Source organism: Aptenodytes patagonicus, chromosome 1 (genome assembly GCF_965638725.1).
Source record: "Aptenodytes patagonicus chromosome 1, bAptPat1.pri.cur, whole genome shotgun sequence".
Taxonomy (NCBI): domain Eukaryota; kingdom Metazoa; phylum Chordata; class Aves; order Sphenisciformes; family Spheniscidae; genus Aptenodytes; species Aptenodytes patagonicus.
Genome location: NC_134949.1, coordinates 159,726,636 through 159,870,814, shown reverse-complemented (window position 1 = coordinate 159,870,814; position 144,179 = coordinate 159,726,636). Strand labels below are relative to the sequence as shown.

The following is a 144,179-nucleotide window of genomic DNA, read 5'->3' as shown; positions in this document are numbered from 1 at the left end:
ACCTCCCTCAACTTGCTGGCCACGCTTCTTTTTATGTAGCCCAGTATATGACTGGTTTTCTGGGCTGCAAGTGCACATTGCTGGCTCATGTCCAATTTTTCATCTGATGCCATGATTTACTTCAGAGCTCCAGTGTGTATAAGCATTACTTGAGAATAAGACCTCTCTGTTCCTACACTGACAGTTTTCGAAGCAAGGCGAGTTCCTTGATGAATACCCAGATATATCTTTCAGTACACACCATGGTGTGCCCCAGGCTCTTAAATGTTTGAGCATACCTACAGGCCACTGTCAACAGCCATTGCATATCCCTGCTGAGTGGAAACGCCAGCAGGGGACAGGGCTTGGGTGCATCCAAATATCCCCCAGTATGAAACTGGAGATTGCCAAAGCACACAGCCAGACCAACAGCCAGGAAGTACTGCATTAGCATAGGTGCAATTTTGGTCTCTTACACCCTGGCTTTCAAGCTGAGGAGAGGCCTGAATTTTGGAGACACAGAACTGGAAAGAATTTGTTGGAGATTACGGCCAAGACAGGCCACTGTTGAGCCAGGGAAGTTCTTTCCTCACCTTTTCTGTTGAGTTTGTGTCTTCCACCTACTTCACTAAATTGTGGCTGATGACTGATCAGTTTGGGGGTGAGCAGAGGGATGACAGGCTTCTTCTCTTTGTCCAGTTTGTATGTAATTTGAGAGCTGAGTGGGGGGCAGGCTAGCTGAGGAAGTTCTTCCCTGTGAATCCGGCTGCTGAGGTCAGCTGCACTCCTGGGTAAGAAAGACATTAGCTGTTTTTGTAAAAACAACTTAGATAAATGGAGTGAAAAACTGTTAACTCTTGCTGCTGAAAGGTAGATCTCTTACATCTGTCCAAATAGTGTTGCTGGGTGCACATACTCCATCAGTGCAAGCCACAGACATTGTACATACCTGGCAAGAGAGAAGGACATAAGAAATCATTGATACTGAGCTAGAAATGGGAGAGAAGGGAAAGGGAATCAAGGAGTGAGGTCAAAAGATGTAAAAAAGAGTTAAACATGGGTTAGCAGTGGAAGAATGAAGTCCAGAGATGAAGAGGAGAGAATGGTCAGCCTGCAGTTTTGTAGGTCGTTCTAGCACTTTTCATTACAGAAGCTCTTCCCTTGCTGTAAGGTTTATTTGTTAATTGAGACAGGCAGTGTGTCACCAGAGCTCTGTTCTGAGAGGAGCATGGCATTAGCAGAAACAGGTCCTGATATTTGTTTGAAGGACAGTGATCGTGCAGAGTCTGACAAATGTCAGTCAATCTGCCAAAAAAAAATTACAACCAGTGATATACGTGATGTGTGTATGTGATTGGAAGGTTCTTTTTCTGGGTGCCAGTAATCACCAAGTTAAATTTGTAGCTAAACATAATTGAAGGAGTTGGACATGCCACTTAATTTCCCCTTTTTCTTGACCTTGTACAAAACCAGATTTTAAAACCTTTTTAACAAAAGACAAAAAAGATATTTTCCTTCTTCAAAGCAGAAAAAAAAAGAGGACAGAGTTTTGCTGTTTAAAAAAAAGGTCACTGCTAAGCCATGCATGGAAAATGTGTAGCTTAATGGCGATCGGGTTCCTCAGAAAACTGACAATGTGAAAATGAAGAATTAAAGTGAACTTTTAAGATAATCTTAGCTTTCATTCTTGCCCTAGCAAAAGAGCTGATGTGCACAGAGGCCCTGGTTGGAAATTATCCCTTGTCAGGAAAGCACTCAAGCACTTGCTTAAATGTATTCCTGAATGGGGATATAGACTATACACAAGGATAAACTGTACGTTCATAAATGGTATTTATAACATTTCTCTTGATTGCCACTTTATGAAATCACTGGTGTTGCCAGGGTGCAGAAAAAGGTAGAATATGATCCAGTGAGCTTGTTTCTTTCCAGTGAGCCTCAAAGGAAGAAACATTTACAGTTGTATTACATGGTATGTCCTGCTTCACATGCTAACGGTTTTCTCAAAGCTTTGGAACAGGCATTTGAGAACATGTGATCAAAAAACAGTTCCACAATTTGGGAATACTGTTTTAGTCAGCTCTCTGTCAGGGTAAAAAGTCATCAGTGCATCCATTCCTGGCGTAGTCCCTGTAAGGTGACATATTAATGCAGGTCTTCACTTGAACTAATACCTCTCTGTTGTCAAGATGCTTGATGCTGAGCTCCGTTGGCCAGACAATTTCTGGCAGAAGCATGGGTCAAAGGTTAAAGGCTGGGCACGTGTTCATCCCTCCAGATTTGAGAGCTGAGTATGAGACATACAACTTCATCCTGCAAAGAAAGAAATTTTCTCCTCTCAGACACAAAGAACAGATCATTCCTATCTCAGTTTGAAAGCGGAGAGTTATATTCCTAACATATCAAAAAGAAAGAAGAAGAGTAAGAAGGAAATTTATCTTCTTTGGGGACTTTGACAAGTAATCAATACCTTAGTTGGGATCTAGCTAGAGTTGGGTGTAGAGCCCAATCAATAGCAAGAGCAAGGCAAGTCAAAGTGAGGCAATAGAAAAGTAAAGACATACAAGGCAAGCATCTAGGCAAGAACTGGATCAGAAGCCAAGCTAAAGGACAGGAAACTGGATACAGTTGTACCAAGCTGAAGGGGAAGACGCGGAAGGTCAGAGGCAAAGGTCAGAAAGCCAGGGAATTACAATGCAAAGCAGAGCATGGGAAGGGGAGCAAGACACAAGAGGAGCCAAAGGCAGAATAAGCAGTTAGGGTGTGATTATTCCTTTGACACCCAGGGCAAAGGACCAGCCAAGCTCAGCTGGTTGTGTTTATCGGGTCTTTAGGGGGCAGCAAAGGCTGAAAAAGAGGGGCCTGGCAGGTCCCTCTGGCTATAGCTGCAGTTGAATCAGGATTCAGGTTGAATCAGGAAATTGGTCCTCTCTGCCTTCCAGTACTCAGTCAGACATAAGACTTAAAACATTTCACCCTGCAAGTAGACATTTTTAAACAACTTTTCTGAGACAAGCAAGGAAAGGGCTGAAAAAACCGCTCTGTGCATATGTGCCTGATTTAGTCAGCTGCACGTGTGGAGATGTGGATGTTGAAATAAGCAGTGTCCTGACCTTGGTCCCCAGACTTCACAGAACATAGCACTCAGAGACATTTGTGTCACCAGTAACTATATCCTAAGTATTTCTATGGAAATACACTACAATGGTAGGTATAAAAGAGAGAAAATGGGGTGAGATACCTTGCTCTGGTTGGTTTGAGGATTATAAAAGTAGGGTTTTAAGGTTACATGAAAGGAGATACCTTTGGCAGATGGTATAATGATGCATAGGAAGGCATATATTCATGAAGTCTATTCAAATATTTCCGTATTTTAGAATACATTTTGAAAGAAAAGTCACGCCAAGAAGTTACATTACAGCAATATTGTGATGATGCTTAAATTGTATTTAAATTGATGCTTAAAGTCTGGAAATGACATGGTGATGGAATTTTTTGTAGGGGAAGGGACAGCTAGGCTCCCACATCTCAGTAAAAGTCAAAGGCAGTCAGGCCTTTCATTCTCAGTTGTGTCTTAATCCTCATTGTCTTTCCTGATCCTGAGAGGGGCTCCACATGACCTTACAATTTTAAGTTTTTCCTTACCTTCCTTACACATTACAGTACAGTCCCTAATTTCATGATTACTTACCTAGTCTCAAATCTCACAACATAAACAGTATTGTTTCTATGAACACCTTTAATAGTAGATTGAAATGCTTGAGCATTCTGTTCTCCCTTGTGCTTACAAGTAGAAAGAAATACGAACATTACAACTGATGTGGTGGGTTTTTTTTAATTGAGGCTTCTTGAAGATGCTCAGAACATTGTATTACAAGAGGTTCAAAATAGTCTACTAAAATAAAATACACGCAACACAGGTGGTGTTGATCATGTGACTAATCAAGAGTTGTGTAATAAACTGAAGTCATACCTCTCTTCGGTTTGGAGAAGACAGGGGGAAGGTGGCAGATGAATGAAGTTCCACCACAAAGGTGATTGATAGGTAATGCAGAACTGTTGTTCCCCAAATCCCACAGTATGAGAAGTAGAGGCCACTCAAGTGAAAATAGTAGGAGTCTGGTTTAAAAAAAAGAAGAGGCAGTTCTTTTTACCCCCTGGATAGTGAACTTCCAGAACTTGCTGCCACAAGAGGTTGTGGAGGCAGGCCCTGAGAGGGTCTTCAAAACAAGAGTCAGAAAAATTCATGGACAGCAAGTCCGTAAAGAGGCATAAAAGGACTAGACAGGGAGGTGCCCTCTAAAACCCTTAGTATAATTATTTGTGTGCTAGGGGAGTACAAAAGAAATGGACTGCAAATAATGACTGGGCTCACATGCTGTCCCTGAATGACATCTCCTTTTGCTGTTGAGACAAAATACTGGGCTAGATGGACAACTGGTACAACCCAGTAGCTTCTCATGTTCCCATGCATTTCTCTGCTTGTTTCTTTGGGTGACCCTACCAACGTGCTGTCTGCTGATCAGTTCCTTTTGAAGCAGCTTCAGTAGCTCTTTTCCACCATACACTAAGGATTTCTCTGCTGACTGGCCACAGGGTACCTCTTGTTGTGAAACAGTTGCTTGGATGTAGGTGATGAGGTGGCTATTTGACTAAGCTAATCTGGGAAGATGGAGTGTACATCAAGACTAAATCCTGCTCTGTACAAATTAAGTGTGAACAGCTTGTCAGAGAGAGAAAGAGATGGAGAGAAAAAGACCATTTAGACTCAACCTTGGGATAACTACATTAAACCTGATTTTATTCTGTCACCAAGGGTCTTCATTATCCTTTGTAGCTATGTGGTCAAGTCTGGATTTTGTTAAAAAAAAAAAAAAAAGTGTTTATTTCTACATTAGCCAATCTTGTGGTAACGGTAACGTACAGACTAACTGGTACATAACAATGCACAACTTTCCTAGTGGTGAGGTGGTTACAAAAGGTGAGATACTGGAGCATTTCTGAAGTTCCCAGCAATGGGGGAACCATTTGGTTGCACAGGCTGGCTTAAGCACTGGTGCTGCCAGCATCTGTGTGAAAGAGGCAGCTTGCTGCAAACATGTTTAGACAAATAAACTCCCTTAGCAGTAGTAGGATAGAGGAACGATGACTTAGTGGGATTTGTAACAGCAGCATGCAAAATCAGCGCAAAGATGTGAATTCTTAATATTGTACTTAACTGACTGCTTTGTCCCTGTTCAAATTTTCTCATGTTTTTCATCATTCAGAGTGATCCGTATCATCACTTAGGTCATACATTCCTGGTTGGGAATTATTTGACATCGGTTAACTAAGAGAATTCAGTTACAGGTCTTCTCTAAGTTGAACAAAGTCTATAGGAGTGAGCAGAGAGTGGAACTCACTGCAAATAGTGCTTGAGTGGGAATCTGGGACTCTTAATCCTTGTTTTTCTACTGGTCTGGCAAGTCACTTCACCACCAGCCTCAATCCTGCTTGTTTTCTCCAGACAAGAAGAGGCAGATCATAAGACAGAAAGTGTGACTAGGTGTTGCCGTTTATTCTTTGGAGTTTTGCTCAGGCCCTTTTCTAATTCAGAATTCAAATTCTTGTGTTCAGATACATGGTTCACGCACTATGTTTCTGTCTCCTGATAGGAAGAGGGAAGGATTTAGGAGGAGGTGAACTTCCGCTTACTAAGAACGCAATTCTAGTGAATATTCTGCAATATATATTTAAACAGTCCTGTTTGGTTAATATTCTTATCAATAAACTTAATTATTTGAGCATTTTTAGAAGAAAAAGTATATGAGCCTAAAAACATATCAAAAGGAAGATTGCTTAAAACATGACTATTTGTGGGCATCTTCTTTAGATACCGTTTTTAGTTTTCATTATTATCCCATTCCTGGCAAGCATACAAAGTTTGGCACTATAAACTTTGAAATGAGAAAAGCTTTCTGTTAAACAATGTCTGTAGGGCAGAGCCCACGGTCTGGTGTACTTTCCAGGCAGGTGTGCACTGATGGACCAGTCTGCACAGTGTATTGTGGCCAGTTTCATCTAGTGAGTCAGAATCTTTTATTTAACAGTGACTCCCGTTTTTTGATTTATGTTGATTCTGACTCTCATTTTTTTATTAAACAGGGTTCTGTGATATCCAACACAATATAAACTGTTTCTTAGAGCCACAGTAAAAGCAACTTGAACTAGTTCATGTAGATGTTGTCCTTGTATGTTTTGTTAGAATTTTAGATAAGTTTAATATTCAACATTTATCAGAAGACTATACGGTTTACATAAAAAGTAAATCCTCTTACTAAGACCTCCATTCACCTGAAGAGTTCTGATAATACGTATAAACCACTCAAGTTCCATTTTTGTTTGGTTATTACAATATCACATCTTCAGTTGAACCAAACCTGCTTCTGCATTATCCCATATTAAATTTTTAAGCTTCCAGCTTAATGTTGTTCCTTCTTACTATTCATCAAGTAGATAACTGAAAAAGCGTTCCCCTTTTTTTGTGATTTATATGCACTTCAAATACTTCAATCTGTTTTCTCTTAAAGTTTCCTGAAATACTAAGTTGAAAGCCAATTGAAATTCACTTACTGAAGGCGCTGTGTTGAACTGCCTCAGCTTTCTCTTTAAAGCATGTGTTGCTTTTCTTTTAAATCACTGTACCAAACTTTGTTAGGGCTCATCTGCGAGTACTATACACAACAAACGGGCAAAGCCCAGAAAAGTAAGGAAAGGAAATTCAGATCATCTGATGGAGCGCAGCAATTTCTCTTCTTGCTCAGAGATCACCTTAACCGTTCCCCTTGCTACTGTACATTACACATGGTAGTCTTGACTCTGGCCTTCTGTCACTCTTTTGCACACACTCCCTTACCGTGTCAGGTTCTTTGTTGGTTTTTTTTTTTTTTTTTGTGCCTGTAATTAGTAGTTGCAGACATTTTCTGTAGTCATTGGTTGTGCTGCGAAAGTGTAATTTGGTGAAGGGGCATTTGCACAAAGGAGAAAATGGAAGGCTGATTTCAGTAGTAGGGGGCCGAGTGATTATGAGGCAGAAAGAGTTTATGTCAGTTCCCAAGCAGTGTAAGGTCTACTGACAAAAAAAAGACTTTTATTCCAGAATAGTGTCTGTGCAGGAACACAGAGAGTTACACAAGCAGTAGCTGCTGCAGCATTATAATTATACTGCCATAGTTCTGACAGTTAATTTCCTCACATGGACAAACCCTCAATTTTTTACTTGCAAGGTCTCACCAAGAATTCTTATGCTGGGTTACCTTCACGAATTCCTGGCCTCTTTTTAAAAATTTATTGCTTTTTAAAACTTCAGTTGTTGGAAGAGCTATGAAGTCTCTCCCGGACATCACAATGTCTTTGAAGCACTGTGCAGATTTTATAATGTCTGGAAAACACTGTTTGGATTGTATTTTGTCATTGAAATGCGGTGCAGACATTATAAACCCCTGAGATGGATGGATGGACCTGACAGCATTAATAATAACAGCAAGTCCCCTTTGCAAAAATTAGTATGGCTGCTAATTGCTCTTTAGGCATTCGGCCCATTAAAGTAATAGAGTAAGGGGTATGCAACAGCAAAATGAAGTTGTAAGTTAAGAATGGGGGTCTGAGGGCTGAAACGATGCTTGGATAGCCAGACTGGCATTCCTCGGAAAAAAACAACTTTATGGCCTGTGTAAGGAGCATTGCATTGATGCCTTCCTAAACCCAAAGGGAGGGAAGGAGTAGGAGAGCACCACATTACCACTCTTTTTATCTACAGAGAGATCTACTGTTCCTCCAGATAGGGCAGCAATACACACTCCGCCCATGAAGGGGTAAGCTGTCTTCCCCCATGAAGGGGTAAGCTGTCTCTCATGCAAACCACTGGCTAAGAGACTGGCAATATTGATGTAGTTATCCGAATGAGTAAGTTTGACTTAGGTAGTGGTAGGCTGTGACTGGAATTATTGGAAGAGGATGCCTTTCTAGGAGTGTATGCAAACTTTTTAATGAATCTCGGCATTCATTTATGCTATACAGCCGGGGCACCCTCATGTCCTTGTTGCTGCTAGACATTTTGTTCACTTGAATATTTAAATAGTGTGAGTGTTTTGTTCTATTAGTGTAAGAAAGACAGAACATGACCTTGCTAAAAGCATGCTTAATTTGAAATATATAATTAACTATGGAAGAAAATTGTTAAAAACCTGGACCTAAAAGGAAAAGCAAGGAAGTTCTATAGTCAACATCCTAAATAAACTAGAGTAAATGCCCGTATAACCCTGTCAGTACAACTGCACAAGGTGTTTTCACGCTACTCTCAGGAAAGTTTACAGGCAGCAAAGTGCCTCCCTTTTTTTCTGCTTCACTGGATTTCATAGAATCATAGAATCATAGAATCATTAAGGTTGGAAAAGACCTCTAAGATCATCGAGTCCAACCGTCGACCCAACACCACCATGACCACTAAACCATGTCCCTAAGTGCCGCATCTACACGTCTTTTAAATACTTCAAGGGATGGTGACTCAAACACTGCCCTGGGTAGCCTGTTCCAATGTTTTGGAATTAAATTCATCTGTTAGATGAAAAACTCAGGCTTGGACGATTTATTTTCAAAATATACAGGCCATGTTTTAAAATTAATTTACATACATTCAATTTATGTAACAAAAGCAAGTTTCCAGAGAAATCCATTACTGTGAAATAAGATTTTACAAGTAAAATGGGCAGAAACCATCTTATTCATAAAACAGTTGTTTGTTGTAAAGCTATACTTATGAGTAAAATAAAACATTCCAAGGACAAATGTGCCTTTGCTCCAACATAAAGCTCTGATGTGTTCTCCTGTTACATTAGGACCGTATTTTCAAATGGGAACAACCTTTACATTGGAGACAACCAGCTTGAGAGCCTTCAGGGATCTTCACTGTCAGAAGGTGAGTTCTCAGGCTCTTTCAGACACCTCACCTACCAGCTACCAGTATCAGGTATCACTGCAAATGGAAGCCCTATTTGGGCTTTTAGACTTAGTTTTTCAGAAATACTTAGTTCTATAAAAAAGACTCTCTCTGCTTCAGCCAGCCCCCTTGGTAAGCAAAGATTCATGAGTGACCACTTACCCTATCCTGATCCACTAGTTATTTCTGTGGACCTGGGCACAGCACAAAAATGAGATACTTCTTTGAAATTGTGTCTCCTTATGTTTATGAATAGGATCGTATCCGTGGAGTCAGCTATACAAAGTAATGAACCTGATGATAAACTAAAAGGTCACTTCCAGTGCTGTTACTACCAAGAGACTCAAAAGATACACCTAGAACCACACTAGTTTCATCCATGATCCCCAAAGAAGGGCTGAGGACACACTGGTTTGTAAGAAAAATAATCTGTTTCAATAACGTTACTTTTATTAGGCTGAAATAAGCTCTGTAAGGTACACTGAAGTCTGTTTTGCCTATCTTAGTTAAAAGTTTTTGCACTGTATCTCCTTTGTTGGGTGAACAGAGGGCGTATCCCCAACTGTTTTGTCTGATTATTCTGGGTAAAATTCAGAACAATTTAAGTTATTCTGTAATTTGTCTGTCACAAAATAGAAGCTGGGAATTTGGCAGAGGGAAATAGTTTTCCATTATAAATTCGTAGATAACAAAGAGTGACCACTGCAGTTGCTCACTGCCTTGGAGAAGCAGACCACAGAACATCCTGGAGTTGTTCCCCGTTTGATCAGCATCCACTCCATTTAAAACTGCCAGTCTTGGACAACCTGTCACAATCCCTTGGCAAATAGGATATCCTCATCTGCTTCGCCTCATTGAAAGAAGGAAATAAAAATGGACTTAGTTTTCTGTTTTGTAGACCTGCTAAAAGTACTGGGGTTTTGTATCTTTAACAGTAGCGTTGGGAGGGAGGTTGATTTTCTTTCTTACGGTTTTACCGGCAGGAGGGGAGACAGGGTTGCATAAATAGCACAAATAGGGAACTACTTATTTTTTAAGTTCTGGTTTCAGACCCACAACTCATTGATTTAGTGGGAGTTGTAGTGCCAGAGCTAAAGCTCGAGTTTGACAGTTTGCATTTATTTTACTTGCAGTCAATGTTCCAGATAAAGACTGCTGGGAAGACAAAAAAATCCCACAGTGTGGTGTAAAGCTGACAAAACAAGAGAAAATGAGAGGAGAATAATATCAGAGCTCATAGGCCTCCAGTTCTAACAGCTCTGCTCCTAACGCTTTCTTCCCTCATTTAAGCTTCCAGTAAAGTCTCCCTGTGTTTACCTCTAATTTAAGAAACCGTCCCTTAATCCCATCCCTTCCTATTCTCTGTCATCCTCTTGTTACTTACTTCCTCTTATCTTTTAAAAGCTTGCTCAATCGCTCTCCACCCCCACCCTGGCTTATTTCTTCCATATTAATAATAATCTTAGTGCTGAGCACTTATATCGCTCTCTACATGTTCAAAGTGCTGTACAAACCTTAGCTAATTAATCCTCACAACACACTCCCCTCCCTCTGTAAGATAGGTAAGTATTATTATCTCAGTTTTACAGATGGGGAAATTGTCGCAATGACTCAGTGGCAGAGACACAAGCACAGTAACCTTGTTCTTGCAACCTCTATTTTGAAAATACCTTCTCCAACCCTGCTTGCCTCTATAAATACCTTCCCATCTCCTTTGTCTCCTAAATCGTCAAGACAAATCCACTGCCTACTCCTGCCGCCACAGCTCCCTTAATTGTTGCCATCTCTTTCGCTCCCTCAGACACCTCCTGCAGGAGCTTTGCCAATGTATTGCTCCTCTGGCTCTTTGAATACCTTCCTCTTACATCTGCAGTTTTCATCTCACTTCACCAAGCAAGATGAAAGTAACCCCTTGCCAGCCTCCCCAGTCCGTGGCCCTTCTTTCTTTCTTTCTTTCTCCTTGCCTGGGTTTCTGTCTCTGGATCACATCAAATTCAAGGCGTAGGTGCCTGGCACAAGGCTGCACATTGGGGATCTGGATCAAGACGGCCTGAATTCCCTTCACGTCATTTCCTAGTAGCTTGGCATTTCTGAAGGCGTCCTGTACCAGCAGGAAAACAGCAGGTGTACGTTTGTCAGTAGAATTTATGCCTTCTGTACATGCAGCTCCGAATCGAGCCACAGTGCTCCTGTTCAGGACCGTGTGTTGGTGCAGGTGCAAGCCGCTCCTTTGCGTTTTCTGTTGGTGAGCTGCTACTCGCCCCACAGGCCAGGGCACTGCTTGATCATTGAAGATGCTGACCTGTCCCACCTGGCAGCTTTGTGTGCCCTGAACCACCTTCCTAAGATCTGGCATTTTGATGCTTAAATAACCTTCTTAAAGTAGATGTCCTGAATGTGGCCCTGAGAGCAAGTGGATTGACAGAGGTTATTCTTAAATTTAGGAAAGAAGGGTCCACAGTTATAAGTAAGCACATGCAGGATTTAACTGCCTCTGCGGTTCCCTGATGTGACGCTTCCTTGTTCCCGTATGTTGTAAATTGGTGATCCTTGGTGTCACGTCCCTGTGATCACAAAATATGTGTGTCACTTGAAACACTGGATCCAGCTACTAATTACTGAGATATTATCCTCGATTTGCTCTCTCCGGAGTGGTGCTCTTGGTCTTACCTGTCCAACGAGTAATGATAGATTCTGACAGTGTGGCTAACTGAGGATCTTGCTTAGCTGCAACCATAAGTTTTGTCAGTCTCTTGTTTCAGACCAATTAATTAGACATGATTACATGAATTTGCTCTTTAAAAGACTCTGCCATAACGTTACGCCCTGTCAGGAACAATCTGTTTAATGGATCAGTGCTCATTTTGTCATTTTCTGTTCTGTCATATGACATGGTATCATACCTCTGCAAGTGAGCTATCAGTCTCTGTGGTGCTGTACTGAGGATTTTTTTTTTTAAGATGCCTTTGAAGACTTGTTTTGATGAAACTCCACAGCAAGTTCTTACTCAGGCTCATACTAATGAGAGGCTAACCGCAATGAACTGAACACAAAGGCACATCTCTTTTTTTATCTTGTATATGCATCAGTGTCATAGAGGTCAGACTTGGACAAAGAAGTTGCTGGCTTCTTGCAGCTAAGTTTTGCTGACCCATACCCACTTGTACTGCTGCCTTTTTCATTATTTTATGTCAGTTTAGCTTATACATGTGCTATCAGTCCATTACTTTATCATGCATTGGGTCTTCACCTTCTGTGAAGAGTGAGCAAGGAAACTGGCCTACCTCAGCAATGTTCTTCGGGAGTCTTGTCTCGGTGTCAAATGTTATGTACTCAGTGTTTGGCTTGATGCCCACAGTTGAGGTGGTGGGACCAATGTCCACCTGAATGGCCTGCTTATGCATTTGTTCAGGTTTCACAAGGTCTCTGCCACAAAATGTGGCATCACTGAATAATTCTGCATAACTTTGTTCTCGAAAACATGAAACTTTGGATACCCCCTTCCTACGTTGTGCCCTCCTCCTTCTGCATAAAATGAACGCTAGAGGGTGTAACCCACAAACCTCTCAGCTCTCCAGGGGCTATTGACTGTGGTTAGGATTGGCATCACTTTTGGATGCGGGTGGTCTTATCAGTTTACCACCTGTACACTTTTGTGGGTGCTCTTCCCGGTGCTCTGCTTCCTCCTCAGCAGCAGCACCCTCTGCATAGAGGCCTCCATGCCTCACTGTACCTCCCAGACCAAGTGACCTTGAATACTAGCTCTAACTTCATCTCTTCTCCTCTTCCCCCACCCTAGCCCATTTTCTGACTCTAACTCTGCTCAATAAAAATGGAAGCCAGCTACTTACGCTAACAAATAGTTGGGTTGTTTGCTTGAGGGGTGGGGGGCTGTTTTTCCTAAGGACCACAGGTTATTCATTGGCCTTAGAGCCTCTTAAACCTGCAGCTGGAAGTCTCTGCATTATTTCCTGGGAGCTGGGGCAATCATTTGTGGCTCTGGGAGGTTGTTCTGCCCAGTGGCGAGTGCAAAGGTCCTTGGTCTTTTCTAAGCCTGCTTCTGACCTCAGCATTCAATATATTCATTGTGCTCTTTGACTACGCTGTAGAAAACCTTAATATGAAAAGAACAATCAGGAATCAAACGAGCTCAGCACAAGGCGCAGGGAGAGAGAGTGCTACAAGCGTTTGAACGCCGGTTCTGGCACCAGCCCCCATGCCTTCAGCCACTTCAATTGATTTTTTTTTTTGCCTTTCTTTCCTACCTACCAGAGAATAATGAACAGGGCTGTGGCATTAGCCCATGTGTATGTGCTTACTCATACCTGTTTACCATGAGTATAGTTACTGCTGTCTGCTATGAGTGGATCCAGGGCCTTCTAGATGCTCATTCAGCTAGGCGGCTGTCAAAACCTGTTGGAAAACAATGACTGGGTGAAACCTGTTCATTGTTGGGTCTTTTCAATTACTGTGTTTTCACAAGGAATTATATTCAGTGTTTCACTGAAAAGCTCTGTTCTCTAAAGTAGAGTTTTGATGGGAAATTTAGATTATCTCTAAAATTTTTCCCTTTTCCCATTTCCAATGGGTATTTTCCTATTTTGAAATTCCTTTATTTCCATTTTCTAAATTCAAATGCTATTTATTTTTCCTATGAAAAGTGTCAGTTTAAGCAAAACCCCCATTTAAGGGAACCTTTTTTTAATTTCAAACATTTCTACGCTCCTTTCTAGTTATCTCTTTAAAATGATAGCAAGTTCTATCAGGCCCTCACATAAACAGTTTCAGCAGGAAGAACTGGCTCTTTAAAAATATTTAGTTACGTTTTTGAAGATGCTCCAAGAATAGTCTTGCTGACTCCACCAAAGCCCACAGCTTCCTTTTGGAGCAGGCCTTGAATGAGGGTACCACACAGCCCTCCGTGCAGACTCGGCATTGATGTTTTGCTGAAGGTCTAAGGTGCTACTTCAGGGAAGTATACAGGCTACTTCAGGGAAGTATACAGGCAGGTGCTTCGTGTTAAAGTTAGGTCTGTCAGAGTTAAGACGGAGGCTTTAAGCTGTCTAGCTGATGTGCCGACAGCAGCGAAGGTGCAGCCACACTGGCTGCAATTGCTCAGGCCTCTGCTTTTCACTTGGACGATTGCCCTGTATTGCAAACCCTGTTAGTAGATCTTCTTTGCTCTCGGGGCCAGTTTATTGTGTTTGTGTGTGTTGCAGTCAGACTTCTGCCTTCCTGTAATCATGCTCTCAACACCCACTGTCCCACTTCGGCAGCTGAGCTTCTGGGCCAGTCAAACCGCCAGCTGCCCGGTGTGGCAGTACTGACACGCAGCACGTGCCCCCAGAGCGATGCTCAGAGCGTTCCTCGGCACAATTTCCTCACGTGCAGTGTGGCCACAGCCATGAAGACCCATCAGATTTTTTCCGAGCCATTTTCATTATTAAGTACTTTGCTGGATCAGAGCTAAATGTTTAGTAAAATCCAATATGAAATAACAGGGAGAATTGAATGCTTTCAGGGCTACTGTAGACTACCTGCAGTCAAAGAATAATGACAGTAACTGCATGTCCTTATTCCACCCGTATTCTGCCAGGGTGTCTAAAAGTGCCACGTGCATTGCTGGTGTATATACCGATTTCTCATCCCCAGTATTTACCTCTCAAAGTACTGAATATTTCATTCCAAAAAGTTGCAGTGGTAGAGGGTTTTGGTCTTTGCCAGCTTCTTGTATAGCAGAAATAATTTCTTAGGTAGTTGGCTAGCAGAGTAGAAAGTCTCTACAATTTTTAGAGAGTAGAATTTCTCTAAAAAGTTATCTGATATGACCAAAACATTAACATTTCATTCAGAGAATTTGTTAGCCTGAGTAAGCTGCCTTTCAGACTACAAATTCATGTTTAAATAGCAAACAAAGGAAAAAAAACAGTCTAGAGAGGTCAATGCTTTGTATCTAATATGCTTTTGCAGTTTACTTTTGTTCTGGTAAGCAGATGCTTTGAAAACTGTTCAGCTGCAGTTCAGACAAAGGTCAATATCGGGCCAGTCAATATATCATACAAAGCTCCAAATCAATATCCTATGAAAGGAGGCTCAGCACCTTCTGCCTAAAAAAGTGCCTAAAATAGAACTTACTTTTCAGACTCCAGCTGTCCTGGGGGATTTCCTTCTTCATGTTCCCGCTGGAGAAGCCCATCATGGTATTGCAGTAATTGGTAATCTTTTAACCACCTATCTATGTACTGAATTTTGTGATTTAAGTGAGCATATTAATAAACAGCCTTTGCTTTTTTGTACATAAATGTTAGGGTGCCAGGCTTATATTTTCCACATAAAAGATCAGCAACTTTATTACCCGCAAAAGGTGGTTATTAGGGTTTAAGACTAGAATTCATCATAGTAAGTATGGTTATTTACTTTATACATTTATGCAGTATATCAGCCACAGCTTTGACAGTGCTCTGCAATTTTTTTTCACGCGAAGGCATTCAAATCCAAGAAATATATTCATACCTGCTGTCAACAAGTGCAACTCCCTTGGAAAGCTCTGAGCCAATTTCAGCAGTGACGTGAACGGCAGCATAAATTTTAGGTCTAAATTGGTCAGAAAATATGTGAAAGTGGGCATAATTTGCATGCTGAGGACTGAAAGAGGAAAAGTAGCTAGCAAAAAAGAGTGCAATTAAGGGGGGGGGGAATAGAGGATCTACTGGCATGAGTGTAGTGCATCGAATTTGATTCTGAATTCAGACAACTACAAGCAAATGTAAATGTTATACTTAATGCGACTAGCTATTTATAGTGGAGTGAACACACTTTCTCTACCTGTTATGCTCGTTGCTATGCTAAAGGATGGACTAGAGTATGTCACGCCTAGGCTGGCAGACATTCAGCACATACCTGAATGTCTGTGCTGAATGTATGTTTCCCAGTTCCCCGGTGGGCTCTATGGTATGACCGCAAATACGCTGACTCTTTATGGAAGGGAAATCTTCAGAAATGAAAAAAAAATAATCTCGATCGCCTTGAGTGTTTCGGGGGTCTTTTGCTAAAAGCAGTCTTCCCTGTATTCCAGGCCGCTGTGATAGATCATGGAAGGTGAGAGGTATTTGTCACAGCCGAAAGGAGATGGCTAAGACCTATGTAATGAAATGAAGGCAGTATTCAGACTGCCAACAGGGACTGCTCAACTTGGGTGCTGCCGTGCTTCCAGGCAGCCCCTGGCCCAGCAGGATGATTCAGTGCATCTGAGGTAGACACCTCAATTCCAAATACAATGGGTGGGGAAAGGTGGTCACCTCTGAAATCATTCAAAGCGGCTAGGACCCTATCTCTCTCCACTGCCTGAGCAGGTCACCGAAACTCCCACCTACCAATCACCTGGGAAACCTCTCAGTTTAGATCTGAACAAGTGTTGAACCTCAGTCACCTCCATCCACTTGAAATCCAGAGCACTGAGTCCTCTCTTGAGAGCAAGCAGCTAATGATGGAGGAGGAAGAGGCAGCAGCCACTTCAGAATAACTTCATTGTTTGAACACTCTTACAAGAAGTGGGAAACATGGATTTTAAGCCTTCCTCAGACTGAAGGGGTTTGAACCGCAACTCTCTTTTCCTCGGAGCTTATCCTACCCATCAAGCTAGAGAAGTTCTTCATTCTGCTCACTGTGCAAGGCCACGGAGCAGAGAGAGAATAGTAAGAGGGAGCTTGATTTTGCAGCCCATTGGTGAGGGCAGGCATGAGAGAGTCCTGAGACTTGGTCCCAGCTGTCACTGCTGTTTAAGTATTCTTTACTGTTAATTTTTAATACAGGCACTCATACAGTCAAGCAGCCATGGTTGACAGACTGTAGAGACTGTAGTGTTTAATGCTGCCTGAATTTGTAATGAGCAGCAAAAACATGTGAACCAGATACTGCCCTAAGCCCTGAACTCATCACACCCAATGATAAGCAGCTAGCTGAGACTGTAGCAGCATAGTTGCCTGATTGGGAGCAGAGTTGTTCAAGGCCTTCTGCAAAGGTAATTGAGAGAGAAAGGAAACCTCTGGAGCAAAAGTGAGTCCATTCTTCATCTGAATCACATTCTGGAAGTGCCTGTTCTCTGTTGATTATGAAGGGAGCCTAGGATGACAATGTTCCCCAAATAAGCCTCTCGGTTGAATTTGGTGTGCCCAAATCACAGGAATATAATTTCTTTCTCCAGTTGTTTTGCGGTTTATTGCTGTTAGTTTCCTTTGTGTCCACCTCAGAGTGTTGTGGACCACTGGAGAAGGATACAGTGGAATCATCTAGATTCAACCTAAGTGCAAAGACTGCTACTTAGCACCAACCTTTTAAAGTGACGTGGGAGGTTTTTAACCTTCCCTTTGCCCCAGGGAGCTTGTGCACAGCAAAGCCCTCACTCTTTCATGAAACCAGCACACCAAGAACAGATCCCATTGGAAAGATACACTGGATAGTCAGTCTTGAAATATAATGTCAGTCAGCTATCTACCTGCTTTTATATCATTAAATGTATCGTCCATCAAAGCATTGTGCAATTTCAAAGTGTAAAATGCATTCATCATGCTCTTTTTTTTTACCTGAGAACATTCTCATTATTCCAAACAGTGGCTCTCCTAAAAAGCGAGAAGTCCTAGAAAGGTAGCGACAAGGTATGCAATGCTGCTGGACTGCCGGTGTAGCTTGTGGAGTGGTGTGTAGTGCAGAACCGCAGAAATCCCCTTCGAGGTTCTGTCTTACTTGTTTTCAATATTTTATGACCAAGAAGAAACAAGGTTCATATTAGGAATGTGCTTATTTAAGAAAGGTTGCCAGTACCAAAGGCTTGCCAATGTGATGCCCCTCTACAAGAAGGGCCGGAAGGAGGATCCAGGGAACTACAGGCCTGTCAGCCTGACCTCGGTGCCGGGGAAGATTATGGAACGGTTCATCTTGAGGGCGCTGACAAGGCATGAGCGGGACAACCAGGGGATCAGGCCCAGCCAGCATGGGTTCATGAGAGGCAGGTCCTGCTTGACCAACCTGATCTCCTTCTATGACCAGGTGACCCGCCTAGTGGATGAGGGAAAGTCTGTGGATGTGGTCTGCCTGGACTTCAGTAAGGCCTTTGACACCGTCTCCCACAGCATTCTCCTCGAGAAGCTGGCGGCTCACGGCTTAGACAGGTGGACTCTGCGCTGGGTCAAAAACTGGCTGGACGGCCGGGCCCAGAGAGTTGTGGTGAATGGAGTTCAATCCAGTTGGCGGCCGGTCACGAGCGGTGTTCCCCAGGGCTCAGTACTGGGGCCGGTCTTGTTCAGTATCTTTAACAATGATCTGGATGAAGGGATCGAGTGCACCCTCAGTAAGTTTGCAGACGACACCAAGTTGGGCGGGAGTGTTGATCTGCTCGAGGGTAGGAAGGCTCTGCAGAGGGACCTGGACAGGCTGGATCCATGGGCCCAGACCAATTGTATGAGGTTCAACAAGGCCAAGTGCCGGGTCCTGCACTTGGGCCACAACAACCCCATGCAGCGCTACAGGCTTGGGGAAGAGTGGCTGGAAAGCTGCCTGTCGGAAAAGGACCTGGGGGTGCTGGTTGACAGCCGGCTGAACATGAGCCGGCAGTGTGCCCAGGCGGCCAAGAAGGCCAATGGCATCCTGGCCTGTATCAGAAATTGTGTGGCCAGCAGGAGCAGGGAAGTGATCGTGCCCCTGTACTCGGCACTGGTGAGGCCGCACCTCGAATACTGAGTTCAGTTTTGGGCCCCTCACTACAAGAAGGACGTTGAGGTGCTGGAGCGTGTCCAGAGAAGGGCAACGAGGCTGGTGAGGGGTCTGGAGAACAAGTCTTATGAGGAGCGGCTGAGGGAACTGGGGTTGTTTAGCCTGGAGAAAAGGAGGCTGAGGGGAGACCTCATCGCTCTCTACAACTACCTGAAAGGAGGTTGTAGCGAGGTGGGTGTTGGTCTCTTCTCCCAAGTAACAAGCGATAGGGCGAGAGGAAATGGCCTCAAGTTGCGGCAGGGGAGGTTTAGATTGGACGTGAGGAAAAATTTCTTTACTGAAAGAGTGGTTAAACATTGGAGGAGGCTGCCCAGGGAAGTGGTGGAGTCCCCATCCCTGGAGGTTTTTAAAAGACGTGTAGATGAGGCACTTAGGGACATGGTTTAGTGGGCATGGTAGTGTTGGGTCGACGGACTCGATGATCTTAGAGGTCTTTTCCAACCTTAATGATTCTATGATTCTACCAGAGAGGAAGAAACTTATTGCTGTGAGAGTATAAACTGGCAAAGTACCATTTAGCCAAATGGCTTATTATAATCTATGGATTTTTTTCAGGCACGAGGACACTCCCACACCTTTTCTGTCACAGTCTGTTCTCTCCGTACGGTTATGTGCGTGACAAACAATGTCGCATTGTTTTGTGACTCCACCGTACTTCAGTAATGCAGATTATAGGTTCTCCTCCAATGCCTGGCAACCTGGTTTTTGTTTTTAGGCCTCCTGTAAGGTTGCATAGACATTTACAGGAATTTTGTCTTTATCTACGTACCAGTGTTTATTTAGCTCCTTTATTTGATACTATTATTTTTGTACAACCTTCCCCCTATGATCTTATCCATATCATTTGCATTTTAGTTGTCATATGAGCTTTAGAGAGTTACTTTTGTATTCCTCAATCTATCTGTAACTGTTATAGCTTTTATCCTTGGGTGTTACCAATTCTAGAAAGTGCGGTTACCTTTGAATCTCCAACAGATGTCTTAATAGGACCTCAGTGCTTCTCAGCACCTGTTTCTTCCCACTTCTGGTTTAAGTGAACACACATAATAATTAGTTTTCCAAGCCAGTAATCTGGTTTCATTTCAGTTAGGCAAAAATCTACCCTTGCTGCACAGGTGTTCTCTTTTAAAGAATAGCCCAAATGCCTTACAAATATAGTTATGTATGTTCTCTTTCTACCACTTTCCCCCCTGCAGTGAGGACCTTGACGACATCTGTCCTTGCCATCCCATCCTATGCAAAGAACTGTCAGAGAAAACTACCTGGAGGCCTGCAGCATCAGTGTTTAATAATATGAGCATAACTCCTACATCTCTGCCTTTCTCTCTGTCATTAGTATCAATCTATACCTAAGAGCACGAGACAGCTGCTCTGTCTATGAATCTAGACATTAAATGAGATCTATGGACTGCTGTCATGGTTTAACCCCAGTCGGCAACTGAGCACCACACAGCTGCTCGCTCATTCTCCCCCCTCCCCGGTGGGACGGGGGAGAGAATTGGAAGAGTAAAAGTGAGAAAACTCGTGGGTTGAGATAAGAACAGTTTAATAATTGAAATAAAAATAATAATAATAATAGTAGTAGTAAGAAGAAGAAGACTATACAAAGCAAGTGATGCACAGTGCAATTGCTCACCACCCACCAACCGATGCCCAGCCAGTCCCCCAGCAGCAGCCCCCCTGGCCAGCTTTCCCCAGTTTATGTACTGAGCATGACGTCACATGGTATGGAATGTCCCTTTGGCCAATTTGGGTCAGCTGTCCTGGCTGTGCCCCCTCCCAGCTTCTTGTGCCCCTCCAGCCCTTTCAGTCGGTAGAGCATGGGAAGCTGAAAAGTCCTTGGCTGGTGTAAGCACTACTTAGCAACAACTAAAACATCGGTGTGTTATCAACATTATTCTCCTACTAAATCCAAAACACAGCACTGTGCCAGCTACTAGGAGGAAAATTAACTCTATCCCAGCTGAAACCAGGACAACTGCATAGCATAAGTCACAGAAGTACTGATATTTCTATGTGACTGAAATCACTATTGCAAAAACTCATCTGTACCAGGACACTATCTTGGAAAGTCCTCTTTGAGATAGAAGGCACACTTGCTTTCTTCTGCCTGTCCAGTGAAGTGGACAGGTATTGTTTCATGTGTACGCTTATGGTCCTCTTTCACTATGAAAAAAAGGGGATCTTTAGGATCAGCAAATTGAGAGCCCTCGTTTTGCAAGCACTGCATCATACAGCACCCTTGTTGGCCTTTCAGGGACCTTTTACAAAGTCAAGGCTGCCAGACCATGTGGGAATAAATGCCTAGAGTGTGAATATTCAGTAGATTAAACAGTAAATTTGACATATCAAGAAGAGGTACAAACCAGTCATTTTTACATGGAAGACTTTTTTAAAGCTTCTTTGGCCCAAACGGAGTGTCAAATCAGTTCAAATTTCTTAGACTTGGTTGGAAGAATTTCAATGCCCATATCAAGACCTCAATACTTTCCCAACCTGGTTAAATTTGCGACAGTATTACAGCCATTCTGTGCCATTAGATCATGCAACAGCATTAGTCTGTGATAAAGGTAACAAATTAGCTGAGTTAGACAATAAATGAGCTAAATGAAAAGTGGTTCAAGAGCTGGGCTTCAAGCTTCCCAAAAGTCTCCTACATATCTTCTACCATGACATACAGTTAAGATACCATAATACAAATGAGACATAGCCCAAAACTGAATCTACTCCATGTACTTAAGTAGAAGCAAAGAAGGGGGAACTTTACTTATATAAACTGACATGACTGCCAGCATACAAAAATATGACATTTATAAGTATTTGTTCACTAGAGAAAATAAAAAATAAGAAGTATTCATGCCCCAAGATAGCTCTGGAGAATAAATTGATAGAAAAAAGGCAAGAGTTGTGTTTTACTGCATGCTGGAGATCAAAGTCTCATGAATGTTGGTGGTTTGATGGGGTGCTTTCTCTAATTGATATGCCATTACAGAGTATTAGAGATTTACATTAGCGAGAAGTATGTAGAAAAGAAAGAGGTACTGAAGGGAGGAGGATAAGATATGTTGTTCAGCTGAAGAGAGGCCTAGCCTTCTATTTTGTACTTGCAAAAGAACCTTTTCAAATTTATGATCACAGAATAAATACATTAATATATATCTGAACACTTGCACTTTCAACTACCTGTTTGCTCATGGCCATAGCCCAGGAAAACGGGCTGGTCCCCAGAATTGAACTGTGAGTGCAAAACATGAACGTTTCAAATGCCCCAATAGCTGAAAATCACAGTGGAAAAAAATTTTGGTAATAATGCAGATTACAAAGCACAGTATTACAGTGCATTCCCCAAATCAAAAGGAGAAGTGCAATAAAGCCACCAGGACATACACACTTCTAAATAAACACCTACAAAACCTAACTTAAAAACAGCTGAAGGTGTTTGGGAGCCTGTGAAATAGATATCTCTTCAAGGAAGCCTATCAATCACCAGCCCTAGCTACAGATAATGGCTTCATCTCGGTGTATATTTTTGAGTCGACAATAAAAGCAAATCTAAGGCTTCTTAGGGCTAAAGATTTGTGGTCCTGCTCTGTTTGCTTCATGCATCACTAAGCAATGTAAGAGCATATTGCTCCCTGAGGATTTCTCCTTTCAAGACTACTTTGATGTGTACTGCCAATTCAGTAGTTCATACAGCAGGTTTGATCTAGGTGCAAGTCACATGACTTCAGCCTTCTTAAAGTTAAGCGTGTAATCCTGGTTAGGCACCTTCAATAGTCAGTGGGGAGAGACGACTGTCTCCAAATGGTGGTTCATCCCATCCCACCTGGTATAGGTGACTCTCTAGTCTCACTGTTTGGAGAAGACTATCTCATGCTATCAATTAGAGAGACTCTCCGGATTACGGGTTTAGATTAGAGACCATTGATAGGTGTCAGTGCACGAGTGCTGCCCACGGTGTAAGATGTGAGTGAGGTGTTTCTAAGCACTTGCCATTCCCAGCAGGTGATTCAGAATAATCTCTTAGAACAGCAGGTCACTGGGCCATAGTCTGCCTTCACCTTTACAGGGGCCTGGGCTGCTCTCGAGGTGCTTTGACTGGCAGAAGAAATGGACCCAAAGAAGGAAAGGAACTTGGTCTTCTTGGATATTGTATTTGGAGCTTTGATTTCTGTTTCTCCTCTCAGCAAAGTCAAGAGATGGAGGAAATCTTCCAAAGAGTTAAGCAATACACTAGTAGCAGCAGCAAGCACTGCTGCAATTTAAAAAGGACAGGGGAGTTTGAACACTTTTCAGTTGAAAATTTATTATGTAAGTGCTGCAGGGAAAGAGAAAGTGTATTCTAACAGCATGGTTGAAGTTTTGGTATTCGTCACTGGAAGGATTTTGCTTTAGCCCTAAGAACTGACTATTATTCCAGCATACACGGGGTTGTTAGTTTTTGTTTGTAATCACAATTGATAACTGAATTAAAACGGGGGGGGGGGGGGGGGGGGGGGGCAAATTCAAGGGGGGGAGAAAACTAACTTTTAATTTTATTTACAAGACAAAATTACCAACCCTACTTGAACAGCAGTAGCCTTTCCCACCTGACTCAAGACATCCCTTGCTCGCTCCAAATACTTTGTAAGCCTTGTCCACAATGGGAAGAGGTATTGCACTCAGTTTGGAGAAACAGTCAGCTGCTAGATGAATTAATTTTAAAGTAAACATAAGGAAATTAATTATCCTTTAATAGCCTTGGCAAGAGCAAACTGAGTAGGAGAAAGATGCAGATCATGAAACAAGAGTCCTCTTTCTAACTTTAGGACCACAGTATATATCCTACAAAACCAAGGACTGGCACAATTGCGAAGTTTATGTAGTGTCACTGGACACTCTTGAAGTTCCTCGCTAATGACCTGGTGTGGCAGCAGCTGGCAGGTGTCGAAGGCTGTTACTCCCTGGTCTTCCCTTGTTCCACCTATACTGCTGCTGGTTGTCCAGCATCAGGGATTCCTTTGGTGGGATTTACGTCATCTAATTTTAGATGTCCACATCTGAATTTGTTACCTCCAGGTCTCTTCATATCCAGTGAAGAAAAATAGGTGTAGTTTTAGAGAACTACATTTTAGACATGTACTTTAGGAAGAAATCAGTTGTGCCCTTGAAAAAACTCTTTCTTTCCACTGACTTTACAGAGGGTTCAGGTCAACAGCTAAGACGATACAGACTTCGAGAACACAGACTTTTGGCGAGGTGCATCCCATTCAGTTTGTCTGTATGTATTTTCAATCACAGAACCATCTGCAACTCGATTCTGATTATCTGAAAATAAGAAAATGGTATGTCATTTTTCAGTGTCTTCAATGCAGGTCATCCAAATGGCCATTCTTTGGCAGCTGTTTCACTTCCCAGCATTGCTTGCAGTGCTACTGTTAAATTAAGCCCAGCTGCTTCCTTTTCTCTTCATTGACCTTCTAGCAATTACCCTGTTCTCTTTATTACACCTTATTTTAATGTCAACAGTTTTATGCCAGAGCTCAATCATTTGGATGCTCGAATGACTTCACAGAAGACTAAGAATGAGAAAAACGTCCCTTTAATATATTTAGATGGAAATTATAGTAGATAATTAACTTTAAAACGCATTTGTATAAGTGAGATTTACTGAGTCCATACACCCAAACCAAACACAATTAAAGTTATTCCTTTCATTACTCGGACTGTTTTTATTTTCTGTGTTCTCTAAGATGTGCCATTGATTCTCATAACTTTTCAGCTTTTATTTCCGAGCCAGGCCGGCAAAAAAAGGTATTCAGTGTGAGGGACTCTGAGTTCCTAAGGATTCTCCACGTACACCCATGTCTGTAGGAAATACCTGGTTTCACTAAGAGATGCAGAGCTTAACACATAAACTGTCTTTGGGAGGGGACAGAGAGATGGACGAAGTAGAGATGGAGGTTAAGAATGGCCATATTTTGAATAAGACTCTTTTCTCCGTGCATCCCAGATTAGCCACTTCTGGCTGCTCGGAAGAATCACAAACATTTTGTTATCACAGGGACTTCAGAGAAGTACAATGAAAAGAGCCTTATCATTTATTTCAGTGTCTTTACTCTAAATAAATATCATGAAAATCATTAAGCACAGTAGTCCCCATAATGAATCTAATATCCTTGCATGCGTTTGTATTTTTTTGTGGTATTTGTTGGACATACATGGAATAAGGGGAATCTTTATAAATTTCTGCATGGAGTTTGCCTGAAATAAAGCACCCAAACAGAAATGCCTAAAGACCAAAAAAAAAAAAACCCCAAAAACAAAAGTCTAAAAAACTTGTCATGGACCGATAGTATGTTACACTATCTCTAGTACTGGTTTTCACCTTCTCCTCAGGGGAACATTAACTTAATTCTACATGTATTCTAATATACTCCACATCATCCACTCATACAAGTTGTTTTCTCCCATTAAACTCTGTTTTGCATCCTGCAGGAGCTCTGTGGAAGAAAGGGCTGGTGAATCGGGACCATAAAATCCAGTTTAGGATTTGGGAGATATCTTTTTTTCTGAGACGTCTATCTCAGGTCCTGTGCACAAACATTTGTTTGGGCTTAAGTTGTGTTTCTGTCTGCCACCAGACAAACCTGCCACCAGCTATCCACAACCATTTTCTTTTAAAAACATATGTACACATCTCACTGAAATCCATACATTCTGTCATCCAATAAACAGTGTCATACACTAAACAGAAATATGTATCCTTCCTTTATTAAGACGTTACTAAAATGCACAGAAAGCTACACAATAGGTGTTCTAGACTTTTGCAATAAAATATATTCCAGGAGAGATAAAATATAGCATAATTAGGTTTTTGGGGTTTTTTTTAGAGAGCGCAACTGAGCTGGAATAGTAAAACTCTCAGTGTCTTGTGTAATCACTTAGAAATTTTTTTTTATCATAACACATGTTCATTTCTACTCTAAGTTTCAAAACATTTAAAAATTATGTTTATGTAAATTTTTATTTGTCTAAGCAAATGTACAGAAGTTCTCTGCCAATAATGCTCGTGCCCATGCTGTGCAACTGGCAAGTTACTTTTCTCGTATGAAGAAACAGTTAAGCGTCTTAAAATATGTATCTTAATGTGGTAAAGCACACACTTAATGCACTGTCCTTTTACATGGACACCAGACACAATATTCTTTACACATTAAGACTCAAATAAGGAAGCAGGAGTGAGATGCCAACTCTGTAGCTTGTATCTCATAACCTCGATGAAAACGGCAGGGCTGTGTGAGAAAAAAAAACCACACACACAGAAAAAAAGGGTACCAGTAGGTACACAGGGTAGAACTTGGTTGACTGTGACTCTAAAAGTCCTGACTGATGAGAGTTTAATGGGTATTTTTCACGTTGCGTGCAGGTATGTGAGTAGCTTGTTAGCCACCATGATTAATAGAACTGGAGAGCTTGTTTCTTTGTGGCAAACAGCAGTCCAATGCAGCAGCACCAGTGACAGGGAGGAGGAGAGGTACCACAGCCCTCGCTGTACCTGGGGACGCAGCGCTGCGGACAGGTGGGCTGCAGGCTCAACATCTGCCCTCCCTTCCCCTCTCATAAATCCACCTCTGGTGGACACCTGGCTATCACAGCCAATGGGCACAGAAAGGGTTAGCTGCAGACAGCTGTTCAGAGAATTCCCAAATCTTTGGTTTACTGTGATCAATTGCACGATTAGGCTGGGTGTTGTGGAGAGTGGTGATTATCTAATGGGGGCACTGTGATCGCTGTTACAAAGAAACTCTGCTGGGGAGAAAAAACTTGCATGAGACATCAATATGCATTTATACAAAATACCTCGGGCCATCTGTGCAACCAACAGGCTGTAAGTTAATAGAGCTTTTTCTCTGTGGAGTCAGTGGAAGGACATACGCTTAGATGGCATCTGTGTCAGAAAGTGAATCTCGGTGTTAGCGGTGTTCTTTCAGCTAACGCATTTAGCCACACTAAGGTACAAACTTAATCGCTAAGCTATTCGGGAGGTATCAGGCACGGACATTAAATAGGATTATGCAACAGCCGTCTGCTCTTGCTAATTAAAATGTGGAAAACAGTCAGTATCAAATTGTTTTGTTTAGACAATTCGTGGCTGGTTTAGGTGGTTCGGCATGTACTGCAGTGGTTTCACTATTTGGTAAGACTTTTAAGATTTCACAATGACCTGTGTCATTCTAATATACAGACTTTAAGTACAGCCAATGTCATTTTGCCTAAAAAGAAACTTAAAACTTTTATTGAATTAGGATTTTTAATAAATGTCAGTTTATTTATGTATTTTGGAAAAAATATTCTTAGGCCTGCACTCTATAAATTATGTTCACCAGTAGCTTCAGCTACCAGTTTCACCTACATTTCAACTAAATTATGGGCCATCCATGCTTTTACAAAACTCTTCTTTAGTTAAAAAAAAAAAAAACATATTTGAGCTACATTTTTGCTTTTAAATGGACTCACCTGGGTCCTATAGGTTGTGCTTTCTAACAGTCCCTTATTCCAACAAAATTTGCTTTTGCAAGACTGAGTTGTAGGAATGAGTTGTACCGACGTGCTTAGCATGTGTCCAGCAGGCAAGATCCAGTCCAGAAAAACGTTCGTTCAAACCTGTAGCCTGTTCCCTGTGACCCACTGGCTTGCCCCAGGGAGGGAGCTGTAGTCTGGATGTATTGTTCTGGCAGTTCCTGTCCTGTAACCTTCCTTCCCAAGGGACCCAGCACACCCCGCTGCCCTGCAACATGACCAAAAGTGCATCCCTTGCATGCACACACTGCACACAGTCCCTGCCAAATGCCACGTGCACGTGGGAATGTGTGTGTGCTACACATATCTGCAACATGGTACGGGGACCACCTTCCTTTATGTTTTTTTGTTGAACGTTCTCCCACCATCTTGAGTGAGTGCGGCCGTATTCCTTGTTGTAGGGTGCACACGCTCAGCAGCACACCCAACAGCCACAAGTCTAGATGGTTTAGGTCAGGGAACCCACCGGCATACATGCCACAGCTCTTTGCCGATGCATCTGATGAAAAGCTGAACACGGGGCCGGGATGGTATGTATCTCGGTCTACCTCCATCATGGAGCTAGTTACGTGTCTGGGCTGTCTCTCCAGAGCAAAGGGCTAGGAAAGCACCCCTATGTCCTACAGTGTGATACAGCTCATGTGGCCCACTGTAGCCAAAAGGTTGGGCACCACTTTATTACTGCTTGAAAGCTCAGTATGTGCCATCTCCCAGAGCTTTGTCAGATAAGTGAAACCCCAAAAGAACCCTGGTGCAAAACCACATGTGACCATGGGTAGGGTTATGATGACTACTGTAGTGACTTCAAGTGGCCAGTGTAGGAGATCTGGCAGATCTGTTCTTCTCACGGTCACTTTGTTGGGCCCTGAGTTCTATGTTCCTCTGAAGAAACCATGCATTGCAATTAGTTTTCTCTCAGGTATACCACCCTGTGTCCACCTCAGCATTCAACCAAGTTAAGTAGGTTGGTATATTCGTTAGACACATCACTGAAATGATCAGCAGGAGCACAGCTTAAAAAATGACATTTATATTGTCACCGTTACGATTTAGAGTCAATGCCTGCTATAGATGAAAAGAACTCCTGCCCCTGCTAGACTTATATCTGCCCTACCGTCTGTAGATGGTTTTGCATCCTCTTCACATTTGGACAGTTATCATTAGCAACCCAAGTATTAAAAACTTTTTAAATGAAATCTTGGATTTCACTGCACAGATCTGTGGCAGAGTCAATTCAGTGACAAATCTGCAGCCCCTACAAAGGAGTAGAAGGAAGCTGGGGTTCTTCAAACTTCAAATTTAGAAAAGATGGTTCGAATAACACTTCTAAGAAAACAAACCGGGTTTTAAGCAACATAGATTCAGTAGACAGTCTTAAAATCAGCGAGCAGAAAGCTTTAATAACTTCCCCAACCACTGTTTTCCTCCTTGCATGAAAATGACTCATTAAAAGGACACATCAAATTGCTCTCCATGTCTGTGAAAGCGAACACCAACACAACTGGAGAATTTGCTAAACTGTTACATTGAGTGCGATATATAACAAGAGGGCTAGGACGCTGCTGCATTAACATGTGGGAGATGTCAAGAGGAAAACACAAATGTCGATGTAAGAATGGGGAGGAAATTTGAATTTGCAATTATGCTGTAGTTTTTTTTAAACAAATGTTGCAGTTTGTAAAGCGGAAAGAAGCCTAGTTTGGTGCTCACAATTTTCAATATAATTTTAATGTAAGTATACAGAATGTTTGGTTTCATGCTTTTGGTTTGTTTAGGTTTCGTTGTAGTATTTTTGCCCTCCGTCCTAGACAGAGCACTCATGACATTCATCTATCTCAGCTGTTGTGAGAAACAGAACCACATTTTTAGGCCCACGTATTGATAAAAAGCGAGGCTTTATGATTATATTCAGTGATTATAGACTGTAAATATAGAGATTTCATAGCAAAGAAGTCCTTTAAATGGAGTGTCATATTAATCACAGAAAATAACTTCTACCCATCCTTCTGTAGGCAAACCCCTAGAAGAGCCAAGAGTGAGAAAACTGGGCTGTAAAAAGAAGAAAAAAAATCTGCCTCTCTCTCACAAAATCACAAAGTCCCAAAATCACAATGGTCTCTTTTTTTGGCTGGAAAGGGAAGTCCCACCGTGCTTGGGTTTGGGGCAAGGGTAGGAGCATGACAAGCACATCTGGGAGTGCCGTTACTTGACAGCCCAATGCTATCAGAGAACGCACATCAAACTGCATGCACGGTGCTTCCCTGTCCTTTGAAAAACTGCCATCTAAATCACGTAGCCGTGGATCAGGCTGAGGTTTCGCTTTCTCAAGCCCAAAATATGTTTCCCCTTCAAGCATGCAGAACTGATACAAAATACAGCACTATTTCTTTGAAAGAGCCACAAAGTACTCCCATTGCTCCGCAGACGGAAAGGATGAGCATCTCCCAGAGTCTGCTCCACAGGCTGCAGGGGGAGACTTCTCCAGTCCTCCTCCTTGCCACCTACCCTCTTGGGGACTTTTGTTTCAGGCTTTTGGTCAGGGAAAGGTGGGTGAGCTCCCAAGGACCTGAAGATAGCTGGAATCAATAGGAAGTCGTGCAAGGGTCTCTCCTCTTGAGAGCATTGAAGGAGTGTATTTATGGACATTATTTCACACTCCATTAGAAAGGTGTAAACCTTGTGAAACTCAGTGCAGTTATGCCTTATCACTATGTCTAGCTGAAAGCAGCATTTGAATCGATGTTTTACTAGAAAAGGCTGTTTACTCTGATAATTAAGGAGAGTCGAACAGTTAGCCTATAAATAAGAGCTGTGCCAGTCAATTCAATAGAAGATCTCATTTTCATAAGGGATTCAGGTGGAAGACTCTGCATGCTATTCTGTTTCAGAAAAGAATCTAGTAATACTGCATTTTTAAAAAAGAAATATTGTTTGAAGCAAATATTTCATTAATTTGACCTATCTGTGATAACATTTTTCATGGCACAATAATACCAGTGAATTTTACTACTTGCCAAGGGAGGCATATTGCTATCAGAATGCGTCCTGAATGTGTTCAGCTAGTTCAGCTCAAAGGAAACAATGGAGCTTATAGACATGGTAGGCTACCATTCAAATTGGCAACGTTCCCGTTACAAATATTCCTTCCTTTGAATATCTCTTGCCATCCAAGTCCTACATGATGCATATAATTTAAGCGTTCTCCTTAATGAATCACAAATGAAGAGCAATGTCTGCAAGGGAATTTCAGGGGAGGTGTGGGTCGTATCCTGTGTTACACTCAGCGAGCATCTCCAGAGGAGGCAGCAGGAGTAGAGGCCTTGATCCAGAGACTCTTGGTGGGAATATGACCACGGCAAGCTTTGGATCTAGCCCAGAGAGCGCACAGCACCTCTCCAGAGGTGTTCAGCTGCTAGCAGGATAAAGCCTCAGCTAAGTATATAAAACTAGTGGCCTTTATACGGTTTTTGACATTTAAGGGCAGTCCTGCAGAGCTTGACAAGCTGAGCTTTGCCTGATTAAAAAGCATGGGATGGGACCCTAAATTACTGAAAAAAAGATGTGTATTGTTATATATTGCTACTATATGTTTTCTACAGTTTGTATATGAGAAAGTATGATTAAAAGTCGATGAGAGACTGTTTATAAATTTTGATTGCTTCATAATTTTAACTCTGAGCAACATTTTTATCATAATTATAGGCTTTCTTAAAGCATTTATGCAGATTGTTTTATTCAAAAGGGGTTTATTCCATATAAACTCCACTCTTTTATCTCTCCATAAAATCAGTATGTGAATTCCCAGCAACCACAACTCCACTAGACAGTCATCACATTAGTAGCAGAGATATTTTCAAACAAGGCAACATTCCTCAGATGTTCTGAACATTATTTCCCGCTTTCCCATTCCAGTGAGTGTCGTGGTGGTAAATAGTAGTAATAATCCTTAGCACATTTGTTACCTCTTTACCTCTCTTTAAAAGTATTAGCAAGTTTATACTCGTAATTCCTCTGTGATGTTCCTGATAATTCCTACTGGATTATGGTAGCCAGCGTATCCGTGGTTCAGTGGAGGCTGAGGGAGATTAAGTCAGGTATCTCAAGCCTTCAGCTCAAGGAGACTTAAATCCGGGGATTTAGATGCAGAGCTTCTGTTCATTTCAGTGAGAATTTTGTGTCCAAATATCCTGGATCCCTGCAAATATTGAAGTCTAAAGGACTTACCCAAGGACCTCAGGCTGTTTCTTAATCATTGTTAACATTCCGTTAATTGCATGGTGTGAACTGCTTTTGTGGTCTGCAGCAGGGAATGAGTCCATGGCTCCCAGTTCAGATTGGTTCATGTCCATGTTGCCTATAAGGAGAGGGCTCCGGAGCAAACCATCCTCTGTCCTTCCTCCAGGTTTCCTCACAAAGGATATGAGACATCCATCCCAGCCAAAAGCCCAGGCTTTCTGCGGTGGGGACAATCAGGGTATCAGGACGCTTGGGTGAAGCTTGAGGCAACAAATTGACAGCACAGCTGGACCTAATGTAGCAGAAAAGCAATTTAACCCACTGGATGAATCAGTGGCAGTCCTGATAATACAACTGAGGAGCCCAGCAAAAGTGAATCATCTTCACCGGAAGAGGAGCTGAAAGGTCTGAATAGTTTCATAGCAGTCACTGTCTCGGCAAGCTATGCCTCCATATGGTCTTTTCATCCCGATGACCCGAGAAGACACTTCTCCAGCACTGGAACACCTATAGAGTTAATAGAACAAAATATATACCCTCTATTTGCACTTACAGCTAGGGCATCAAATGGATAATGTGCTATCACCTCCCCCAGGAAATACAAATATATAATGTTAAATGTATATAAAATCAGTGCAAACATTTTTGCCATCGCAGTAAAAGTTAGACCTTTTGGTACGTGTGCTTGGATGCCCAGAAAGAAACTGACTTCTTAAAGTCGTAACATGTTCTAGTGGGCTCACTAGTGGTGACGGAGTGTCTGAATGCTTCATTCACCAATGAGGAGTGTGAGTTTTCCTCAGTCTCTTTGATAAGCCACGAGGCCTGACGCTAAACCATGCTCCATTTTACAGCACTACCTTCAAGTTTAATGACTTCCTCAAATGACTGGATCACGTCGCAGTAGGATAACCTGATCCCCACCCCATACTTTCTACTCACAAGCCACTTGAAAAACTGATTTGCGCCTCAGTATTGGAACGTATGTTCTGCACTTGAATGGTTCAGACTTCAGACCCTATTCAAAGGGGAAGCAAATGACCTAAAAAAACCCCACTAAGAAAACAATTCAATGACTATCTGCTGCTCTAAAATGAAATGAGACAATCAACACAAACAGGGTAAATACTGAGTTCTGTGCAGCAGTGCAATTAGATTTCACCTGTTGATTTTTATAGATTGCAGCCTGCATGTTACAGGTCTTGTAGCTTCCCTCTGATTTCCCCCCAGCATAGATCAGGCATAATTCCACTGCAGTCACAGGAAGCAAGCCCATACAGTTTTAGCGATCTTTGGGTTTCCTATCTACAGCACAAGTCCCATGTAATCCTTAAACAGTAAAATCACAATCATCTTTATTTCCATTTCCCATGTTATTTTAGAGTCATTTTCCAGGTCTATCATCTGAATTTGTGCCGTAATATTTCCACCCTGAAAACATACCAATATTAACGTTTGAAGTATGGGAATAAATACAAGTTGAGTGCCTGGATTTCTGATGACACTGCAGCTAGAGAGGGTACAGATCTGTACTTCAGAGCAATTTTAGGACAGTCAGATTGTCACTGGGCTTAATTTCAAGACTTAATAAACTGCTACATTTGAGAAAAACTATTTACCTATGTCAGTTATATTTTTACTTCTGAGGCTCAGAACCGTTTCATGGCAGTATGCTGAAAAAGGGACAGCTGTGTCTGTGTTGGAAAGCAATAAAATCCTCATACAAGCATACCGATAAAAAAAAGCAGTCACATTAAAGGTAACAGAGTGCCCATTTTTAGGCGGCAAGAGGAGTATTTTATTATCGAGCAAGAATATCAATAAATATTTTTTCCAGATTTGTTGGTCATTTTCTTGTTTGAAAATAAGGGTCATGGTTTTACCATAGCCTTTCTCTGCAGGCAGATGGGCTGGATAATAGCTACAGGCATTTTTCTGCGTGAGGGAATTGAATAAAGACTGTCCACGGCCCCACTCTAGAGCCAGGGACCGGCTGCAGAGCCAGCCTGTGTGTTTTAACAACCTGCTGCACACCGAAGTTGCAGCTACAATCGACTTACAACAACTCGGAGGCGATTGTTCCAGAATAAAACCTGATTTCTTCTTCCACGATTTTACCCGATGCTAGGCTGTAGTTGGCGTTGTCAAGGCATGGAAGAAAGCTTACCTCGGGGCTGGTGCTTGTGACCCGGGGAGTCCCCAGTAACCTCGGCCTGGAGCACTCCAGGCAGCACGGGTTGGGTTTTTTTACTTTTTTTTTTTTTTTTTTAAATCTGAGGTTTCCGATCAAAAAGAGGCAGCAACTTGCAGGTCAGTCCCGAAAGCAGCGTGTCTGCTGTGCTGACCCAAGAGCCCTGGCAAGGGCTGGGGGGCGGCTCTGAGCCCCTCTCCGAGAGCCCGGGGGTGCTATCTGCAGCCCCGGAGCTGCGGCCGGGGGCTGCTGCCCGCCGCCCGCGCCCACGGAGCGGGGGGAACCTCCCAGCCGCGCCGGGCGGGGGGCTGCGGGCGTTCCCTGCTCCCCGTATTTTCTAAACACCTGAAGCAGGGTTAGCTAGCGTCCCAGGCACTCATTGTCGTTCTCCAAATGTAAGGTTTGAAAGCCTCTGCAAAACAACAGACAGACAAAAACCTGCAAGGAGGAAAACGCTGTAATCAAGCAGCAGAGATTTGGGGGTTTGGGGAGGAGCGGGGGGAGAGCTCAGATCAAATAGGACTTCAGGATAGCAGACAGCAGACTGCGTATGATCAATAATCATTCCGTGTGCATTCCTCTACTCATTTAACATCAGCTAGGACCGTGCAAATACTGCAACTGAGTACTCGACAAGGAAATCAGCTGAGCGTGTGTTTAAACTACCGTTAATTATTAATATGAACAATTCTTTTCAATTAAATGTTTCATTTAATCCGCTCATGTGGACTTGTTTAGGAAGCTACATGTTTAGCTTCCAAAACGATAATGTGGGTGCAGACTTATTCTAGGGAATTTGATACCATACATATAATACCATTCGCGCGACGAATTACCATCTTTTCTCTTCTTGCTTCGTTCTAGCCAACTGAGGCAACGAACAATCTTTGGTATAAATATTTATGACATTTTTTAGATGTTCAAAGGAAATTTGTCAGGGGGGGTCCCTCGAAGCACAGGGGAAAATCACATCTTGGTAAAGAGACGAGTCTTGGAAATGTGAGTTCAAAAGGAAAAGCAGCTTGTATTTCGAGTAGTAACTTCCGAAGAAATGAACCGTGACTAATATTTTTTCCTGCTACCGCTCCTAATCTCTCTTGCCGTGTCCTAGGCGGGTGCCTGCCACCCTTTGCAGCGGGTCTGGCAACCTCCTTGCACGGTCCTTCGCTCACCCTACGGAGGCTGTGGTTGTGCAGCTGGCTGCTCGCTGCGTTTGTGGTCTTTCCTTCCCCTGCCGCCCTCTCCTGAATCAAACCCCTCGGATCCCGCTGTAGAAAACAGTCCCTGCAAACTCGGACCCTGACAAGCCCGTCCATCCTTCCTTCCTTCCTTCCTTCCTTCCTTCCTTCCTTCCTTCCTTCCTTCCTTCCTTCCTTCCTTTCCTTTCCTTTCCTTTCCTTTCCTTTCCTTTCCTTTCCTTTCCTTTCCTTTCCTTTCCTTTCCTTTCCTTTCCTTTCCTTTCCTTTCCTTTCCTTTCCTTTCCTTTCCTTTCCTTTCCTTTCCTTTCCTTTCCTTTCCTTTCCTTTCCTTTCCTTTCCTTTCCTTTCCTTTCCTTTCCTTTCCTTTCCTTTCCTTTCCTTTCCTTTCCTTTCCTTTCCTTTCCTTTCCTTTCCTTTCCTTTCCTTTCCTTTCCTTTCCTTCCTTTCCTTTCCTTTCCTTTCCTTTCCTTTCCTTTCCTTTCTCCTTTCCTTTCTCCTTTCCTTTCCTTTCCTTTCCTTTCCTTTCCTTCCTTCCTCCTTTCCTTCCTTCCTTCCTTCCTTCCTTCCTTCCTTCCTTCCTTCCTTCCTTTCCTTCCTTCCTTCCTTCCTTCCTTCCTTCCTTCCTTCCTTCCTTCCTCCCTCCCTCCCTCCCTCCTTCCTTTCCTTTCCTTTCCTTTCCTTTCCTTTCCTTTCCTTTCCTTTCCTTTCCTTTCCTTTCCTTTCCTTTCCTTTCCTTTCCTTTCCTTTCCTTTCCTTTCCTTTCCTTTCCTTTCCTTTCCTTTCCTTTCCTTTCCTTTCCTTTCCTTTCCTTTCCTTTCCTTTCCTTCCAGCACTTCAGGTTTGCAAGAGCGACGGCGAGCTGAGGAAATGAGGAGCCCCGGGTTTTCAGTATATACGGCAATCAGCCCCTTTCAATGAGCCATCATATTTGTCCTTAATTTCGACTTTCCCAAGCACTGTTCTCATATTCCACTGTTTGAAACGTAGGAAGATTTAGCATAATTTGGAGGTCAGATTTCTAAATAAGCCTACTTTAAATAACAAGCCCACACGGGAGATTGTCAGTATCTCTATTTTGTATACAGTTTACACACTGGCACCGCTTTTTGAAACCCTATATGTGGGTTAAAACTCAGTTTTACAACCCCCATTTATATGAGATGTAGGTTTGACATCTGTTTGCCAGAGTGTTTTGCACTTAGCCTAACACCCACTATTAAATGACAAAATTGTGGCAGGCTGTCAAAGCCAGCTGACTGACAGCTGCTCTACTTTACAAAAAAGCCCCATTCAAATATTTGCAGGGTTTGAAGCTTTCTGTAACGCTGTCGCCATTCTCCCCGTTATTTAGCATGTAAAATATAAGTCAAAGTTTTAAAGCTGCTTTCCAAAATGTTGCCATTTTTCCATATAAAAAGAGCGAGCGGTGGTTGCTGGCGGGGATCCAGCGCCAAACGCATTGGATGGGTATTTCGCTGGGTCCCCGCGTTCCTCCTATCTGCACAAACCCGATAAAACTGTCATTTAGCAGCGTTTCTTAATATTGCAGCTAATTAGAGCCGGCGTGTTATTGAAGTGAGAGCAAAAATCCACTTAAAAGAGAGGGGAGGGGGCAAAAAAATGAAGGGGGGGACACGGCTAAAACGTTTCTGCGCAGGCAGAGGAGCGCAGCCGGACACGGCGCATAGCGAGACCCCCCCGGGGAAACGGACGGGCTCCGGGGAAGGGACACCGAGGGCATCCTTGCACCCCCGTGGCGGTGCCCCATCCTGCCCCCACCTCCAGGGGTCCCTCTGGGTATTCGCCAGCCCAGGGCGGCTCTGGAAGGGCGTGCAAGGGACGGCGCTGATGGAGGGCGAGCGCTGTGCCTTGGCCGAGGTCGCTCCCACTTCTAGCCCCACTGCTGGGGACGTAGGATTGAATTCAGGTCGTTAATACGTGCCCGTCCGTTCCCCTGTTCCCCCTCCAAGCGCCAGTACAGGTCTGTAAATGGCAACGGTGGTTTAAACTCAAAAGCCAATTGCTTTTTATTCCGAGATGTCTAATGATTGTATGTGACTGAGCAAGGCAAAATAGCTGGCGAGGTAACAACCTCTGCATGTTAAGAAGTCTTTGCAGCAATCGCTGCCGTTTATTTGAACCTCGGGTGCTTTCCGCAGCCTTTGCGAGGCAAGCGGGGCTCTAGCTGTCAAGCGAATCGGAGGCTAATGTTGGGGGGGGGGGGGGGGTGTATCTTTTCAATGAGGACTAGGTCCACCCCCCATAAAAGAAGAAGGCACTCCGGCGATAGGAAGGCGACCGTCCCCAGTGTCCGTTCCAAGCGCTCTGGCCCCGGCGCGGCCGGTCCCAGGGTAAAGGCAGCCACGACCCGCCGAGCCGCCGCCGCCGCCGGCTCCGGCAGCGGGCAAAAGCATCCCCTTCTGCCCCCCTCCTCCCTCCCCGCCGCACACCTCCCTCCTCCCGGCACACGCGGGCAGGCACACACCCTCACGCAGCCAGAGCGGAACAGAAAACGGGTTACTCTCAGCTTTACCTGGAAATCTTTAGCTGATTTGTGTCCATTTTAATAACCTCTATCGACTGTCTTTCCTAGAGCGGTTGTCATGTTGATAGAAAGGGACTGGAAAAGAGTATTAAGGGGAGGGGGGGGAAAAATGCAGGAAGAAAACTAACGGCGCTGTCTAGGAAAGGGGAGGTTATCGCAGTGAGCGGTACAGGGCGGAGAAGGTGCGGACCCTCCGCAGCGATCCCGGGCGGAGAGGGGGAGGCTGACAAAGCCCGGCTCCATCCCGGGGAAAGCGAGGGGAGGCAGGGAGAGAGGGGGAGCGAGAGGGCGGAGGGGGGGATCTGAGCCTCCCTGGGAAATCCAAGTTTATTGTCAACAAAGGAGGGTCTGGCCGGGCTCGGAGCCTCCGCGGTCCCGAGCTGCCGGGGACCGGCAGGGCGCGGCGGGGGGGACGGCAGCGGGGTCCCAGGGCGGCCGGGGTGGAGGCGGTGAGGGACGAGCGGAGGCGGGGGGAGCCCCGCGGCGGTCACGGCGCCGCACAGGTGCGGGGAGCAGCACCTGGGGGTGGCTCTTCCCCTCCCGGAGGCATCTCCCCCGGAGAAAGGGGCAGGGGAGAGTGGCCCAGCAGGAGCGGGGAGGGAGAAAAGGCAAGGTTAGAGGAGAAAGTGCGTGTGAGAGAGGGAAAGGGGAAGAGAAAGAGGAGGAAGGCTCCGGGCTCCACCTCCCCGCTCGGCGCGGCGCTCCAGCTGCTCTCAAACCAACTGCTCAATTCTATTCACTGCCGCGACGGAACAAAAAAGTGGCTATTTATTAGAATACTTGTTTGGCATTGTTCGGTGCCACACAAAAGGCGTTTCATTATGTTGGGGTGGGGAGAAAAGCCCCTCTCCTTTTTTTTTCCCCTTTCCTTTTCTTTTTTTTTTTCCCTTTTCTCTCCAGAGCGAAACAATAACTTGAAATTGTCTTTAAAGTCTTTTCTATCAATAATAAATTTCATTTTCTTCTCTCTCTCCCGCTCTCCCGCTCTCCCCCTCTCCCGTGCAGGGTGTGTGTGCGTGTGCGTGTGCGTGTGTGTGTGTGAGGGGGGGAGAGAGAGAGAGAGAGAGCGAGGGAGCGCGGATGGTGAGTGTGCGTGTGTCGCCGGGCACTCGTGGCTCGGGCACAGCCGCCTGGGAGCTGCGGCTGGGCGAGGGGCGAGGAGGAGTGCTCGCCGGCCCCGCCGCACCGCCGCGCTCGGCCGGGTCGCTCTGCCCTGCGCCTGCCCGGGCACGGTCGGAGGAAGGTGTGAGCTAGGCTAGAGGAGAGGAAAAAGCAAATAATTAGTAATAATAATAATAATAATAATAATAATAATAATAATAAGGCTGCCCCTTGAGCTGATATGTTGGGAGGAGGCTGGAGCTGGAAGAGCAACTGTAAGTGTGCCTCTAACTTTTGAGGGGGTCTTCACCCTGTCTTGGGAAGGGAGGAGGGGAAGCCGGCGAGGGGAGGGCTTCCGAGTTACTTTTGCTGCAAGGAGGGAAGAGCCGTTCGCAGTCACTGGGTTATCGGCTGTGACACGGATGGGGGGGGGGGATCGCAGTGTTTTGGGCTGCCCCACTCCGCCTTCCCGGGGAAGACGCCTCACCGGGTTTTGAGGCGGGGGAGGGAAGCGGCGGCCGGGGCCGGGGGCTGCGGGCGGGCTGGGGCGGGGAGGTGCGCCGGGGGCGGCGGCGCCCCGGCGCTGCCTCCGGAGCGGGCAGCGCTCGCTCCGGTTACACGTTCAAAAATTAACATGTCGGTGCGCGGGTGCCATTTAGTGAAAGGTGTTTTGGGCAAAGAATCAATTTCGCTGTGACTGACCGGCGGGCTTGGCTGTAGTAATACTGCCAAAAAAAGGGAAATCAATAGGCAGAGCAGCCCTCAGCTATTACAACTAATGCCTGCTTAATCTCTGCCCCTCGGAGCCAGCATGCACATGGGCTCTTAGCATTGCTAATGCGGCCGGGCTGAGCCCGGCTCCATCTTCCCGGGGAACGGGGGATCCCCGGATCCGGACCCCTGTGAAGGTGACAGCTGCCGGGACCTTTCGACGGGGAGGCTGTGCCCAGCCTCTCGAAGTAAAGTCCCGGCGAAAAGAAACTCCCGGGGCTAAGGGCTACCAGGGGCGGTCCGACCCGGGGTCTTACCCTCCCTCCCCAGCTCCAAGGTGGCTGTACGGCTTCCCCCTATTGCCATAAAGTATCGGGATGCTTAAAAGGTGAAATTGATTTTTCCTTTCTTATTTGCCGGTGGTGTTTGGGGTCGATCAACAGGCAATGGAGCAAGGCTGTGCATCTATCGATCAGGGAGGGGACGGGTTTTGGCTGAATCTCTTTTCAGAAACAGGTGTTTAAACATGATAGCGGCTCCAGTCAATTAACCCATTAAAAACCCGTTTTATCGCATTGATTCCCGCAGGCCGCCATAAAAGGTTGTGGCTTGAAAGCCTCTTTGTTAAGGGGGGGGGGGGGGTTGTATATGGATGGATGGGGGGGGAGGGGAGGGAGGGTGCAAATTGTCCCCAAATGTTTTTACAGTATCGAGCAGGCGAGTAAGATGCCAAACTACCGTTTCTTGTTTGCCTTCCCACCAAGCCAGGCTGCCCCGGCATCTCAGCGCGCCCCGTCTCAGCCCCGGCTGCTCCCGGGCCCGGCTCCGCGGAGGGGCAGAGCGGCCGCTGCGGGCCCGAAGCGCTGCCGCCACCCCCTGCCCGCCGCCGGCCGCCCGGCTGCGCAGCCCCCGTGGCAAAAGTTGACACATCCCCCTCGGGAAAGGGGGCTCCCGTGGCGGGGGGGGGGGGGGGAGGGGGGCAGGGAGACACCCGCCCGGGGAGGAGGGGTCGGGCCGGGGGCGGGGGCTGCCGCCCTGCACCGGCTGCGGGCCGGGGCGGGCTGGGGGTGCAGCTAAACAGTAGCCCTAGGAAGTTGCAAGCGCTGTTTTTCCCTAAACAGGACAGTCTACGAGCAGCCTGCCCCCACCACCACCACCACCCCCACACCCCAGCACCTTTTCTCAGGTTTGCCAGTGATAGCGCTATAAAATATTTATTTGCTAAAGGCGTCGGTAGCCGCGCTGTTATCCCGCCCTACGGTGACTACCAGGGAATCCGTGTAAGGGCGGTGTGAAGTATCGGTCAGTGACCCGGCGAAAAACAGATCTGTGAAAATCACCCCTTTTCCAAAAGGCAAATAAGCACCGGACCCCGGCTCCGGGCAAGTAGCCGGTACCTCCAGCTGGTGGGAAGGAAACCGGGTTTTTCTCCTCGCCTCGCTGGGGTCCGTTATCCGCCTTCCCATGGCCAGAGCGCTGCACTGGATGGAGCAAGAGGATCATGTATTTCCTCTGGGTGCCTTTAATCTCCAGACTAGCGGTCTGAGATCATTTAGATGTTTCTAGTTTCCCCCTTGTTTTTGCTGTTGTCTGAAGTAAGCACTGGATGCGACTGAAAAGGTTGGAAATCGTGTCAAAGTGATGTTTTAATGTCATTGAAAAGTGTATTAAAGGAGAAGATGTAATTTGTGTGGGATGTTTCGATGAAAGGAGAGATTGGAGTGGATGATACTTTCGCTCTCCTGTGAACCTCATGTCATGTTTATATTGAAGCCTGCGTAGCTAATCTAATTTGCAATAACAGGATGGCCTGCGAGGAAGAAGCTTCTATATGATTTCATTTCTTTCTGTCCTCGATTATTTTTTACACAAATTCATTCTGACTTGCCCTGAATGATGCCTCTGCAGTTTTGGGGTAACTGACGAGGATGCAAACCAGAAATATTTCCTTTATGGTGTTCTAAACCCCACTTCTCCAAGCGATGCGCCACAGACATAAACAGCCAGGTTGCCGTGCTGTAAATGGGACGCCGCACTTTGGCTTGTGAAGCTCTTCTTTCGTGACTGACATTTCAACAGCGCAATTTTAAAGATTAACTTCGTAATAACTCCCGTGTCGTCCCAGTCCGACGAGCTCTCCATCCCCGCAGCTCTTCTTTTTTCCTTTAAAAGTTTGCCGTTACAAAACTGTACTTTCAAAATATTTTCCTTATAGTAGAAAGTAAATTGCTGGGTAGATGTTTTTTGTCTACAGGGGCTCTCGATTAACACATCTTGTAAAAAGTACAAAGTCTGGCCATCCCCTTAGATGGAAAACTCAAACCCTAGAAAATAAGACAGTGGAAACTCTCATCTCCCGCGAGATGTTTCGCCATCTGATTAGCACATATTCCCGGCGTGTGCCTTAGTAATAATAAAATAAAAAAAAAAATCTGAACAGACTTGAAAATTACAATTTTTGTGTAATGTAAAAAGGTGTATAATTACAGGGGGTTGTGTCATTGGAATGTTATCAATGACCCGTTTAATTTTACTGTAATTACTGACAAAATAAGACGAGGATAGATCACAATACCGACTATTCCTCTTTCGGAACAATGTTGTGCTGGAAGTCGAGCTAACGCGTAACATAAGCAAACATTTTAGAAAATGCTTCTGCCGGCAAAACTTCGTCAAGACCCGATTCTGCTTTCTCTACCGACTCGTAACTCCCACCGGACTAAGGATCGGGCCCGTTTCAAGGCGGGGGGCGGGGGGGGGGGGGCACTCGGTATATCCTGCAAGAGTGAGGGCGGGGAAGGAAATCTCTTCTTAGGCGCGGGCTGACCGTCCCGCCGTCCCACCGAGGTGTGCCTCGCCATTCCTCCTGCGGTGTCGGTCCCGGGAGCCGTGCTGGGAGGTGACACCCCCCCGGCCCCGCCGGCCCACCCGCCAGCCGGGACCCGCTGCCGCGTTGGGGCGGCCGCCGGCTGCAGCGGAGATCAAACGTGCGGGAGATCGATACTACTTCTTCTAGGCGCAACGAAAATATAAAGCCCGTTCTCAAAGCCAGTAAAAACTAGAAAGGAAGGAGCGGGGAAAAAAAAAAAAGGCTGGGATATACAAACTCTTCGGGAAGGGGCGATTTATCGATACGGGGGGGGGGGGGGGGCGATGCAGAATTCCTTAGAAAAATGGCTCCAGCCGTCCTTTTATCTGACAGGATAAATAAATAAATGGAAGTACCTACACGGAGCAGCCGGATGCCCTCCGGACGCTTTGATTTTGTCCAGAGCAGGCTGGCCCCGAGCACACCCTTGCGCTCCGTGTCGCGCCCCCTCCCCAGCGCCCGCTCCCCGCAGGGCGGGGTGCTCCCGGCAGCCGAGCCGCCGCGCCAGCCTCGCCGGCCCCGGGCGCGGAGGGCACCTGCCTGCTCCCACTAGGACTTCAGAAACCTTTCGGCCCCGTCTCGTACCCACCCGCGGTGTTTCCCCGCCGTGCCCCCCCCCCCCCGCCTTTGCCCCGGGGCACCCCCGCAGGGCAGTCTCAGCGCCGGTGGCCCGGGCTGCCCCTTCCTCGCGTGTTCCCAGCGCGACGGTGGGAGACCCGTCGGTTGGGGGGGAAATACGGGGAAAACGGCCTGGGAGCCGAGCCGCCCTCCCGAGCCGCTCCGGGGAGCCGCAGCGAGATCCCGCAGCGGGGCCGCCGCTCGGGTGTCGCTGGTGTCGCGATAGCCCGGGCTGTCCGGGAGCGGCGTCCGGGAGCGGGGAGCGCCGGGGCGGCGGCAGGACAGCCCTTACCCTCGTCACGCTTCCCGTTGGTTGGCACGGCTCTCCTGGGCGAAGGGGGGAGACATTTCTCGTCAGGGAATTTTAGCCCTTTCCAACCCCCCCCCCCCCCTTTTCCTTTTCCCCCCTTCCCTTTCATTCATAAACCTGGTGGCTATAGACGCAGCTTGAATATTGACGTCTCTTCCCCCAACTGCTCCTCCGTTAACCCAATTACAGAATTCATCAAGAACTGTGTTGAATTATCTCTTTCCATACAGTATCAGCATTAGCCTAATTAAAAGCTATAATGTCTGATATAATGATTAAATCGTTAGCTCTGCTGTAGGGAAGCAATATTTTGTTTTCCCTTCAATTAGAAGCTGATTGAGGTTTTCAGAGCAGGTCAGCTGTGAAATTTGAATTATATGTGTGAGTACCGTTCACAGGGTGAGCCCCTACTCGAAAGCTCCAGAGATTCTCCAAACGCTTTTACCCAGCAAGCCGGGAAAAGACAACAAAACACACAGAGAGCCTGTAGCTGATTTGGGACTGGGGCTGTAGGATCCCCCGGAACAGTGGTTAGTGCTGGAAAAGAAAGCGGGACTTTATTCAGGCGCCCTTTTTCCTCCATCCCATCCCGGGTGGGTAGCAGCACGTGTTCAAAACCGTGATCCCCCGAGACGCCAGGTCCCCGCGGCAGGAAGGGGCTTCCCCTCCCTCCCTTGCCTGCCCTCCCTGCTCCCTCCCTTGCTCGCTTTGGCCCAGGTGACGGCCCCCCGGCAGCGAGGGAGCCGTTTGCGTTTCGCGCTGGCCGAGCGGGTTTTGCAGTGAAGTGCCAGAGGAGCTGCAGGCGATCCCCCCCGCCCCGCGTTTCAGACGGGGCTGGCGAGGGATCGGCCAGCGTCTCCCCCGGGCATCTCCCCCGAGCATCTCCCCATGGCGTCTCCCCGGCCCCGGCCCGGCCCGGGGCGAGGGAGGCACGGCGGCAGCCAGCAGACGGCGATCGCCGCCTGCTCCGGGGCGCCCGGCTCGGCCCCACCGCCCCCCTGCCCCCTCCTCGCCCTCGGGGCCGAGCACGGCGGGGGGCACAGCGGGCACAGCGCCGGCCGGGCCCGCGGCGGGCGACCCCCGCCCCGAGGGGGCGGCCCTCCCGCCGCAGCCGGTAGAGGGGGGAGGTGCCGCCCGCCGAGGCGCGTCCCGCAGCGCGGAGGCAGGGGGGGAGCGGTGGCCAGGGGAGGCACTCGTCACTCCGGCCGGCCTGCGAGCGGGCCACGCCGGCGCCTGCCCCCTCCGCGGGCCCGGGGGGCGGCCAGGGCTGCTGCCGGACCTTTAGCCCTCCCCGGTCCGGCTCCCAGTGAAGGGTCTCCTCCCCGCTTCCCCTCTGGCTTCCCTGCAGCGTTCACCCACGCACACACCGCTCCCCACCCCCCACCCCCCACCTCCGGACCTCCCCTGTTCCCGCCACCACCCGACTCCTGGCTGTTTGCAACTCCACTTTTCCAAGGACCTCTTATCTCTGGGCGCAGCCCCCGCCTGCCACCACCCCAACCCCCGCAGACCGCTCCTGGCTTGTCGCCTCTGTCAAACGGCACTCGCAAAAGTGCTTGACCTCGTCCCTGTCCCGCGAGTTGGGATCTGCACCACATTTACCACGCAAGAAAAGCCCCTGTCTGCCTCCCGAGCTGTTTTTTACCGCCCCCCGCCCCCCCCCCCCCCCCGGTCGATATACACCCCCCGGCCGCCGGGGAGCGAGGTGCGCCTGGGGCAGAGACAAGGGGGCTCAAGCCAGCAGCACGTTCTCGCCTCCGCTCCCTGTCCGCGTTTATCCACCCTAAAGCACCGTGTCCATGGCGGTTTGGCTGCTTTTAGGGGAGGGAAAAGGCTCCCGGTGTTTATTTGCCGGGGGGGAGGAGGGGGAAGCCCCACACCGAGAGAAAACGCGGGAAGGGGGCAGCCCCCGGGGGGTTGGGGATGAGCGGCTGCCCCCCGCAGCGGGGAAGGGAAGGGCAGCCTCGGCCGCGGTTTCCCTGCATGTGAGGGGGAGGAAGGCGGGGGTGCATCCCCCATTCCCAGGGGTGAGCGTGTGTTCCCACGGGGTCCGCCGGCTCGCAGGGTGCACGGGACTCGTCCGGAAAAGGTCGCCCCTGTCCGATTCGTCCCATTTATTTGTCAGTGGGCCTTCGGGCACCTTTATATCAAATTTCAGGGAAAAAATACCACTAGGGCTTCGGGTGGATAATGTGCGAGCCATGTCATTTAATCTCGCGGTTTTTACTCCTAATATCTTCGTTTGGCCATCCAAGTGGAAATGCGCCGTTCTGCAGTAACCTTTTCTCCCCTCCCCCGCCTCTCCTACCCCAACCAATTATATTTTTAATACATCATTTAGCAATCACAGCGGCCTCGCTTGTTTTGCCCCTCCGCAGATGTGGCAACCCATCAACTCGGGAAAATATCAGCCGGAACAGGCACGGGCCCGATCCTGCACCAACTCCCCCCACCCCTCTGTGCATCCTTAGGGCCGACCGGAAGGGAACAGAGCCCCCCCCCCCCCCCCCCCCCCGAAAGCATTCCCGCCAGCCCACCGAGCCAACAGCAACGCTCTGGCCGAGCTCAAAGGGCCCAGAAGCAGGCCGAGCCTTCAGCCGTGAGAAATGAAGAGAGAGGCGCTTTCCTCTCCTCGGCAGACCCAGATTACCGTGATGAGATCACTATTTCATGACGAGTCGTTGAAAATGGGGGGGGGGGGGGGAAGTCTAATCCTAGCCCAGCGCCTAAGGCTGGTGCTTTGTGCACGGTGCGCGCTCCTCCTGCAGAAAACTTCTGGCGGTAATAACAGTAATTGGGGGAGCTGCGGCATGATTCCACACCTTGGACGGCCACTAGGGTCAGGAAAATTAACACTCACGGACCGGGAAAAGAGCAGGGATGCCGTGTGTCCCTTTCTCCACCTGGCGAAAGACGAGGGGGGTGGCGGTTTATGTGCGTGGGCGTTTGTGCGACCGACCGGCCGTTCCGATGGCTGCAATTAAAGATTACAGCGTGAATTTCAGTGCGGACCGTTTTCTCCCCTCTCTGAAATAACTGTAATCTACCTCACAGGGCAGCCATGGCACAAAGGTGGTCTTTTAATGTTTGCAGGGAAAAAAAGTCATACGCCTGTACTTACTCTATACAAATATAACACGTTCCCGTGTACCTCCGTTAGTCTCAGATGCTTTTAACTCCCCTGGGACTAAGTGCGTAACAACCGCGTCCAGCCTCCGCCTTGCGCCCGGGCCTAGGCCTGGGAGCAGTTTTAATGCTGGGGAGAGCCGTCTGCCCCGGCCCGCCCAGGGGGCTCCGGGGAAAGCTCCAGAACGGGTGCAGTCCTGGGGAAAAGGCGTGTTCGGGTGCCGCTCGCACCGGTGCGGTAGCGACGAGGGCTGCCCGGCCCGGGGCGGACAGCCCGGGTCGCCTCAGCCTCCCCAGACACCGCTCTACGGCCGTCTAAGTTTCGGGCGCGCCCGGCGGGGACGGGGCAGCCCGCGGCGCAAGGCCTCCCTCCAGCGATGCCCGGCGGCGAGGGGGTGACCGGTGTGTGTGTCCGTGTGTGTGTGTGTGTGTGTCCCCGTCCCCGGGGCCGGGGCGCGGGGCGAGGCGGGGGCGGGGGCGCCGTCGGCGGCCGCGGGGCGGGGCGCGCCCCGACCCCGCCGCCCGCCCCCCCGGGCGCGGCGCGCCCCGCCGGACGTCACTGCTCAGCGCGCGCCATGCAAATCGCCGCCCGCCGGCGCGCCCCCATTGGCCGCCGCCAGGCGATTTAAGGCGGGCTCGGCGCGCCCTGTATGGCTGCAGCGCCGCTCGCCCGCGCGCCCGGCGGCTCCTCCTCTCCCGGCCCGTCCCGGCCCGTCCCGCCCGGGCCGCGGGAGGGAGACCACCGCCAGCAAATTACTGTGCCACCGCGCCCCGGCTGCCGGGCTCGGCGCTTGTTTTGGTTGGGTTCCTTCCCCCACCCCCTCCCTCCCCCGATCCTCCTCCCGCTTTTTTTTTTTTTTTTTTTAGTTAACGTTTAAATACTTTTTTTTTTTTTTTTTGCCTCCTTTTTGCGTGGCGGTGGGTTCTCCTCTCTCTTCTGCTCCGTTCACCTGCGATCGGCGGATGCAAGTCACACACGCTCCCTCTCTCCCTCCCTCCCTCTCCAAGTTAGCAAAGAACAAAAAAAAAAATAGCTCCGTTAAGGATAAGAGCGGGAGCGGAGGGGTGTGCGCGCGTGTGCCGGGGAGAGCCGGGAGCGGAGGACACCGCCGACGGCTCCGCACACTCCTCCCTCCGCGCCAAGTGAAGCAGCAAGTTTGCCGTGCACCTGTTTGAGCAGCTCGAATCCCCGTCGCCGCCGAGCCCCGAAAGCGATTGGCAAAAGGGAGAAAGTTTTCCGCCGGCGGGGTCGCCGATCGCTCTCCTCGCGGTTTTCTTCTCCTCCTCCTCCTCCTCCTTCTCCTCCTCCTCCTCCTCCTTTTTTTTTTGCACGGCGGTCGCTACCTAGATACAAACGGGTTTTGCCTCGCTCGCTCCCCGTCCTCCCGGGCTCCTCTATGTTTGATTCTTTTTTCACGCCTGGCGCCGGTGGAAAATAAAAAAGCTACTTGAATGTACAGCATGATGATGGAGACGGACTTGCACTCCCCCGGCGGAGCCCAGGCCCCCACGAACCTCTCGGGGCAGACCGGAGCGGGAGGCGGCGGCGGCGGCGGCGGCGGCGGCGGCGGCGGGGGGAACAAAGCGAACCAGGACCGGGTCAAGAGACCCATGAACGCCTTCATGGTGTGGTCGCGGGGCCAGCGGCGGAAGATGGCCCAGGAGAACCCCAAAATGCACAACTCGGAGATCAGCAAGCGCCTGGGGGCCGAGTGGAAAGTCATGTCGGAGGCCGAGAAGAGACCGTTCATCGACGAGGCGAAGCGGCTGCGGGCGCTGCACATGAAGGAGCACCCGGATTATAAATACCGGCCCCGGCGGAAGACCAAGACCCTGCTCAAGAAGGACAAGTACTCGCTGGCCGGCGGGCTGCTGAGCGCCGGCTCGGCCGGGGGAGGCCCGGCCGGCGTCGGCGTGGGCATGGGCGTCGGCGTCAGCCCCGGCGGCGTCGGGCAGCGGCTGGAGAGCCCCGGCGGCACGGCCAGCGGCGGCTACGCGCACATGAACGGCTGGGCCAACGGCGCCTACCCGGGCTCGGTGGCGGCGGCGGCGGCGGCGGCGGCGATGATGCAGGAGGCGCAGCTCGCCTACAGCCAGCACCCGGGCAGCGGGGGGCACCCGCACCACCCGCACCCCCACCACCCGCACCACCCGCACAACCCGCAGCCCATGCACCGCTACGACATGGGCGCCCTGCAGTACAGCCCCATCTCCAACTCGCAGGGCTACATGAGCGCCTCGCCCTCGGGCTACGGCGCCCTGCCCTACGGCTCCCAGCCCCACCAGAACTCGGCGGCGGCGGCGGCGGCGGCGGCGGCGGCGGCGGCCGCCTCCTCGGGGGCGCTGGGCGCCCTGGGCTCGCTGGTGAAGTCGGAGCCCAGCGTGAGCCCGCCCGTCACCTCGCACTCGCGGGCCCCGTGCCCCGGGGACCTGCGGGAGATGATCAGCATGTACTTACCGGCCGGGGAAGGCGGGGATCCGGCGGCCGCCGCCGCCCAGAGCCGGCTCCACTCCCTGCCCCAGCACTACCAGAGCGCCAGCACGGGGGTGAACGGCACCGTCCCCTTGACGCATATCTGAGCCCCCGCCGGCCGCCGGCACCGGCGCCGGGAGCGGCGGAGGCGGGCGCGGGCGCGGGCGCGGGCGCGGGCACCGGCACCGGCTCCGCCACCGGCCCCGGCCCCGGGCCGCCCCGCAGGACTGCGCGCCCCGCCGCCGCCGCCGGCCGGCGCCGCTGCCACCGCACGCTCAGTCCCCGGCCGCCCGCCCGCGCCCCGGCCCCGCGCCGCTCCTGCCCCGCTCCCGCGTTCCCCCCTCTTATTTTTGCCTCCTGCTCCCCTTCCCTCCCGCCCTCCCCCGCCTCTCTCTTTTTTTTTTCTTTTCTTTCTTCCTTCCTTTTTGTACAGAAGAGAAATGTTTTGATGTTCTTGTAATAATAATAATAAATAATAATAATAATAACGAGAGAGAAAAAAGGTAACGGTTGCTTTACTTACCTTTTTTTTTAGAAGGACTAGTTTATGAAACTAGTTTTAGACTGAACTTCCGTGTTTTATCGAGACTTTTTGTACAGTATTTATCATTCACCCAAGAGACATAGAGCGTTTATTTGCAAAAGAGGGGGGGGAGAGAGAGAGAGAAAGGGGGGAAAAAAAAAACCGACGGGCGAAAAGACAAAAAATATCAGTAATAACCGCACAAAGTTGTAGGCGATGCCAACTTTTATACCGCGCGGAACCGCTACGATTTCAGTCACGGATCGCTTCTTGCGAAGGCTTTTTATTGCCTAATTAACTCGAAGTTGATGGGGAACCAGTTCTCATTTATTACTCATGTACTAAGGCAAATCCAAAACAACACTTAAAAGTTTTTTGTAGATGTTCTGGCGTTTTTGGTTTGTTTTTGTTTTGGGTTTTTTTTGGTTGGTTGGTTTTTTATTTGTTTGTTTATTTATAAAACTTTTTTTTCTTTTGGAGGCTGCAATGTTTTTTTTCCGGGTTTTGTAAAACTTTATTGTATCTGGATCTTTTTTTGTTTGTTTGTTTTCTCTTTGGTTTTGTTTCCTTTTTGTATCATTTCTTGTAAATGCATTGTGAAATAATTTTTATTTAGGCGTTACGAGGGAATTCAGATTGTGTATATAGTTTACTAAAAAGCCTTTCTGCTAAACAGAAATCCTAAGGATGCGTTCAATTTTGAGTTAAATAAATTTCAAAGCGGAAAAAGTCACCTGTTTTTTTTTTTTTTTTAAAAAAAACCACAAAAGAAAAAAAAACGACTAACCGGAGAACACGGTAGTGTTTACCATGGTGTGCCTGGAAATGCAGCAGGTAAACCTGGAATACGGGGAGGAAGTTTTAAACCGGAGCGGCAAACAGAACTAAGTGCGATCCCGCAGTAAATGTCGGTGTCTCCCAACCCGTGTAAATCAGGAGGGACGAAGGCAGCTTTATTTTAATACTCGTTCCGTACTGCGAGGGAAGGCGACTTGCTGAGTTACTCTGCCCAGCCGCGAACGTTCATTTGGTGTGTTTTATCGCTGGGCTGACGGTCCGGACCCTGCCCGGGGCCGTAACTTTCCTCCTGGGGGGAGGTCGGGCGCCGCGGCGGCTGCGGCCGGGCTGCCCGCCCCTGCCCGCCCCTGCCCGCCTCTGCCCCCCGCTCGGCCGGGAGTCCCCGCCGGCCCGGGGGGCACCGACCTCCCCGGGGGACGCGAAGGCACCGGCGAGCCCGCCGCTTCCCCTCTAATTAACGCCATGAAAGGCGAAAGCGCTTCGGTTTGAGCGTCCCGAAAAGAAAAGCCTCCTCTAAACCCCGAGCCCGAAAAGCGGCCCCATCCCTGCCGAGCATCCCGGGGGGCGAGCGGGGAGCGGCGGGGTCACACGCTCCCACCCCGCGCAAACTGGGGCGCCAGTTTCAGCGGCTGGTGCGAAAGCTGTCGAGCAAAACCGTGCCTGTCTGTTCATTGCAGAACGTTGTTCGATGCTTTGAAATTTATTTTTTTTTTTTTCCCCCTAGCTGTTGATCGGTACCTTTCGATATGCTGGAATTAAAAGTTTGCTGTAAACTTCGTCTGATGGCAGTAACGGCATTAAGCGTTGCATTTAAATATCATGCTGTAGCAAATACATTTTTAAATTAGTCATAACCGCTTGAACAAAAGGAAAAAAAACAAAACACTTTTAACTTCCAGGGCGGTAATGTCGGTCGCAGCAGGCTGTAGGGCTTTTTAAACCATCTTCTAGCGCTGGCGAACGAGTATTTCATCCATCCAGGAGCGGGGAAGTGTTAGCCGGTTAATGAGGAGCGCTTTCGGTCCGTGTTAGAGATTGCACTTTACCTATAATGCTGACATGTCAATTGCCATACATAACTCTTCGGAGTCATTTTGATAATTTTGTTTAAATCACTCATTCGTTAAAGTGAACGCAAAATTTTCATGGAAGCTGTCTATTGATTCCAAACCATAATCTCCCCCCCCCCCCCTTTTTTTTTTTTAACTATTTGAGCCTTTATTAAAGCGAGGTGTGTGCGGGTTCGGAGAGTCAGCAGGCTAGTTTTGGAAGTGCTCAGCATACAAACAGCGCACACAGAAAGCAGGAACCTGTGAGAAACCTTCTGCGGCGTCGGTTACCTCCAGCCAAGCACGGTCCTGTGTGTAATTTAAAATATTAATAGGCGTACCTTTAAATATGCAGAATGAGCTGAGTACCTGTTGAACTGTTTCTCGAAACGCGTTATCCGTCATGTGTATACGTACTCATACATATCTGTACACACTATAGATAGCATCATGACCGAAGAGAAGTGTATGTGTGTGCGTGCGTGTGTACGTGTGCACATGCAGACGCATATACATCTGATGCAACCCTGTTACGTGCCTTTTCTTTAAGGGTCATAGCTATTGAAAATCACATTTACCGACAATGCGGAAGAGAAAAATCCCGGCGAGACGATCCTGTATCGCTGAACACGGCTGATGGAACAGGCGGATCGGGGAGGTCAAGGGAGAAAAGCAAATAAACATCTGTGCGCGTCCAAACAACAGAAATACTAGGGGAAGTGCTTAAAAGAGAAATATTACGGCTCTCTAAATGAGCTCCTTTTAACGAGTCTTCCCTCCTCCCCTCACAATTTAGCGGCTCAATGGCGTTATGCCTAGAATAATAGGAATACCTGCACTTTCAACACAAGGGGATTAAACAGACCCAATCTCGGCTATATTCAAATAAGCTTCGAATATTCTCAGCCCGCCTTTCAAAGAAATACAATCCCCTCTGCGAATACCCCCCCCCCCAAAAAAAAAAAACAAACACCCCCCCTCAAACACCGTAAGGGTAGAATTTTTTGCTGTTCGTGGTTTACTGGTTTGGCGGTTAAGTTTAATTTGAGTTAAACTTCACGTTTGGGTATACAAACAAAGTTAAAACAACTTTGCTAGGCAGACGAGTTGGGTTTAGGTACAGTAAAATAATTCGGTCTTCGGGCTTTTTGCTGTGCGGGTTATATATAAGAGAATAATTGAATATGCAAAACTAAGAATAGGTTTAAGCGATTTATGGTTTAAGTACATTACATCTAAAATTGTATGAAACGTTCCTCCTATAACATGATTGACAGAGCTATTAAAATCACCTGTGTGGAAGAATTAAAAAAAAAAAAGCAGCTATCTCGTTTTCAGTAAAAGGAAAGAAAATCCAGGGAGTAAGGCGAAGGGGAGCGGGGCGGAGGTGCCCTCTCTGCGGAGTTAGGCTGCGTGTAGCGTGGGGGGCTTGGGGTCAGGCCCCCCGCGGGCCGGACCGCGGCCCCCCCCCCCCCCCCCGGTCACCGCTGTCCCTCTGCCCCGGGAGGGGGACGGCGGCGGAAGAGCCAGGAGGACAGGAGGCACAGTGCGATAACAGGTTTGATCCGCTCCAAACTTCGAGCCAAAACGCAAACTTGGCCTGAACTCCACAGCTCTTTTCCCAACGATTCTCCTTTTTTTTTTTTTTTTTTTTTTTTTTCCCTTTTTCCCCTCCTTCCCCACCTCCCTCCTTTTTCCGTGCGTGGCTCCCTGAGCTCGTAGGAGTGGCGCTGGGCCCCGGGGAAAAGCCTTTCCCTCTAGCTCCACTCCTCCGCGCCTTCAACCGGAGTCACACCGCAGCAAGCCCGGGGGGGACGGCGGGGGGGCATCGACGGGATGGCTCCGGGCCTCTGGGAGCAACGGAGCGGGGGAGGGGGGGGACACATGAAATTGCCCATGAAGAGGGACGGGTCTAGAAATCTGCGCAGGGGGCCGTGAGGACGCAGCCCCAACGCGCTCGGGGGGCCACAGCGGGGCAAGAAGCCCCCCGAGATGCCCCTTGGCAGGGCTGGGGAGTGGGGAGGATCCTCCCTCCCAGCTGCGCCACATGCAGGCAGCATCAGGCCGGAGGCACCTGAACGCCTGACGCGGTTACAGCTTTTTATTATCATGCGTAAACTGCCACTGAAGGGGAAAAAAAAAACCAAACACCACCACCTCCCCAAAACACCACCCCACACCGCCGAAAACCAAACCAAACAGCTAATCTGAGCGTTGCTGTAGAGTAAAACGCAGCTGAAACACGCGAGCTGGCAGCTGCCCGTGGGTTTGATGCGTTAGCCGGAGGGGATGCGCTCCCGGGCCGGGCTCCGACGCCCCCGCCTTTCCCGGGGACTCACTGACACCCCCCCGGGCCCTTTTCTGCCCGCTCCCCCCGGCAGGCACCGGCTCTCCGCTTCCCTCCCTCACTCAGCAACACGTGGGGGAGCTCCAGGAAGGGGCAGCCCCGTGGGGGCGGGCAGCGTTCGAGTGTGTGTGTGTCTGTCTGTGTGTCTGTGTGTCCGTGTAAGTGTGCAGGGGGCTGATCTTGCGGGAAGGGACCTCCTCTCTAAGCAAGACCCCCGGGGGCGTGGAGCGGTGGACCTGTGGGGTGTTGCTTGCGGGGTGTGCGTGGGTCTCTGCGAGCTGCAGCCCCACGAAGCGAGGTGCCCCCGGTGCCGTCGGAGGGGCCGCAGATGAATGATGCAAGAGGAAGACGGGGGTGGAAGGAAGGGGGGGGGGGAGGAGAGAGAGAGAGGGAGAGAGCGGGGAGGAGGAGGGGGGCTGGTGTTTGGAGAGCGAGGGATTAGCGAGGAGAGTCCTGACCCCGAGATCAACGGCCAGTCAAACCCGTTTACAATCACCCAGCAGAACACCGACGGCTCCCGCTGCAAGCCAGCGGCCGGCCGGGCAGCCAGCGAAACCAGAGCCTCCCGCGGAGCGGGAGGCTCGTGGGGGAGGCCCCGGCCCTGCTCCGGGGAGAAGGGAGACGCCACGGTCTTTGGGGGAGGGGGGAGAGGGGCTGGGAAGAGAAGTCCCAGCGGGAGGGCGGGGGGCTCCAGCGGGTGGCGGTGGGGAGGATGCTGCGGTGCGCCCCGTCTCCCGGCCGCAGCCTTTTGGCCCCTCACCGACGAGCAGGGGGAAAGGTGGGGGGATGCAGGCGTGAGAGGCTGGGGGCCGGGGGGGGGGGGGGGGGGGCGGGCCGCGATAGCTGGGAAAAACAAGCGCGTTGCTGTCAGCCGGGAAAGGCCGCTCTTGAACTCCACACGGGACCCTCCCGGGCTGGGCCGCGGGGCTCCCGGCGACACCAAAGCCCGGCTCCAGTCATGCGTTCAGCGGCGGGCGGGCGCAGGCCGCCCTCCCGGGCCGCAGGCCATCTGCCGCACGGCTACCGGGGGCGGGGGGTGGGAGGGGAGGCGCCCCCCGACGGGCCGCCGAGCGGGGCCGGCAGCGGCGGGTGAGCGCCTCGGCCGCCGCCCCGCGCCCCGCGGGGCACCGGCGCCGCCGCTCCGCCGTGCCGCTCACGCCCCACGCACACAGACACTGCACGGGGGGGGGACGACGACACACGCGAACTTTCTTTTGGAAGGGGAAGCAAGCGGTCCCTCCACCTCGCGGCGTTTTGACTCCTCCTCTTCCAGAAAACACAGCACCCCCCAAAGCGAGGATGCTCGGTGGCTCGGCGCTACCCCACGGCCAACACCGAGCACCTGTGTGCACGTCGTCCGAGCCAAAGGGGACCTAAAGCAGATGGGCCTGGCCCGGCTCGGAGACAGCCCCCCCTAAAAGTGTCGAGGGAAGCCCCAGGCACCTGCTGCCACGCGTGGCCCCGCTCTGCGAAACACGGCGCCGTCCCGCCCCGCTGCCGCCCCGTCTCCCCAGCGCCACGGGGACCCACGCGGCTCCGGGGAGGGCGGGCGCCCGGGGGCGGCAGGCAGGGACCGGGAGGTACGGGTCAAGATTAAGCGAGTCTCCGTGGGTTCGTGCTGAGGTTAGGGGTGGATGCTCCTTCCCGGGGGGAAACTGAGGTCTGGGGCAAGTGGCTTCACACGGCTGAGGGGGAGAGGAGTCGGACAGCAAAGCTTGGCTGAAAAGTCACTTCTGGAGAGGCAAGGCCAAAAGGGAGGCAGAGGAGACGAAACAGAAAACGTGCCAGGGCACGGTCTTGCAGAGCTCCGAGCCGGACATGGAGGGGAGGGCTGGCGTGAACGGGGGCGGTTGCAGCGAGCGGCGTGGGGGAGCGGTGGGAGCCGACCCCCGCTGCCCGGGCGGCGGGAGGGAAAGTGGAGATTATGCTATTATTATTATTATATGGGGCGGACAGGGCCTTGCCTGCCTGCCTGCCTGCCTGCCTGCTGGCTCCGGCCCCGCCGCGCCTCCGCTGAGTAATGTCAGGAGGAGCCGTGAGACGGGGGCGGCCCCGACGGGGAGGGCGGCTGGCAAAGGAGCCGAGGCCCCGGGCCCCGGGTGTGCGGGTACAGATGCAGCAGGAGGCTGTCGTTAGCAGAGGTTGAAGGGAAAGCCCGTTGACCTTTACACGCAGCGAGCCATTTGCTGTTGGAGGAAACTTTGAGAAAGTGAGGACTCACAAACCCAAGTTTGGAGACTCTCGAGGAGCTTTGCTCTAACAGCGGTGCGGTGTATGGAGCCTGCCTACACCGCGTGCCTGAGGTGGTAAGGGGTGCTAGCAGGCCACCTGGGAGTCCTTCCTAGTCCTCATGCCTAAAATCGGGACACCTCTAGAGATGCCTCTGTAGGATATGCCAGAAGTCAGTAGCAGCTGGCCGAACTGTGTCGCACTGCTGTATGTGCCGTCAAAACGTCTGGAGGTACCAAAGGGAAAGGGCCAGAGAAAACCCCGTCCTTTAAACCGCCCAGAGCTGGTGTGGAGTGAGGAGCAGCCGCCCAGGGAAAGCGCGCTGGTCCCTGGCTTTGGGGTGGAACCGGTGGGGCCTTGGGACAAAGAATCCCCCGCGTCCTATTTACAAAGCCTTGGGGTGCCCCTGTGCAGTTTCATGCCTATCTTTCCTGGACGGTGTAATTCCCCGAAGGGAGGAGCCTTCAGAATGGCCCCGTTTCAAGAAAGTCATTCAAGTGCTGTAGCATGGCCTGTCAGGACGGGTTTGGAGGTAATATGCTTCATGCTCGGTAAAATCCCATTGTCCACGCTTTCAGCCCGGGCACCTCTCATTGATTTGGAGAAGACGTGTGCCACGGTTAACTGCGGCTCTTAGATAGAGTGACTATCCTTCAGAAACCTTCCAAAAAAGAAAAAAAAAAGGGGGGACAATGAAACCGAGGAGAAGCAGGAGAGCATCTGGCGGTGGTCAAACAATTGGGCAAGTGCTAGAGGGCGAGCTGGGCTCCGAGGAGTGGGAAAACGCGGCTTCAGCCCGGGGCAGACCAGCGTGGGCTGAGGAAGTGCAGCCGACACGGGGGGGGAAGGACCGGGGTCTGCAAAGAGTGCGTTTAGGAAAAGAATAGCTTTCACCGGGAGGAGGTGAAATATAGTTTACCAAGGCGTAAAACTCTCCATAGCAACTAGGAACTAGCGGTGAACAAAGGCACCATACATTTTGGGCAGTATAATTTACCCACGGGGGGGGTGAGGGTGCGGGAGGGGTGCGGGCGGAGTAGGGAGACGCTTATTTCCTACCCAGATATTGTCTCGCACAAATTTCAGAAGTACCGAATTCAGCTCATTCATTTACTCCAATACAGAAGAAGCGTATAGGAAGATTGTCTTGCTAAAACTGCTGGACAGTGGATAGTTCAATCCTAATCAGATTAGCAGAATGAGGTAACAGGCTCTCCAGGCACAAGCTGCTCAAGGCGGGAGGAGAGACCTAAAGCTCCAGGCACGGGAGTTCAAAACGAAGGATCGACAAGAAAACGCAATTCCGACCCGGTGCGGAAAGCTGCAGGCTCTGAAACCATGTACGGTGCCCCAGAGTTACGTACACCCCAACCATGGTCTCCCCCTCCTGCCTTACACACAGGTTAATATTTTTATCTTTTGGAAAAATCTTCGAGTTGTCACTCGGTCAAGTGTTCGGATTAGCTTTCCACATTACCTTTCGTTTTACCTGTACGTAGCAGAAGACAGAAAGGGGCTTTGCTTTGGTTTAGGGTTTCTTTGCGGTTTTTTTTTTTTCATTAACCGTGCCTTCCTGCATTATCAGTCCTACCTTCCTCCAAACTGCTTTTCAGCCGCAGGGCAGGTGAGGGCTGCGTGTTTCCCCCCTCGACGTTAGAACGTAGAAAATAATGCGAAAAACAAGATGCTTGTACAACCGGGTCACTGTGAACTCGTGTATTTCCTACCTTGAAGGACAGCGAAAAAGAAAAGAAAACTAGGTGGGAAACGCCTTTTAAAACACACAGCTGTAGGGGAGATGAAGCCTGCATGTTTCAGGACGGAGGGGTCTGGAGGAGAACTGTGACTCTCAGATTCCAGAAAATAGCTCAGGAAGATGAAAATTCGCAAAATAAAAAGGAAATGAAGAGCCGAACAAGGGGAGCGTGGCGTTTAGCCTAACAAACTTCTCAGCGGTATGTCTTGAACTGCCATAAGGGTGAAGAGGAAAGGATACAGGCATGCAGTCCATCTTCCAAATGGGGACTTTCCATGCTCTGGTGTCACATCATTACCTAAGTGTCTTGCAGAAAGAACAAAGAAATGAGAGCAGAACATGCATTTCTCCCCCCAAAAGCACTTCATCTGTTAATGTTCCTCTCAGTTTCTAACTTTCTAGCAAGGCTGAGGAAGCTTCTGCTAACCCTCCATCCAAAAATTCCATTTAGCGGACCAACTTTGGGGTCATAACACAGGGACAAATAGTCTCCTAATCGTTTTGCTTTGACTAGGCAGCTGCAGGGAACAGCCCTGCATGATTTTCCCGAATATAGCAACATCTTCTCAATTTTAGGAGTCGCAGACCAAAGCTCTCTAGGTAAGTGGGACAATCTCATCATGATAAACGTGCCACGGATCCAGATATTTAAGATAAGGAAAGCAATGAAATGGCGTTATTGCAGAAGACATCCTTGGGCGACCAAATGAGCCATTCGGAACAATTTGGTAGGGGCTTGCTATTTAGTTGTATTATTTAGTGGGTAGTTCCAGGTAGAGAAGCCAAACGTGTTCGTGCGTCTCAGGCATGTTTTCAATGTTCCGTGATGCCTAAATCATGTGTTCATGTATTCACAGTTACGACGGGTTCCTCTTCAGACGGCTGTATTTATTATCTATCTTAGAGCAGCCTTAGATGCTGAATAAGGGAAGACGATACTACAGTTGAAAGGTAAACTTATTTTCATGAGAAGGGCCAAACTCGGAGTCCCTTGTTCAAAACACGGTCTCTGCTCCTCAGGACGTTCTTGCTGACCTCCTTTAACCAGCAAAAGCTAATAGACATTAAAACAAAAACAAAAACAAAAACAAAAACCAAAAACAACACAACCAAAAGTCATTCATCTTTAATAAAAATCTGCCAGGGCGTGGATAGCAACTGCTTCATAAATATATGCCATGCCGTCATTTACTTGGGAACATCCCATCATAATCTCCTGACGTTTGCTGGAGAAAATCTCTCTCCATACGCGCACGGTTGCGCACCAGATTCAGATGCCGGCGAGCCGAGGTGTCTTTTCGTATCTTTTAGTTTTAATATCACATGCCCATTGCCTAACAGGTAGAGGACTCGCTTCAGACGTGAAAATCGAATGACGGATAGAAGTATGGAGGCGGAAAATCAGAGCTAAAATTCACAGAGGATCGGGTTTGGCTTTTGTGGCGCGAGACATAATAATAAAAATTTGAAGGCAGGGCAGAAAACGTATTACAGAAGCTCCGTTCCCATTCTGTGAAACAGCCGGGCAACATCTGGAACGGAGTCCTTTCGCTCCTCGGACATCACACAGTAAGCACAGCCACAAAACACCTGACGGGGGAACTTCGGCGTTCCCTCCGCCGCCTCGGTTAGCAAGAACACCCGGATTAGAGGGATTTCCAGAGTCTCTCTGGGGATGACAAACGGAACGGTGAAATGGTACTTTAAAAAACTCTTCGAGTTTTCGGTGGAAGACGACTGCCTTTTTCCTACGAACAGAGAGAAAAACTCTTTTGCGTGGAAAGCGGGGGAGAAGGCAGCTGCGGAGGAGCCTCCCGCCGCCCTGCCGGCGGGGTCAGCCGCGCCTCCTGCGAGAGGGGCTGCTCATTAAAACCGGGTCAGGCTTTAGCGTCCGTTACTTACTCTGAAAATCAACCTGATTAGTCTAACTAGTTGCCAAACGTCATTTAATGAAGTCCAGGACCCGACTATCCTACGCGCCCTCCCCCGCCCCTCCCCGACAGCGCCAAATAGTTTCTTACAGAAATTGGTGCGAGTGGCCCCTTCCCGCCCTGCTGTGGCACTGCCACCCGGGGGACAGCCGCCCCACGGCCGCGGTTCTTTCGCGGAGCAGGTTCAAATCTCCACACACACCCCTCACCCCATCTCGCGGGGGGGGGAGGGGAGGGGGGCGCTGCCCCTGCCGTGGGGCGGGCGGGCTGCGGGGGCGCGGGGGCCGGCCAGGGGGAGAGGGGGAGGCCGGGCGGTGGCAGCGGGCGGGCGGGCGGGGAGCTCCACGTCCCCGGGGAGCGGCTCCGGGGTCAGGCTGTCGCGTCGCGGCGGAGATAACAGCTTCTTGCCCCCGGAGAGGGGACGCGGGACAAAGCCGTGCCCCGGACCGAGGTCAGGGAACCGGCGGCAGGCCGGACTGCGGGGGCCTCCACGCTGCACTTTCCGGAGTGGGACAGGCGGGTCTGGCCCCCGGCCGATTTTAGCGAGGGCTGGATCGGGCCCCCGGGGTTCCCTGGCCGGGGAGCCCGCAGGTGGCTCATGCGCAGGCACCGACTGCGCCTGGCAGCCCTAGACCCAGCCGTGCCCCAGAGGCTGTCGTGCTCCACGGGCTTTCTCCTCTCCCGATTCCCTTTGCTTTTGTCCACTAGTGACCAAATGGCAACTCCCACGACCTTAGCTGCAGCCTGTCCGCTTGCCTACCTTCTTTCTCCAACGAGGTATTTTGGGTCATTTCGAGGGAAAGCAGCTACTTCCGGGAATTTGAAAAAGCACAAAGCGCTTTTAGAAACATTTTTAGGAAGCCTGTGAAAATGTTGAGCTTGGGACTGCAGTATTTTTGCCCATGCACAAGGCACAAAGTATGAACCAATTTAAAGGAATACCTCACAGAGGGAGAGAAATAAATCCAGAGTCATTCTGTGGTAAAACAAAAGGCCGGAAAATTTTCTCGTCTTAAACGAGTAGTCACTAAAGAAATACCTTTCCTTATATCAAATGAGAGATATTTTGAAGAGTTTTCCTAAATGAAGCGCCTCTGAGACGTGTATTTTCTGCTTCAGCAGCAGGGTTCTGTGTTTTGCTGAGTATCGTCCTACCACCAACACAGGAAAAATACAGCTACAGAAGCGAGGAGTGTTGACACACAGTTTAATAGCTAGTGACTTTCTCAAAGAACAGGTTATCTCCACCTGACAGCAAGATGCTAGTAGAAAATAACAGTAAGAATTTTGCCACCGTACAGAATACTTTCTGAACTTGTAAATAAGCATAAACTCAACAAATATTATTCTCATTTTGGAAACTTTACAATACAATTACTGCAGACTACTAAGATCACTCCACTGACCCTCGACTATACTACAGAGATATTGCCAAGCTGAATTCCCTTATTATTTCTCAGAGCCAACACTCGTTAAAAGGAGAATGCAGCATCCCTAATTTAAATGTCAGTTTTCCCGGAAAAAAAAAAAAAGGAAAAAGAGAAAGCAAGAAAAAATGGGGAAAAGCTGTCTTTTAAAGTGAAAGAAATTTGAGAAGTCTGTAGGAAAATGGTCTAAAGCTGACTAGACTAGTGTTGTCTCTTGTCCAACCTACAAGTCTTCTGCAGGTTATTTTTCTCTAGTACAAATGTAATTTAATCGCCGAGATGGATATTGTTTCACTTTCAGCTATCTGCTCTATTCTCCGGTCTCATTCTACACTAGATGATTACCTCACTGTCCTATATGCACAATTTAAAGGGAATTACCTATTACTTCAATTATTTGTTTCTTATCAACTGATGTTACACTACAAGGATTTGCATTGAAAGGACACAAAGAAAGAGCAAGTCATGGCACATTGCCAAATAAAAGAGTAATGTTCTGGTGAATTTAGCCTAAATAATTTACTGCTATATAAAAGTGGAAAAGTGGAAGGTGAACCCTTTGACCAATAAATCTCTTCTGCATGTGAAACCCTTATCTTGTCCCCTCCAATATATTCCACACTAGGAAGCCATCATCATTGGCTCTGGTTTGTTATTTGTAAACCTTGATCTTCTGCACTCGGTGTCCTAAATATGGATAATTAGCATCAGTTTATCACGCCTCTGCATATTTTCTCTTCTCTCCAAACATGCATGCTTCTATTGGCTGCCATTCTGTCACAGAAGATTATGGAGACAGATTGCAGAGAATGAATGTGCTAAACGAGATTAGGAAGGAATAGAAATAGCAACTTGGCCAATAAATTCCTCGTGAGAGCCTTATCATACAATTACACGTTGACTTGTTTCACACTCTCCCAGCCTCTTAATCCAACGCCCCCACCAAGAATAAAATTTCACTAATTTCTGAATTACTGCATATCCTCATGACTTGTCACTGAGAATGGTTGGAAGAAGCAACACGGTCGAAAATAGCACACCAAACTTCCAAACAGAAAAGAAACTTCACAGACAGAAAGAGACGTGGCTTTAAACCATTTGTGGGCATATGGAGAAGTTTTGGTGCCGCCGCAGTTTCAAGGGTCAAGACTTCAGTATCAGACGTGTTGCTCTACGCTTTTACTCCCTAACTCTATCCATTGGGTGTCACGTTATCCTTTGGAGGGACTTGGGGATCAGAATACGATGCACTGATGCCTCTGAACGTGATCGTCTGCTGTGCAATCAACTCCCACCGCTAAGCCCTTCCAAACTTCTCAGACAACGATGGTGAAAACGCTTACTGCCGTTACCGATTTCTTGGACATTCCTGCAAATGCGATAGCTGAGAAGACGCCAAAAACGTGACAGCAGAGTGAGACAAAATCCTGCTGAACTTACAAGAAACATCTACCAACTCCGTGGAGTTAGTTTTGTCCATTCTGCCGCGGGTATTTCAATGCGGACGTCAAGAAAACATGCTTTGCATGACGTCATTAAGAGGCATGGCAAAACCCTTCAAAAGAGATCACCTCTGGAAAGGCTGGAAGTCTCCATTTCCCCCCTTATACCAGCCCAGGAGAAGGACTTGCAAAAAATATTAACGTTATGGCAATGTTGTTTTCATTGTTTTAGACAGGTGTAGAAGAAGGACACAAACGGAATAAAAAGCCCCAAGATCTGAAGATAAAGCCTTGCTCAGTTGATCTGTACTCATAGATTTGATGCCACAGTGCACTTGTCTTACAATTTTAGCAGATTTAAGGATATTTTGCGGCGTTTATTACCGCGAAAGGACTGCTTTAGAAAGCAGGATGTTTGTATAACTCGAGTAATTGTTTCCCCTAATAAATGCGAGTCTACAACCACATACAGGCTTTCAGAACCCGGATGAAAAGTATGACGAAGTCGTGCTACGTATTCCGCAGTTGCTTAGCGTCACGCCTGCCTGTGCAATCAGTGGCTGGGAAAGTTTTGAACGTAGCAGTGAAGGGGTACATGTCGCAAGCGTTAAGGATGCTCAAAATAAGGGGATTCCCCCAAGTGGGACCTTCCCTGCGCGCTTTTCTTCGGGGTGGAAACGATCCAGGCGGCAGCGGAGCATCCCCGCTCCCCCCCGAGCTGGGGACCGCGGGGCGGGGGGCGGCGGGGGTACCCCGCCGCCCCCCGCCCCGCGGTCCCCAGCTCGGAGGGAAGCGGGGCGACCGCGACCCTCGGGTATGGCAAACCCATCCTGCGAGTACCATAGGGCACGAAGCGCCCTGTGAAATTTTCACGCGTGGGCCCTCTGAGTTATCTTATCATAAAGTGGGTTTATTGGTGGTGGTGGTGGTGGGGTTATTGTCGGGTTTTTTTTTTAATCTGCCCGCTGCTCAGGTTCGTAGTGGCGTCGGGCATGCATTTTTCTGTTGCTCTTTTTCCTCTAGATGGAAAACCAGACTGCAGTTGAGCGTCACCTTTACCCAGAGCCTTAAAACCATACCGTTGCAGAAATTACTGAGATGTTACAAGCCTGACTTTGTGGGATAGCAAGACAGCCCGCTACCTGGTTGCTGCCGCAAGAGCCTCTGAACGCTTGCGGTCACATAAAGTAAAAAATTAATACCGCTCCCTTATTTCCTTCTTCCTTTTCTTGTTATACACGTAGGCATGCATACAAATTCATATGCACGTATATCTATATGCATACACACTACACACACACACACGCGCATATATATATATATATATGTACACGCACATCTCCCGAGTGAATCGGTCAGCTGCATCAGGGAGAGAGGCGTTTGCCATTAATCTGGGAACAAACCGCTAACCTCGGTGACTGGTATTTTAGCTTTTCTTTTCTCGCTTCCCTCAGTGCGGGGAGAGCAGTAAAGCTTGTGTGGACTGATTGTGAGGGGCTCTGCTGGAATTTGGCAGGCCAGGGGCTTGGAGAGAAGCCCCATGCTGACTCCTATTCAGTGGGCCAGTTTTCTGCGAGCTTTGGAAGTTTCACTCAGCCGTGCACTCAATGGCTTCACAAAGCTGATTACAAGCTTCAGCGCATTCCTGAAGGAGCCAAAAGCGACGCAGGTGCAAACGAGCCGAGGGAGCCCCTTATCCCGGTGACAGAATGGGACAAGCTGGGAAAGGCTTGGACCACACAAATCCAAGGCTCACCAGGCAGCAGCAAGCCTGCCTTGGGAACCGGGGATCATTATCCGCTCCATTCAGCGGGGACCCAGCGGCGGCAGCGGCACGTCCCGGGGCTGGGGACGGCTCCCGGGGCTCTCCGTCCCGGGTGGGAGCAGCGCCGCTTCACCTGACATCCCCTCCCCGCTCCCTTCGCGGCTGCCTCACGCATGGACCTGAGGTGCCCCTGCTCCCCCGAGCTGATTTCTACCCCGGCATCTGTTAGGCTTCAGCCCGACGCCAGAAGTACCCCGCCGGTTTTTTCCCTATTGCCCCATCACACACGAAAAGCCCTTCTTCCCCTCCCCCCCCCCCCGCGTCCCTCTTCCCTTCCCCACATAAACACGGCGCTTAAGGGTCTGTCTGGAAATCCAGCACAGAAAACGCACTGATCCGAAATGGCAGGTTTCCCCCCGACTGAAGTTCTCTAACAAACACCCTATTTTGAAGACTGCCTTTAATTCCAGAGAGAAACCAGCCGAAAGTGCACCCGCCCCCCCGGCCCCCCCCCCCCCCCCCAATTACTCGAGCCACCCGATTCCCACAGAAACCTCCCGCAACACAAACGCCTGGTGAATGCTTTCTGACTTCGTGAAAGCAGCCCACGGTCCCTGCCCTTCCTGCCTCCCCGGGGAGCGAGGGGGTGGCGAGGAGTCGAGGGGGGTCTCGGTGCCGGAGAGGGTGAGGCGTGATTTCCTTTAATTGGGGGTTCTCGGGGGGAGTTCCTCTCGCCTCCGCTCCCTCTCCCGCTTTCCTCTCTGCTAGCCCTTCCCCTCCAGCCGGGAGAAGGAGCCGCACTTTACTTCGCTGCGAAATTAATTACGGCCCTTCCCCGCTATCAATTACGGAGGAATCAGCCTTTCCTAGGGAGAGGAGAAATAATCAAAAGGCTTTTCAGGCTGGGGGGGGACCTCGGACCGCCGAGCGCATAATGCGGCAAGGGGACTGCCGCGCTTCTGGCCGCTGGTTTCATATGCAAATGGCGAGCTGCCTCCAAGTTATCATTATGGTTTTATTTTTTTTTTTTTTTAATGTTATTATTGTGTCGGGGTTTTAACAGCCACATGCTCTCCCCTTCCCTTTCAGCGAGGTTTCCTTGGCGATCAGCCACGCCGCTTCTTCCCCGGGCGCGCTGCCTCCCGCCCCAGCGCCTGCCCCACGTCCATGTTAATTTCGCCCTATGGAAGTGAAAGCGGCCCGGCCGGGCAGCTGATATTAAAGCGATCCCCCGGCCCCGGGGCTCGCCCTCCCCGCTCCTCGCAGCGGCCGTGCCTCCGCATGAGCGTGGCGCGTCGATGCCGTGAACCTCCCCCGGCCCCCCCCTCCCCCCCCCCCCCCCCCGGAGCCCCCGGGCCCGCCGCCCCTTTCATGCCTGCGAGATGCTGGGGAGGCAGCGGTGCGTTTGCTTGTGCGGAGCACACCGCCTGCGAGCCGTTGCCTTGGCAGAAAGGTGCAGCTTTCTGATGTTCTTTTGTCTGATAACTAATTCAAGTTAATGCGATCTTTATGTAAAGCTAACAGCGGATAATTGTCTATTTTCTCGCCAACAATCTCCATCACAATCACTTATCTGGAAACCTGCGGTTGTATTAATCGTTATATTCCCCGAGATAAGCGTCTCTCGAATTATCAGTAAACACTGGAGGGAAATTAAACAAACTCCAGAGCCACTTAAGTTTCCTCGGCAGCATTTAACCCCCTTCTCGGGGGGGGGGGGGGCGGGCGGGGAAACCCCAAACCAACCTGGGACCGGAGCACAAGATGTAAGGGGGGGGGGACGGACGGACGTGCGTGTGAAACAGTGGAGAAGGGCCTGAACTTTGGGATAATTTTGAAGAGCCGGGTCCTGCCCAGCGCGCCTTCCCTTCGAGGTGCCCGTGTTGCAGAGAGAGGCACCCACCTTACGGCCCGCTCGCCGGGCGGGGGTCGGTCTTTAGCAGCCCCCGGGACCTTGTTGGCAATTCTTGTAAATCATGTAATTAAGCGTATTAGTCGCTGCAGGGGAAAGACGAGCAGCTAGGAGAGAATGCATCGAGAGATTAAACAGAAGTCGCAAACAGAAGTCGCGTGGCTTTAGGTCTGCTATACGAGGAGGAGAGAGTTCTGCTTCCTTCTGAGAATCACCATATTAGCACAATTATTGGCAATATTTATACTAGAGAGTGATCTGAACCCCAGGAGGGTAACGGAGAGTGCGAGAGAGCGAAACTGCTGTGGGAATATGTTTTACTGCTCAGATCCCATCAGTTCCGTTGGGTGTAAAGAAATTATAGCAAATTGTGCTGGAAACCCCTCCAGGGAAAACATACTTGTATGACAAAGATTTTGCCTTTTTGAGATGAAGTCAAAACATCGGTGTCAAATGAAACTCATTTTAGGGGCGCCGCCGTGTGTGTGTTTACTCGAGTACCTGGGCGGGGAGGGGGGGGGGGGAAGCCCAAACCGTGACATTTCAGTCGGGAATCTGGGACAGCAGAGAGTTTGCAACTTCTCCGGGGAAAACGAGGCGTGCTCCAGCCTCCCCCCGCTCCCCGCCGCTCCCAGCCCGGCGCCCAGGCTGGAAAACACCGCGGTCCCGCCCGCCTTGCGCGGTGCTGGCTAACAGCTCTCTTCGCACTTTGCATTTCTAGGAGGGTTTTTCACGTCGAAAGCGTTTTATGAACATTAACCGATTAATCCTGGCACTTAGTTACGGAGCAGGCACCGAGGAATTTCAAAACTCGCCTCTGTGATGAGCTTTATTTATTGTCGTCTTATGATTTTAGTCAGGACACTGTGATTTGCAAAGGTTTCCGATGGCACGGCTCCCATCTTAGCCGGGAGAAGGTGAGGTCTGGGATGGAAAAAAAAAAACAAACCAGAAAACCAAAAAACAAAAACCGCAACACAACCAAACACAAACCAAACAAAATACCGCAACGAAACACACAAACCTCCTGTTACTCGTTTGTGTGTCAAGGCAGCGTATTTCCAAATACGATCAGTTTCTTAAAAAAAGAAAGAAAGAAAAAAAAAATCCTTTAACTGCTTCAATTCTCGAACTATTTCTCTTGCGCTAAAAGTTCCCAGGGCAGCTTTTTCTTATGGCATTTGAGAATCATCCCACTTCATCTCTCACCTGAATCTTGTCATCTGTGCCATCTTGAAGTGATCTGTGAACAATGCTGGTCCCTTGGACAGCCCAAGCTGGTCAATCAGGCAGAACAGACTATGCAAATGGAATGGAAAGGCGAAGCGATGGAGAACAGTGGCCCCCATTGTCTTGGGCATTTCAAAGCGAAGCCCAGCTGCAGCAGGCGTTGCTGTCTCGGACCCTTGGTTGCTACTCTAATGTCATCATTGCAAAACATCACATTTTGAAAACTCTACAGTCTGAATGCATGAACAGCCCTCCGCAAAGATTTCACTTTGCCGTGACATCTTTCGAAGTCACCAAAAAAAAAAAAAAAAAAAAAGGGAAAAAAAGGAAAAAGAAACCCCAAACCCATAACAACTGGGGACTGGGATCCCAGCCACATTGCCCGCTCACATCCCTCAGTCCCTTTCCCTGTGCTCCTAATAACTGCGGCGCAGCTGACGCTAAACGCCTTTTGCAACCTTTTGGTGAACGCCTCGCCTTTCTTGTTGTTCTTAGAGTCGAATCGGATGATGATTTAAGTTGCATTTAACTTATTTTCTGTCGGGTCTCTTTCAGGCACTCTAATGAGCTAACGCCGAGGAAACGTCGCTGTGAGCAGGCAGTGGAGTATTTATTCGCGATCGCTTCCAAAACTTCAGATACGCGGGGCTTTAAAAGAGTCAGGCAATGCCTTTGCGAGTGATTAAACCGGCAGCTAAGCTGGGTATTTACGGGTCCGTTAGGAGTTCTTTTGAATACGCGGTTTCTTAGTACACTCATGCAGTTGCTGCTCCTAAATACTGCTGCCAGCCCTGCTCCAGCTCCGCTTCCCGGCACTGGTCCCAAAGTTAGCCCCGTCATGAGAAACGAACTTTCGCTGCAGTAAAGCTGAGGGCTGCCGGATGATTAATGTGCCTTTTCAAGGGACTAAATCATTGCCCATGTTTCACTTATCGTTCCTTTTCATTTTCTTTTGTCTGTAGGTGACATTTGTGATCACCATGTGGGGAGCAGAGGAAACTCCCCTCTCTTCCACCCTCATGTCAGGAGCCTGCGCTCAAGGAGCAAAGGTCTGTGCCACCGGTATCTTAAAATGTTGGGGGTTACCTTTCCCTCCTCCCCATCTCTTATCTCGCAGGAATTAGTGAATCCAAAGCTGCTTCTCCAACAACAGCCTTACTACAGCGAGCCTAGAGAGATGGATAATGCCATAGCCAGCCTCAGACGCTGCCTAGCTCATAGATGGAGTGGTCACACATTTTAGTGGTCACCCTTGAGTGCGGACTATGTTTAGCGTTCACGCAGGAACAGAGAAGAAAGTTTCATCGGACTAAGAGAGCTGAGCTAAGAAACTCTTAATTACATTCTTTGCAGGACCAAGAATAATTCAGCACTTCTTTCCCGCTCCTTAAACCGTCTCTTTCCCTTTTGCTTGGGTAATGCATTCTGTAATAACATCACATAAATTACAAAGGAAGCAAAGGATGGAATTATTAAAAATGAAAAAATTATCCACTGCGATTTGATTAGCTTCCTAAATTTAATTTTGCTCCTTTCAGAAGGCAGTGTGTGGGTAAGAAGGAAAAGATGAGAGTAACAAACAAAAGCGAAGAGAGGTTGAAGTGAATGGGGCAAATAAATTACTGCATAGGTGCCATTTCATCTTCTGGCTGGAAGTCTCTTTCCCCTCACCAAAGAGAGTTTTCCAAGGACAACTACTGGGTTAAAAGAAAACCAGTTTCCAACTACATTGGCCTCTTGGTCAAATGAGTAACAGCAGGAACTTAGACTGCTACCTGCTTCATACAAATATTTCAGTAGAGATGATATGCACCGTAAGCACCCTTCCCTGCCAGGTGTTTGTTAACAGATGTCCCCAAGACTCTTTCCCCTATCAGTTCATCACCTTAAAACTTCACCTACTAGACAAATGGATCCCCCAAATCTATGTCCTAGGAGGTCTTGGGCATGCTTCAGGTACCCTCCGGGCCCCTCACTTGCTAACTTGAATGCAGAAACCCAGAGGAAAATCAATGTTGTGCAGCCAATGTCTACACAGAGGACAACAGCAATGCACATGGCCAGGGGCCAAATGCTCTGTTGCTGTAAATGGGTGCATCTCCATCTGGATCTCTGCTAAACTACTTCCAGAAAGAGGTTGTGAAGGAGGAGGATGCAGCGGCTTTCAAAGGGGAGCAGCTGCTCCGTACGCCTCCCGTGGAGGTGTTGCCATGGGGCTACACAGAGGTGGGGGTCCTCTCTGTGGATACTGCAGCTCCCACTCGATGGTGGGATGGATGATGTTCACCAGGGCCCAGACCATGGGTGGGGGACGGGGGCCCACAAGGTCATCCCACCGCCCTTGACCCAGACACGTCCGTCTCCCCCAGCAGCCCTATTCCCAGCCCATGCTGCCAGCCGAACCTTGCCCCCTCTCAGCAGCCTGCTGGCCTCACACCCCAGGGGTGGAAAGCCCAGAGGTGGGTTAGCCACCCTGCGCTCAGGCCCGCTGTCCCTCCACAGCACCAAACAAGTTCCCATCACCCCAGGTTAACGGGCTGGGCTCTGACGGGAGGGAAATGGCCCCAAGTCTGCCCCTCGGGCTGTGTGATGGGATAACCAGGGACAACCTCCTTTCCCAGTGGCCCCCATCCCCCTGCCCACGCGAGGTAATTGGAAACAAGAGCAGCTCCTCCCTTGAGGAGCTGAACTTTGCTTTTCTCTCACAGCTGGAACTTCTGCCCCTTCCCCCTACCAGCCCCAGCCCTGGTACATTCAGCCACAGTTATCTCTGCTCGTGCACTGACTGTATTTTTCATGTTTATTATCATCCAACCCAGTGTAGTGCCATCTGGCACATGCACAGACGGGGGGAAGAAAACCATATATTCAGCAAATGGAGCATACAGGGTTTAGGTTTTGTTTTGTCTTGTTTTTCTTATTCTTCCAGTTTCCGTTTAAAATTATGCGGAAGGGATAGCTGAGCAATTTACCCTCATGAAAAATGATCAGAAACCCCAGTTATGAAACTGAAAATTACAGGAGAGCAGTGACGCCAGGAAGGGACAAGAACACCCCTTCTGCTGAAATACAGTTTCTTCTTTTCCTCCTTCTGTATTTCATTTCACCTCAAAAGGAACAGAATTACTTTAAAACGTTTGTGTTAACTCTTTTTACCCAGGATTTGTTCTGGTCTTTCAAATCATTATTTTACTGTAAGACATGTATTTTAAGCAAGTGATACGTAACAAACCACACTCCTCCGAAGCACTAGGGCGCTGCGAGCCATGCTGCAGTCCTCGAGATCTTTGCTATTTTCACAGCTACAGTAAAAATGGATGTAAAAATATATCTGCAGAGTGGATGTAAAAACGCACGTAGTAATTTCAGTGAAAGCTAGCAACTAAAGCATTGCTACCTCATTTCAAAGATAGTTTTGTAACAGAGTTGTATAATCAAAGCGTTTTTCTTCCCTGATAATTCATGCACTGTAAGATTATCAGTGGAGTTGCCCGTGGAAAAAGTACTACACAATGTATTGTATTACTTGATTCATTTTCTTTCAATTTTTACTTTAATTGTGTCTAATTACTGTATTGTGATCTAAGTCAGCGATCTTAAATTAACTATCAACTTAACTTTTGAAGAAATCCTACAAATGCATGATAATGACAAAATTTAAATTACTGTCAGTTATTGTGCAATGTCTACACCATGGAAAAGCAAACCTTCAGGTATTTTAATTCCGTTTGCATATATAGCATCGTATTTTTTCTGTTTCATTTTTCAGAGTAGAATTCTCTGCCATTTCCAAACTATAAAAATAATATTAAAAAAACCTGTTTGGGGTAGGTTTTTTTTTTTTTTTTAAATTGAACGATAGCTTTGATGAAAATGTGAAAGAAAACAGTTCTTGGGACTAAATTGTCAGCTACTCAGATTTCTTCAGAAAAGCAACTTGTTGTTTTACAGACACACATGCAGAGCGGTAAAACTGTTCCCTGGTCCTGCTAAAACAGAGAGACATTTCAGTGCAATGGATACAGTGTCTGTATAGTGAGCTAGATTCTGGTCTCACGTCTGTTTTAAATTCGGCACGTCCTTTGCTCAAGCCCTGATCCAAGGCTAAGTGATGCCACTGTAATGACTTCAAGTGGGCTTTGGATCAAGGCCTTTTACACCACTGTGCATCACGCCACTAGGCTGAGAAAGGCTATTTTTACTACGTCTTTCTTTTCCTGTGAAATCAGATTAATTTGGAATGAATTAGAAATGCTTGAACAGAGATGCTCGGGGTTCTTTTTATGGCAATACCTTTCAGTTGAAATATTTCTTACAAATACAGTTTGATAGCAAAATAAAAATTTGCGCTTTCCAGTATATTTCCACTCATCTTTGATTTTTGGGTGAATCGCGCTTTACTTTTACATGCATGTGTTCATTGCCTTATTTCTGGCAACAGAGCATTGCAATTTTTATGTAAATAACAAGCGAAAAGAGAATCTATTGTAAAATACAATGTATGACAAATTCATTGAAACAAGCAAAATAATTTAAATAATGGTTATTCAATAAATGTCAGGAAAGCAATCCCACACCTTTGCTGATCGAGGCGGCTATGTAACTTGGAAGAAAGCTATCGAGGGAGACCTTTAATGCAGTAATATATGGAGCCTGTTCCAGTTGTTAAGCACATAATTAGAAAATCAGCAAGTCTTACCAAAGAGGGTCATAAACAACCACAATTAAAAACTCAAATCTCTCTCTGCTTTGTATGGCAATGTGTACGGGGAAAAAAAAAGTGTTTGTTTCTTTGGTGATGACTCAGATTAGCTCCAATTAAACTTAGCTTTAACTCTGAGAGCTGCAAAGCGCAGCAAGCAGAACTTTGCCGCTTCCTGTTAGAGGTTGTTTTATTTACAAACTGGTAGAATTGCTTTCAAGCATCTCCAACAAAAGAGGTATAAAACAGAAATCAAGGTGGAAGAAACAGTCAGAATGCTACAAGTACAATGCAAAATCCTTACGTGTTGGTAAGCATTAATAGGTAACAAAGCCAGCCTGAATCTACCCATCACTTTGCTTGATCCTGTATACACTGAACAGGTTGATTTGTAACAAAATCTTGTCGTATGACCTCAGTTTTCAGAGTTTACACTGTTTCCATAAATATTATTAATTCAAATATCCAGAATCAATATAGTCTGGTTAAATGATCTATAATCAATAAAATTTTAGCAGTGATCAGACAGTGGCAGAATGATATTTCCATATGTTGAAACTATCTCGTGCCACGTAGGTGAACTGAAATGGCAGAACAGACTTGCCTCATTAAACCCTGTCTAGGAAGACAATATGTGGGGAAAGAAACCCCGTCATAATTAAGCGTCCCATCTAGATTATCATATTAGTGTTAGGTCATTACAAATGGTGGGGAAGTGAAGCAATGTTTCTTTTCAGCAGTAAGCACTTTGAAAAATTTAAGGAATTGAAATGCTTGAAAACGTTTTCCAGCTCACCTACTTTCAATGTCAAGTTTAGCCCCTGATTTCCCTATTTATTCCTCTAACTCTCCTGAAGTGGCCTTCAAAATGCGTAAGCGTGGATTTATTGTAAACTTCGCTGTTGCAGCTTCACTGTGGTTGTTCTGATCATTTCAGGACCAATGTGACAGTTTAAACTAATGACTGAACATCCATTGTGTTAGTGCTGTTTCCTGGTTATCTAGTTATTATTTATTTCCTGCTTGTTCTATTGTTTCTTGCCTTACGAAGACTCCTGTTCACTCTGATAAAATTCCTTATAACATGGCTGCAACACCAAGGCTTGGGTAAAAGGGGTCCTCTGAACGGTCACACAAAGAGCATATAAAGAATCCATCACAGCAGTCAGTAGTACAATGCGATTTATTTTCACTAGCCATCTTCTTCACTACTGGATTAGTCACTTCACTCATGAGCAAATGACCCATAACTCACAGGAGTGGGAACTTAATGTGCAGGTCTTGCCTTCACCAGCGCAGATGAACTGCAGCATGCTCACCATTATACAATCACTTAATATTTATGGCTCCTTCCCATCTTTCTTGGGCATCCAATACGCGGTGAGAGTTTCAGGTGGGTGAAAAATGCAGGACCCGACGGCAAAACAGGTACCGGGATTTATATTTTTTATTGTTCCAGAAAACGTTAATAAAAATGCCTCTTGCGTCTAGATTCCACCAGGAGCCCATAAGCAGACAATGAACCGGTTTTAAAAAGTGATCTTTGTACATGCTAATACATTCAAGATGCTATTTTCTACCACTATAAGCTAGGCATCTTTTGAATTTATTGTCCAGATCTCACTTTAGTATGACTATAAGTTTAAAGAGAATTTATCAGGTCATTCACTGTATGAATGCAGCCTGTCTCCCTGTGCTAGGAAAAGTTGACGCTGTGAACGCTAAAAAAATCTGAGTTTGTCAGTAAAAGGAGAGTTTACGGTTTCAGTGGAATCAAAGAACTTGTGAGATCTTGCTTTTAAATGCGTTTTTTTTCCTTTTCCTTAATTTCACATATTGATTATATGTATTTACAGAGCCCAGAAATTTGAGTCTATGATTATTAATTATTAGTAACTCGGAGTTCAGAACGAAATTCAATCAAAAGTATAAAATATTTAAAATTTTGAAGTTGGTGGATCACCCTATGTGACCAGGGAAGCAGAAATGGAAGTAGTAGTACCTTCTGTACCTCATTTGGTCAAGAATGATGACAAGATTTCCATACCCAGCATTATTTTTAACATTTTAAAGTAAATTCTAGGACTCATTTTGTACACTTAATCCAGAAATAGTTTCCTAGAGACAAAATAACTTTTAGCTTTGATGATAGGGCTGAAACTCTTCTGCTGAAATCCCTAAGATAAGTTTATCTCCAACTTTATACCCAGCATATCACAGAAAATTTACCTGCCTGACACAAAAAACCCCATGGTAATTAGAAGGATTCTAAGCCTTTAGAAATATTCTAAGCCTTTACCCACTTACACATAAGACCAGAAAACAAAATTGTTCCTCTTTTCTCAGATCCTAAGGAAGACCCTGGACCAAATCCCACCGAAGTCAGCTGTACTCTTTTCTATTGACTACCGTCGATCTGAAATCAGGACGTACCTGCAGCTCTCTTTTGTTGTTCTGCATCAGTGATAGTTTTGTGCAAAACCTTGGATAAAGTATTGCCAACAACTCTCAGGATAGAATTCGCTGAGCAGTAAAATGGAACGATTGTCCTGCTGCTGTGTTATGTATTACATTTTATTGATGTAGCAAGTGCTATAGGTGTTTGGTCTATGAATGCCTCAGATCTTTCCTGAATTAATTCCTCTTTCAAATCAAAAAGCTGTGGTTAAACTGGAATATACTTTAGAAACATGTTTTATTTGGAGAATTTTCAAGGATGAAAAATCCACCACAGCCTTCAGTAGACAATTTCAGTGGTTAATTGCCATCACCTTTAACCATTTAAGCCTTTTTTTTAGGCAGAATTTGTCTAGCTTGAACTTCCAGGTGCAGTGTAACATGTATTCCTTTGTCTGCCAGACTGAAGAGTCCTCTACAGCCATCCTTCTGCCCCCATATAGATACTTATGTGATCAAGTCACCCCTTAACCTAGGCTTTAATATGATTTATCTAGACTGAGTACCTTCCCTTTCTTCTACATACGCTGTCAATAATGCTTTCCAGTCTTTTAACCACGCTACTTGCTCTCCTCTGAAATCTTTCCAACATCCTCCAGGTTTGTAAGCAAGGTGTTCTCAAGCAGCTATGCAGAATTAAGACTATTTTAAACCTGGAGTAGTGGCTTGTGTTAAGTTTTTATTAGAATCATATTAGTCATAAAGGCATTAGAAATAAATAGCAACTGCTGGAAAGAAAAAGGTGACATATCAGCTGGTACTTCAGGGTTAGAGCTTTAGGGACAGGAGCTTAATGGGAAAATAAAAAGTATTTGTGCCTTCAGCACTTACAAACGTCAGCCTCTTCGTTTGGGTTTCTAAATATAGGTGTAGGAGCCTGACAAGAGGTGCCATTTCATAACCTAGGAAACTCCTCCTTTTATTTATTTGTAAATGTGGTTTAACATCCTAAAATTTTCCTTGTTGCTTTGGGTGAGGGCACCATTCCTCATCTTGCTTTTGGAAGGTTGCCTGATGTTTCTGTCCAATGTTAAGGTCACTGCAGAAACACGGTCGGAGGACGGATGCTGTGCAAAGCAACGATCGCAGTAAAGTTTATAAAGCACTTGCCTGGGCGGCGAAAGTAACATGTTAAACTTTATCATAATTGCATTTGCTTTGGAAAATTATGTTGTTATAATTCACACCTGCTGTAAGATCTCCAGTGCAACTGCTTCGTGAAAATGTTGCTATGTCATGTGAAGAGGCTTATAAAACTTATTTCAGGTATTCCAGCCAGTAATTAACAGTCCGTAGGCTGGTCTGTGACACAGATATTTCGTGCAATCAGCATTTGACATTTTTCACCCAATCACGCTGTTATTTTAAGAAGTTGCTCTAACAAAAAAAAGTCCCGTCAAATTTGGAGGAGTGAAATATTCTACTTTTCTCTGTTTTGCTGAAATACGTCCTACCAGTAAAGCAAGCAATACCCCTGTAAAACTGTATATCTGTTAAAACAAACAAACAAACAAACAAACAAACCAAACAAGCAAACAGTTCAATGTGTTATTTAAGCAAAAATGTTCAGTTGCTCAGTTTTCCCATGATTGAGTTTTTCTTCTAGCCTTTTCTGTCAGGCTTTTTACTTCTGCTTCTGTTGGTTTTGTTCATGCTTTCAGGCTGTCACTGTTTCTTACGCTCCTCCTGTTTTTCTCTCTCCTCTATTTCCTTCTGCCTTACCAAGTCCTTGCGGGATGAGCAGAAGCACAGACTTCCCTGACCACCCCGGTTTTTGAACATGGGGGTTTTGTGCTCTAAATAGAGGTAAGCTAGGGAATGGCTGAGATCAGAGCTACATTGTTTGTTCAGAGAATTAAAAATGGGACTACAGGGAGAAAGAAGGCAGGACTGAAAAATAAATCCTGACAAGTGGGGGTTTAAGAAAACCCTCTCTGTTGTGAAACTCTACAGTCAGTTTCTGAGGGAGGACTACATATCTGTGCGGTCCCCCTAAGCCCTGGTCGTGTCAGGGTAATTTCTCCCATTTTGCAACTTCAATGCCGCACTAAAATTGTGACACGGTTTCGTAAGTCAGTTCAGTGCACAGCCATTTCACCTTCCCTCATCCCCCCTCACTCCTGCAAGATGAGTCTAGGGTGCAGCAACAGCCACGAGTCAATCAAGGATGGTTCTGATTGTAAATGCCTGCAATGGTATAAATGACAGTGCCGAAGGAGATTATATTCAGAGCCACATACATGCTGCAGAGGTCCCACCTCGAGATTAGCCTAAAATACCACCCAGATCTCTAGGTCCCTCCCAATTAGCACAGCCAGGCAATCTTCCTGGTACTACAGAGGCAAAGACGTATTTTTAGCTCAGTGCCGCGCTCTCTCCCCTGAACTCTTGGAGCCCCGCTGAGCCAATGGAGTCCCAATCAGTGGGCTAGCTCTGATGCTGCCCCTTCACAAAATTGCCTGTAAAGCCAGTTCAGTCAAGGGATCTGTAATGAGCTCAGCAGCTTGGGGCTCTCAGTAAACTGCAGCGGCGAAGTGAGTTCATGGCTGAAATACCAGCCCTTTTATTCATCAGTAGCACATCAATTAGTAGTTTAACAGGCAGAGGAAAGATACAGTGAGTATTCATTTAATATTAGGCTGATCATAGTCTGCGTTTGTGCTAATTCTGGCAAGTTTTCCACATTTTGGTACTTGAGGAGAGCTATTTTCTTGATTTTGTTTCTCCATTCCCCACGCTACAAAGAACTGGCCAGCTAAGTTTAGTTGCAATGTCTAGAATCAAAATGTAAAGATTAGTAAATAACAAGTTAAAACAATGCTTCATACAGATTGAACAATTCATGAAGAAAAAAAGATGTCCTAGGATACTGTAGGGTTCATATATGATTCGTGATATTGTTGTTATACTTACAATTCTGGTTTATTACTCTCAGAGAGCATTAAGCATTAATGATTTGCATTATACAGCAAACACTTGTGAGTTAATCAGTGCCTCAAGTTCTTCACTCTTTCTTTTTTTCTGTCTTACAAAGAGCTGATTTTATTACTTAATTAGTTCCTCTGGTCAAGGACTATGGACCCAAGTGTTGTCAAAGTTAGCAGAAAGAAACATCTGTCCACTCAGCCGGAGTTCTCTCCCATCAGCAGGAGACATGGACAAACAGTTGATGGCAAACAGTATGTTCAGCAAATGATGGGCCATTATTATTTTACAAACTGATTGGAACAGTTTAGGTTTTTTGTATTTTGTTGTTATTTATAAGTATTTGAGAAATACTTGCTGGGAACATATTTCAGCCAATTTCAGTCTATTGCGCATTGGATCTGTGCCTTCACTATTCACTGCTTGCCACTCTCCCAGAGTAACTAGTCCCTTTAGTCACATGGGGTTGTTTCTTGTCCATTACTGGGTGAGTGGAACTAATAAATAGGGGGGTGGGATTATGAATTAATTTCTGCTTTCTCAGTGGGAAATAGAATCCCCTTTTCTTCATAAGCAAGCACAAGCCTACCCAGATCAAGCTTAGTATGTGATATCAGAAGTTCAAGATTCCTGGGCCCTCAATTCCCTCAGAAAAAGAGAAGATTTTTTTGAAAGACAGCAGTTATAATGAATATTTCAGATTTTAAGTTTTTTTTCTGCTGTGCTGTTCTTATAACTTTATGATGTGAAGTCACAAATTTAGGACAAATTTAATATTAATTCTCATTCACCAATATTGCAAAAAAGTCTTATCCTCAAATATTTCTTTGCTCTGTTCTCAGGTAGGAAAAGAACAAAACAGTTCAGAACTTTCTACTATGCTTATTTTTTAATATACCTGCATAATCACTGCTTTTTCTGTTACCTTAAAATGTATTCTGTTGATCAACTTCAGTTCTCCCGACTTCTACCACATGACAGAATGCTGACACCTTTTTCTACTAAATACCCCCTCCATCCTCCCCAGCAGTCTCTATTATAGCCCTATTATAGCTCTATTACAGCAGTCAGTTTTACTGGGCTACACAAGCGTCTCTGTGTCTCTGCCATGTGCTGGGGCTCCCTAGAAATGCAGCTTGGTCTCTCCACCTCATTCACCTTCTAATGGCTCAGATTTTCAACAACCACTGCTGTATTTCTCGTAGTCCCACTTGTCTATGTTTTCTGATACTAAAATAGTCCTTTCCAACAAGGCAATATTATATTCCTTACTATAATGTTTTCTTTTCATTGATTACATGCCTATTACTCTGATAGTTATGTATTTTGTGTTTTCTGAAACTCCTCTCTCACAGTTGCTTCACCCATCTGACCCATTCTTCAGCCCACAGGTCTCGCCCCATGACGTATCTGTCACCTGTGAAATCAAAGCTTTTCTCTCTGTGCCTTCAGGGATCTGCATTGCTTGGCTCCTGCCTTTTTCCTAACCTCCCTGCTAAGGCTGGTCAGATGATTGTCATGCAAGTGGTTTTTCATCAAAACACGTTCTTTTTTTGTGAAGATGACTGAGTTATTGCCAGCAAGAACAAACTTGAATGTTGTAACGTTGGAAACTGTCAGAGTATAAAACTGTTGCCAATGGCCTTGTCTGCTTCCACCTGTTGTCCCCGTTGTCTCCTTCCTTCTCTGTTCCCCAGCGGACGTCAGATCCAATATCCATTTTATCTTCCTTCTTCATAAACACCTATATTCAGTCTCCCAGAACAGCCTTTATACCAGGAATATTATTTCCCAGATGCTCTAAGTACTTCACTCTGTGTTCTTTCCTAATTCTCCTCTAGTTTAAGAGGAACAAGTAAGGAGGAACAGCTGAGAAAGCAGTCAATATCTCATTGATAGGACTCATCATATGGATTTCTTGTTAGATCAATGGTCCCAATGCTCCTTTTCCCCTCCTATTCCTTCTCCTGTCTTCTTTGATTTCTCACCATGTTGCTTGTTTCCCATCAGATTCAGACTTTGTGCTATTCTGGGGAAGGAGCACACTGTGTCTTCTTTGGGCTTTTTCTGGCACATCTTTCACATTTTTGAGTCATTAAAATATTAATAAATGTTATAAATTATATAATATAAAGTATAATAATATAAGCACATGACAATGGCATCTACTAGGGCAAGTAATTGCGTGTGACACGTATATGTAAGTTCTCCTTCTGAATAGCGTGACCAGATCTTTGTTTTTTCCTCAGGCCTCTTGGGAGGGGTTCCTTGGGAATTCGTGGTTATGAAAATGATGCCCACACAGTCTTGTCAGTTTTGCATAAATGCAGAGTTACCAAGGATTTGCTTGGTAGGATCATTGCTCCATGGTGCTGTTCGTCACTTCACTCCCTCCCAGACTAAAACCCTATATTAATATATTCACAAACTGAGTTATATCGGGTCCAGTCTCCAGTTTATGGACAGGCAACAGGAACAACTGCGTGGAATCCCAGGCCAGGGAAGGAAGAAGATGTTGAGGTGACCACAGCAAATTTCACCCTATTTTGGAAGGACCTGTGCCTCGCATCCTCAGAAGCCTGATGCTGGCTGCACTGTTGAGGTTGCCACAAACATTTGCCACCCAGTGCGGGTCCCTCTACATTTTCTGAGCTGGGAAAGACACAGCTAGGTCCCTGCAATAGCCTCCTCATCACAGTTCCAGCTGAGACCACGAGAAGCAACTCCACAAGGCTCTTCTTCTGCTGTCATATTGACAAGTGAACAAGAAGAAGCAACAAATGCAGAAGGCCACAGGGCAAGGCACGTGGTCCTCTTGTGGGTACCGTCAGCACAGCTTTCTCTTTCTCTGCTGCCCAGAAATGAAGGCAATAGGTGAGCTTGGCTGAGGGAGGCAGCAGTCAGGGAGAGAGGGAGGTTTCTTTAATTAGTCAAGATCTGCATGATCTGTCGTGCTTTTACAGGATGCTAGTGGAGACAAATTCAGCGTAACTGGGGGAAAAGTGGTTATGTGTGGAAGACACCTGTAATGTGTCTTTTTCTGAGGGAGCGAGAATAATGTCTGTTCCCTCTGTGGAGATGGGATAGGGAGAGATTTCAGGTCATGGTCCTCAAAATGAGGGCATGCAGAGAAACAACAGGACATAGGCTATTAATAGCAATATATCCCCATATATGTCCCAGAAAGAAAATCTACAAGTAATGACCTTCATTAAAATGTAAACTTGTGGTTCTTTCAATGGTGATAACCCTGTATCAATAAGTCAAAGGAGTGCAGGGATAAAGATCCTTTGCAGAGCCCTCAAGAATTGAAACGTCGGTACTAGCCTGACAGCAAAAAGGGGGCACAGGGTCCAGCCTAAGCCTGGCAGTCAGCTCCCTGCGACTGTCTTCCTCAGAGGCTGCAACTGGTATACAAAAGTTGCATTCATGCACAAGCTGGTGAGCATCCAGCAGATTCTGGAAGGCAGATGAGGCATGGCTCCATTTTCTAGTTTATTCATGATTTCAGAGGGGGCTTTAGATAGCGTACGATATGAGAGAAGAAAACCCAATGCTATGCCTCAGATTTCTGTGGTTTAAAGATGGACGGGTTACTTCTTTGGCCCAGCAGACTAGGTCTTACTGTGAAACTGCTTCTGGGAAAAACTGAGAGGATAAATGGTCTTGCCATCTGAGATATACTACATCCATGAGCCTGAGCTGAATTATATACAGGAAAAACAAAGAGTGTTTTGCTTTCCTGAGTGTTTGTAAAAAGTTAGCAGAAAAGGAGAGTTTAGATTTAAAATTAATCTAAGTATTTTAAATCTGAGTTTAGATAAAAATTTAATTTCTGCTTTCCTCAGTTGTTGCTCCTGGAGTCTTCCCATTATGTCTTCAATTTCTGTTCAGCAGCCTAGTTTTCAGAGTTGTAGAACTTCAAAATTTCAAGGAAATGTATTAGCCAGTAGCCTCATGTTAGCGACTGTATTTTTTCTGGTATGTCGTCTTGTAAATATGACTAAGTCTAATAATCTTCTGCATTACAGCTTGTGAAACTCCATTAACATCCAAAGGTCTGCATAGGTGGAAAGTTTGACTCATGGTTATTTAAAAAATTTTTATATTCTTTCTAGGCCTTTATAAGGTCTTCGGTGTTATTGTACATGAGTAGCATAGCACAATAATAGTAGGAGCTACTTATTTAGGAAAACTTCTTAGCAGCATTATAAAACACGTTTAAAATTGTCAACACTTTTGAAATCATGATACCACTTACTTTGACCTTGATACAGAGTGCATTTATCTTCCCTTCTGTATTTGTATAAACTTGTCAACACCTTATCTGGAATAGAAAAAACTGCAATGTATCTTTTTTAGTTCATAAATAGGAAACCTCTCTCTTTTTACAGTAATGAAAATGGGAAACGGTACAGTATAATGCTAACACAAACGGTATCATAAAATCCCACTTCAAGAAGATTTCACCAAAAAATACAAAGTAAATCTGTCAAATATATTAGGTTAACAGAAGTAAAAAATACTTGACATCACATTGTTATATATTAAGATAAGCAGCTACTACCTCATTTGGACATAGCCAGTGTTTTTTTACTCATTAGAGACCCGTTGCCAGCTTTCAGAACATATATTACAATGGCAACGGCTCTGTAATGACATCATAAATACTGTGTGGATATAGCACAAGCACTGGTACAAATGCAATACCTGATGAAGTTCTTGAAGCCACCAAGTAATGACAAGGGATATCTTTGTTTTAGACTGAGAGACAATTGGAGTTTAAACAACTGATCACAGCACTGCTCTCTAGTGACAGTCACCTAATGCTTTAGACAACATCCTGGGGTGTTCAAGGCTATTTTTTCTCCACTCCACAGTAACTGTCCAAAACACTGGGTGCCTCACTGTTCAGCCTGAGTTTGGTAGGTGCCCAAAGTTAGCTTTCGAACACCTTCAGAAACCCTGAGTCTGGAAATTTTGGTGACTAATCTCTTGCCTGAGATACTTTATGATCTAAATGGATTCAGAGGGATCTAAATGCCACCTAAGTCCTGGAAGAGGAATTCTCTCTCTCTCTCAGAAATAAACAAAAACATTTTTGCCAGGACTGTCTACTCCTCAGTGGGAGCCTAATCATGAAGCTGAAGTCCTTCACCTTCTTGCCTACCCTCTTGTTGGGAACCATGTAGTGGTACTCCTCTTCCAGCGTCAGGAAGATGGATGAAGAATGTGCCCACCGAGGTGACCCAAGGATCTAATATTAGGGGGCTACCTTGAGATGTGGGTGCTATAGATTCAAACCTTGCCAGGGTCTCCTGATCCCTGTGGGGAGCACTGCAGAAATGGGAGAGAGAGCGCTTTCACCTGTGCTTCGGACTGAATGTTGTTGAAATCTATGTTGTTTCATTTTTTGTTCGTGTGGTGTGAGCCAAAGGAGGCCTCATCATCATCTCTTGGATGCCACTCCTCCAAAATCAACTGGGCACTCTTGAACCGAGCAGACTGAGGTAGTTCATGTGTGGTGCAGAGCTGGGCCCTGCTGCCTGCAGAAGTGTCGAGGAGCTCAGACAGACCTCTGCTTCTGTGGCAGCTCTGGGCAGCTCCCTTTGCAGCACGCAGTCTTTGGAGGTCAGCTGTCTTCTCCACTCTGAATTCACAGGGATCTCACACAGCACCCAACTAGGTGGGTTCGTGTATCTTTTTTCAATGCTGGGAGCCTGCAATCTCAGCGATCCAACTGTAGGAGCTTGCCCCTTGCATACCCGTGGGACAATGTGTGAGTTTTCTTCTCTGGTGATGTTTTTGTTGTTGTTCTTCTTCTTACAGTTGCATTTAATTTCACTTAGAAAAACAGCATAAAATAGAATGCACAGATACAGAGACTATGTTTTATGCTACATGCACACCTTCTGAGGAGTGCACTGGGGAGATACCTCCGGGCCCTTGCAGGATGTGGGGCTGGCCGGTGTCCCCACTGCCCTGGGATAATGCTGCCTGCAATAGCCCAATCCAGGTGTCTGCCAGGCCCCCTGTGACTCTGAGACGTCACTCTTCACAGATTGTTGTGGACTTTCAGTGCAAAGTGACTGAAATAATGAGGTGCTGAGTCAGAGCCTGATGGAGAGGGGTTCCCTAGCATGATGCTGAGAGTGTGTGCTGTGTGACATGGGAGGGGGCATGATGGCATGTGGATGCCACGTTGTGCAAGGACCTCTGGGAGAGTTTTACAGGATGACTCAAGGCAGAATGAACCACAGTTGGAGCATCCCACAGCCAAGTGGTTTATTTGTTGTGTGTCCTTCAGCAAGCTGCCCTATCAACTGTGCTCAGATTTCCCTGCACGGGAAAACAAGTGACTTACTGGATAAGGGATTTGGGTATGAACTAGGATGTGTGCAGTAAAGATGTCAGGGTGACCATGTTCTGGGAGTAAAACTAGACTACTAGTGTGGGCACAGCCTTTGCTGCAGAGTAAAACCCAGCTCCTACACTCTTAATATCCCTCCCATCTATCCCAACAAGCTGGGTTTGATGGTGCTTTCAACCCAGGCTGACAATCCTGCCACGGTGTTTGGGTAGCAGCACTAGCAGTCACTTTCCCTGCTGCTGATGCTCAGCTTGTTCTTCAGTTAGGGAAGATGACAGGGAGTACCATCGCCTGGACACTGATGTTCTTCTAACACTTCATCCAATTATCCCCTGTGCTGCAGAAATCCAATGTGTTTTCCCAGAATTCAGTGGAAAAGAGTCACAGTCAAATTTACCAGAATTGAATGTGGTAAGGGATGTCAAAGACAACAAGAAGGGCTTCTGTAAGTACATAGGTGACAAAAGGAAGGCTAGGGAAAATGTGGGCCCACTGCTGAAGGAGATGGGGGACCTGTTTATGCAGGACATCAGGTACTGCATGCCTTTTTTGCCTCAGTCTTTACTAGCAAGGCCGGCCTTCAGGAATCCCAGATCCCAGAGGCCAGGGGGAAAGGCTGGAGCAAGAAAGATGTACCCTTGGTAGAAAAGGATCAGGTCATGGGGTACTTAAACAAACTGGACATACGTAAGTCCATGGGCCCTGATGGGATGCACCCACAAGCGCTGAGGGAGCTGGCAACTGTCATCGTGAGGCCACTCTCAGTGATCTTTGATCAATCATGGTGGTTAGGAGAAATGCCCAAAGACTGGAGAAAAGCAAATACCACTCCGATCTTCAAGAAGGGCAAGAAGGAGGACCCAGGACACTACAGACTGGTCAGCCTCACCTCGATCCCTTGGAAGGTGATGGAACCATCCTGGAAACCATTTCCAGGCACTTGAAGGACAAGAAAATCATCAGGACTAGTCAGCATGGCTTCACCAAAGGGAAGTCATACTTGACCAGTTTGATAACTTTCTGTGGTGAAATGACTGGCCTAGTAGATGAGGGGAGAGCAGTGGATATTGTCTACCTGGACTTCAGTAAGGCTTTTGACACTGTTTCCCATAAAATCCACATAGAGAAGCTGTTGAGTTATGGGCTGGCTGAGTAGACAGTGAGGTGGATTGAAAACTGGCTGAATGGATGGGCCCAGAGGGTGGTGGTCAGTCTCATGAAGTCTAGTTGGAGGCCAGTAACTAGCGGTGCACCCCAGGGGTCCAATCCTGTTTAACATCTTCATTAATGATCTGGATGATGGGGCAGAGTGCACCCTCAGCAAATGTGCAGATGACACAAAGCTGGGAAGAGTGGCTGATATGCCAGAGGGTTGTGCTGTCATCCAGAGGGACCTTGACAGGCTGGAGAAATGGGCTGACAGAAACCTCATGAAGTTCAATAAGGGGAAGTGCAAAGTCCTGCACCTGGGGAGGAACAACCCCAGGCACCAGTACATGCTGGGGGCTGCCCAGCTGGAAAGCAACTCCGCAGAAAAGGACCTGGAGGTCCTGGTGGACACCAAGTTGAACTTGAGCCAGCAATGTGTCCTTGTCACAAAGAAGGTTAATGGTCTCTTGGGCTGCATTAGACAAAGAGTTACCAGCAGGTCGAGTGAGGTGATCATTCCCCTCTACTCAGTGTCGGTGAGGCCACAAGGGGAGTACTGCGTCCAGTTCTGGGCTCCACAAACACTCTCTCCCCAAGAGAGACATGGACATACTGGAGGAACTCCAATGAAGGGCCATGAAGATGATTAAGGGACTGGAGCACCTCCCATATGAGGACAGACTGAGAGCTGGGACTGTCCACTCTGGAGAAGGGAAGGCTCAAGGGGGGATCTTATCAATGTATATAAATACCTGAAGGGAGAGTGCAAAAAGGATGGAGCCAGGCTCTTTTCAGTGGTGCCCAGTGACAGGACAAGATGCAATGGGCACAACCTGAAACACAGGAGGCTCCTTTTAAATGTAAGAAAAGACTTTACTGTGAGGATGATCGAACACTGGCACAGGTTGCCCAGGGAGGTTGTGGAGTCTCCATCCTTGGAGATATGCCAGTTGCCCAGGCGTGGTTCTGGGAAACTGGGTCTAGGTGTCCCTGCTTGAGCAGGAGGGTTGGACCAGATGACCTCCGGAGGTTCCTTACAACCTCAACCATCCTGTGATTCTGTGAAGTTTGTGCAGCTAAAAGAACCACATTTCCCCAGGAGTCCTAACGATAGGAGAAGCCCCAAGCCAATGAAGATGACATGCCACAAGTACATCTGTTCAGCACAGTTATGTACATGCTGGGTCGGCTATCCAGCTACACTGGCCTGGCGAGAGGAAGCTTTAAGAGAGCCATGGACCATCAAGTGAGAGCAAATCTCACAGCCAAGGCAGGTTGATGTTTGTCACAACAATGACAAAGAGCAGTGTTTTTGAGGACTATTAGCCAGAGTTAATGTTTACAGTAACATGCTTTTTCATAAAGAAAGGGGTCAAATTAGGAGCATGGGCTAACTGTATTTTCTTTCTTCAGCAGTTGGGGATCACAACATGCTCTTACCATGTAAATGAGGGGTGAATTAACAGATCCTTTTACACTGTTTTTTGAGCAGACAGGATTACAGCGCAGATTGTGTTGTGCAACAAAGAATAGCTCCACAGGAGCCATGACTCTTCCTATGAATCATTCTGTCCCCCCTCTCCCCTTCCCATATACCCTTTCTTTTTGTAATTTTTCTTAAAGGTGAATATCTTCTAGATGGGAATGCCATACTAACTGAATGGCTGGACTTAAAAATGGCTAAAGTTGGCTGTTTGCTAGCTACAATTTTATTTAATAAGTAGTGACTGGTAATGGTTATTTGCCTTCCTACTCGGAGACAGAAAATACACTTTAAACATAAGCATATGCATTGTCAAAATTATAAACATACCCTTCCCCTAAAGTGCCAAATAGAAATAAAAGTCATAATACACCTCCAATATCGGGAGAGAAATTGGGGTGGAGGGCCTGGAAAGATAGGTTATATGTTTTTCTGTGTAATGTTATGTTAACAACAGCTATGAGTGGAGAGAAATTACACATGGTGCTGTCGTGGTTTAATCCCAGCCAGCAACTAAGCACCACGCAGCTGCTCGCTCCCTCCCCCCGTGGTGGGATGGGGGAGAGAATCGGAAGGGTAGAAGCAAGACAACTCCTGGGCTGAGATAAAGACAGTTTAACAGGTAAAGCAAAAGCCACGCACACAAGCAAAGCAAAACCAGGAATTCATTCACTACTTCCCATGGGCAGGCAGGTGTTCAGCCACCTCCAGCAAAGCAGGGCTCCATCACGCGTAACGGTGACTTGGGAAGACAAACGCCATCACTCCAAACGTCCCCCCCTTCCTTCTTCTTCCCCCAGCTTTATACGCTGAGCATGACGTCATATGGTAGGGAATATCCCTTTGGTCAGTTGGGGTCAGCTGTCCCAGCTGTGTCCCCTCCCAACTCCTTGTGCACCCCCAGCCTCCTCGCTGGTGGGGTGGGGTGAGAAGCAGAACAGGCCTTGGCTCTGTGTAAGCACTGCTCAGCAGTAACGAAAACATCCCTGTGTTATCAACACTGTTTCCAGCACAAATCCAAAACACAGCCCCATACTAGCTACTATGGAGAAAATTGACTCTATCCCAGACAAACCCAGCACATTCTAACAACTAAACCATTGGTGTGTTATCAACATTATTCTCATCCTAAATCCAAAACACAGCACTGTACCAATGACTAGGAAGAAAATTAACTCTATCCCAGACAAAACCAGCACAGGAGCCATGCTGACGTTTACAGGAACTGTTGTGGAGCACTTGAAATATATAACAGAGAAAATAAGAGATTTGGAGTTAAAAGGTTGCGTCACATTTAGAAATCAAAGGAAACAAGTGTTGCAGTTCATGATAATACAGGTGGAGAAAGGATTACAGGTGCATCTAAGGACTTCTTGGAGAGCATTAATGGACGTTCTTTCTCTGTAACTTTCAATGGGTGATTTCGTCAAATACTCCCTGATGTGTGTTTTGAAGTGAGCGCTTCTTTTTATGCATCCAAGGTGCTCTGTTCACATTCCCTAGGGCTGGTTTTACTCCCTGGAGCAAAGCAGGAGCAGTCATGAGTCTGCCCTGTCTTGCACTGACTGGAGTAGCCTTCTTGGTCTGAGCCTAACATCCAATGATTTACAACATAAAGTAACGACAAAACCTTATTTTTCCTGACCGTCTATCCTGGGAACAGGGACACAGCAGCCAGATCAGCAGTATAGCACAAAAAGATAATTTTAAGCAAGAAAAATGCTATCTAGCTGCTGAAGCCTGCTCTGTCTCTCCTGCAACGCTCAGTGGTTTGCCATGATCTGGCCTGAAGTATATTCACTTGCAGTAACACTGAGAGACATTATGTGTCACATATCACTTCACAGTAATTTCCTGGATTCAGCAATTATTTCACTAATGTTTTGTTTCAAGTCTTCAAAAGTGTCTAAGTGTCCAAATTTGATTTTTCATGCACATAAGTAGTCTTAAGAAGCTGTGGCACTTTTGTACAAAAGATGATGCTTCAGGAGCTCACTGCAGGATGAATATCTGCTATAAATATTATTTTTGTGTTTGTGCTCATTAAAATGTGAAAAGGTTAACATTTGAATGCACACATATATTCCAGGTATTTTTCTGGGAAAGTATTTTTTTCAAATTATTCTTACTGACTTATTGAGATGCTGTTGACTTACAAATCAGCAACAAACAAGTGCAAATTCCTATGAAAAGGGAAAAGGAAAAAGGAAAAAGGGAAAGAAGGAAGGAGAGGAGAGGTGAGGAGAAGAAAAGGAAAAGGAGAAGAAAAAGAAGAAGAAGAAATCTAACACACAGAAGAGTGAATATGAGCCCTAAAACAGCCTAAGGACTCGTCAGAGGAAAAACACAAAGTAGGTACAGCTTTATGTAGAAGATACAGTCACAAACAAGACACTCAACTCGTTAAAAGACATTTCTAAGTGCTTACGCTTCTAAAGTACCATCTCCAAAAGAAAACAAGATTTTCCTTTTAGTAAGTACATCAAGGCTGATCGATTTGTTAACGTGAATGTTCGAGAGAAGAGAGATTACAGCAATATAGTTCTGACATGTAAATTAAAGTAGTCAGGTCAGACTAAAAGAATATTGTAAAAGGCCACGTGTGCCCAACTTTGTAAAGAAAATCTGTATGATTCTGGGGAGGGGCTTTGTGATCACATAATTAAGGACTGCGAGGGTGCGAGCGCACCCGCGTTAGAATGAGTTTTGTTGCTGGTTTTGTGAATGCAGGTTTAAGTGCACACGCAGCCCCAGGAACCCCGTGTTCCCAGGCGGATTGGGGACAGAAGCTTTGCCGTTATATAAGTTTTAACTGTTTCACTAAGAAAATCCAGTGAGGGCTTTTGGACAGGAAAATTGCAGGATTTAGCCCAAATGTGAGGAATCTTTGGGTCCCTGGTTAATTATGATCCGCTCTGTTACAGTAGCAGAAATAGTGCTAGACAAAAAGAAACCGTTCTTGTCTTGAAGAGTATGCACTCTTACTATTATTTTATTTGTATTCTTCCTCCTTAAAATTAGCCACTGCTTATAAAGTATCCACAATAAATCCAAACAGTGGGATGGAGACAGAGATTGACTAAGTGAAACCTGCCCTAAGTGTGCACCCAAGAGATCAACAGAAATCAATTTGTCTTGCAGAGGTAGGTGGTTATACATAAAAGCTGAGAAAAATCATACTGGAAGCCACGGGAACACTTTCAAGTGGGAAAATTGGGGGTTGCCTACTGCATATGCCCTTGCTACCGGAGAGTGTGTGTATGTGTGTGCGTGCGTGTGAGTCACGGGGAGAGATACTGAAAGACAGAGAGTGGAAGAGAGAGAACAAGAGAAGGGAGGGGAAAGAAAAAGGGAGGAAAAGAGAAATCACTAGAGACACGCAGATGCAAAAGCACAATGGTTGTATTAAATTATTTTGAGCTTTTCGTACAACTTACATAATTCTCAAGTAGAAGAAAATAAAGCCATAATTTATGCACAGTTCTCCCTAGCAAGTAAAAAAAAAAAAAAAAAGTTATTTTTACAACCCCCTATATTGATTGTATTTTTAGAACACTTTCTAAAATAAGTGGAGAATTCAATCCTACTCTCTGAGGCATGTCAATTTGTGCCCACATAGTGGATGGAAAGATTGAACCCTAAGTGCAGATCATGACATTCTGCTGTGATAAAAGCTGTTTCTGTTTGCTTTAACACTCATGCATAGTGGTAAATGCCACCTGTGACACATTGGGATAAGTATAACTATCTCTATTGCATTCAGCGATTGCAATACACTGAAAGTTGCTTCTGAAAGTTACCTGACTCTCTCTACTTAGATAACTTAATTTTCTTCAAGTGTTTTAAGACAGGAGAAGGCAGTCAAGCTCTAGATACAAATAAATTTCACTTACCAGGAGTTTTTTTCAGAACATGATACCAATTAACAAAAAATAATACGTCTTAACAGAAAATCAGTCTGTGATCCACTTAGGCATGGGCTTGTTTCTAACCCTGTTCAGGAAAAGCCTTGAACTCTTGCTTAGATCCTTCTTAATTGTGGCTGTAGGCATTGCTTAATCAGCGCTATGGTAAATATCCATTTGCCCAACCACTGCCCACCGTATGTTTTATGCATGTAAGAACATGTATCTATTAATAATCAAGATCTGGGCAGAAAAGTGTCCTTCAGCCTACTCTTTTCATTGCCTCCCAGACACTGGCCTCTTCTTGTACCATCAAATGAACTTGTTTCCACTATTATTTAAGTCGCTGTGGCTATGAAGGCAGAACCAGAAACTGCTAGAACCATCTCAATCGATGAAAATCTGTTGCTCGAGAAACCTGAACATGTCTCACAACATTATCTTCCCAGAGATAAGGGCTATAAGATTGCTATGCTGCCGGTGGCATATTTCTTTCTGTATGGTGTGGAAGCTCAGAGAGGACAGCAGGGTGGCAGACTGCCTTCCCATGAAAACATGCAACTTTTCCAACTGTCTCTTCATCCTCGACGTGTCTTCTGCTCCAGAAAGCTGTTCACCACCGTGGACAGGCTTCCCAAGGAAGCCTGTGTACATGTTTTTGGTTGACTTTGGTGGCCACTATGAATATTATTTGTTAGTCAGCTTTTTGGGTGGGGAACCAGCTGTCCTGTTTGTCTGGGAGCTGACATGCCGACGTTCTGGACCATGCATGGAGCTCCTGGACACAGTGCCAGCCCATGTACTATGAATTACATGGCAGGAACAGATTCTCTTCTTCTCTAGCCATGCTGGCTGTCCAGGTCCTTGTCTGCCGTAAGGTTGAAGAACTGCCAGGTTCCAACTCCAAAAATCCTTCCTGCTCCCTCCTCTGTGCTGCAACCCATGCTGGCCTAGTTTTGAAGCATGCTGGATAATGGATGTGCGCAGCTAAAATGTCCTTCCTGTGTAAGATAATGTGCCCTTTCTAATATTAATTTCTAGAGGACCCCAAGCTCTTTAGCAATTTAATAAATCCAGGTAGGCACTAAAAAAATAGCGAGTATTGACAGGCCCTCTAACAACAACAAATAAGTGAAAATGGCTGTTTATTAAAATTTTGCTGAGGAACTATTTTTGTCCTTGGGCAACATTTTGTTACTCTGCTTGCATGCCTCGGTGTGTTTCCTACTGAGCTGCCTATATAGTTCTATAGATATAACAATACATATGCATGCATGCATTATCTATATATCTCTTGTTTGCTAAACCTGAAGTAATTTATGTAATTATACACATAATGTATTTTATCCAAATACACAAAGAAGATTTTTTTTAAATGCCACTTAGGATCTAGATTTAACTTAAACCACTACTTAGTCTATCTTCTTTAATAGGATACTAAAAGGAATTTTATGACAACATTATCAGTAGCATTTTGCTGATAATTAGAATAACAATAATAATACTGAGATATTTTTTCGGTAATAATGGTGTTATTAATGAGATTTTTATGAAAGACAGACTTCTTTAGTATAATTATGAAAATTGATCTTTTGCATTTTACTTATTCACTGAAATCAGATAAGTGGCTTAACTACATGTATTATTTCTAATAAATATTCAAAAGAATGCATTTAAACAAGGCACCTCATTCTATTCTTGCTCATATTCCTTGCATTTAAATAAAAGTGTAATTGCTCTGCTTTTTTAAACTGCTAGTTTGGATTAGCTGTCTAACCTGTACAGTGTAGCTGTTTGCTGTTTGCATTTTTAATAGCTTTATTTCCATTTGGTGAAGCCTTAATTTCTCACTCCCTTCAAGAGTCCTGCCTTTAAGTCAGCTCTACAATTTAACCAGCAATAATCTGTCAAGATAAGATAAAGACCTACACCAGATGAAATGCAGTATTTTTGTGTAGCATTCTGTCATTGTTAAAGGAAAGATCTGAGTATGTCAAAATGTAACACCTGAAAGTTTAATAAACTTTGTAGCATAATTTTACAGTTCACATTTTAAAATAAATTGTTCTAGAATACATTAGCTTGTTCACTAGTGAAATCAGTTAAATATCTATATAAATATGTTTGGGTGAAGGGAGCCAGCAGTTTTTCAACACGGATAAAAGTTCTTTCAGTTTTCAAGCCTCAGATTAAGTCACTCCTGAAAATCCTTGCTTCAATTCAGTTCTATTAACTCTGCAGTTTCCTTGTAACTCCTTCATAATATTTGGCCATAACATCACTGCAGAGGTTCATTAAATATTGCAAACATTCTTTTTTTTTAGAGTTGCTAATACTGAGGTAATTGAAGTGAAGCGTACTTAACTCCTCACTTTCAGGACTCGGGCTGCTTTTCGAGTATTCCTGTTTCTTTTGACATTCCCGTTTCACTTATTCACGCAAGTAAGATATTTTAAAAAAGAAATATATCAAGATGAGGTCCTTAATCCATGTTAGGGTAAAACAGTAAGTGAACTGTTTCAGGTATGTATGAACTAGTATATTTATAGGAAAGAAGAACAAAGAATGAGTTTCTCAGTTCTACCTTAGCAGAACCTGCTATTCCACATGCAAATGGACATTAATGTCTTTCATCTAACCAGGCATATTCAACGAAAAAGGCAGAAATATGGGCTCTGTGAGGTACTCCTGAGTCCATGAGAGTAGATCCAGGGTCAGATATATGGTCGGGGAGGGAAGACCAGAGCACTGTGCATGGGGGTGTTTGGGCAGCCTTCTGTCCAAATCCTGCATCCCTGTGCCCTCCGGGCAGCTTGGGCTGTGCTGTGATCTTTCTCTGCACAACCCAGGAAGGGAGGGAGCTTTAGGATTGCATACTGAAGATTTTAGATTTGTTTGTTGAGTAACTGAACTCTTATCAATACTTTTTTTTTTTTTAATAAAAAGGTGCAGTTAGATAAAAAGGCTGTGCTGGTAGCTCAGTTTGCAGGCATTCAGCTCCGCTCACTCCTTGGGCTCAAGCTGTTGTATCTCTCCACAATGACCAGCACTCCCTTCTTAGGTTGGTTAAACTTTCCCAGGGCAGCTTTGCTAAAACATGAACTTCCAGGAAATGGTTCCATTTTGATGAAACATCATTTTGCAGTGAAAAAAATCTGATTTGCTGCCAAATTCCCCAATCCATTTAACTTCAATATTCCATCTTCCTGGGCTAGTTCTGCGCTGAACTATATTAAGAAGCAGCCTGAAATGCTCTTTTGGAGGGCTCTGAAGGTTTGGCACCACAGACCCTGTATTAATTACAAATACCATAGTACAGTGTATTTCCATTTCTCACGGTCAGTGATTTATGAACTGCAGAGCCATCATTGAATAGACTTTGGCTTATGAGAACCAGGCCCTGCCTGAAACCACAAAGGTTGTTAATAATTTAGCTCTGCTTTGACATAAACTTGGTAGTTCTGTGGGTCTTGGTTATTAGTTATGAGGAACAGAATCTGACTTTTAGAACAAACAGGAAAGATATATCTGCAATAAATACATCCACTGCGTTCTTCATCAAACACACTGCTGTCAGAAAATCTGTTCAATTTTAAGGTTAAGGCCAAAGGACTATTTTGTATTGCTCACATGAGAAAGGCCCATAGGATGTGGCCTTTCCAGGAAAAGCACTGAGATACAAAACCCACATTTAAGAAACAGGTGCATCTAAAGTTAGGCTCCTAAGTTTGTTGTTAAGGACTTAAAAAATATTTAGGACTTAAAAAATATTTAGTAGTGGTTGCTACTTCATGGCAACTACAGAAGGCAGCTCAGTGATAGTCATTATCTCTATTCCGTGAACAGTAGTACGTGATAAGTTAATAGCAATTCTAGCACTGATGCGTGTTGGAGAATTTTCCCATGATAGCGATGCTGATTACTGGCCTGGCTTACAGCTGCTAAAATACATTTTAAAGGAAGCTCAAAATATTTCCTAATTTGACCTTGCAGGGTGACCAGTGCGGTTTTTTTTTTTTTACATGGATATTTGGGAGTTGAAAATGGGAATAAAGGCAGCTTACAAATGATGTCACAAGCTCATAGTCTATGAAAAATCATGAGAAAGCCTGCAGCAGGCGCAGCCCTTAACAAATGCTGTATGTCTGTGTGCTTGAAGTATACTCACTACCAGCACAGGTCCCCATTCAATAAAGCATTTAATAACATTCCTAAGTCTATATTTGTGCTTAAGGCCTGAACTGTGTCTCAAGGACTTTTTGGAATTGCAAACAGACATTCCTACACTCTGGCTCCCTCTGGGAGATACAGTTTAGACCAGGGGAAAGGGTTCTTTGGAGGCTGAATTAAACCAGCTCACGAGACCACAAAACATAGACGGACAAAAGAGCTCATCTGCCAGCATCAAGGGCCAGGTGTTCGGCATCTATTGCACGGAGGCTTGAAGCTGTGTGAAGATGTCCCCTCTTCCAGCCGTACTAAGTGAAAGCGGTACTGTGTTGAGATGACCATCACGGGAGGTTGATGTTTCAGCAGCTCTGGCTGTGTGAACAACCCTGTAAAGCACTTTGGCAGAAAGCAGCCAGGTTAATGCCAGCTGCCAAACTCGTCCAGGCTAACCCAGGCAGCTTTGCCCGCAGAACGGCAACAACGGTAACCCCCAGGAACAGGCTGGTGACACCCTCACCTGACACAGCTCTTTGCACAGTAAATATCGACTTTTAACCTGATTGTTTTCTTCACTGTCTGAAGTGAGGCAGGGATACAAACATCTCTTCATACTAGCAGCCCAAGCCTATGTCAACCTGGAAAAGCATTTATACAAGCGTGAATCAAGACAGAAGGAAGGGCAGGTAGAGCCTCCCACCGAGCAGGAGGAATGATGCACCCGACAGAGCTGAAGCCAGATGGACTTCAAACGTGCCTAAAAGCCTTCCTGAACTGCAACCTTACAGCTGCTATCTCAAAACAGTCTCAAAACAGGGTCTCACACCCCATGTTTTAGACAATTCTCTCCACACCAAAACAATCTGAATTTGAGACTGGTCCAGGCTGGAAACATGTACATTTGAGGTTAATGTAATGGACTCCTTGTTTCTGTATCTCATGTCATTTTTTATTTTTTAAAAAGTAGGAGCACTACCCCACATGTGTGTGATTTGAGGGCATGTGTCAATTAAAGGTGTGAAAAATGATTACAGCAAAAGGCTCTGACTAGAATAACCACAGAGAAGCCAAGAGGCTCGTGGTTCAATAACGAGTTCATTCAGAAAATCACAAGGCAATGTGACAGCTGGAGTGAGGAAAGACTTGTGGCAATATTTTTTTAAGAATTGCATGATGAAAAAATAATAATAAACATTAACAATGATTTTTGTTGGGTTTTTTTTTTCTTTCCCATGACATAAACAATGGTACACTGGTCGTAAGCCAAAACCTGACAAAGGTCCAAGGTTGAAAAGGGTTTCTTTGAGCCTGTCTTCCTGGTGTAATTATTGTAGGTTCAGAGGAACCAGATCTGGAGTGTTGTAAAACTCAACACAATGAACTTGACAGACAGCCAGATTTCTGTTTTCAGCCAGTTTAGGGTTACTATAATCTCATTATTATGCTTGAAAGACGACAAGTAATAGAATCTCAGGTAGCCGTTCTGTCTTTACTCAGCCGCATCTCCTCTTTTATGCCGATTTCCCTTGATTACCTGAACTAGTGAGGCTCGGTTTTCAACCACTTATCTTCCAGAAATAATCATCTGATCAGCCTTACAAGGTTCTCACTGCACTCAACAGTTTTAATGGGTCAAGCGTTAAATTAACCCTTTAACCATATCCCAGGAGAATACAAAACTTATTAAAAAACAATTTACTATTCAGTCATTGTTAACTTTGCAGAGGAGAAGGAGTTCCTTAGCCAGCTTTGCTTGTTGTTCCCTCCACTCATGTCCTGATTTACTGCATCTTTGCCCTTACTAACACACAAAATCTTAAAGCTTCTGCCTAAGGAAACATTCTTCTTGTTTCTTACTTCTACAGAAGCATAAAAGGAAGCCACAGGAAAAGCAGTGTGTATCTTACGTTCTATTTTATGGCAACTTTTTACAAAGGTTAAATGAATTTTTCCATGTATGGAAAAACACATCTGCAAAAACATGATTCATGTCAGTCGGTGGTGTGTCACATGCAGAATTGTAAGGCTCATGAAACTCTTATGGACCCATCTATGCAATGGAAAGGGTTTGCAGCTCTCTCTGGTACGGGAGAGTATTTGCACCAGCCCCAGCTACAGCAGGGAAGCAACCAAGCAAGACATCGCTTACTCATATAGATCTGTGTTGGTGTGCAGAGCAGTCAGCAGCTGTGCTGCGTCTTTCAGCCTCCCCAGAAAACTCTGGAGTCCCCTCTGGGAGGAGGCTGGAGGCAGGAACCCAAGCAATACTCTCTGGCTTCATCCATCCCCAGCACAGTGCACAGCCAGCAGAAATGCCTTCTGCCCTGATTCATCCCAAAGTTGGGGAAACTGAGGCAGGTGTGAGAGGATGTGGCTCTGAAGAAGCAGCCTTGGCAAAGCTGCTCCTAGGAGTAGGTCTGCACCACTGGGGAATTGTACCATCAGGAGGGGCTTGAACAAGAGGCAGATGGCATCAGTGGCTGTACCAGACCTAAGTTGTTCTTGTGAAGCCAAGGCCCCCCGCATACAAGAACTGCCTTAGCAGAGCAGCCTATCCACTCCACAAAGGGGCAAACTCTCCCTTTCAGCAACACTCCAACAGCAAAAAGAGACAAGAGCAGAAATATTTCATGTAAACCAAGGCCAGAAAGGGCTTCAATTTACTAGCTGTTATGAGTGAAGGGTATGATCCATCCCAGCGCTGCTTCTTACAACAATAGAGATGCTCAGGGTGTAGATCTAGCCTTGCTATCTTCAACCAGTTCTTGCTCACACAAAATTCTCACTGCCGTTCACAGGGGTATTGCCAGGAAATGACTTGAATGAAAGATGGAATTTTTTACAGAGAAATCTTGTACACCACTTTCATCACCTTTAGTTTGTACAATCCCATCTGATCTTTGATGACAACTGGAACTGCTTAAGGGGCTTTACTAGCTCAGGTCAGTAGTCATCAAAGGAATATTAGGACTATAAAATCTACTGTGTATGTTAGTCATTATGTGTCTGTACAAAAATAATGTGGTGATTTCAGCCTGTTCATGGTATATTGGTCCTTTACAGCAGAGGAATGGAAAGAAAGAAGAAACAGTGCTTAAATGTTAGATAGTGTGATGATTTTGGGTATATGGGTTTTTAAGAGGAATCTAGGATGAACCCCCAGGCCCTTACACAGAAGAGGGAAGAGCCAGTGCCAAGGACATTGAGCACAGCCAGCCTGCTGGGCAGGGCACTGCTGATAGTTAGCCAAGAGAAACACTAAAAAGAGGAACACATTTCCCGTGTTTTGCAGCTCAGCCCTCTGCAAAACTTCAGGATCTTACTGGTGTCTGCAGGGAAGGTGCCTTGTTGTCTCCAAAGTCCTCCCACGGAGAGGCATGTTTCTTATAAAAGTATTATTCTATTCTATTAAAGCTCATTGCTTCTTCTCTTCAAAATACAGACATTAGAGAAAACACAGTGGTGACCTTTCCACATCATTCCTTGTGGGCAGGATCCTTCCCCAGGACACCAAGTGTCAGGGCGCAGTGACTCCCTCAGGTTGCAAGTGTTTAGGCTCAGATCTCCTTCCTACCAGTTCTTTAACCACCAGTCCGCAAACAGGTGTTCTTCAAGCAGAAAAAGTTATCTCAAGGGATATTTTTCCCCAGTAATTACTAAAAGAATGTGTATGTCTGGAGCTTTACATGTGAGTGCTGTTTGGGAGTTACATCTTTGACCAGTTTCTGGGCAAGCTCTACTGACAAATACCTGAGACCAACCAATATTGTACATATATTGAAGATGGGATTTTCCTGAAGAAAAACAATAATGAAAACATAAAACTAGATGTTAAAAAAGGCACAATGACAAATTTCCACAAATTAAACTAAAAAGAAAAAGCAAGATTCAGTTTCCAAACATAGGCACACAGTGTTGCTTCAAGGTATTTCCCCTAGCCTTTGGTCAACCGTTTTAGATGCCAGTGTCAGATGTTGGCAGACATGTTAGAAAGCTTCTAGAGGCAACTAAAGAGATACTCTGCATGCCTAAAGTAGCTGTAAACATTTCCATTTGGGCAACTGAATCACACGCCTTGATTTTTTTGCCTTTGATACCAGAGCCTTAATTTTTTTTAATATTAAATTAATACCTTTAAAAATTTTTTTCCATCAGTTTCCATTGGAGAGAAAAAGAAATTATTGTTTCCTCTTCATCAGTAGTACTGCTGCAGATCCTCCCACAAAAAAATGAACACATTCCTGTAAGATCAGCAGGGAGTAGAAGTTTGTATGGAGTCCACGTCAGTATATGAGAAAAGAGGAAGGGAATAATGTGAAATTTAAACTAGTTCTGAAAGCAAATGAAATAAATTTAAATTTAAGAGGAAAACCAGATAATTTCCACTTATACTTTTGGACGTATGAATGATTAATAAAGAGAAAAGGCAGAATCAGGACAAAATTAAACAAAAGAGGAAAATACTGCAGTTTGTAGGCCTTTATCAAAGCATGTTTCTGAACAGCCACACTTCAGTATAACGGGGTGATACACAAAAATCATATCCAACTTCTCTTCAAGGGGCTAACATCTTTCCAAGTTTTCTGGAAGATTCTTGGGAGCAGTGTGGCCTGTATTCGTCTGACCCAACCTGAACATCTGCAGCTCTTCACCCAAGGCTCCCTTTGCAGACAATGGAGAAAAACAGACATATCTATGGAGCAATTTCTCTGAATCATTTTAAATATGTATTTTGAAGATGTACTGTAAAGATGACTTGCGCCCATGAAGAATGTGGAGAAGGGATAAAGTCACAAAATATATGTAAGGCCTTAGTCACGTCGGTCAAACTTTGTAATTAGTAACATGTAAACTCTATTCAAGGGGCCCTTTCAATGTCAGAGTCTGCTTTTCAGTAAAATTTCTAAGCACAGCTAATGCTCTGCTGGGAGACCCTTGGGTCCATCCAGTTCTCCCAAAGGCATAAAATGCCTGAAACTTGTCAAATATAAGATTCTTCTCTAAAGATTACCACAATATAGCTCTGAGCCACCTTTGGATTAAAGGCCAACATCTTATTTGCTTTAGCTTGAACAAAGTTCCCTGTAATTTAAGGGAAATGGCTTATAGTTGAAGGATAACAAATGGCAGTAAACAGTACCCAAAAACTATATTAGAAAGTGCTCCTGAAGAAGTGGTGATTTTCTAGTATACGAAGTAGATACATTATAATACCTAACGTGAAATCAGTGCGGAATCCTAGCGGTTTTAAAGTGTTATCAAAATAAAAATATATTGCAGTAGACAATGTGCAACTCATGCATGATCTTTCTTTTTCCTAAAAATAATTTTCTGCTTTATGCACACACAGAACTTTATCAAACTGAAAAGGCCTTCTGTAAGCCAATAGTGTTTCTTAGGTTTTTAAAAGGGGTACAGGCACATACCTGCATAGCTATATTGTAATTCACCTTGAAAAGCAAAAATGGGTTAAAGGAAGTTTCTACTAAATTTAATTAAATCCTTCCCACTGTTAAGACAAAGCTTTTAAGGATGAATAACCTGACAAATAATCAAAACATAACCAGACAAATTATTTTTTATGAGTGGGGCTCATGGCAAATTCCACTTGAATTGCTGGGCTCCCACAAAGATCAAGTCTGCGAAAAATTTGTGTGCAAGCTCTTTGAGTCAGAAGTCAGATTTTCATCTATTTGTATAGTATTTGTATGCTGAAGATCAAGATGTCATATAAACAGGTAAAAACAAGGAATGAAACCTTGGCCCTACTGCAGTTATACCATTATTTCCAATGTGTAATTTCACATATCAAATGTAAGCTGTCTGGAAGTTGGCTATCCAGACTAAACTACTTGCCTAAGCTGTTTCTATAACCAATGGACCTTGGAGGGCAATTTAACCCTATCCTCAGATCAGTGTCTAAAATAGATGGCCCTGTTTCTCTCCATTGGCTATAGCAGGGGCATAGATATCTGGCTTAGACTGGGCATCTAGATTGCTGAAGCCATCATCTAGATGGCTGAAGACAGATAAGAGGAAGCCTGCTCCTCACGAGGGTACTATTTGCTGTTAAGGTAATGCCAGTAGAGAACAATTTCAAAAACCTTCAGTAGAAGTTAGTCCTTCTTTGGATGATGCTGGATTTTTTATGTATTTGGCAGTTCCTTACAAACTTTAATGAATCAAAGAAAACCCTACACAACCTTCCCATGTTTTCCCAGACACAAATACCCAATGACTCTACTCACAGAGAGGTGGCAGTGGAGGAAACAGATGGAGTTTTGCCTAGACTTTAAATATGCTTATCCTTAGTAAAGCCCTAGCAGGCAATGGGCTCAGGAGATGAATCATTGTTGTGGGACACAGGGGTGTCTGCTCCACTCTTGCTTCTCCTGCTGACCTCCTGTGTGGCCTTGGGCAAACTGCTTCACCATCTGTTTCTTCACCCCGCTTTTGTCTGTGCAGGGGATGGCTACAGGGCATTTTGCAGTCAGATGCAAGCAAGTGCTCTCCATGCCTTGATCCAAAATGTCATGACCAAGATGATGTCGTGCCAAGCCTGAGGTAACATACCCAGGGCCTCAGAAAGGGTCTTCAGCTCCATTTTCGTGCTTTGTTAGCTGTAGTGAAACCGCTTCTGCTCAGCTCGTGGCATCAGCAGAGCACAAGTCCAGGTAGACATATCCATAGACTGTAAGCACCTTCTCGCAGGAGTCTTGTGTCTTTTCTTCTGTGCATGTAGAGCAGGCAGAACAAACGGATCTGTAAACTCTGCCCTAGAGATTAACAGCACTGACCGCACGTGTGAGTCCGTTGGTCTGGCTAGCCACCCAGTTCATGCACCCATGGGGTAAGAGCAGATGTTTAGTTAGGATGGTGGCATTTCTAATTAATCCTTCACTTCCTATGAAAAACAGAAAAAGGTTTTAATTAACTATGGAGATAAAATTTAAATTAATACTATTAATGGAAAATTGTGCATGTGTATACCTGTGTATGTATCTGTGTGTATTTACACAATATATTTAACCCTGTTTCCTTAAGTGATGAAACAAGAAACTTCCTTGTTTCTCTCTCTCCTTCCCCCTCCGCTTTCACTTGGAAATTTTGGTTCAGTCAAGAAATACAACCATTTTGTCTTTAAAGTTAGTGAGTTCACTTACTTACTACCCAGAACGAAAAAGTCACAGAGGTACTGGAATCTGAAGCACTGCTACAAATAGACACTTAATACACAAGAGTCCTGTGCTTCTCAGCTATTTATTCAGCTAGCTGGAAATGTTCCTAGAAATAAGGAACCAGCTTAACTTAAAATCCACTAACCATAGCAGAGTAGCAAACCATTTTACAGCAATGACTGTGCCTATTTACACTAAAGGGCTTCATCTGACATACTACTCTCATGCCACACTCCAGGTTTGCAGTCTTCCACAAATTTTCAAACATTCAGAAGAGTGTCAAACAAATGCTGCTGGGGAGGGTTCACGGGCATTGGATAAACTGGACCTTAAAAGGTCAGTTTAGAGTAGTTGCTAAAAAACCAGACCTCCCAAACTTCCTGTGGGGTAGATGCTCTACATCTCTTTCCAACAGAGCATGATCCATTACCCTGTACCACCAAGCGGATGCCCGCTGGTATGATCTCCCAGCAACGAGTTTCTCTTGCATACATGAGGGACATTTTGTGTAGGAAAGCTGGTTGAGCTCTCTCCTTATCAACCTGCTGCTTCTGGTGGTTGACACAGTTCACACGTGGCTGATATAAAAGCCAAAGTGGGTTCCTCTTGTGTATGGTATGCCACAGTGTGTTGTTGGCCTGACAGACTTAGAACTGAACAAGGAGTTTGTGGAGAAAAGGACAAGAACCTCTTCAGCTTGAAGTACAGGATGAGGGTGTGAAAGTCCATCCCTTGGGTCTGCAACTAGACCTGTTCAGTTCTGGCCCAACCCTGCTATTATGAATATTCATCTTTCCCCAAACCATGCTTGTTTAATAACTCGGCTTTAACTTAGGGCCTGTAAATGTAAGTCCAAGCCACAGCTTGATGGAAGACTCCATGCTGACAGGTGTAACAAGTGCATGTTATTAATGTTACTGTAGTTGGTCTAAATGCCAAACTCTAACCTTGCTCGTTCTTTCCCTTGAAAATATCTGCAGATGAAGTATTGAAAGCAAATAATGAAGCACTCTTTCCTGCAATATCCCTCCTGTTGCATTTGTCCAAGATAATCCAGAAAATGTGTGGAGTTTGGCTTCTTTTCCTTTCAAAGCCTCAGCCCTTTCCTTCTCCCCCCTCAGCTGACAAGCTATATGTATACCTCAGCTGTGGGATCTAGGAATACGTGCTGGGCACGCCTTCAGCATTGGCAGCCAGGACAGCCTGTTATGAGGTCCTCCCTTTGGAGAGTGAGAGGTCTGCAGCCCAGCACTGTGGTGGGTACCAGAGGGTATGTCTGTGAATTTAGCACAGCCACAGATTTCCTGAGGCTTTGAGCTCTGACCTTGGCAGTGCGAGGCCATCTCCAGGGAGCCCTGGCCTTGGGCCTCCCACCAAGCATCCCATCATCTTCCCATGATGTGAATAGCTGAGGCCCTCCCAGCTTCATATACACTCAGAACTGTGCTTCCCAGGCTGTTTCTCAGCAGAGCGGAGGAGCAGTGCCTCCACCAACCCCAAAATCATAGATGCATGAACTGAAAGCAAACAAGGAACAGCAGAGCATCAGACCTGATTTTCTGTATCACTCACGCCTCTACATTTCATTCCATGAACCCAGACAACCAGGTCAGTCAGGCAAGCATCTGGCTAAGCGTCATGGATGAAGGAGCAATAGCAAGAGGAAAGTAAGGGAGAGAAACTGTAGCTCTGTCTACCATGAGGCTTGGAGGGATGGGGAAACACAGCCAGGCAAGCTGTAATCCAGCTACCCAACTGCAAACTGCAGTGAAGACTCAGCAGCATGAACCCAGTGATGCTGTGACTTCACCACCATGAGCTACAAGATCAAAGCAAAGTACATCAACCTAAGAAGCCTGGGCACGGTCCAGTCATTCCTCTGGCATGAGCCCCACATGGAAAAAGAGCCCTTTGCAGAGGCTAGGGATGGTTGTAGGGAAATATCTCTCTTGTCTTCCCCCTGCACCACTTCTAGAGAGAAAGATTTGTCCCAGGCCTGACTCGGTGCTCCTAGTTAGTGAGAACGGCTACAGCAAGTCCCACCCCATTTTGGAGCAGGTCCTCCTTTCTGTCCAAGGGGATGCAAAGGCTTTGCAACAGGAAAAAGCCCCAGGGAACAGGTAAGTCCTCTGATCAAACTAGTCCTCTGATCAGCTGTCACCTGCCCATCAACTGGACCTTGCATCTTTGCTCACGTCCAGCTGACCACGCGGTGTTTCATCTTTCCATGTCGCTGATGGAGTGCTATGCGGGACTTCATACGGGAACTGTGGTGAGACCTGAGGCTATCAAAAAGTCGAGGCAATAAATCATTCAGCTAGTCAACATTCCCACCATAGGCAAGATTGGTCTCCTTTTGCAGCTGGTCTTGCAAATTCTAGTTGTTAGGAAATGAAAGACATCAGGAAAGTCTGCTGAACTAAATGGTTTTGTCATTGCCCCCCCCTTTAACTTAGGTTGCTGTGGTGACTGAAATAGTTGCCTTTGCTTGGATAGACCAGCACTACATGAAACCTACAATCTTGTAAGAGATAAACTTATGAGCTATAAACATACAACATAAAATCATGTATGTCACTTTTGTAGGGGCTGTGACACTTTCCCTATCAGGAAAAGAAAGGCTTCGCAAAGTTTACTCCCCACCCCCACCATTTCCTCTCAAAACTTTGTCCTGGTAAAAATTTGGGTTATCATCCATACAGGTTTAGTCTTGCAAAATCTGCTTTTCAGCAATCAAATTTCATACAAAGGAAGAGAGATGAATATTACTGAGCAGTCCATCAGGGATCTGGGATTTTACAGCCTTCAGAGCAACATTTCCACGCAGCGTAAATTTGTTTGGAAAATAAGTCCATCTTTTGTTTGAAGTAGTTAATTACCTTGCTAGAGGAACCAAATGAAATAAAAGATTTATGGATCCCTCTTTCTCATAGCGAAGGAGAAAGTGATCTGTTTGCAGGAGTTATATTTTCAGGCACTTTGCTGAGACACCCCAACCCCCCTCGGTTGCTGACTGTAAAATAAGAAAACTATTACCCAGCTGGGGTAACAATAGGCTCCCACAGTGCTTTTCTGCTCAGCCCGCAGCTGCCAGTGAAAGTGGAAACTACAGCAGCAGGATAACATTCTTTTCTTACAGCCTGTTTCTATGGGCAAGGAGCCCTCCCACTGCTTCAATGTATTTTCTATGCAAAACTGTAGAAGAAGTGACATTTTAAAAGTTTTGACCTTTGTTTTTTTTTTTTTTCTTTTCTCCCCCCCCCTTTTTTTTTTTCGTGAACCAAGACATACATTTTTTAAACCTTCTGGCAGGGTGTGTGTTAGGAACAGCAATAGCCATTACTATAATAATAAAATGTTTCAAAATTTAAAAATTCTCTGTGAGTATAGTGTACTGGTAACCTTTGTGCAGAAAAAGGTAGTGATGAGAGATACTCTTCTGGTTATTGTCACAGGCAAACAGATGATTACAGCAGATCTCACACACCTTTGCAAAATAGTGTCTTTGAACACCACATTTTCATTTGCTAATTTCATATTTTAAAGCTAAAATTTTAAAGGATTTTACAGGCAAAGATTTTTTTTTCCCATCACTGCAAGAAAAAGATGAAATATTAACCAGTTTTATTAAAATTGCCTTAAAAAAAAAGTGTTTACAAAAGAAAAATCATTGGACAGAATAATGCTAGTGAACAATAGTAAATTAGTTGCATACACATGTATCCAAATTATATGGATCTAATTTGATAGATTAGCTTACAAATGCAACAAAAAAAATTACCCTACTGGTTAACACATAAAATAACACACTAAATCTCAGGAAATGATAAAGGATGTTAGAAATGTAAAACATATTTTCCCAAACACAAGCAAAATAAATGAAAACTGTTCAAGCGAGGCGGGGAGGGGGAAGGGATGCCCATGAGTCATTGAAGTGAATGCAGAACAGATTCCAAAAACAAGCCTGGCAGGTTAATCCATGTGAGAGTCTTCCATTCACCACTGATTCCTTCTGCTAGCTACCACCACTAGCTATCACCAGCTCACTCTTACGTTCACCAAGGGCACTGGCTCTGCTGTGGGTCCATCTATCTATCTATCTCTCTGGGTCTGACCCCACATTCTTATCATACCCGACCCTCTCCCCTCCACACATTGAAACCGATGGAAATTTGACCGATGCAAACGATGACGAATAGGCCGATAGGGCAGCAGTGTTCTGAAAAAATTAGGTTTAAAAACTGTTTTAAAATTCAGTAAGATTTAGAGGAGAAAGTAGAAAAATCCCATGTTTTAAACTGGTGGCTCCACTGGTGGATTGATAAAGAGCTATAAAGACTTCTTGGTAACCTGAGTCCTCCATCAGAATGAGATAAAATCATCTCTCACTCTACAACACACACACTGTAACCAAATCCATCATTAGCAAACTTCATCATTCATCATCAGGCAACAATCTACTATAAATTACAATGGGTCCATTAAAAGATTGTGAAACCTAACAAAAAAAAGCAAAAGCAAAAAAAAAAGCTCTCCCGGGAGGGTCTGTGGCAAGACAGAATATTCTTTCCAGTCCCCTCAATCTGTGCCTGAGACACTGTAAACTCTCAGGACACCCTTTGGATTTCACAAACTGTACATGACATCCCCAGGTAAACAGGGAAAAGGAAGCCCTAGTTTCTACCCAAACTGTCTGTTTTTTTGTTTCCCTGGGCAGAATATCTCCTGTAGATTTTCAAACCCAAAGTTGCTCTTTCGGGTCTGTGAATCAACAGCTTAAAAAAAATATTCAGAGATGTTTTCGTGGCAAGCCTGCCAGCGGGGAGCCAGGGACCAGCGATGGTTCTGGGGAAGCCACCAGGCTACCTGCACCTCCCGGGGTGGGGCACAGGGCTCTGGAGGAGTTGCCAGCCAGGCCCTGCACCCACTGAAGGTCTTCTCCTTGGCTTTGGTGGGGGTGCAACCAAGTCAAACCAAGTTATCATTTCGAAAGTGCATCTCTCATCATCTGCTGTATTAATAGTTATTCGCATGTTATTTCCGGGTTTCTTTGCTGCGATATGTGGGTGCAGGCAGAAGAATTCTAAAGGATTTTTAGGCTGATAGTACTTCCATTATTCAGGACAATGTGCTATCCAAGGCAGGCAGCTATTTGGGATAAATAGCATATCCCCATTTGTCCAAAATAGCCAAATGTCTGGCATGAGTCATGCCAAACAGGCAGCTGCTCGGCAGGAGTGTAGTACTGGCATACTAAAAAGCAGAAGATATTGGGGGGGCAGAGAGAGCTAAAGGTGGCACCAGGGTATATAGTGACAGAGGGTTTGTGGGGTCAATAATACACAGTTATCACACTCATTAAAAGAGTCAGATGATTAAATGTCAGTATTTGTCTGCAGTTTGCACACATCAGTTTCCAAGACACCATTCATCTCCTTAGTACTTAGAACAGACAATAAATGAGTATCTTAGAGGCCGCTGTGTGGGAGGTGCTGGCAGGTATTACCTCTGGAGCACACATATTGCAAGTACAGTATCACCACCAGAGAAACACACTGGGCAGGGACAGAAAAGTCTTGAGAAACAGTTCCTTTAGTAAGGGTGCTGCGGTGTATTTCCTCAGCTGTCTGAGATGGCTTCCTGAGAAGTAATGGCATTCACAAGGAGCAGGACGGATGTTGCAGGGAGGTAGATGAATAAATTTCCAGTGAAGGTATCCGTGTCCTCAGCTGGCTGACGGGTAAAGCCATGTACCCGCAGACTTGTGAGCACCGTACATATCCATGCTACGTGCAGGCACCCTCCTGTCCTTTCCAGGCTGTAAAGTCCCTTCCTCTCTCAGCATTGCATGAGTACTAACAATTTAAGCCGCAGATACTCCTGCAAAGTAGGTAATGAACTTTATTTTACAGAGAGAGAAACTAAAGACCTAAAATTGGTGCCATACCCAACACCGCAAAGGAAGCATGAGGCAAAGTCTTGAATGAAACCAGCTACTGAGAAATGGTCTTCTACCACAAGAATATCCTTTGTCACATTCACTGCAATGCAAGCTCAGCAGGTGCCGTTTCAAATTCAGTATCTCGGCCATCTAGTTTTAAAATAAAAGAAAACAGTCCCTGGCATGTAGTAAACTGCTTGCCAAACTTAGGGATTCTTTAGCTTACATTATCTTTAGCACATTTAACTGCCAAAAAAATAAAAAATGGAACTGGGTAAATGTGTAGTTAGTCATGCTTGTAAAAATGTCAACGCTGTCAAAAATATTTGTGTGAAAATCATAAACAAAATCTGCTGCCATGAGAAGTTATTTGGTTCTTAATTATGGGACAAAATGACTTCTTTTTCATGAAGACTTAAAAGAAAGAGAGCTAACACTGTGATGGAAATATTGGCACAAACTTGACTCAGCTGCTTCCCTGGGGTAATAAAGTTGCTCCCAGAAAGAAGAGGATTATAATCTTCACAGAATACCTTAAAAATCCAGCTAGTATGCCAGGCTAGCCTAGCAGATTCCTAATAGGATGTGCAATCCTGCACCTCCAAGTATGTTTGGAAGGGTTCAGGTACTTAAAAGCAAGAGAGGGTTGGTTAGTAGTACTTTAATTGGCATTTTTAAGTGGATTTCTTGATCTGCAACTCTCAGATTTGCACACTTGCTTAGAGACTGGATAAGCATATTTTATAACCTAAAAAAAATAAACAAAAGCAGTAGGTCACCAGACCAAATCATGCAGGTCAGTGGAGAGGAATACCTATAGCTATCTTGAGGTTTGTGTTCGTTGACCTGTAGGAACAGTTGGTGGTCCCACTCCATTTCTGAAGGACAGATGTCCTCACCCGCACGCTACCACAGGTGGCAATACTGCGATCAGCAGACCCCACGGGCACATCCCAGGAATGAACCCCTGCAGAGGGGGCTCACTGGGGCCAGGTACACTGGCAGGGCCTTTGGAGAAGTTGTCCTCTCTTCCCCCTCTCTCCTTTGCAACTTTATAAAAGCAGACTCATACTCTTACAACTTGTGGTTAATTGGGAAACTGTCACTGGTAGTAAAGTCGCAGGGAGTGGAACTGAGCATTCAGTGGTATGGCCATTCAGGGACTTAATTTCCAAACCATGTGGTGAGTGCAGGCATTGCCAGCTTCTCAGGACAGAATCATGTGTGTCTGTGTATTGTTGTAAAGTACAAGACTCACCAAAACAATATTGAAACAGACAGAGAGCCAAGGTATTTAAGAAATTTTTTATGCTGAGGGTGGTGAAACACTGGCACAGGTTGCCCGGAGAGGTGGTGGATGCCCCATTCCTGGAAACATTCAAGGTCAGGTTGGATGGGGCTCTGAGCAACCTGATCTAGTTGAAGATGTCCCTGCTCATTGCAGGGGGGTCAGACTAGATGACCTTTAAAGGTCCCTTCCAACCCAAACCATTCTATGATTCTATGATTCGATGATTTCTCTTGCCCTGAACTGCAAATACAGCTTGTTAAAGTTAGTGTCCAACTGTACGGAGATGGTCCTACTCAGCTGTGATCAGGTTTCTCAAGAGTTTGGAGAAATGGCACTGAAAGGTCTGTCACAACATGGCACAAAACAAGTTGCTAGCAAGAAGCAACTTCCAAAAAGGGCCACAGCAACTGAAGCAACATTTCCTGCTGAGCTCTGCGGTTCCAAGGCCTCTTACAGAAATGGTTTCCCATCCCTTAATATCCCTGGGAGTTCAGTACTGATGTGTTATATTGCAAACCTAAAAGATTACTTGGAACAGAACAAAGATTCATAAAATTCATCTTTTATTACTCCATTTCATGTCTTTCCCTTGTTATCTTCCCTCCTCATAGAATTTCAGATTGCTGCTTGGAAAGGTAAGGGAAAACAATCTTATATTAATACTCACTAGATTTATTCATGGGGGTTTACGTTATCCTATTTTATAATTGAAAATATCTGCATGGAAACGAGATACAATCAAAACTCAAGAGAAAAGTAACATTTTTCATATCACAAAAGGGATAAAACCTGAAGCAGAAAAATGTGACATTAAATGAACAAAGGCCATGTTGTGTTGGCTCATTTCAATCATGTCTACCTTCATTCCTCTGAACAACTCTACTGAGAGAGTCCTGGTACCTCTTTCTTGCTATCACCATGAAAACAAGCTTTTGCTGGAAGAAAAAAGGTGAGGCTCTCCTATGCGCTGTCTTTAATACTTACTCTTCATCAGATAGAGGAATTGGTGAAATTCCTGAAAAAAGGAGGTAGAACAAGAGCTGGATAACTTTGTGCCACCCGTTTCTGGTTTGTCTAGTGAAAAAATAACATTGTTTTAACAATAAATAAGAGCAGATTTGTTACAGTGTTCAGGGAGTGTGAGGACTAGGGGAAAGGCAGATCAGGAGTAAATGGATTAAAGACAGCCTTCTAAGCAGGAGAAAAAAATATTGCCTGGAGATATTTCAGTGTTAAGTAAACACAAGCAGTAGCCTGTGGCCTGCCTTACACAAAGGACAGCAGGGAAATGAAAGGTGCCTTCTACCTCTGGTTATCCTTGGATGGGGAGAGGGAGGTGTTTAAAGCACTGCCCGCTGGTCAGGACATTTGTACCACCGGTGGCTCTGCCCATCCTCTCCACCCCAGCGAGTAAGCAGGAGGACACGTTGTCTTCAGGCCAGCACAGGGCGTGCAACTTCTGGAATAAGGCAGCAAGACTGTCACGCTCTGAAATGCCATCTGCTTTCTGGCCTGTTCCTAGAACAGTACCAAAACATGTTACCAATGGCTCACTCAAAGGGAGCCCCAAAAGGCATCAGAATTTTTTTGCTTCTCTTGGGAAATGGGCTCCTCCAAGGCCATCTATTTCCAAGGTCCCTAGAGCACAAAGACAAGCAAAGTAGGGTCTTTTACACAACAAGCAGTGAGAAGTTTGGCTCAGCCTTGTTGAGAGCATCATCAAAATTCAGCCTAAGTGTAATAAACTGTCAAGGTTTGTTTTCTACAGACAGGCTCTCAGCTCATTGTCCTCAGGTTGTTGAGAGACAGAAGAGGGAAGCAGATATCCTCAGCTCTCTGAGACATCACTTAAATATTTCTACAAAACCTTGCCTCCTTCTGTTAGTTTTTCTGGGGTCCTGAAAACCTCAGATCTTCCTTTCTTTACTACCAACATTTTCGGGTCCAGAAGTTGGGTCCTCTTTACTGGGCCTGAGCACAGTACAATATCGCAAACATTACAACTACTTCACACTGATGCAAAGGATAAGCAGAGAAGATGTGTGAGATAGGATACTGTGGGTATGTTTCCTGATAGGAAGGGTCACAGCCATCCCACTAGTCCATCCAATATCCTGGTGAGCCCAGGAGTAAAGCTCTTGCCCTCATCTTGTCCCATTCTTCCATTGCTATCCCACTTCAAGCCAGGATGTCAGAATAGGTGCCTGGAGATACATTCAGCCTCTTTGGTCGACTTGAGTCCTGCTAACATGGTTCTTCCAGCACAATCACGTGTTACCAGTAAATGCAGTTGTCTGCCCCTTTCCTGATCCTACCAGCAGCTCTGAGAAGCTGTTGGAGGAGTCTGTGAGACAACAGTACATAACTTCGCCCTTGGCTGTGTAACTAAGTAGATATAGAGATGCCTATATCTAAGGCTAAGGTTGAATGAACTCTAAGCAGAGGAATTAAATCTAAAATTAAAATGCTACCATTTTGTGACAGTGTTATAATCTGCCTAGTTGGTAATTCCTGAACCTCTGGTTTGCAGCATCTCTGCTCTATTCACCAGCTAGTTTATTACCTTTAGTTTATGTAAGGCACCAGAATGTTAAACATCTACAAAATGTAGACATCTGCATCCAAGCCGTTAGTCTTTGGATTTTCTTAATTGTAAGTCATGTGACCTATGGTAGCTGTCTAATTCGGGATGAGCCAAGTTACTGCTGGGAAGTGCTTACATCTTTCCATTGACTCTAACAGGGCAAAAGGAGAGGTGGACTAGTTCAGATGTCTGCACCGTAGATGTCTTAATTTCAGTCAATCCTATATAAATTTGAGTTACTTAGCTCCACCACAAGGGTCTCCATGCAGTTTAAGAGACCCCATTAAAACCGTATCTTCACATATGGGGCAAACACCAAAGGTAAGGTGGTGAGTGAGAGGTGTGCAAATTTTCCACAAACAGGTTCAAGCTCACTTCTGTAACAGTTTAGGATGAAAATCAGCCTCAGAATAAAATGCAGAGATTGCTTGTTTGGCATAGCTTTCCCACAGTAAATAATAGATACAAAATTAGCTAGTGAGGGAGGAAGGGAAAAAAACATAGATCATTTGCTTTCACTTGCAAAGCTTTTAAAGCATTCAGAACAATATAAATCCTGAGACAGACAGAGACTGTCCTCTACAGATGGGCACTGGGCATCTGCAACAAAACACAGTCATGACCCTACATATAAGTTTCTGTGAAAGGCCATTAGATGGGAGACAGCTCATTGTGTGCACATGTGTTTGGATGAGAAAAATGAGTCACTCCCAACTCTGGATCAAGCAGGTGATGTAAAGGATTGGCAAGGAGAATGATGCAGACAAAGGCTCTGCTTTCTGAAAAGCACTGAGTCACATCCTAGGAAAAAGCATAAAAAAAGAAAGCAAAACTGGATGCAGCGATATCAGTTGAGAGTTGGGAGCAAGGATGAACACACCTACTCTGCTACAGAGGACGCACACCTATATAAACCAAGGAGCCTAGACTATGTTTTGCAGTGACTTCTGTAAGGCCTTAGGACCGAAACTTTCTGTCTGTTCAGCAGCAGTTTCGTTAGGAGCAGTCTTTTTTGTAATTTCACATGTCAGCACAATGTACAACTTCTCTGGAATGACAAATTCTTCACTGCAGAAACCCAGTCACAGGGCTGGTAAGAAGTTGCCTGCTGAAAAGGAGAATCAGGTTCACCATCTTTCCTAAGTTTTGCTGTTCTTCTTAGCAATATTTCTAACTTCGTCTCAGTGAAAGGGTAACCAGGAGATATGCTATTGCATTTTTAATACAAGAGGTGGACTGAACAATGTTATGAACCTTCTAGGACCAAAAAAAGCTATTAATACAGTGAACTCTTAATTCCCCTGCTATGTTTTACCTAGGTTTTAGAGCAGCAGGAAGGCGAGCAGAGTTTTTTAGCTCTAGGCTGTGGGCCAGTCTTAGTGGATCTGGGCTGCCTTTGTGTTGAGCTGCCCAGGTACCCTGCTCTCCTCCCCAGTACCTTTATTATCCTTACATCCCAGACCTCCTCCACTTACTATGGATAGCGGAGATTAAGACTGTTCAGTTCACTGACTTAAAGGAATTCAGCTCACACTGTGACACCTTTTTTGCTGATTTTACTAACCACTGGCCATTCACAAGAAGGAAAAAGAAGCTGGAGACATCTAAGCTAGAACAGGGGGATAGCCACCAGCTCTATCATCACCTTCTTGGATGCGGCAAGGCAGTTAGCTCCAGTTAGCCCTTCAGAGGACCATCTTCTGATATGAATAACAGATTCAGAAACCTGATTTCTGAGCTTGGGACCCCTCAAATGAGGCAGCAGGTGTCTACCCTTTAAGGCACAGCCAGGATAATTCTGCGGTACGGCTCCCCTATTGCTTTACAAGCCTCTTTCCCTATACACATGTAACAATTGATATGGCAGATGCTCTGAGAGGTAGAAGTCACCAGGAAGATGAATACAAATTGAGTTAAAGATTAAACCAAGAAGAGATGATCAAGCAGCATAAACTGACTTAGCTATATTTTAAATTTTTCAGCATCCAAGTCCTGTTTCCTCAAATCTCTACTCAGTTTCCATTAATGCTTCACGAGGCCCTCAGAAGACCTTGTTGCTTTGCATCCACCCTGGCTCTGCCTCTGTGAAAGCAATTTTTGTCTATTCTGGGAAACAGATGTGAGTAAGAGAGAGATTTGGGTAGATTTGAGGACTGCCATTCTTTTGACACTTTTCTGGAAGTTCAAAGAGGTACTTGTCACTCAACCCCGGCTTTTGGTTGGGAAGAAACATGGGCCAGTTTCAGGACACCACAGATTTTTGCTGGGATCTCACAGCTGGTCTTTGAAACCTTCTGGAGGGACCAGGCTAAAGCCCAAGACCAGAGCGACACATGAGACAATGAACACGTTAGACCTCCCCATCCCCCAGTGAACTTTTGTCGGCCTCTCCTCTTCCTGAAAGAAAGGGGAAAAACATCCTTTTTGTAGTGGCTGCTTATTATATAAAGCAAATCAAGAGTGAAGGGAGGGAGCAAAGAGATGGCACAGAGCCCGATAAGTGCACCCTTAAATCTATAATTAAAACCAAAGGCAAGTTCCCAATATAGCCAATTCAGTTATATAAGATCTTACAAAAGCTTCACACTGTTTGCTGGGTTTTGCTTTATTACTGTTCCCTCTCCTTGGAGTTCACTTCAGGTCAGCAGCAGATGAGGTATTGCAGTCAGAGTTTATGGCAGGGTAGAAATCTAACAGTGCCCTGTTTGTAAAGATATGCAAGTGTGCACCCAGAGGGAAAAAATAATCACTGGCTCTACTTGAAAGAGAAAAAGTTAATGGTCACTTTGGAGCTCAGTTTAGGCCACCTCCAGCTCCGGAAACGGATTGCTAGTTACTAAGAAATTACTTTAAATGATGTCCTGAGAGTCTGTAAAAGGCTCCTCCTTGCCCACCGGTCAGAGAAATATGGCAAAACTACACGTAAGACAAGAAATCAGTCTGGATCTTGCCTCGCTAGCTGGCCAGACTAAGCCATGAGGATACAGAAGTGTTCTCAGAAAGCGCGTGACGAGTCTATACCACATTTCTTCATGCCTACTAAAAGCAGCCTGCAGGAAAACACGAGTTCAGCTGGCATTTTTGTAAGTGTAGGCAGCTCACTGTTCCGTGCAACTGTACTGGGAGTAGCTATCTCCATGTGGGAGTTGGAACATGTATCAGAACCACTACATTAAATAGTATGCAAGCTAGGTTTCAGAAATATAAATAAAAAGCAGTTATCATTAGTGATAAAACCCTTCACTGCTGCATCTTCCTCTTGCATTCTTTACAGCAGGGGTAGGCAGTAGCATTCATAGAAGCAATGGTTTCCTAGGGCCATGCTGAAACTAAGCTCTTCCTCCATATAAAAAACCCAAACAACACAAAACACCAAGAACGCCGTGTTTAAACACAGTAGAACCACTCAGCAGCAATCAGCACTGTGCAGACATCCGTGTACTTCTGAGGTACCAGATTTCAAAGATAAGGAGAATGTGGGTACCAGGGGAAGAAGACACAATTGTCTTCTCCACTTTCTGGTTAAGTGACAAAGTGCAGGCACGTGCAACATGTGCAACTTCCAATTTCATCAGTTAATGCACCTTGCTGAAGTCCCATATCCCAGGGTGCTAAATGTCCTCAAGAAGAACTTACCTGGAAGAAGCTGATGATTGCTGGGTGTAGTACCAACAATCACAGATCGAAATACCTTCATGTTCTAAACCCCAATTATATTTAGATTAATTTGTCCCACAAAAGTAGAAGTAGGGGAAAATAGAACACTTTCAAAAAAATTCCTAAAATACTACTCTTTTTTTCCCAGTGACAATCAGAAACGTTACCATTTTTTACCAACATGATAGGTAGCAGAAAAATGGGAAGAATTATTTGCAGGAATGTTTGTGAAATCTATGACCATCCTTTCTTTGCGATGTGAAACCTCAATGAAATGTACCTTTTAAAAATTAGGAGGCCACATCGACTTAAAAGATATGTTAATTGCTTGAACTCTGTTGTTTGTTTTGAGCCGTGACAGTTCCCAGCTTGCAAATACCGTATGCAAAAGTACAGAGGAAACCACCATGAGCAAAACTGTGTTGCTGATGCAGCATACTTAAAATATTATATCTGATTGGATTCAGTTCCCGTTCCTCCTGCATGCCTCCATCAGAGGATTTTTGTGATTAATATCTGTCAGTGTCAGGCACTAAAATGGTTATCCAAAGAGTATTGTTTAAATAGCACTGATTTGAGAGCTGGGGGCTCAGCTCTGCGAAGACCTGTGGGGGAGAGCTGTGGGAAGGAGAGGCTCAGGGATCCCGCTTTCCTCATGCACCTGCCGGTCCTCGTGGCAATGCAGGTGCTGGCAGAGCTCCAGCCTCACACTGACAGTAGCACAAGGCCCTTCAAAGGCAGATTGGTCTTTCCAGTGCAATGGCTCTACAGCTGCCACGCAGACCGGCAGACCTGGTGGTATGGAGGAGGAACGCCTGTTTACCCTTTCAAAAGCTTACACACAGCCAGAGACACACTGGCTTCCAAAGGGCATCTGCACACAACATAAATACGATGTTTTCACAAAGTTCTGTGAAGCCATGTCAGATGTAAAGGGCATAAATGAGAAATGGGCTCATTAAGTTTCATAGGGATGTAATATCACCCCAGACTGTATCTGCTGACACCACTCAAACTGACAACCACCAACAAGTAACTATCTGCAAGAAGGTTGACATCTCTATATTAAAAGGGAGGAGTGACACTAAAAATTATGGCTCATATTGTTAGTATTTTCATCATAAGAGTGTGTCATGAGCTGTTGTTTTCTGAGCGAAGATAATGATCAGACGAGCTTTTGTGATGCTATCACAGAATCACAGAGTGGTTGAGTTTGGAAGGGACCTCCGGGGGTGGTCTTGTCCAACCCCCCTGCTCAAGCAGGGACACCTAGAGCAGGACCATGTCCAGACAGCTTTTGAATATCTCATTATATATAAATAATTTTTAATATCTCCTTACCTATAAATCCACGTAGTCTTACAGCTGTATATTCAATACGACAACTAGCAGCAGTAAGCATGCATTATCTGTTTACCAGGTAATGTTCTCAGATAAAACATGATTTTTGCCTGGGGAAATAAGAGAAAGAGGGATACAACACAGGCTCTTAACACCAGACTATAGCACTTCTTTCTCTCTTTGGAAGGGCACCACACACAGTCTAACAAGAACTTCTATAAGCAGTCTGAGTCTAAGTGAGAAGCACCACCAGCAGTTCCACGTACACAAACTCTTCTCTTGTGTCTATCTAGAATGTTTAAACCATTTCCATCAGTATACTGCCATCTTTCACACGTTCTTATAGATAGAAGCTCAAGAAAAAAGTGCATCTGGCAACTTTTTCACAGGCAAAAGATGGTCAACAAGTTCTGTGCAAATCTCATTAAGAAGAATCGATGTCTATGCCAGTCTTACATTGCTTTCTCATGTGACATCCACTCTAACTGAGACCACTGGGAAAAAAAACATTTGATCGCTCAAAGTGTCTGTTAGTTTTGTGGTGTTTTTTACCAAATCAAGTCAAGGTAATCAAGTTTGAGCTCTAAAAGCTAATCAGGTTCTGGGTGGGATTGACTTGAATACAGGATTCCATTTCCTTGAACGCATTTGATAATCATTACAGTCTATCAGCTTGGGAAAATAACCTCATTGTGTCAATGCCAGCACTAATCGACTCACTTTCCAAGGCTCAGATAGCCTAACAAGTATTTTATTCTTGATACTTGTTTCAAAATTAATTTGCACTGTCTCATAGATTTTCAGCTTCACGTGCCATGTCTTCTCCTCCCATAATATGCTGAAAAATGAGTTTCAGTTCATAGTGCTATCCTGACATCACATTCCCTTTTCATTTCCTATTTTTATGTTTTAGATCATGAAACAGCACAAATGATTTCAAGGGACGATTCAAATAAGGTACATAACGTGTATGACAGATCTTAGGTACTGTGTCAGAGGATAAATGTTATAAAACAGCCTCTGATGCCTTGGTACGGTAACAGCCTCTTTCTCATTAGAGTCATCTGTTAACATCCCTTTTTTTGTTTATCCTCTATTTTGATTTCTCCAAGCCTTCCACTGTTTCTTTTATTTTCATCTCTGAGGTTTTCACTTTAGGTAGACCAACTGATACAGGAAATACCAAGTGGAGTTTCACTTTCCATTCATGCTATTTTCCTCCCTTAATGTTTTCAAGACACTTTTCAGTTATCATTAACCCCCCCCACCCCCCACCCCTAGAATGTACATGTTCAAACTTATGCTTAATAACAGTGAAACTGATAGAGATCACTATGGCAAAGGTAAAGTTCAAAACCTTTCTCAGTTTCTTTGCTGTTCTTTTTCAGATGTGTAACTTGCAGAAAATCTGTCCATGATTTTCAAGTTTTTTCCTGTTCTACCATTTGGAGCTGTTACGTCTAGCAGAGAACCTGCCTCCCAGTGCAGTTTCTGAGCATGTTTTGCTCTAAAGATTTCAAATTCTTCTCAGGTGATTTTTTTCAAAAATGCATTGTGATAAAGTGCCTGGATGCAAATAAATTGGTCACCAAGATAAGGTGTAAGTAAACGGCTTCTCCTAAACAAGCCAATTAAAAATGTTTTTATCATAGACCCCTTTTTACTACCAGTGCTGTGCGCTCTTTTAGAACGGACTTTTAATTTCTATACGCTTGTGAAGATAGCTATGAACAAATACTTCAGCAATGCTCCTGCACACAACGTACTTTTGGAAATAGGCTCGAGAGAAGAGCTACTCATGTTCTCCTGTGCCCTCATGCCCCTCAGCTGTGACAAGAAAGAAGAAGAAAACTCAGTCCAATCTTGAAGCAAACAAAACCCACAGAAAAAAAATAAAATCTGTGATCACCTTCTTGTCTTCTTCCCAGGGAAACTGTGGCAGATGAGACCCAGGGTGGTAGGAAAGATTTTTCTCAGTGCTTCAGAATTATTCACTCTTCCTGCTTGTGGAGGTAAAACAGAAAATACAGTGGTGGGTCCTAGTCAGATCGGCACTTAGGCATGGAAACTGCTTCTCTCCAGTGACTGTACAAAGAACCAGAGTTTGTCAGTAGCAGTCTGAATCATTGAAGATTTTGTATGCTATAGTAGTCAGAAAGTCTAAATCAGGCACCCCAGGTAGTCAACTGGAGTCTAAAAATAGGAAAAATAAGGGAGACAGAGCACCATAAATTCAGAGGGCAGATATTTTTCTATTTTAAGTCTTCAAATCTGCCTTAAATCTATGCTATGAACGTAGCACATTGGTTACTTCTGCTGTGGGTAATGAGGCACCTTCTGAAAGCACTTGCTGAATTACACAACATCTGAATGCAGGATGGGATTATGGCACCTCTCTGCTGTTTTAGCATTTCATTTGCAGGCAGCAAGTGCTCTTATCTACTCGCATGCTGTCACAAAGGTGTGCGTCTTTTGTGCCCGCAGAAGTTGTGTGATGGGAGGAGGTTCCTCCCTAGAACCCATCCCTTACACTGCAGGTATTTGAGCTTTCCAGCCTGCTGGTAGCAGGCAGACGTATATTATTGGTAGTGCCAGCAACTGTTCTCTTGTCTTAGCCCAACACAGAAACAATTGCTCAGGGGTCCTGTAAATAATAGTCCTTTGGTATCATTTTCAAAAAAAAAAAAAAGCCCCTCAGTAGACAATAAGCTGGCAGTAATTTTCACATTACTCCAGACAGTATCCCATTCACTGCTTGACAGATCCGTTTATTAATTCAGATTTCTACTTCTCCTTTAGCTCTCCTGTTGCAGGTAGACAATAGAATTTAACTGTTTGTGTCCATCACCCATGGCTTTACTTGCTGCCAAACTGTTTCAGGAGGATATCTAGCAAAAATCACAGACTTAGGGCTGTCCGTCCTACAGAGAGCACAAGAACTTGGGGAAAAACAAAAAGAAAGCTAAGAAGACCTGACAGTAGCTAGTGTGAAGCCCACCTCACGCGCAGGAGATATTGGTCTTTAAAATACATCTGCCTGACTCAGCTCAGGGACAGTACAGCAAATAATAAGCAGATTGGAGACGAAGAAATACAATTCTGAGAAAAACTGCACCCCAGCCTAGTGCATTTAAAAAATGTTCCCAAAGTGATTGTAAGAAATGCAAATTATGCCAGAGAATGGAAAGTGCTCATACCTCAATCTGCGGTTTTGTTACCTGCACAGAATCCAATGCCTGAAACATCTGTAGCAAGCCCTTGCTCCACTTGCACATGTAAGAAGTGTGTTTGTTGTGGGGGACAGAGAGGCAGAGACGGAACAAAAGCAAGTTTTGGAGGGTGGCACTATTAGTGCTATGAGCCCTACATGGTACAAAAGCAGTTTCTCTGAGGACCGATGGTTTGCCTGTACACAGGGAAGCTGCTAGGAAATCAAAGGCAGTGTCAGGTATCTATCAATTAGAATGAACCCCTCTTTCCAGCTGTCGTAAAATCAATGTATTCCCTCTATGCTTGCCCTGACAACTATGCTGTAATAAACTTCCAGGAGAAGCAGTAACCAAGTATTACATGAAGATAGTGATTGTGCCTCGCTGAATTGTTCTCTCTGGATACAAATGCTAGCCATAGGTTCACGAGTTTTTTTTTCTGTTCCCCACAGCAACTGAGATGCAGGTGTGCTTCTCAGAAAAATTCCTGCCTAGGATATCTGCAGCATGCAGTAGTGTCTGCGCAGAAACAGATGATCCCCGTGCTTGTGTCAGCAGACCTGCGTGGCTGGGCAAAATTAGTTTTCAGAGCAACAATTCTGAGGTGCCATCTGCAAAGCACAAGAATGCATCATACCATGAGAGTACAAAATATATGCATCTTCATCCAAGATGCTGGCCTATCTCCCCCTGCCATATGCTCCAACTGCTAAGCTAAGTTCCCATTCCTGAGTATGTGCCAAACAGTAAAAACAGCATAACCCCTTGAGTTATATCCAGTAACGCAGGGCTACCGGATCTTCAACTGATCATGATTCAGCAGCTGAAAATTCAAATGAAGATGTAATATTCATGGCTGATAGTGAAAAGTGAAGAGAATTAAAAAGTAGGAACCAGAAGAAAGTAACATGAGATAGGCTTCATCTTGCATTTTTCTTTTCTTTGTTTTCTGTGTTAGACTCCTGTGTCTCACATGGGGGGAGGGAACTCACGAAGGGATTAAAGAAAGAGCATAAGCCAGCATCAAATAAGGGGTAAGTAACTGAAAGGTGGCTGAATTTAAATACGATCCAATTCACTGTTGCTTCCTTACTGAAAATTTCAGAATTTAAGAATGAAATTGATAGTAATTAACAGAGCAACTGTTAATAGATAATTGAGTAATCACCCAAAATTGTTATAGAATTCATCAGAGAAATAGATGTCTCATGAATTTTTTAAGCCAACATAAAGAATTTAATGGAGAATTACAGCCCCACTAGCACACTGCACTACCTTTAAAATTTTTCACTCTATTCAGAATGACCAGATCTGAACTCTATGTTTTCAAACTAGAAAAGATAAAAATAAGCCAACAGTACCTACTCCAAAGACTAGTGGGGAATTAATGTTGATTCTCAATCACATTTTATCCAAATTCAATAGCGTGGGGTTACACTTTCACTGGAATGAAGGTTTAACAAGCACAAGAGAGAACCTTGGAGCAATAATTAGATAATTACAGAAATGCCATCCCTTTAAGTACCACTGAACTGCTCCCACAGGGGATTCACAGGAAGACCCTAGTACAAAATGAGTGGAAATCCAGCACCAGTGCTGAGAGATATCGGCCCCGGTTCTACAAACACTCACTGACATAAATAATCTCACACGACGGAAGTCCAGGCTGTGCTGATTTTCACCTGTGCTCACCCCTGCACGTAAGAGGTGCGTATTCTTCTTTGCTGGAAAAATCCTGCCCTGGTTACTGTCCTTATGGATGCCTCGTTTGCAAAGGAACAAAAGTTGCCTCACTTCACTAAAAAAGTGGGCAGCAGGATTCAGTGAGGGAAGGAATTTGGGCGGTTAGGGCCACTGGATGACATGAACATCAGCTCCACTGAACCATCTTCCTCTTCACAGCAGTCACAAAGAGAACTGTAAGGGCATGGGGAGGACAAAGTCGAGAAGGAACAAATTCAGAAATATGGCTGCAGTTTGAGCCTTCCTGTGCCTTCCTCTGCTGCTGGCTACAGCCATTGCCATAGAGCAGCTGCCGGCCACCAGCAGCAGTTGAGCAGGCTTCCAGCCAGCCCAGTTTATTTGCCTAGTGTCCAACACATGACTATTCCGTGGGATCCTGAGCAGGATAATAGCTTGTCCCTTGCACATCAGTGATGTCCAAATATAAAATAAAACATTGTGTACGAAGCAGTGCAACTTCTGTAATCACTTAGCTTTGATGAAATCTTTAGGAAGAATGTAGAGACCCAAGCAGGGAAAATCAGAGGCACACTTTTCAACACAAGTAAACCCACAAATTATATCACATGTTGCCAGCAGAAGTCAGTTTTATTCTAGTCATTTGCTTTGTACTTCTTCTGTTTTTAATATGTATTTGCCATCTCAGACACTCTATACATGTCCCCCTTTTACCATAAATCAAAAAATATGCTTCCATTAGACTTGGCAAGCATTTAATTTTGTCTCAAAGTGCCCTGGGAGCACAAGCCTTCTTGGCTTTGCCATCGTCACCCTAGTGCATCTCTGATGTCTATGTACAGGTTTGCGTAATTCCCCGAGTCGCACACATTCCTGGTGCTGCCTGGCAGGACTTACAGCAGCAAGACAAGGTGTTGCAATGTGTCCATCAGCCCCATAGTGACTATTGTAAAATGGGGGAAATAGCGGTAAAAGCACTCACAGTAAAAAATGCTCAATTAAGAGACAAGCAAGCAAAGCAAACAGGAATCGGTTACATGCATACAATACAAAGGATGTTATCAGAATCTGGGACATGTTTTATATAGATAAACCTACTGTTCTTAACCTTCTTTAGTTTAATTAAGGAAATTAATTAATTAATTAATTAATTAATCCTGGGCTCTAGATACTGTGCAGAAAATTCTACCTTTTTATCTGCAAAGAGTGCTGGTTGCACATTGCTGCTTTCAGTGGCTGGGTGATACGGAGTAGACATTTCCCCCTATCTCTTAAGAAAAAAATGCCATTTTTTGCATGAGTTCAGTGATCATGGATGCTGTCATTCTTACCGCTCCAGAAATGTATTTATACAGAACTGCTTCCTTCAGCACAAGCCCCCTCACAATGGTCTGCCTGGCACCTCATTCCTGGACTGTCACGCCTGGAGGCAGCCAGAGCTTTAGCAGCATCTTCTTTAGTGACCGAAAGTCAGGTTGTAGAAGGAGGCCATGATTCAGTGCACCACTCGAGCATCTGCTTGACTTCAAGCATGTGTGCACTCCTGTGCTTATTCAGCAACCGCTTGAGGCCAGGCCTACATTACAGCTTGTGCTTAAATTACATGGAGGCCTGTTGGACTCAAGCACATGTTTCAGCGCTTTGTGAAATAGGATCCACAGTGATTAGGAACCCAGAAAACATCCTGAGTATAACCAGATTCTGACAATTATATTTTACTTGGACTTAATTTGCTTGGGCACAGGACTGCAGTAAGTGGATTTGAACACAAACATATCCAAGGTGCTTCTTTGTTCTGAATTTTCTGAGAACAAGCGCCCTGCATCGACGCATTTTTCCCTTGATATAAACTTTTCTAATAAGTGATTAAGAGGTACTAACCTTTAAATTTTAGTCATGAGACCACTGCTCCCAGAGATGTTCATTAACTTTAAAAAGTCTCTAGAAGGATTGCTGCACTGTTTTGAAAAGTGGCTGATCACTCCACTTTATCCAGCTCTATGGCTTTCACAAGAGGGACCTGCCCCCAGGTTCCCCCCCACCACATGCACAGCATTTAAAGTCATTTAAGAGATCTAGGAAGAAGAAATTCAACTAAAGGCTGATTTCCCTTCCAGCACATTCAGATGGGCCAAGGGTTGAATGCATTTGGCTTCGTTGTACTGTGGAATTTCCTAGGAAGAAATCATTGCTAGTGAGCAGCTCAGCCAGAAGGCTTGTTCTCCAGCCTGCTACTAAGATGCCTTAAAAGAGCTCACCATTTTACTCTCTTTTTACTTATTTTTAAAACAACCTAGTTTACTTACCTTACAAAATACCTACATGAGAGTGTTCATGTTACTGGAGGGAATATTTAGACAGATAAATGGCTTTCCTCAGAAGAATATATAAAACAAACTCATATAAAAGCAAATGATCCTATCTTATGTAAGCATCTCATACATCCATGAGCATTTCCCAGGACACATTTGCACAGGGCAGGGACTGGTCCTAATAGATTGACTGGTCTGACTTTAAGCTGGCATCTTCAGTATGCACGCAGGGCAGACCCACGGCTGGGAAGAACTGTTCTTGCAAGAACACTATTGAAAATGCCTACTCAACTAGACAAAAATGACAGTATATGGAGCTGATGTCTTTCTTCCCCTCATCTTTGTGATTTTAAATCTGGCTTAAGGGATGGGTGAATGCTGACGGAGAGCCGAAGGCTAAGTCCTGCCCCAGGCAGACAGCGGGGGGTCTGGAGGTTTTCCTCTGGGTTTTGTTTCAGATCAGTGTTTGTTCTGAAGCAGAGGTTATATCAGAACGTGTTCCCCCACAGGCGTTTTTCACAGACATACACAGCCACACAGCCACAGCCACACACAGCCACAGCCACACACACACAGCCACATACAGCCGCAGACGCACACATGCTGCCCTTCACAAAACGGTACACCTGCAGGACTCGATTATGATGTGCAAGAGGTCAATTTTGTGCTATTTATTCAGGGCTATTATGCGCTGTAACGAAGCATCTTTCTTCTCTCCCACACCCACTCTTACTAATACGATTGGAAAGTGAATATTTCCTGCAGAAGGGATATTGATGACGGTGCATTTAACTGTGGTTCCTGCACTGTCACAGCGTGTATGTGAGGGAGGAGGCTCCTTTAAAGGTCCTCTAATTCCTCAGTTCTCCAGGATTTTCAGCAACCATAGGAAATAAAGGCAGTGTGCTATATTCTTTTGGCCCATGAAGTAAATTAACCATAACAAGTTTGTAATTAAGAGATTAACTTACATTTTGTTGTGTGAAAAAAATATGCTGTGGCAATGGTATAAAAAAATCCAAAACTGAAAAAAACCAATTCAAATCTTAGACATGCAACAATTTCCCCAAGATTATTTCCAGTAAAGCTTCATAGTTCCTGGCTCAATGTCTGTATTTCAAGATTCTCTCTCTTTTTCTGAAACACACACGCATCCCAGTTTTCCCTGGCATCTCTTAAATAACCACTACATACCCTTTCCTTCCCCCCCCCCCCCCCCTTGCCTTTCTACCGGGATCTCTTCTCTTTTTTCTTCCTTCCCTCTCTTGTTCTCCTGCCTCCAGGACCTCATAGTTACTACTTCATGCCCAATCGCTCCTATTCAGTCCTGTCTCCCTTTCTCTCTATCCACTGGTAAGGAAAACTTACCAGAATGCGTATTCTCCAAGCACTCTTTTCATTTAAATGTGAAGAAGAGTCATCTGAGCCTCTCTCCTAGCGAAGAATTGGTCATTTGTCAGTTGAAGAAGTTTCTTATCTTTATGTACTTTTGAATAACTTAAGATTTTATTTTCTTATGTTTTGGTTGTAAAAACAAGCATTTTGCGGGAAACAAAAAATGAAATGGTATTATTCTGTCTAACACAAGTCACAACCAAACGTTTGAGTGCTTAAACCCCCCAGCTATGCTTTTGACTGTAAATTGCTTTCTAGTCACTAGTTTATCAGAGGAAACAGAAAGTTTCATTTCCCAGAACGTGCAGAAAGGCTGCCTTCGAGCTCCGCACTGCTTAACTTTCGGACACGCTTTCCCTGGTGTCGCACACTAACTCCCTCCCTCCCCGCTTACATGCATATTCAATGGACCATATGCTTGATCTCAAATATCTCCGGGCATTATGGATCCTATTCATCAAGAAGTGGCTTGTACACTCGTGAGCAAAGGAGAAAAAAAAAAAAAAAGAGGCCTTTTCAAAGAGCATTCAAGAGTTTTCTGAGAAAGAAATCCCAGTACACAGTGACCTGTATGTACCAGGCCGCGGTCCACTTTAAACTAAACCCACATGTTTCTGCCGAAAACACACACATGGGCATTAAGAAATTCTCATTATTTCGCCATAAAAGAGGCCTGTATAGAGATCTCATGAGGGATTTAAGCGGGAGCTTATTGACAAACACAAACCTAGTGATTCCTTGGAATCCAAAGCGGTTTGTGGGGTGAGAAGGCAGTCCCATCACCAACCCCCGGTACATGACAAAAGCAGAGGCAGCTCCAAAGCCGACACACCAACTGCTGCAGGATCTGCCACGCAGCCAGATGCCGTGTTGGGAATTTTTCCCTGACACCGTGGCATATGGGCTTTGCACTGCCATTTGAAGAGCACGAGATGGACAGAAACAATCTGGAGAGGGTGGGAAATGGATGACACATCAGCCCAGTGCTTATGTTTGCTGTTTGGTTATTAGGCGACGCTTAAATGCATCTTTGGCCTTAAGGCGAAGAAAAATCTTGACCCAAAGGAAGCCCTGATGTAACTGTATTAGTTGCAATGCAGTTAGCGTGGGCATTAATTTATCAACTTGTTTGCTTGGTTTTTGTTTTTTTTTAAAAACAAAATTCAAATAATTTTTTCCTCTGCATGTTGTCAGAGAAATGCGGGAGCAATTCAGAATTACGTTTAAATAGAAATTATGCCACTGTGTAATCACACTTGTTTCTCAAAGCTGCGGTACTCTGTCCACTGCCTTGTCAAACCCAGATAAACTAGTCTCTGCAGCCCTGTCACCTGCTGCAACCAGTCCCAGCAAAAGCTAAGAGGATTCCACGTGTGAGTGACTTACAGGTGCATGGAGGTGTCAGATCCATCCCTTGCTTCTTCATTAAGAGTTGTCTGACATTGCACCACTGCACAGTTTTTTCCAGAGCATGAAGGAAAGCGCTATACAAGCAATAGACAATCAGCAGGGGCTGGAACTGTCAGGGGGAGAAGGTGATGAGGCAGGAGGTCCAGAGAAGGAGGGGACCACGTGCCAAGGAAGCATGTACCAAGGAAAGAACACCAGAGAGCAGAGGAACATGTGCACAGCAGGAAGAGGATAAAGAAGAACAGGAATGTAAATAGCACAGCAGAATGTTTGGGGCACTTTTTTTTTAAAAAAAAAGAAAGCTAAATCTCAGGAAAAGGATATAAATTTTCCTGAGTAAGAAGCAGTGATGGGGCACACCAGTGCTGAAGGGAATCCCTGAAGGTACCACGTATGTGGTACAGCAGCAATGTGCCATATTGGCTTTCTTTCATCCTTTTCAAGAGAGCTTGGTCTGATGGTTGTTAAAAGTAGTTCAAGTAGTAGTAGACTAAACAGCCCCCGATGTGACAACTTCCTTCTTCCATTCTCCTCACGGACCTTTCACCCACACATGTGCACACCTGCCTTCTGCACTCACGCAGCCTCAGTACATGGGTCGGCACATGAGCCACCTGTGAGCCACCCATGAGGCAGGAAACACTCTGCTCCTGCTGCCGCAGCTGCTCTGCAAACTCTGGAGCTTGGAGAATCATGATCACCATGTGTGCATTGCCCCAGCTCGCTTACATGGCAAGTAGGGATTCCCCCATCCAGCTATTCTTGACTGAGCCAGCACTATGTGAAAGGAGGGATGGAGGAAGCTCATGTTTCTGCACCAACTATTCCCAACACCATTTGCACAAAATGTATCACTCTCTGAATGCAGTGTGTTCTCCTAAAGCCGGTCAAGAAAATGAGTGCCTCCTTCCTGTCCTGCTGCCCCCTGCATACCTTCACTATTTGCATCTCATATTTGTTTTTTTCCCCTGCAAGCGAGATTTCTCTCAGTGGTATTGATGAGCTGGAAAAAAGAAATAAGGACAGAAAAATAAAAATAAGTGAAAAGAAGGAATTACATTTTTCATCTGGTGCATGCACTGCCTGATCTACAACATTTGTACTTATAAATCCTGAATAAGCATTTGACCTTTTCATTGTTTCTTCATTTATTGTTACCTCAGTTCCACTTCCCACTCTCTGTGCTACTGCATCTATTTAGATAGTTGCTCTTCAGCCTGTTTCTTCTTGCCTTGTTGAATTCTGACTCTGCAATCAGATGTTTGTGCAAAAGCTCTTACTGCCAGCAGGACTCTGACACAGTTTTGGGTGCATGAATGTCCCTGTCTTCAGTAGGGTCCTTGACTTTATTTTAAAAAAAGAAAAAGCCCTAATATACTAATACATTTTAATTAAATCATGCACAACTCCTGTGGCAAGCACAAGGAAAATCCTACCCTAGCTCCACAGCAACGGTGCATAAAAACAGAGAGCATCTTTTCATACCTGTGGCTTTAATGACAAGAGTCTCATAGACATATACAATATCATTTAAAAACTGCACTGCTTATGCTTTCACCCTGTGAGTGGCTCCTTGTTATGGGGCTTACAATGGATTAGTTTCATCTTCAAAAAGGAGATAGAGAGATAACTCCCTGAGCACGCTGAATGAGGTACTGTGATCTTGTTGTGATAAGGACCTGGTATTAGTTGATCGGCATCAAACATCACATATTTATTTACAGCATATCAAGCATGATGATGACATGGATGCAGATTGTCAAAGGAAGTCCGTTCCCAAAGAGACAGCTAAATATTTAAGGGCCACATTTTCAGATATGCTTGAGACTCCAACCCTCTCTCTCATAAAATCGCCATCTCTGTTGCCTTTAAAAAGATGCATCATGCTACTTTTATAGCACCATTTCTCAGAGAGCCGCAGGGAGAGAGACCCACCCCTGAGGATTTTTCACAGTGTACCTTTCTCTGGAAAAGTATAAATGGCATGCAAGATGCTTGTACTTCCAGCTCCAGGTGCGCGTTCTAGCTGTGAGCCCACCTGTGGGCTTAGACCAGATCTAGAGCAGCCAGAGGTGGGAGCAGCCAGAGGCAGAGCCTGCAGGGCTATTTTCCTATTAACTGCAAGCGCCCATCCTACTGAACGAAAGGGATGCAGTTACAGGGAGGACTCACAATTAATCGGTAATCTGGATTGACTCCCTTTCCCCTTCTTTGCTTTTACTTCCAGGCCGAGTTGTCGCCATCCAGTTCAGCAATTCAGCCCTAATTCAGTCAATACAGACAGAGGCTGCTTTCCTGGCTCGCTCTGAACACCTGCCTGCAGGAGCATTACAGAAGCTGTACGAAATATAGAAGAAAAAATGTTTTAGCTGAGAAGGATTTTGTTCATTCCATCATTTTCTGAGGAGTGTGGAGAAGGAGATAGTAATTTTTCAGCTCCAAAAGCTGCTTTTTACTTTATTACCTGGGCATCACATTATAATGTTTGCTCGTGGGAAAAACTTCATTCAAAAATTTCGGAAAGAAAGAACAGGGGTTCCTCACCTAAAACAAAGCACCCCCTGGAAACATCCTTATGATTTTTATCATGTTAACTTAGTATTTGATGACAGTTTGGAACCAAGGTAATATGTGAAGCTGCCATTCCAATCTATATTTCTAACACTGTCAGAAATGGGAAAAATAAATTCAGCTAATTGATCAGAAACCAGAAGGACTATGCTTACAAAGAGCTAGCGAAATCCACTCTGCAAGATAACTCTAACTCATTGTTAAGACAGCTCCATTGATTGCAGTCGACTTATAAGAGGAGTTAATGTGTTCCACTAAGTTAGAAGCAGTCAGATTACCGGGTAAAAATAGATATTTTCATAATATCCTCTGAAGCCTTTTTTTAAAACTTCTGCTTTAATCCCTTTCTTTGTTTTCAAACATACACTTACAAATTAAAATAGGAGATTTTTATTTGGCAGTCTAGGCCCTCGCTGTTCCGTGCCTCAGCTTCACAGTTTGGTTTTGCCCAACTAGTAGCGAATGAAGTCTATATACTGAACAACTCATGCTGAAGGAGAAGCAGCTGCTCACTGACACCGCTCTCTACAGCCCACAAATCTTGCGCTTTTGCGGAAAGAGAACAAATACTTGCAGAAAATACACATGGAGTCTGATGCTCAAGGGGTATAAGATTAGGTCCAGTGTATTGACTAAGGAAATAGCCTGCAGGCCTTAGGCCAGCGAGGCTGCTTGCCAGTGACTTCATTAGGGCTTTTGCCTATGAAAGGGTTGCCTGTTTGGATCCTGGAAACTTGCATCAATACGTCATTTTGTGTGACTAAAGTAAGCAGAATGCGTCCAAAGCACTGGCCAGTTACGGACCTCAATCTGCCTCCATTTGCAGGCAATGTCACTCTTAGGAAATCAGGTTTTTATTTGATCCGAGGCTCTTTTCAATAGGACTTTCATCACTGACTTCAACTGACAGAGTGCCTCACGCGAAGGTCCCCATTCTCTCATATCTTTCCACAAAAGACAGAGGCAGCTGATCTCCTTCGCAGACTTTGTCCAGGAATCCCAGAAACCCAAAAATATTTGCAAATTCCAGGCAGCACTTTGCATCCTCTTGATAACCCTCCCTGCTCTCCACCCTCGCCTCATGGCAGTGGGGCACCCACAAAGCCACGATGCCAGTGACTCCCAGAGCTCCTCGAGGAGCAGGGAGGGGAGAAAGGAAGGAATAGGGTGTCGTAGTAGACGCAAAACCTGTGCATATCTGGCAGTATAAATTTACATACTTACATTGCAATATCTTATGAGATGCGGTTCCAGAGGTTCAAGGGCAAAAGACAGGGAGAATCCAGCAAACAATCTCTTTCTTGGGCTTCGGTGCTCTCTGATATCATCAGGGCAGTAGGAGGAGGGATAGAATAGTTTGGTGGACTTAATAAAATTGCTTTGTCAAATTTTTTGTCAAAGAGCAGATAGAGAAAACAAAAGACCTAAGGACCAATACCCCAACTCCCTGAATCAGCACTGTACACAGATACCTGCAGCATCCTCACTCATGTAGGACAAAACCAGGGAATACAAGGATGTTGAATTCTTTGCTATATGCTAAAAAAGAAATTATAGCAAGCATTTCATGGGTCTATGGCAAATTATCACCCTTATTTTTTTCAGAGATTGCACTTTTTTCTTTCCTATTTGCTTTTTTCTGAAATTCACTGAGAACATGCATTTTAGTTGCCCCAAACTAACAGCATAAAAATCTTTGTTAAAGGACACATTGAAAGTGATTACCCTACTAACAAAAAAAAAAACTTCTGGAGACTTCATCTACAGCTCACAGCACAGTAGGTCTAATGATTTCTGAGAATTCATTAAGTATTTGTGTCATTATAAACATGCTGTAAGTGCCACACACGTGTATTTATTACTTTGCTGAATCAATGCTGACTTGATCAGCTTACCTTTGACATCAGCATTTCATAAATTTCTCACTCATTTCCCCATGATGACCTCACAAAACACACTCTAAAGCAGCGCTAAGCCATTTGAATGCTTCCCATCCTTTCCATTGTGCAGCCCTGCTCCCAAAATCTTACTCTTTTTCCTTTCCCAGTCCCCCCTTTCCTCCCCATTCCTTTTTCCTCTGACCCCGTGCGCTAAAATTCTGAATTAGCTGCATTTGTCAGCTTACCTCTTAAAATACATATCCTCGTAGTGAAGGGAAAAGACAAGCGAAAAGCACAAAGTCTATTTTTAGCAGATGAGTCCTAATTGTACAAACTTTAGAGGGGGTTATTTCTCTCTCCCCCTCCCCTCCCTTATTATTTTTTTTTTCTCCCCCCCTCCAGTTCCTGGGTTGCGCTCCCTTCAATCTTGTCAGCTGTAAAATGGGTCTCTTTTTAACCTATAATGGATCAGCGAGATTAAAGGTGAAGTCATGAATTAGTAGCAGTGACAGCCCAGCACGATGGCCCTGGCAGCAGGGGGTCTCCCTTTGTGCTCGTCCACTCTGACCCCCCGTGCCACTCTCCGCCTGTGGGAACCGGACAAGAAGAATGTCGGGGTGGGGCCGGGGGCCGCCAGCCCCAGCCCCTGCGCCCGGCCAGCGCCCCCAACACATTCTTTCCCTGGAAATATTCTGACATCACCCCGTCATACCTCCTCGCTGGCTCCTTCGTTAACTTCTTTATGCCTTGCCGGCGACGGACAATGGGTCCTGCTGCAGGGTGGAGGAGGAGGAGGAGGAGGTGGAGGGGAGGGGGGCATCTTTCCCAAGACAACTTTTTCAGAGGCTGCGGACCGAAGGCAAGCACAGTTTTTAAGATCGGGAGGTGGGTAAATTTTCTAGGAGTTGGGCTGTGTGGCTTGAGGTACTAGTGCCAATGGCAAAAACAAGCAAAGCTCCTCTGACAATGCAAAAGCATTTATTTGGGTTTTTAAATCTCAATTTCTGAAACAAAACCAAAGACCATCCCTACCACAAACACAGCTTGTTCAATGTCTACATTTTATCCCGGGAAGTACGTCAAAACCGTCCGTTAGTACCACTGCAAATGTAGGATGCAATTCCAGTCTCCTCCATGAAAGACTGCGGTAAGGCAACATCACACACACCGCCCAGGCAAAACCAGAGAGAAACACAAATAACAGGAACTTCCTTTTGAGAATTCCTCTTCCGGGGAATACCCAAGAGCAGAGGGAAACCAACAGAGCTATGTCTTTCTGCAAATATGAGACAGGCTGGTCTTCCTGTTCGTGTTCTCTGGGATATACTCTGTCCTTACTGAAATGTAAATGCAGTATTGGCTTCAGCCTATCTTCTAGGGTGAGCAGATAGACTTTTCATGGTCCTTCCCAATTAATGCACTAATTAATTAATTATAACAGGCTTCCTCATCCTGCCCGATTTACCTTGTTGGTGAAGAAAGTTTCACATTTCTGAACATATTTTTCTGATGCTTTTAAAGCAATCCTATTGCACCTACCACCAGAGCTATTCCAGCTCAAATCGCTTTTTGGGGGGATATAACATGTGTGCAGGACCTAGCCAGAAAGGACAGTCCCAGAAAACTTGCAGAGGATCTTCCTTAGAAAACCGTAAGAGGATCACTAGAAACAATTTCACTGTGGGAGGAGATGTCTCATCCCTGTGACATCATAAAGTCTGGTGAGAATTCACTATCTCTGTGCCTTGAAGTTCTCTGCAGGAGGGTCCTCCACATACCCTGGTAGAGTGAGGTGGGATTTAGGCCCCTGAAACGGCACAAAGACATTTCAAGATGCCTAAATTCAAAACTGCAATTCCTGCTTAGAGGCTGTCTAGCCCTGGGGAAACATTAGTGTTTGCAGGATTCTCCCATTTTGCTCTAAAAGATGCCAGGCCACTTGCTTTTCTGCCCAAAGTGTAGTAGTTTGGCAAATGGCTCCTCTTTTAACTTACTTTGCAGATACTCCTGGGGTTCACATGAAGAAAGTCTTGATCCAGTCTTGAAGTAGAGGGTAAGGAAGCAAAGTCTGTGTTACAGCCAGCTCTGTTTTCTTATATGACCCCATTTTGTCTTTTCTGTGGCTCACTAGCCAAAGAGCCCACTAAGGATGTGGGGATATGTCCCGTAAAATCAGCACAGAGAAATTAATGAATAGCCCAAACGAATACAGGGAATGGACAGGGCAGACACCGGGAGCCTCTTCATCTCTTGAGCAACATGTGCTCACGCAACCTGACTCTGACTGGAAAGCTCACCCCAGCCTGATATCACCCCATTTAGCCCCAGCCTGCTCCAGCCCACACCACAGGACGAGTGTGCACGTAGTCATTGCCAGAGGAAAGCAACAGCAGAGAGGGCTTCAGGAGAAGCAGTCCTGTCTCAGGCACCAAGCAGCAGCGGGCACCGGCTGGAAGCAGTCAGCGAGATGTGCAGATGGCACGATCTGAAACAGGTTTCTGAGTAGATGATCTGACAGCATTTCCACACCTGTTCATGTCAGCTGTGTGGTATCCAGTTATGCTTTCTGCAGGTCTGCTGGACCTTTTTCCCAGAGCAGGCTACACACACACACACACCCCCCCCAGGTATCTAAGAGGCTGCAATCCATAACGCTACATTTTAAAGACAAAGAGGAAAGTGCATTGGAGTTGTACCTAATCGGCAAGGGAAGACTGCAGGATGCACATTGTAAAGTGTCGCTTAGCAACGTGGCACGTGAGGAGTACACCAGGGCACAGTGAGTCTTGGACCAAATGGGACGCTCACAAGTTGCCACTGAAATCCCCTTCCGTGTAATGCCTGCCAAGCCCAGGCCATTTTGGGAGAAGAGTTCAGACCGCATCCAGCAAAGGGCTTAGCAGGCTGAGCAAGTTGCCTACCTGGTAAGATGTTCTTTTACACACCAGGTAGAGCGGGATACCTGCAAAATGCAGCATCAGTATCTGTCCGGTACCTACGATGCTCTTCTATTTCCCCAGGAGCTGGGGGATTTAGGTGCAATCTTTCCTCTGTCAGAGAAATCAAACTCATGTCTCGCTCTTCCTAAAGGGGAACCCAGACTCTATATAGTTGTATGTCCTCAGCATGAAAGGTGGGGACAAGGCTGATTTTACCCCTCAGATCTTTTCTTGAAACATGAGTAGATCCCAGGTTTCCCCACTCAGCCCCTAGGCTACAGGGTCACGTTCCTTCTCTCTGGCATGCCATGGAAAGCGAATGCCTGGGTGTCCCCTGGCAATGCTTCAGCAGACAAGCTCCTAGCTGGGCAGTGAGCACACCCCGACAATAGGAGATATGTCTCCCCAGACAGAGGAGGGACTGGAGCCGCCTAAATCCTGGGCAAATGCACTGGACAGTAAATGTCTACAAAGGATTTTATAAAACACTGGCTGTGTCCTACATGTAGAAATGTATGCTATTTAGTGTTTTTGGAAGAAGCGTTTTACCATCCCGTGGTGAGGACGGTGAGCGAGGGTGTGCACACAGGCAGGCAGGGCTGACCCCCTGGGGGTCAGGGGAAGGTGCCTTGGGGAGCGCCTTGCTTGGTTCCTTCCTTTCTCTCCCTGCTGGTTACGGCAGGCAGTGCGGGCTGTTTTGGGGTCTCCCATACACTGTGTGGGGACACAGGGGCATGGCATAAGGCTCAGGACCCCACGATGAGGAGGAGTGGGGAATAGGAAAGAGTTCCTCTAAGTGTTCATTTCTTCCCTCCAAGGCTTCAAAAGCTTCCCTGGACGTGGTCCTCACCTCAGCCAAACACAGAAGATGAAGAATGGCATTAAACTCAGGGACCAGTTGTGTTGCCACAGCTCATGATTTCATCAGGTATGCGGTATTTCTTCTTAAAGCTTGGGCACTTGGATTCAGATGACTCATTGGGACTCTCAGCATAAGGGAAACAGGAAATGAAGTGTCCTCAGGATCTGGAGAACAGCTGGGAGACAACCACCTTTCTAACAGTAATATCAGATGGCAAACAACAGTTTGGGTCAGTCAAGGTCAAAAGTCCTTAGAAGTGCCGTTGATTAAAAAGCATTATAAATGATTATTTTTTTGTTTTGTTTTGAACCTGAGATTTTAGATCCCATCTCAAGTTTTATGGCCCTTGACTCATATCTGCTGAATGGCAGAGCTTGGGAATCCTCTGACTTCACTGCGGCCAGGAACATTTCATGGGTTCCCTTTGGAGCTGGGGGAGGCTCCCTTCAGGGCTGGGGAAGGCTGGGGCAGGGGTGGAAGCCTTCAGCCAGGAGCTATGAGGGGCGTCAAGGGGTAAATCACCTCCCAGAATCTGTGGATTTGCCCTGGACAGTTGTTCCCCATCCCCCGTAGCCCTAGAGCTCTGTTCATTCCTCCACAACCTGGACCCAGGACCCAAGCAGCCCTGGGGACAGCTTGAGTCTCCCTGGTGGCTCATTAGCAGCTGAAGAGGGGACCCAGAGGGAAGTGATCCAGTCCCAAGCTGCCGTAATCTCCAGCTACATTTCCACGTGAAACTCCTGAAGGGCTGTGGCCTCCCTAATTGCTGGTGTCAAACGAACAACAGTGCATGGGCTGGGGTTAGCATGGAGACTTGGTTCCCTGTTGTGCCTCCTGCCTCCAGCCCCCTTGTGCAGCCCTGACTCCTCGGAGAGCTGGTGGTGGGGCTCCCCCCCTGTGCCAGAGCAGCTTCTCTTCCCTTCCAGTCCCCACTCTGCTCTCACTGGAGACCGTGGCTGCAAGCGTGACAATGAGACCGTCTTGCTTCTTTGCTCAGGCCGTTTAGTTTAGAGCAGCTAGTGAATGCGAGGATGGAGAGCTTTTGCTGAGCACTGCCTGGAAAACAAGAGCATACCCTCCCTCATGTCATCTTCTCTGCTCCTGGCCATGCAACCCAGCAGCAGCTCCTGCATGTGTGTAAGGTGTCCCAAGCTCCCTTGACAGTTATTACTGTTGTCTGCCCTCTCCCACCAGCGTGGGGGTGAGCTGTGCTGCGTGCTGGGAGGCAGGTGGCAGGGCTGGTGCTCTGCCATCCTCTTCGCCAGGCTATCACTTTTTTCTGTTGCACAAGGAGAAGGTGTGCGTGTGCATGTGTTTATGTGCACACATGTGTGCATGTGTGTGCATACAAGCACATTCTGTGACATTGCTACTCCCTCTCTGTGCAGAGTGGGTCAGGGTAGGGGAGGGCATCGTTTAGTCCTTCCCCTATACACCGGCATGGGAGGGAGGGAGGTGTTACCTGTGCTGGATGTGGGGCTGACATGGACTACGTTAATCTCTATTTTTGCCATTCCCTGTTCCCTGGAAAAAGAGGGAAAGTAAAACCAATCCCGAACCATTATGTGGTGTATCCTGCCTTAAACAGAGCTTATAGCAAAGCCACAGTTTAATAGCAGCCCTTTAATGAGTTACTCAGGTAGTTTCTTTCTGGAGGAAGGATGGGATTAAAAATAATTTAAAATTATCAATGCTTCTCCAGTATTTCACTATCAGTCCAGTCCACGATATTCAAGAAGAATCTAGCTCTGAAAAAAACTATTTGCCAAAAACATTGCACGCCAAATTTTTAATTATTATGTGGATGCCCATTTCTCATACTGCTCACTTAGAAAACAACACAATGAAACGTTTCATTCCCCATTACTAGCCGCTGAGAAAATGCTGGAGATACATTGAAACATCAAGCTTTCAGATGACTGCAACTTCTCTCAAGTACTATTAAAGACAACCAAAAATGTCTCCATTAGAAATACAAAAACATTTTGTGACCAATCCTCTCCTAGGAAGGTTTATTATAGTTCTAAAGTCAATTCCAGCTTTATTTTTTTCAGATATCTACTAAACTGTATTGTGAGAAAAGTATAAAGAATTTTTATTTCCATTAGATTTTTATTTTAATCACCTAAAAATCATTCTTATGGAAATGAGAAAGACAAAAAGATTCCCCAGGGACTGAGAAACTTCACTGATTTGCATCATTAACACTGAAAAGAACTTGCCTGGAAATGGCCCCTTCACGTTTTCTTCTATTTACATTTCCAGACAAAAATAAAATTAATTTCAACAAGAAGGTTTCTTCTAGATTCATATCCCATTTTGATTAGTCTAGCTATTAAAACATGAATATAGCTTGCTGTGCTTTGATGGACTGATTTACCCTTTGTTATACTGGATTTATTTTTTTTTTTTAGTTTTTACCCCATTTGTAAAGGGTTTGCAACACGGGGACTCTCAGTGATCATTGATTGTATTAGCATTCATAATTAACACCAGTAATTGTTAAGACACTTTTTGAACAATTACCATTTGCAGCACAGAATGAGGGAAAAGCGACATTCATTTAACTAAACTCTGCAGTTTTCGTTTAACAAGCCTGTCCAAGCATAAGCAAAAATGAAAAAACAGAGAACACTAAATACATATTTAAATGCAGACAAATTTCTATGACAAAGTAGTTCTTTCAAGGCTCGAATCAAAATTTTAAACAGTTTACCTTCTTTGTGTCTTCTAAAGAGTTTTATGTAACAAACTTTCAGTGTCATCACTAATAGCAGTTCATGCCAAGGATTACTTTCTTAAAACTGCTACTCAAGCCTTGTGATTTGCAGTACACTTCTTATTACAGGATACATTATGCAGAAACCCTCTGCTATGTGATGGGACATGGCAACCCTGCTGTGAGAATGCCTATCAGCGCTTCTTTTAAGGCCCTTTCTCAATTGTCAGCAAAGTATTTTTTAAGGTTAAAAGGTGTAAAATTATTCTGAAATGCTTTTCTGACCTGTCGCCTATCACTGCAAAAAGCTATAGTTCATTTTTTTTCTAAAATTGTATTTTTTAAATGTGATAATACTATAAGAATAAAGCTAGTAAGAGAAATATAGTTTTCTATGCCTTTCATGATATTTTTTTGTAATTTTTTCAGTACTGATACACATTAAAACTGTGGGTCCCTTTTTATTTCTGATTTTCTTCATTATGATTCTTCCTTTCCTGTGAGTCAGTTACAATGTGCAATTAATGAGAAACCAGCAATTTAAAAAAAAAAAAAAATCTTTTCATTTATATTTTTGTGGATTGTTCAAATGAATTCCTGAATCATATTCTCTAATGTAAAAGTCAAATGCAGTAGGGTCATGAAGCATAATCTCATTATACTGGTATATAAAGCTCATAAGATCTGTCATTCCTCAAGTGCTACCTGTACTTTGATTGAAACAACAGTGAGTATCAGCAGGAAAACTAGAAGAAGGCTTCTATCCTTCAGACTGGTGGTTGGCTTTTATGGTTTTGCAAGCTGCTTAACTCTAGATTTCCCAGGCTACATGCACGATTCAAGGTCAATGATCCTATAGTTTTAAATCCCGTGCACAAGAGGTTACCATCTCCCACTGTCTGTAGCTTAGGATTTCCAACAGCAGCTAATTGCTTATATGCTGGTAAAATGCTGGAAGGTATCTGAAACCACTTTACACTTACGTTTCATGGACTGTTCTGTAACACAGTCTTATCAACCTATACTGGAGAACTCAGCCTTGTAGTAAAGAAGTGTCAGACATGAAGGGCCTGATTATCCTACCTGATACGTGATATATGCACACAACAATGTGAGTTGCAGCTGAAGCCAAGAAGACAAGTACAAAGAGGTGGTGGAGAGGAAACCAGATGGTCTGCCAGCTTTATGCATTGAGCTGTGTGGCCTGTACCAGAACGCCAAGGTGATTATGCCCTAGACTATGGCATGGCTATAAGAAGTGACAAAAGCAGAAAGACGGCATCATCATGTTGCACTCGGGTACCTATGAGGATTTGTATCAGTCCCCTCCGACATGGACTCACCTACTTTTCCTGCCACCCCACCTATCAGTCAGGGCCTCCAGAAAGGTTTTGTTCCTGCATCCTTCAACGCTGTCAGTGATGAGAAGCAGAGCTCTCCACATCCAGGTGTGCAAGTTGAGCAACTACGGTGTACTCTGCTGGCATTAGCAAAAGAGAGAAAGAGATTGCACACACTGATTTTATCACATCCTCTTTATTAACTAACCATGTATCATCAGCTTAAAGTCTCATCTTAACCTGCTTATTATTACCTTGATGCCCAAACAGGAGAGGGTTGCCGTTCATGTGCACAGTGATGACTGGACCACGTGTTTTTGGCACAGCCAAGTGTAGACTGGGAGGACTGCACTGCTCCCCAGCAAGCACCCCCTGGGGAGTCTCTCCTTCAGGAGGCATGGCCTGGCCCAGCATCCCTCAGAGCATGGGAGGGCACGTACACACTGTGTGGTCCTGCAGGCACATTGGCCCTTCTCCCCTGGGTCCTGCACAGGATAGGAGCAGGGCTTAGCTTCACCCAGCTCCTGGGTGGCAGGAGCAAGTCTCCAGGCCCTGGATATGAGGACAGAAAGTGAGTATTCACAGTGCAGCACATAGCATGCTCCAAGGATGATGACCAGCCAGCCAGCAATGACTCTCCAGCACCTAGGGAGGTTTGCAGCCTCCAGCACGCACAGTCTTAACCCCACTCCCATGCATGGCTGTTTTCAGTAACGCAAGGTGGAGTGATTCTTTCAGACAACAGGTCAGCAAATTTCTAAAACTATTCCCAAGGATTTTAACCTCTGGTATTTAGAAATTGCTAACAAATACAAAGTGCAAGCAAAGCCACTGTTGCCTAGAACAAATCTGAAAAATCTTAATAGTAGATGATTCTAGATGAGATTGTTACAGACATCATGGGGTGATCTTTTAAGTTAGACCCTAAAAAAAGAGAGTCACTGTTTTTTGAAATACATATATACAAAGTGAAAGAAAATAAAGCTATCAAACGGAACAGTTTGTCTTTATTCTCTGTCAGTTTTTCTGCAACTATTCTGAATGCACAACAGCCTTCTCTTATTCATCTCCTTAAAACCCCACTTCTTCCATGGAGGTTTCAAGGAGCTTGTGAAGTGAAACCCACCTTTGACTATTTGTAGACACCATGTCCTTAGAGAAGGCCATTTCATGTTCATCCTGCGCATTTTTAGGAACATCCAGAATCCCAAGCACATCCCAGACATGAAGAAATCAGTTTACTGCTTGAGCATATAAACTAATCCCCTCAAGTCTTGGCCCTGCAAAAATTCATTCATGTGTTTAGTTGTAAGTATGTGAGTAGTCACTTGCTTACACTTGAGTGTTCATTTAAATACATATATAAAGTGTGTGCATAGTTATTGTCCTAGCTTAGCTCCAAAATATAGAGGTTACAAAATCACTTCGGAAGCATAAAGAAAAAACTGGAATAGTCAACATGATCATAGAATCATAGAATCATATAATGGTTTGGGTTGGAAGGGACCTCTAAAGGTCATCTAGTCCAACCCCCCTGCCATGGGCAGGGACATCTTCAACTAGATCAGGTTACTCAGAGCCCCGTCCAGCCTGACCTGGAATGTTTCCAGGGATGGGACATCCACCACCTCTCTGGACATCCTGTTCCAGTGTTTCACCACCCTCAGTGTAAAAAATTTCTTCTTTATATCTAGCCTAAATCTACCTTCTTTTAGTTTAAAACTAGTAAATATATAATACTAGTAAAATACATTGATTTCAACTCAGCTTTTCTCATTAATATACACTTAGTATGAATACATTTTTTTCACTTCTTGCACAAGACAGTAGATTTTTCTAAGCACTGTACAATATGAAATAAATACCCCACTTTTCTGTGCCTTTTCTTCCTTTTGTTCCTCTCATTTTCCTTTTTCAAGGACTTTCATACTTTTCAAAAGAATACCATATTGCTGGAAATCTAATCCATTTTTTTGCATACTACACTAGCGAGTCATTAAAACAAAAAAAGCAGCAACTTTATTATCATTGTTCCAAAAAACTTGAACTAAAGCAGAGGGCAAAGGGAAACAAATGTTTTAGCCTGCTTTTGAAGCCTCAGTGGGTTTCCATATACATACATATGCATGTAAAACATATAGATATACATATAAAATACAAAGAAATCAGATGAGGTAATAGCACCCCCTTCTGAGAGTTAGGACCAAAGCTTATACCCTCACTTTAAAGCAAATCAGGACACTTTTTATCATGGTGCTACGGCTTTTTGATACACAGCTCCTACTTCATCTTTTGTCCTACTGCACTAAACTAGAGAGATGTAGATACTGTTTACTTGGCATTTTTCTGCTCCTCCCTGTGTCACTGAAGAACCGCTTGGTTACAAGGCAGCAATTATAATTTGGAGCTAGGAAGTCCATGAAAAATTATTTATTCAGCTCACCTGTTCAATTACTCCATGTATAAAATAGTCCTTGAACTGGTTGTTTTGGATGCAAGAGAGAGTTGGCTTCAGCTTTCGCAGTCCAGGGAGTGGTGGAGGAAGGTGTGAAAGGCTGATGTAGGTCAGCAGGAATATCACTCCATTCTTCAGCAACTCAGTTTTCCTGGGGGTGAAACTTCACCTCTTTTGAAATGGGCACAGCCTCTGCTTCCCCATCCCCTCTGCCTCCCCTAGTCTGCGGTTAGAGCAGGAAAGGACCGAGACCCCATCTCCTTCTTGTGGCAGTAAGGGCCCAAGAAGTAGTATCTGCAACACCTAATGAGATTATACCCAGAGCCATTCCAGTATCACAAGGGCTACAGTAAGGCTTTTTATGAGCCTCCCTTACCATGTACCTACATCAGCAAACATTGGCTTGGTTCCTCCTTTGGTGTGGCAAAAAGGTTGACTTACCTACCAAAAGAAGTCCATTTTCCAAGCTCCAAGGGAAAAATCAGACCAAGACAATTTCCTGCCTCTTCCGTCCTTTCCCAGCAGCAAATTTCCCTTCATGCAATTTCATCTCAATGGGAATAAGAAGACGCTTCCCCCACTTGCTCAACACAACATGGGCTCAGTTACACAGCACAGTATAGGCAGAGCTCTTGTAACTCAGCAAAGAGCAGTCCTCTGAACGGCTCTGTTCCACCAGACAAGGCTTTAGTGGCATCGAACCATCTGAGCAGCCCACAGCTCACCAGCCCAAAGATAAAATAAATCATACCCAATAACAGTAATCATGCCATGAAACACTCGGAGAGTAATTGAGAAATATAGCCAGGGTCAAGAGTCAAAAGGAGAATATAACAGTGCTTCTCAAATTCCCACTTCTCACTGCAAACTGATTTGCAATATTTCTCAGCACTCACTCCGGATAAAGAGTGGTTTGAATAGATGTTGCTGCAAAAAACTTCTGTAGGGTGTGCAACAAAGCGGCTAAGGAAAAAGCAGAACAGTATTTACTCGTTTTTGAGCTGCAAAAGAAAGAAAACTGTTTGATGAAAGGTGCTAGACTCTAATGAAAATAGTGAAGGAACTCTGCAACTTAAAGTGCAGAAATCCACATGACACTGAGCTATGTATAATTTACCATGACAAATCAGTGCTCTAGCAGAAAGAGTCACAGCATGTGACGAAAAAAATTAGCACAAGCTGAAGATAAGATAGACACCATTTTCTACTTGCAGTGCCAGAAAGAAAAAAAAAAGTAAAAATTAAGCCAAACAAATAGAAACAAAATCCAGTAATACTGAAAAGGGAAGAAGGTCTTCCAGGACATATATAAAGGAATGCACTACGGAAATCCAACATGGGAATACCATAGCATCATGAGGAAAATATTACATCTGAAAAAATTATTAAAGTCCACAAAAATCCATGTGATAATGCTGAATCTGAAGGAAGAGCTCCCAAAACAGTTTTTTGCAGCCCAAAATCTGTAACAAGCAAGATGTCAAGGCAGGTATGAATAAAGTTACTGACACAAGAACTTGTGAAGTAATTACAGTACATAAAAGTGGGAATACCTGAAGCCCAGATTACAATGGTACTTGGTTTTGGCTCAACGCTGTTACGTGTAGGGCTTTTGCATGTGACGCAGAGCCACCTGTACACTCAGAGAGAGTGAAAAAATGAAACTGATTTGGGGGAATGAGTTCAAACGGTGCCTACACACTTGGGATCTTTCAGCTCAAGGATAGTAAGCATGCAGGCTAATGCCCAAATTCCCAACAAGACACACACACAGATCACGATATTCATAAATTCATACAGAAAATAAAATACAGAAACATGAAGGGACAAGCATATATATTTTGTTATAGGGTTCTTTGAAAATAGTTGCTGGTAAAACAGGATTCCTACTACAAGCAAATAATCATATCTTTAGTAGTCCTTTGTTAATTTAGCAAATCTCAATCTCATCAAATAGGAGCTATAGCTCCAGGAACTCCTCTGACAGAGGCGTCCCCCAGCATCTGGAAGATTGTCCAATTACAATTTATAGAAACTTACAGCAAGGATGACTGACTAAAGACAGAAGTTGCGGAGAGTGGTAGGAAAAGAGAAGAAAGAGTGTGAGACAGTGTGTAAGAGGGCAAGCAAACTTCACATTCTCACATGTAAAGTGAGGGGAATTACCCCTGTCCTTAAGTTTTGTGGTGAGTGGAGTCAGTCCCTGGTGTCAGATTTGGTCAGGTTTTCTTGCTTTCCTTCTGTTCTTTTCTTCTACTTTTCTCTTTCTCTCTCTTGCTATGTGCAGACTCCACATTGATATGAAAAACCTATACCAATTCTTATATGGAATCTTTTTAGATTTACCTGTGTTATCAAACAGGGGCTCAACTTAAAAGCTCTGTTTGGGGCAGTACCAGCAGAGAATAGAAGACCACTGTTAACCCTGGGCTGAGTCAGGGGAAGGGTAGATGGCTCCTCCTGGGAACAGAAGGGAGGTTGCAGAGAGCCTTTGCCCTGGAAATCCCACACCGAGCAGGATCATCAAGAGCTAACAGCTCTTCCTTGCTCTCTCTAGACACTGGCAGTTGTCCACAGAAGGAAACTGCATTATCGTGCCTGGAAGGAGAACTGCATGCTCATGCATTCCCATCCCATCACAGCTATCGCTATCCCTGAGCTGGCACCCTAGAGAGACCAATTGATTCAGAAGCATTTAAGATTGACTGCCGATCAAGCCCCTTTACTCTTCTTCATTGCTAACAGCTCCTGCCCCACTCACCCTTTGGCATGGCTGGCCAAACCTGACTATTTAACCCTTGCAGCATCGGATCTGACTTTCTGCTTCAGCCAGTATGGCTGTGAGTCAGTGGATTACCTGGGCGCAAGCTGGGAGCTCTCTGTTGCACCAACTAAATGTTTCGCAGAATCACCTGTAAATAAAAACGGCATCTGACCAGCCACAAAACGATCCATTAAAACAAACAGCATTCTTCCTTGAGGTGAGAACAAGAGACAAAACCCTTGTATTACCAATGGTCCTTAACAAATTTGTCTGGCCCAAAATTTAAGAAAAGTCTATTGGATTAGACTTGGACTGGAAACTAAGACAGGACCTTGAAAGTCAACATAACAGATTCTGTGATGAAATATGAAGCTGTTATACAAGAAAAGAGACTGCAG

General features: G+C 45.4%; 1 protein-coding gene and 1 long non-coding RNA gene across 3 annotated transcripts; both read left to right on the top strand.

Moving 5' to 3' along the window:
* Positions 1-38,785: 38,785 nt before the first annotated feature.
* Positions 38,786-128,603, top strand: LOC143155958 (uncharacterized). Of its 2 annotated transcripts, none has more exons than XR_012994520.1 (3): positions 38,786-38,833; positions 68,037-68,123; positions 128,479-128,603. It is a non-coding gene; the product is annotated as an uncharacterized LOC143155958 (long non-coding RNA). The 2 variants fall into 2 exon arrangements; XR_012994519.1 differs by lacking the exon at positions 128,479-128,603 and adding an exon at positions 74,123-74,193.
* Positions 47,113-48,772, top strand: SOX1 (SRY-box transcription factor 1). Its single transcript, XM_076328925.1, has one exon. The coding sequence runs from the start codon at positions 47,645-47,647 to the stop codon at positions 48,770-48,772; it is 1,128 nt and encodes a 375-aa protein (XP_076185040.1). The 5' UTR covers positions 47,113-47,644.
* Positions 128,604-144,179: the final 15,576 nt, after the last annotated feature.

Excerpts from the sequence above, each read along its gene's own strand:
- SOX1 (XM_076328925.1), top strand. The coding sequence starts at position 47,645 with ATGTACAGCATGATGATGGAGACGGACTTGCACTCCCCCGGCGGAGCC.